At 38.5% G+C, this 144,179-nt stretch overlaps 1 protein-coding gene and 2 pseudogenes across 1 annotated transcript; 1 reads left to right on the top strand and 2 right to left on the bottom strand.

The window, feature by feature from the left end:
* Positions 1–21,541: 21,541 nt before the first annotated feature.
* Positions 21,542–21,660, top strand: LOC120583425 (uncharacterized; annotated as a pseudogene).
* Positions 21,661–61,744: 40,084 nt separating this feature from the next.
* On the bottom strand, positions 61,745–129,607 carry LRRC8C (leucine rich repeat containing 8 VRAC subunit C). Its single transcript, XM_039838784.1, has 3 exons — positions 129,360–129,607; positions 94,077–94,218; positions 61,745–68,257 (listed from the first exon to the last, which is right to left on the bottom strand). The coding sequence occupies exons 2-3, from the start codon at positions 94,212–94,214 to the stop codon at positions 65,984–65,986; spliced, it is 2,412 nt and encodes an 803-aa protein (XP_039694718.1). The 5' UTR covers positions 94,215–94,218; positions 129,360–129,607; the 3' UTR covers positions 61,745–65,983.
* A 4,493-nt stretch (positions 129,608–134,100) lies between these two features.
* On the bottom strand, positions 134,101–134,221 carry LOC120583451 (uncharacterized; annotated as a pseudogene).
* Positions 134,222–144,179: the final 9,958 nt, after the last annotated feature.

The raw sequence follows: 144,179 nt of genomic DNA, 5'->3' as shown, positions 1-144,179 counted from the left end.
AAACTACAGACCAATATCTCTCATGAACACAGATGCAAAAATCCTAAATAAGATACTAGTGAACCGAATACAGCAACATATTAAAAAAGATTATACACCACAATCAAGTGGGCTTCATCCCAGAGGCACAGGGATGGTTCAACATACGCAAATTGATTAATGTGATACACCATATAAACAAATTAAAAAATAAGAATCATAATCATATCAATAGATGCAGAAAAAACCTTTGATAAGATATAGCATCCATTTATGATCAAAACACTTCACAAAATCGGTATAGAAAGTACCTTAACATAATAAAGCCTACATATGACAAACCCTCAGCCAACATTATACTTAATGGTGAAAAACTAAAAACCTTCCCTCTAAGATCAGAAACAAGGCAAAGCTGTCCACTATCGCCACTGTTATTCAATATAACATTGGAGGTCCTAATGAGTAATCAGACAAGAGAAAGATATAAAAGGCATCCAATTAGGAAACGAAGAAGTCAAACTGTCACTGTTTGCAGATGACATGATTCTCTATATGGAAAACCCTAAAGACTCCACAAGAACACTACTAGAAACAATAAACAAATACAGTAATGTCTCTGGATACAAAATCAACATTCAAAAATCCATAGCATTCCTATACACTAAAAATGAAGTGTCAGAGAAAGAAGTGGAAAAAATAATTCCTTTTGCAATTGCAACAAAAAGAATAAAATATCTAAGAATAAATTTAATGAAACAAGTGAAAAATATACATAATGAAAACCATAAAACTCTATTAAAAGAAATTGAAGAAGATACAAAGAAAAGGAAAGATATTCCGTATTCTTGGATTGGAAGAATCAACATAGTTAAAATGACCATACTACTAAAGATTTAATGCAATCCCCATCAAAATCCCATTGGCATTTTTTTAAAGAAATAGAACAAAAAAATCATCAGATTTGTATGGAAGCACAAAAGACCCCGAATTGCCAAAACCATCCTGAGAAAAAAGAATGAGGCTGGAACCATCACTCTGCCCAACTTCAAATTATACTACAAAGTGACAGTAATCAAAACGGCATGATATTGGCAGCAAAACAGACACACAAACCAGTGGAAGAGAATCGAGAGTCTAGAAGTAAACCCATATTTATATGGGCAAATAATTTTTGACAAAGAAGCCAAAAACATACAATGGAGAAATAAAAGCCTCTTCAGTAAATGGTGTTTGGAAAACCACGTGCAAAAGAATGAAACTACACTGTTGTCTATCACCACACACCCAAATTAACTCAAAATGGATTAAGGACCTGAATATAAGACCCGAAACAATAAAATGCATAGAAGAAAACATAGGAGCTAAACTCAAGGACCTCAGACTTAAAGAGGATTTTATGAATTTGACCTCAAAGGCAAGGGAAGTAAAAGCAAGAATAAATGAATGGGACTACATTGAACTATAAAGCTTCTGCTCAACAAAAGAAATCATCAACAAGGTAGGGAGACAACCATCCAAACAGGAAAATGTATTTGCAAGCAACATCTCCAATAAGGGCCTAATATCCAAAGTATACAAAGAACTCATACAACTCAATACAGCAACAGAAAAATGATCCAATCAAAAAATGGGCAGAGGACCTGAACAGACACTTCTCCCTAGAGGACATACAAATGGCCAACAAATATATGAAAAGATGCTCGACATCGCTAGCTATTAGGAAAATGTAAATCAAAACCACAATGAGATACCAACCCACAGCTGTTAGAATAGCTATAATCAACAGGACATGTAATAACAAATGCTGGAGAGGATGAGTAGAAAAAGGAACCCTCAGACACTGCTAGTGTGACTGCAAATTGGTACAGCCACTATGGAAAACAGTATGGAGTTTCCTCAAAAAACTAAGAATTGGTCTACCATATGATCCAGCAATCCCTCTACTGGATATTTACCTCAAAGACTTGAAAACCCATATCTGAAAAGATATTTGCACACCAAAATTCATAGCAGCATTATTCACAGTGGCCAGGACATGGAAGCAACCGAAGTGTCCTATGATTAGATGATTGGCTAAAGAAGCTGTGGTACATATATAAAATGGAATATTACTGAGCCATAAGAAGAGATGAAATACTGCCATTTGTGACAACATGAATGAACCTGGAGATAATCATGCTAAGCGAAATAAGCCAGACAGAAAAAGTTGAAAATCACATGATATCACTTATATGTGGGATGTAAACCTAAAAGCAATAAATGAGCAGGACAGAGACTCATGAGCATGGACAATGGACTAGTGGTTACCAGAGGACTATAGACTAGTGGTTAGTAGTGTAGTGGAGGGGAAAGGGGAAAATTGACAGGGTAAAGGGGGTCAAATATAGGGATAGGAGGAAGATCGAAGTGGGTAAAGGGGATCAAGTATATGGTAGCTGAAAGAAACTGGACTTTGGGTGATAAACACACAATAGAATATACAGATGTCAAATGATAATGTACACCTGGAAATGATATAATTGTATTAACCAATGTTAACGCAATAAACTTAATTAAAAATTTTTAAAAAATAATAAATTAAAAAAAAAGGTTTTAGATCAACTCACAGCACACCCTCCCAATATCCGCGTGATAAACGTGACCTTTGACCCGATGTCAGTGGAATGAACTTACTTCCCTAATTGCACCCTCTACACTGTTGCCACAGGCAGCATCTGTTAGACTCCTGTGCTTTATTTTCCAGGTGTGAGGTGGATACCAGTCCAAGCCCTACCCTCAGGAACATATTGTAATTGTTCCAAAAGGTGTCTCTGAAAGCCTGCCACCAATTTATGCACAGTGAGGATATGGGTAAACTACACACCATCCACTGACCAAACCCTCTTCCTGCAGCTCCCAGCCCTGATCTCAGACTCTTAGCTGGGTAGTCTGCTGAGGTCTTAGAAGCAGTTGTTAGCCTCCTGCTTTGCAAGTCTTGCATGACTGAGCTAGCAACGCACTCTGGAATATGTGAGCGCTTGCTAACTATTGTCTTGTGTCCTCTACCCAAGCAGAGTCAAAATCCCGTGTTACTATCCTGGGGCATAATTCTCCCAGTAGCAGTGCTACATTTGCTTTGTAATTAATGTTTGCCTTTCTAAAAGATAATCTCCCAAGATGTGAGGCCACAGCTATGGCATATCAATACTCACCACAGCATCTAGTAGTTCAGTATGTTGAGCATACAAAAGGGCTTTTCTGCAATCCTGCCTTTTTGACCCCCAGCCCTATCCTTCTTCTTTTCACAACCAAAGGTCTACAACTGTTTACTCGGGAGGTCACAATTTCCTAAATCTTTGCTAGGAAGGAGGTTCTAAGGCCAGGCTTTGATGAGAATTCAGGGAGGCAATACCTGACAGCTAGCAGAGTTGCCTTCGTAGAGGCTATGGCTCAGTCGACACTGGCTGCTCCAGGCTCAAGACCACTGTCCCTTCCTCTTTGTACCTGTTCCTAGGCCTTCAATCAGTTTCACACGATCAGCGCAGGCTTTCTACAGGAAGAGGCTCACCTGCAGCTCCCAGCCCTGATCTCAGACTCTTAGCTGGGTAGTCTGCTATATCCACTGATATATCCACTGACCCCTGAGCCTCAGTAAAGGGAAGGGGCAGAGTTGGGGCTTCCAGGTGTACCAGTTTCCTAGGGCTGTCTTAACAAGGGGCCACAAACTGGTTAGTGCAAATTTATTCTTTCACAGTTTTGGAATCTGGAAGTCAGTAATCAAGGTGTCGGCAGGCCCATGCTCCCTTTGAGAGTCTAGTGAAAAATCCTTCCTTGGCTCTTCCTAGATTTTGTTGGCTGCTGGTAACTCTTGGCATTCCTTGGCTTATAGCTGCATCATTCCGACCTCTGCCTTGACCATCATGTTAACTTCTTTTCTGAGTGTGCCTCTGTGTCTTCACACGGCCTTCTTTTAAGGATGCTAATAATTGGCGTTAGGGCCCATCTAATCCAGTATGGCATCATCATAACTAATTAAATCTATGAAGAGGTCACATTTCAAGGTCTTGGGTGGACATGAATTTTAACACTGTTCAACCAGTCCAGGGAGTATTGGAGAAGTAGGAACAAGCTGACGAGGTATAGGGAATACTATCCCCAGATGTTAACAGTGGTAAAGGGCTTTTCCCTCTAAACAGTCTCGCCTCTTCCACAAAATGGATCTAAGTAATATATATCTTCATTTTGATTTGCTTTATCTTAAGTGGACAAATATTCTATTTGTAACCAGCAGGAGACCCAGTGGCTTCAGCCACACCGAAGACTAAGTTGTCATCTGAGCAGACCTGACCAAGCGTCTGAATACCGCAGGGCACTCAAGTCTCCAAAGCCAGCCCAGGACTCTGCGACTGTGGCCTTAGGTACCGTTACATTCGGAAAAGGAGTATTTGAGAAGCAAAATATTTTTTTGACACAGAATGAAAATGTACCTCTTGCTCCCTAAGTTTCTTGGCTGTTTCAAAAAATGTCTGCTTAGTTCAAGTTCTTTTCCATCTTTTTGACACAGCAGAGGGTGACACTCCCTGTCATCTGGCTTCCTGGTGAGCCTACCATTCTGACCTCCCCCTGCCCTGACTGTACCTAAGAGCCCCACTCCAGGAGGAAAAGGAAAAGCACAGGCTGGGTTCCCACATGCAACTTCTAGCTTGGGGTTGCGGGGGCTGGAGAGGCTGAGGGAGCTCTGGGGGTGGGGGACGGGGAGGGAACAGCTCTGAAAGTTAGACCGTAAGAGCCCGAAGGGCAGGACTGAGCCTGTCCCCTTTATATGCCCTTCATAGTCACACAGCAGACACTCATGGGATATCTATGAGATGAATGATTGGTTACTGGAAATGCTGGTTTCCAGGTCAGCTCATTTTTCTGTGATGATGGGCCTTCCTGCATCCTGAAGTTTTCAGAACAATTTCTAATTAAAATATATTCTGATTTGGGGTTTGGATATTATTGTAACTATTTCAGGAAGAAGCATGTTCAGCTCAGGTGTTCTTTGAGCCCCCATATGAAAAGTATCACCCCCTGCTCCTGAAAAAACAATGTGGCAGCATCTCTTCTGAGACCCACACCAGGAAAGCCTGGGCCTCAGACAGCAAGAGGGACTCTGGGGACATTCAGGAATTAGTCTCTGCAGGACTCAGTGACTGACTGGATGTTGAATGAAGGAGAGGGAGAAGTCCATGACTATTATAAAATTATTTCCAAAAACTATACCAGGTATTAGTCCCAATGCATTGGATAGCTATTTAAATGATTAATAGGACTTACTCTACATTTACAGATTCATTTCACCTAAATATCAAGAAAAATCAAAATGCTAATTAATTGTGTAACTTGGTGGCAATTTGGCTCTTTTTTCTGGAATCTGGGGTAGTACTCGGTGAGAGCGCACGTTTCCACCTTTACTCTCCAAAATTGCATATCTAAAATTCATTAAGAAAAGATGTGTTTACAGGTAAGATTATCTCTTATCCTAAAGAAGACTAGGGAGCATTAACTAAATTTTCGATGGAATTAACCTATTCACCAGGAGGGGCAAGTCAATGTTTCTAGCATTCTATAGCACCTACCAAGCTCTATAAATGTGTACCAAACATATCCAATTAGTGTACTCATTATCTGTTACTGAATAAGAAATTATCTGTTATTGAATAAGAAATTTAGTGGCTCAGAGCAACAAATATTTATCATCTCACAGTTTCCCTACGTAAGGAATTGGGGGTTAGGTGGTTCTTAACCGCCTTAGTTAGGTGGTTCTGTCTTAGGCTCTCTTATGAGGCAAACAAGATGTCTTCTGGGGCTGCAGTTACCTGGAGATCTTACTGAGTCTGGAGAATCTGCTTCCATGCTCACTCAGTTGCTTGTTGGCTACTGGCCAGAGGCCTCAGTTCCTCACTACATGGGCTTTCTGCAGGGTTACCAAGTGTCCTCACACCATGGCACCTGGCTTCTCCCAGAGTGGGTGATCCAAGAGAAAACAAGGCAGAATCAGTGATGCTTTTATGACGTAGCCTCAGAGTTATCGTCATTATTCACCCATCATCACCTATGTTGTATTCTGTTGGTTAAGACCAGCCCTGATACAGCGTAGGAGGGAACTAACGAGGGATATAAATACCAGGAACTTGCCTATGACAATCAGAGATTAATTTTCTTCTGTGATCACCTAAAATCAGTTGTAATGCAATTATTAAGAAATACACACGAAATACCATTCTTTCTTATTTTCAAGAAAACAATTTGCTATTTCCCTCTTTCGCCCAGCCCCTCTCCTAATCCCTCTTCCATCTAGCAACCATCAGTTTGTTCTCTGTATCTATGAGTCTATTTCTGTTTTGTTTGTTTATTTTGTTTTTTTTTTAGATTCCACATAGAAGTGAAATTATGTGGTATTTGTCTTTATCTGTCTGACTTATTTCACTTAGCATAATACTCTCTAGGTCCATTCATGTTGTCACAAATGGTATGATTCCATTCTTTTTTATTGCCAAGTAATATTCCATGTATATATATATGCCACTTCTTTATTCAGTTGTCTATTGATGGGGACTTAGGTTGCTTTCATACCTTGGCTGTTGTAAGTAATGCTACAATGAACATAAAGGTGCATGTATCTTTTTGAATTTGTGTTTTGGATTTCTTCGAATACCCAGAAGTAGAATTGCCGGGTCATAAGGTAGTTCAGTTTTTAATTTTTTGAGGCATTTCCATACTGTTTTCCTTAGTAGCTGCACCAATTTGCAATCCCACCAACAATGCATGAAGGTACCCTTTTCTCTACATCCTTGCCAACACTTGTTTGTTCATTTATTAATGATAGCCATTCTGACAGGTGTGAAGTCATTGTCTCATTGTGGTTTTAATTTGTATTTCTCTGATGATTAGTGACTTTGAACATCTTTTCATATGTCTATTGGCCATCTCATCTGTATGTCCTCTTTGGAGAAATGTCTATTCAAGTTCTCTACCCATTTAACTGTAGCCTATTTTAATATCAAAAAAAGAATTTTTATACTTGAGTTTTCAGCACATAATAGATGTTCAGTAAATATTTGTTGACTGGATTAAATAAAATGTAGAATGTTATTGAATAAAATGATCACTTTGGCCTCTGCCAACTCTAAAATCTTATGAATTTTTTTCTCTAGCTCTGAGGCAATTTTCCAGTTTGAGTTTTACTGTAACCAATCACTTGTACATAATTAAAACCAGCTCTGGTCCACTGCATCAGTTCCCAAATACTGGGAGACTTTTTCATTTCACATACATATAATAGCACTGCTCACTTAGTATTCACATCTTCAAAATCCCTTTCTGGAAATAATCTTCCCCTATTATAAAAATGAAGTAGGCGGAACTTACACGTTACCCTTTGCAGGCTTTGCGTTATAAATCATTCAGAAGCATGGACTGTGTTCAATTGTAATGATAAAATTAGGAGATGATGTGACACATCTTCAGTAGGTAATGAGAATATTCCATCATCCTTTATTACTTTATTCTGAATAATATTATTAAGTTCTAAAAATTTTACATCAAGAATTAAAAAAAAAGGAATATAAAATAAAACACATTGGCTTGTGGGCTAAGGAAGCTCTTAGTGCTCCCCTCATCCACTTCTGAAATCTATCCCAGGACGAGGATGTTTCTGTAGATTGGTCACGTTCTAACTAGTATCCAGGGATATTCTTGTGCCATGTTTCGAAGTGTGGGGCATTGGAGGTGGAGTTCAAATAAGACTTCTGTCTTTTAGGATGGTTTTCTTCTGGAGAACAAAGGAAGAAGAAGCAGCCCTGGCTACTTCATTTCATTCTCTTTTGTTTCTTCACTGTCACTCTTTCCCATCTGTCTGGGTAAGTCAGAAGGGTAGTAATGAATTCTTCTGAGGCCTGGGGCTGGCTGCCCAGAGACGTTCTGCTTTGGGCACTGGTACACTTGTAGTCTCATATGCTCTCCTCCTCTTGGTGCTCATTCCTGATCTTCCTTGGATTGGTCTTGCCATATCTCTGAGTGCTAAGATGAGAGAGGCTGAGATGCAGGTGGTGCCTAGAAAGGAAGGTAATAGGCTCTGCGACTAGCTTTATTTCTAGCCTCTAGGCCACTTGGCCTGGCGTAGCTGTGACTGCCAGTGGAATGCAGTCGAGTTTTCATCAAAGTTTCTCTTGGCTCTACACTGTCTCCTGTGCATATGTGGCTTCTGAACCTCCTCAAGAGGACAGGATAGAAGGGTTTCGATCTTCTGTCCAGGTCGTCTATTTTTCTGTTCGCAACAATATATCATAAGTTATTTAAGGAGAGGATTGTATGCAGAGAATATGGGAAATGCACATTAATTCAGACTGTTCTTCTTGTATTTGATTTTATGAAACAGAAAACTATTTTAACATATAACAAACCATAATTTAAAGTTAGAAGGCTGGGTTTCATATCCCACTACATGATCCTGGCTAAGATATTTAGTCTCTGATTTCGTAGAAGTATGTGTATGTGTGTGTGTGTGTGCGTGTGTGTGTGTTGCATTTGTGTGTGTGCTATAATACATATAGGAGAGTTAGGACTAACTGAGCTACCTTATACCTTATACAGATAGAAATAGATACTTGGTAAATACTTCTTGAATTTTTGTGATAATTCAAATATGTTTTAAAGAATTAAAAAATTTGAGATAATTTCTTCTGAACATTTTTAAAGACTTACTTGCTAAATTCATACTTTTCTTTTATTGTCAAAGCGAGGTATAATAAATTATATTTCTCAATAAACGAGGTATAATAAATTATATTTCTCTTTTGGGAACCAGGAATTACTTCTTCTACATCTTAGATTCTAAATATATATGGTTATGACACACCACTATTATAAACTATAGCTCTTTTATTTAGTCTCACTTAGTTTATTAGAAACGTTACTGCTTATTATGTGTATTTTACCTACAAGGATTTAAAACATCTCACAAAAAATATTTTACACATTTTGTGCTTTCATTCTGCAAATATATATTAGTGATTCTGAGCTAGACTTTCTGTATTATTCTAATTGAGGAGGGTTTTGTTACATAGAATTGACTTAGTGAGATATATGTACATATATATCTTTCATTAATAATTTGGAATTTCATTTTGTTCTTGCAATAATGCAGTGACATCACAGGCAATTTTAGCTACTTCATCATGGCTTTTGGATGTTAAATGTAAGCTTTTTAAAAGTGTACTGTATGCACTGAGAAAGTTCTAGTAATCATAAACTGTGATATAGTAGCTTCCTGTTTGGCTTTTTTTTTTTTTGAAAGTAGTTAATTAATCAATTTAATCCCTGCCTCAAACAGAGAAGCACTAGCAAGATCGCTTCAGCTTGGAGAAAGCTGTTAAGGGTCATTGATGGTGCCCTATTGAGCCTCCTTGAAGAAGGTGGCACCAGATTCCAGACCCACCTGCTTTTCCTGCTGTAGGGATGATAAAGGCTAGCACAGGGCGGCCTCAGGAAGCCTCTATTCATGTTAGGTAGGGACTTCCAGAGATAAGCAAATGACTCCTCTATGCCAGCTCTACATATATATATATATGCAGATTTAATGTGTCTGAAAATGGATGGATTTCAAAGTCAGGATCAACGTTTATGGCAAAGCCTCATTTTGCACTTCTGTATCCCCTTTAGCTAGAGTCAAGTCCAGCTGGCTTCTTCATCAGAGGTCTTGCTTCTTAATAAAACTAACATTTATTTGGACATACCATAAACCATGCTAAGCACTCTACACAGATGATCTCACTTAACCTTCAAAACACACCCAAGGGGTAGGCGCTACTAATTTTTATCCCAATTTCGTGTATGAGAAAACTAATCTTAGATTCAGTGATGGGCCCTGACACACACATAGTTAGTAAGTGGGAAAAAGCTAGTGGCCAAATCTGGGCAGCCTGACCTTAGAGCCTTAACTCTGACGGGCATGCCTTCCACTCTTTAATTGATTTCTCGGCCACAGTGATCACCATGCATCCAAACTATCTTCAACAGTCCTGGCTTCAACTATTTTGTCCCTTTAGTCCATGAAGACACTCTAACTTTTCACACTGTATGAGTGTCCCACTTTCTGGTAATATTTTAAACATAGGTGGCAACCATGTATTTATTGAATAGACACATAGTACTTACTAGTCTAAATGCTCTATTAAAGAATACTAACTTAATTCTTATATATAAAGTACATATTACAATATCATCTCCATTTTACATATGGAGCAATTGAAGAACAGAGAGGTAAGTAACTTGACCAAGTTTATAGAACTAATAAATGGTAAATAACAGAGTTGGGATTCAAACCTAGACCACCTGGGTAGTAACAATGATGCCATGTTGCCTCTGTATTCATGATAGTAGTCAATTTACTATATTCTCAGCACTCAGTTAAAGGGGACATAGACATGGACTCTATCCTCAAGCTGCACACAAATAATAATACATAGTTTTATTAATAATACTTAATAATACATAGTGTTTTTTAGGGGAAGGTAAAGTTCATAGGCCGGAACGGGCTCTGAAAATGTGGCAGACACTGAGGTTGTCTATCTCATCTTCAGTCTCTTCCTCTTCCTTTCTAACTGAATGCCAGTTTTGTTTAGGGTAGCAATGTGCCCAGTAAGAGGTGGCCCATGCAATCGAGTTCTGGCTAGTGAAGTGGTAGAAGAAGTAGGGCTTCCTGGAAAGCTATTATTTTCCTGATAAAAAGGCACAGATTCAATTGACATGCACCTTTTATCCTTTTCCCTTGCCCCTTCCCCGCCTTTTTTTTCTGGGACCCGGACACAATACCTGGACTAAAGCTAGATGCTAGGATGGCATGACAAGGAAGGGAGGTAGAAGTAGCCTGGTCCTTGATATCTTTAAGAAGCTGCAGCAGTTCTAACTGCCTACTCCTGGATTTCTTGATGTGTGAGAAAAATAAACCCTTGATTAAAGCGATGTAGTTGAGTTTCTGTTACAAGCAATTGAACAAAATTCTAATTTGTACAAAAACCTTCATGGAAGAGAGGCTCCATCTAAACCTTGCAGGTCAGGAATATTCTGTTAGGTTTGGAAAAAAAGAGAAGCATTCCATGTGTGTAGTGCAACGTACCCAATGACGGGGAAGCAAAAGCAGCAAGGTGGGTTCAAGAGAACGTGGGAAAGCAGTGGGTCCAAGGGCGAGCGTGGTTAACACATCTCGGTAGCGCCTAAAGGAGAGCAAGAAAAGTAAAGAAGCCGACATATGACACAGCTCAAAAGGGGCTGAGACTCAACAAGAGATAAGCCTGAGGCCACATCATGAACTCTGAATTAGAGTTTGGACTTTATGAATATAGAGGTAGGAGGCACTGAAGAGTTTTGGCCAAGGACATAATATTAAACGGCCAAGTAGAAATACACACAAGCATTTTGTATCTGCAACTGGATCTTCATACATTCAATCCACACATATTTTCGAGCATTCTACTGTGTGCCAGTCACTGAAATAAGCCCAGGATGAGAGGTTAAGATTCTGTAAGATGATATAAATTCAATTTCTGGGCCCTAAAAAAAAAAAAATTTCAAGGAAAAGATCCCATTATCTCCTTTTTTTTTTAAAAAAAAATGACAAAACAGAATGTTTTGAGTGGGACTGATTGGGTTCAAATCCTGGCTTTGTCACTTGACATCTCTGTACCTCAGTCTCCTCAGCTGTATTATTCAGCTAATAAAAGTACTTTCCGCATGGTTTAATCATGAGGATTAAATGAAACAGTATTGATTCGGTGTTCCCTGTCTAATTAATAGCAGTTTTAGCTTTCTATCGTTCAGTCCCCAAATCACTGAGTATCCTCGACTCTTAATAGCAAATTCTGTTGTAGCTAACTTCAACACGTATCCCAAATCTAGCTGCTATGTGGTCATAGCCACCTTCACCTCTGCAGTGGTTACTGTGGTGCCCATTCCTGCCAGATGTTCTCTTTAGGACTGGCATGCCCATCCCCCACCTGTCGAGAATATTAGTTGTTGAAGGCACACAGGTGTGTCCCTCATGGGGATTGTTTTGCTGAAGAGAATTGTCTCACTCTAGACTTACATACTCTCCCAAGGGTCAGGCCCTGACAATAACTGGTTGACACAAGGATGCAAAGACCTGGGCACCTTGCTTGTGGTAGGCAGAAAAATGGTCTCATCCCTGGAACCTATGAATAAGTTAGGTTGCATGGCAAGGGGGAGTTGAGGTTGCTAATCAGATGAGATTATCTTGGATCATCCAGATGGACCCAATATCATCACAAGGTTCCATATAAATGAAAGAGGAGGTCAGAAGTCAGAGTCAGAGAAGGAGATATGATAATGGAAACAGGTAGGGGTGATGCAATTTCCAGAATGCAGGTGGCCTCCGGAAGCTGAAAAAGACAAGGAAATAGATTCTCCTCTAGAGCATTAAAGAGTGCAGCCCTGCCAACACCCCCTGTTCTCATCATTCCAGCCACACTGGTTTTCATGCTCTTCTTGAACTTGCCAGGCTCACTCCTGCCCCAGGACTTTTGCATTTACTCTTTCCTCTGCTCATATGCCACTTTTCTAGTGGGGCCCCTGAGCACTCTATTTAAAATTTCAACTATCTCTCATCCTACACTGGCACTTTCTATCCCTCTTATCTGCATTATTTCATCTGCCTATACCTTTCTCATATACTTTATAATTTATTTACTTATTTTTATTGTTTTTCTTCTCCCGCTAGACTATATTATCTATGAAAGCAAGTATTTTGTTTATTTTCTGCTGTATCTCCAGTGCTCAGAACTGTGCCTGGCAAACAGTGGTTACTCACTCAATAAAAATTTATTGGATGAATAAATGCAGGCATAGTAATTAGAATAGTGTCTGGCATGTTGCTTTCTTTTCCTTTTTCTTTTTCTTTTTTTCCAGCAGAGAAGGGGTCATGAGATTCTTGGTATTTTGGAAGCTACTTATATATATTGCTTGATCCAGTGATCCTGCAGGAAGAGGAAGATGAATGATGTACACACATTGATTAGTACCTTATTTTCCTTGTTTATATGTGTATGAACCAACCCCAAGATGAGCTGAATTCCCTTTAAAACAGACTTAGAAGCAAAAGCCTGAGTCTCTCATGCAGACCTAGGAAGTGATCAATGCCATGAAAGGATGGTATGGGTTGGAGCTCTGTTTGGAACCACAATTTAGGCCCAGGGCACCTAGGTCAGGAGAAGTCTCATCTGGCTCCAGGTCAGGCCTGATCCCTCCCAGAACCTCCGGGAAATGCTGAAGGTCCAGCACTTAACACTGTGACAGGAAGGCTGCTGGTGACTACTAGTGATTCTGCACTGTTCATTTATTGGAAGGATCTCCCTATTTGAGTGGAATTTTTATGAAGAAAGAGCCCAGAACCGTATCTCAGATCCTTGTTCACGAGGCTCATTCTGTCTTCAACTGAGTGTGCTGTTGGCCAAATGCGGGGTCCTTTCTCATGGTGGGTTTTGGAGAAAGAGGCTAAGTAATATACTTTGAAATGGGAAAGTATGAGAGTTATGTGCATGTAAATATGTAAGATATCCTGATTCCCAGGGAAATGCACACTAATATTGAAAAAAAAATCTGTCTGCTCGATATAGTGATTTGTATTTAACTATAGAAGAACAGTATATCAATTCTGCCATCTGTTGGTTGTGTGAGCTCTTTGAAGAAACAGCACTCAAATGTGAGGGACTTGAAATCATTGAGTCCTTGACTTGAAAAAAAATACAATGCCTAAACTGTCAGGCACAGGAGGGGATTTGTCCTATTTTAAAGCTCTGTTGAGCGAGACACCGTAACTTTCACTGTTTGTGCAATTCAAAATGAGACAACGCATTGGAATGTCTTAGTAGCATTTATGCTCTGTTCTGTTTTGATCCCTATTGATGATATTAGCACCTAATCATATTCCTTTATTATAACCCCAGCAATTACATACTTGAAGATATATGTGAATTAACTCCTGTGATTCTTTTCCAAAATAAGATTAACCTCTAAATATTTACTAGTTTTTTTTTTTAAGGAGATTTGATGAAGAAGCTTTTCTGAAATTTGCATAGTATTCAAATCATGTCACGATCCTCAGGGCTTCATCATAAGCATAGTATTTGCTTAATAAAAGTTGAATTCTGAATCTTTTTACAAATTAACTCATCTTAAAAAAAATTCTTCTAAAGACTCAGTGAGCAAAACATGATATAGACAAAATATGCACATAGAAGTTTTCTTTTAGCTCTTGAATACTATACATTTTTCTTTGTCATATTTCTAATGTATTCTAATATATTGAAAACTTTGAAATAACACAAGTTGCTGAAGCAAGTTTTTTTCAGTTAGACAGGCTTAGTTCTTATTTTCCACTACACTTTTATTTAGCGATTTATTTTCCATCTTGTCTCAGAACCCGAGATGAATTGAGCCAAATATGGAACTCATGCTCCCATTCTTACTGTGAGTATTTTTTCTTGTTTTTAATGGGCCATTGTATAAATCTAGTTTTGAATAATAGCCTAGTTTTCTTTTAAGGTGTGATAGCTCTGTCCAGTGCTACATACTCATCTCACCTGCCCTTCAAACCTCATGCTTATAGTTAGGGGCTCATCATGTCCCTACTCCATGGACGTGGACTGATGACTGATGTTTCTAGCCACTTAGGTCCCCATCTAAATGATTTTTAAAATTTGGATTTATTCAAAAGCCACGTATTAAGAGACGTTTTCACATCTTCAGATACTTTTCTGAGAAGAACAAAATGTGAACAAATTGCAGCCAAGTACTATCACTTCATGCCTTCTCAATTTCTCACCTGAGTCTGTGTTAACAGGACACATGCTTGAACTTACATTTGTGTTTTAAAAATTTCTGCTTTACTGCTCATCATCCTTTTCAATGTATTTCTTTGTATTTAATGTATCTTAGCAACATCTTCGAGCAACAATCAAAGCCATAGTTTCCAAATATTGCAGCATTTAAAGCATCCTCCTTGGTTGCATGCTGTTTTTCCAGGCAACTTATTTTTATTTTAAGAATATAACAGGAATTTAGAAGTTAATGATTTATTGCCCTCTATCTAGTCCTCAAGGAAACTCTTCCTTCCACAAAGCACATTTGCAAGATTCTGACAATCTTAAAGAGCTTTTATTTGCTGCTGATACTCTATCAGCTCTTGTTTTTAAGCTTCCCAAAGATGGAAGAACATTTTGGAGAGTTCAGGTCATGTTCTGTTGGGAAAGATCACCAAGATCGCATATAACATGAACCCTGTGAACCTTGCTATTAGCCAGAGATTTAATTTTTAAGAAAGTTTTTGCATATAAATTTTGCTTTTGTATAACATACAAACAGTAAAGTACACAGATCTTGTGTAAATTTGATGAATACACACACACACACACACACACACACCTATGTAGCCACTGCCAAGATCAAGATATAGATTACTTCCAACACCCCAGAATGTTTCTTGTCTCCTTCATGCCTCTTCCCAATTAATATCCCACTCCAGGTAAACATAAATCTGACTTCTACCACCACAGATTAGTTTTGCCTGTTCTTTAATTTTATAATTAATGAAACCATATGATATGTGAACTTCCGTGCCTGGCCTCCTTCCTCATCAGTGTATCAGTGAGATTCATTTATGTTCGTTTCTGCGGTAGGACTATACTTATTCCACTGTATCAATATACTACAGTTTATTATCCATTCTATTACCGATGAACATTTGGATTGTGTTTATAATTTTGGACTATTGTGAATAAAGCTGCTTAGTCAGAGATTTTCATATGTAAAAGAGAACTTTGCTACACATAATTTCCAGTATTTGGACAATCCTTTATATAGTGATAGATGCAGAAAACCAAATCAAAAAGCCTAGGATGCCTTTAAATTTCTTTAAATTGATTTTTTAATTATAGTTGACTACAGTATTATATTAGTTTCAGATGTACAACATAGTGATTACACATTCATATGCCTTATGAAATGATCACCCTGATGAGTCTAGTACCATCTGGCATCACACATAGTAAAAGTATAGGCAACAAAAGAAAAATAGATGAATTTTATCAACTTTATGAACATTTATCGATCAAAGGATACTATCAAGAAAGCAAAACTACAACCTATTAAATAGGCAAGAATACTTGCAAATCATTTATCTAATTAGGGATTAATATCCAGAATACATAAGGACCACCTAAAATTCAACAACAAAATAAACTCAATTTAAAAAATGAGCAAAGGACTTGAAGAGAGATTTTTCCAAAGATATACAAATGGCCAATTAGCCCATAAAAAGATGCTCATAATTATTGGTTATTAGATAGGTGAAAATCAAAACCACAATGAGCTACCACTTCACAACTACCAAGATGACTATACTTTTATAAAAAGAAAAGAAAAAAATAGAAAATCAGTGTTGGCGAGTATCTGGAGAAATTGGAAACATCATGCATCACTGGCAGGAATATAAAATGGTAAAATCACTGTTGCAAACACTTAGGCAGGTTCTCAAAAGGTTGAATGTGGAACTACCATATGACCCAGCAATTTCACTGCTAGATATATACCCCAAAGATTTAAAAGCAGGGACTTGAACAGATATTGGTATGTCAATGTTCACTGCAGCATTTTGACAATAGCCAAAAGCTGGAAACAACCCACAAGTCCATCAACAGATGAATGGCTAAACAAAATGTGATATATACATACAATAGAATATTATTCAGCCATAAAAAGGAGTCAAATTTTGATATATACTGCCATATGGAAAAATCTTGAAAATATTATGCTTAGTGAAATAAACCAGGCACAGAAGGACATTTATTGTGTGATTCCATTTATAAGGTACCTAGAATAGGCAGATTCATAGAGACAGAAAATATAATAGAGGCTACCTGGGGCTGGAGGTAAGCTCAAAGGGGAAGTTATTATTTAATGAGTAGAGATTTTGGGGGAGAGGATATTAAAAACTTCTAGGCATAGATAATGCTAATGGTTATACAATGTTGTAGGTAAATTTAATACCACTGAATTGTACACTTACAAATGGTTAAAATAATAAATATTATATATATTTTGCCACAATAAAAAAATCAACCTCAGATGTAAAACAGTTCTTTGATAGTCACTCATTCAACACATGCTTATTGAATACCTGCAGAAATCAAGGCCCTGTTGAAACTATACAAAAAAAAAAAAAAAAAAAAAAAAGATGAATAAAACATATTGTATTAGTTTCCTATTGCTGTGAGCAAATTACCACAAATTTAGTGGCTGACTACAACATAAATTTATTATCTTATACTTCTGTAGGTTAGAAGTTCAAACTGAGTCTCAGTGGATAAAACCAAGGCATGGCAGTGCTGCTGCGTTCCTTCAGGGTGAGAAAGATTATTGCAGCTCAGAGAATCAAGAAATGCTCCTCAGAAACTACATAGAAACCAGTCCAGAAATATACACAAAGTCGCCCTGTATGGCAAGGACTTTGGGATTCTTGGGGCTTCGTGGTATATATAAGCTACATTCCACAACCGATGGCCAGGTGGATCATAAGAAAATAGCTGATCAGTTAATGCCGACAGTGACTCCCAGTGGCTGTGCAGTGGCATGATTCCCATGGGTCAGCAGGGGACAGGACAGCTATGGTGCTGCTTCTTCACAAGCAAGGCTGCCAGGATCATTAAGTCCCAGTATGATGCCCAGGTGAAGCTTGCACATGGTACCTGCTGGCAAAGCAGGAACCCAGAGAAATATGATTTTGACATTTGCATCAAATATAGTATACTAGAAATGGCAGCCTGGCTCTGAGAGTCTCTTGCACACCGTGTGGCTACAATTTGGGTTGCTTACCAGTGTTTGTGTTTGGACTGCATTATTTAAGAAGTGACCTCAGCAGCATTTTCATATAAATGGTGGCTAATAAAAAAAGCAAGACTCACTGTCTCTTCTGATGTAAGAGTTTTAAAATGACACTATACTGTCAATTGCACCCCAAATCACTTTAACTCCACAGGGTGTGCTGGCAAATACCACTCTCCAGGTACAGAAGCGATGCACTTTGTGCCTCCAACACATGGCGTCATGGAACAACTCAGCTAAGCATCTAGGACATCTAGCAGTGGCTGCTACTGTATCCCTCCTCAACCAGTGCGATTCGGTTTTGTCCTCCATGTTTATTCTTGAATAAATTAAGCCACTGGAGGCATGATATGTGCTCAATAAATGTTTAATAAATGCACGAAATAGAAATAAACAAATGACTTCAGGTACCTCAAATTCTTAACCCAGGCCCAGGATGTGGTTCTGAGGACGGCACCTATCTGATCACGTGTATTTCCTCACAGTGACCTCATATCTACACAGATCCTTGCTGAGTCAAGGTAACGGGGTTTGCTCTCAGTTTATGTAAACTCTAACTAGAAAAACACATTTAAGGATATTAGAAAAATATATTGAAAAGTTGTCTTATAAAATCAAGAAATATTTTCATTTGAATTTTTGCCTTGGTTAAAGGAAAACATTGTTGTAGCCATGCAAACCTTGCCTGTGTCTGATCTCCAACGATGTATGTAAACCACTAATACAGTTGGTTGCTTAGAGCCCAGGAGTTTGTGCTCCTTTCTCTCCTCTAGTCAGTGATATTTCTTGATGTCACTTTCAGCTGTGTGGCTCAATGTCCACAAGGCCCAAAGTATTTCTCTGTTTACCCTCAGAGAATGTCTGAGAAAGTTGCTTGTGGATCTCTAGACACTGGTCAAAGATGCCACCCCAGACCCCATGATTCCCTTATAAATGAATTGTATTTAAGGATATGTGAAGTCCTTCAGAAATTAGGTGTGCCTATCTTCATTTAGGCTTTGTATAACCTTCTGACATCCTCCTTCCTTCCCTCCTCCTTTCTTTCTTTCTTCCTCTTGCTTCCTTTCTTGATTTCTTTCTTTCTTTTCTTGTTTCTTTCTTTTTGCCCTCTCTCCTTTCCTTCTTCTTCCTTTCTTTTCTTTCTTTATTGTTCTTTCTTTCTTTCTTTCTTTCTTTCTTTCTTTCTTTCTTTCTTTCTTTCTTTCTTTCTTTCTTTATATGATGCACAGGCCAGGCCACCACCCCACCTCCCACCAGAGAACCCCCAACCTCAGCCTCTTATTGATTTCTTTAACGTTTAGCATATAGTAATTGTTGCCTTGAGTGTAAGCGCAAAGAATAAAGAAGTAACTACAACAACAAAAAGGACAAAGAATACAAGTGTTAATCTTATCTCCCAATACCTGTATTTCGAACATGTTTCCTATTGGTAGTTATTTTAGCATATCCAATGTGATGTATGACAAGCAGCAACAGAATAATCACAGTTAATTCAAAAAATTCATTTTAATGTCATCCCAAATAGGGTATACTGGAGACTACAGAGAGAGATTGGAGAGGCATAACATCTTAGAATAGTTTATTTAAATGTGTTAACCACAAAGATATCCTACAAGCTGGGTGCAGGTCAGACCTTTGTAACTGCTGCTCCTATCCTCCCTCTCCAACCAAACTGATTTGACCCCAATAACCTCCAAACCTTCTATCAGGTCAGGTGTAAGAAACAGGGATGAAAGAGCCCCTAGAGATAAAAATTCTGTCATGAAAGCCTCATAAGCTTTCCTTCCCCAGGACATGGCATTAGAGAAGCAATCTGAGCTAAAACGATTATCGCTGGGCCACCGCCAACAGAGAATATCATATTCCCAGCTTAATAAAAAAAAGAAAATGTAAGCTGAATCCAAATGAAATAGAATTCTATTTCCTTTTTATCCAAGTGATTTCAGTGGACAAAAGATAGAAGCTCTGCTGAGAGCCAATTAAATGAATCTTCATATTCATCATAGTGGCTTTTAGGGCAGCGAGGAGGGTGGCTGGAGAGCGAGGCAAGGACACGCCACCTTCCCCAAAAGAGGGAGGTGAGGGTGAATTAAAGCTCTACCCTACTGATATGGTCATCCCCTGGAAAATCACTGATGTAAGCCACGGGGAGTCACAGAAGGTGATTGAGCAGGAGAGTGGCAGGATCAAAGCAGTGTTCAGGAAGCTGAACTTGTCAGTCCTCAGTAAATATTTGTTGAATTAATGAATGATTCCAATTAAGACCAACACAGAGACAGGAATTTGGCCACTTCTGAATATGGATTTCAGTAAAGCTCTATGAAAAAAGGATTGGAAATTGATGTCCAATCGATACCATAATTATAGCTTCAGGTTATTTGTAGCTTTTTATTTGCATATTCTGAAGTTAATGTAACAAAAGTGTTGGACAGATTTGACATGTGATGAAGTCACAATATGTGATACAACTCAATGTGTGATCATCTTTTCCTGTCCTGGATAAATATGATTCACCCATAGGCAATATATGGCCAGGGCTGTGGTTGTTTTAAGTCACAAACAGAGCCCAAGACACGCATTAGAACACCCAGACCTGGAAATAAAGAAAGCCTGAATTTTATTTAATATCAATTTTCCCTCTCTCAGGCCACACCACCGTGGGCTGGCAGCCCACACATCTCTCCTTTATTTCTCTTTTTTTGTTAAACTTACCTGTAGAATAGGAACACAGAAAAAGGGAAATGTTCTTACTTCTACTGTATCTGCCATGATTTGGCTTTGTGCTGAGTTAGGCTGGTGTTTAAAGCTGACATTCTCTTGGGGGCACTTTTGGGGTTGTCCGTGCTGGGACTCTGGAAATGAACCAATGCCCCTCCTCAGCTGGCCGCTACCCACTTCTCCGAGGACGCCATTGGAGTTGCATTGCCCTTCTAGTGGTCCTACCAGGTGGATCCTAAAACAGCCTCAGGCTGGCGGATCCTCGATCCTGTGTGCTCTGCATTGGGAAAACGCCTTTTGTCCTGTCACCAGTCCGAGGTGAAGTAATTTCTCAGATGAAACAGCTGCTTACCTTTGGCTCCACTGCCCCTAATACAGCCTACCAGTTTCTCTCCTACCCTGCAGATTTTCTGGGGCAGAAGTTAGCTCACGGCTCGCTGTGTCTTTTATGCTCTAGGCAAAGCATGTCAGACTCTCAAAGTGGCCCTGTTGAAGACCTCCATGTCTTCAGGGGGAATTCAGACACTTCCTCACCCCTTATTTCCTCATGGGAAGATAGGACTGGAGGTTCTTAGCACAAATTTCACCAAAGAAATCCTTCTCACCAGAATTTTTCCTCTTCCCATTCTCCAAAAACCCTTTATACTCTTGAAGCATGAAAGAAGCCCTTGGATATATGTTCTGAATTTTTGAAACCACACCTCAGATTTTAAAAAAGATTCTTCTTATGGTTTTCTGTCTCATGTAAACTTTGGTACCTGAAAGCTATAGCAGTTCCTCTGGAGAACTGAGGTGAGAAGTGTTCTGTTTAACATCAGATTACATTCACTTAGCAAACTCCATGTAAGGCAAGGCATTCTACAAAGCAGTTTCAATTCTCTTACTTAATATTTTTCTCCTCTCAAAGCTTGAAGTTAAAAAGAAATTCCACTACAGCCATGCCACCCTGAACATGCCCAATCCTGTTTGATCTTGGAAGCTAAGCAGGGTGAGGCCTGGTTAGTATTTGGATGGGAGACCACCTAGAAAGACTGGGTGCTGTAGGCATGAAAGAAAAAGAAAAGAAAGAAAGGAAGAAAGGAGGAAAGGAAGGAAGGAAGGAAGGAAGGAAGGAAGAAAGAAAGAAAGAAAGAAAGAAATTCCAAGGTACCTAGACAAACTAGTAAATGATATGACAATCTTTATGCATTATAATTGTTGCCCGACCAATAGAGGCACTCTGGGTTATATAGAAAATGTCACAATTTGGGGGGCACTCTTTAAGAAAAAGAAATGCAGAATTATGAATACAAAATTGGGTATGAAAACAAGTATTTACTTGTATTGAAAAAAACTTACAATGAATTGGAAATTTTAAAATGCTGACTAATACCAGAAACATCAAAAATCTAGAAAATTACATAATGCTTTTATGAATCAATTGTCTTATACAGATATCTCTATAATTTCTTTTGAATTCTGAGGTAATTAATAATGCCAAATAAATATTAAGAATTATCTGAAACTAAGGCATACACAGGAGTAATTAAAACACTGCATACATTGCATTAAGCTACTTGATTAGGTAATTACAGTATTCTTATACTACATACATTGATTTGTTTATAAATATGTAGAAAGGTTTTGTCATTGGATTGTTTTCTTAGGTTCTTGTGCTCCACTGATGGGTAATTTTTCATCCCATTTTGTCTGAAACTGCTGATTTTTAGGATATGATATTATCCACTATGTTAATGTGTAAAATATATGACTAAACAAATAAACATAGTCACCGTGGAACTGGCACTGGTTTGTGGCCTACAAACAGAAATTCTGATAAATTCTATTTTGTGTGATTCACATAAAAAAGAAAAAAATATGGGTTCATAATTGCATATATTTCTTATTGAGTATAATCTGGCAGGACAGAACATCTGTTTTCACTAGGCATCTGTGAGAATCAAATCTTGTGCTTGTTATTTTGTATATCTGAAGATTAGCAGAATTTTCCACAGACTACCTTCTGGCTTAATACTTTTGAAAACTTTTTTCCTCCTTCAATATCTACATACTTCCAATGCACGGTGCAATAGGTCATGTTCATATTGTAATATGACCTCTTCATTGCGAAAGCAGGCAGTGAGAATATTGCCAGAAGCTGTTCCTGAACCAGAATAGCTAGTAATAACTTAACTAGATGTGAAAGTCACCACATAAATACAACCTTCTTAACCCAAACTCTATGTATCTCCAACTTAACTTCTCCTTAGCCAAATCCCCGACAGTCATGGTCTACACGGCAAGTGTAACAGAGCGTAAGATGGAGAGGAAAAGGACACAAGTCTTAACTGATTGTGGCTGACATAGTTTACAAGCTGTAAAAAGCATATAACCACATGAACACATTGCTTGGGTCCCAAGCAAGGCCTTGAAAGGGCCTGTGCCTGTGAGGGGCTCAGAACATCATTTAGTTCAAGGCAAATCTGCCATGTCAACCAGGGATGAGCCTTGTCTGGATGAGCCTTCTATTCACAGCACATTTACACCTACAGAGTTGGCACGCAGGGGTGCTCGTAGACAATTGTAGGTTAGCATAAGTTACCACCAGAGTTTAGCAGGTGGCTAACCTCTAACAGGAGTAGGAAACTGAGTAGAATTTTCCTGTTAACTTATTCCTTAGCCTCTAGATCTGAAGAAGGCTGCTGACCTCATTAGTGTTTCATATACCTTAGAAAATGAAGGCATTTTAGTCAACTAGCAAAGAAGAGACTCATGGAAGGTCCATAAAAAGGGCGGGTTGTGCTCAGACACTGGGAAAAGTAACGAGACCATGATAAGATGCCTTAATTATCGGTTTAAGGATTCTCTTTTATACGCTTGTATTCTTTAAGGGAAGAGTCAGTCACAGGAGTAATTTCAGCTGGAAGTAACAAGATACTCAACTAACAGTGGCTTAAATAATAAAGACACTTAACTCTTAGAATAAGAAGCCTGAAGGTAGGTGGTTTGATAATTCTGCTATTTTGGGACTCTGGATCCTTGTCTCAATGATTCTCATGGTCAAGAGAGGGTTGCCACAGCTCCACCCATCATTTGTCAAAAGGCAAAAAACAGAGGGGCCTGTGAGAGTGTGTGTGCCTTTCTCTTTTTAGCAAGGAGGAGAAATCTTCCAAACAATCTCCTATCAGAATTCCTCTTTAGATCTTGTTGACCAAAATTGGGCACATGGGCACTGTTAGGTACAAGGCGAACCTGGGAAAGTGGGTATTTGGCAAGGGGGCATCAGAGTTCCATGATTGGCTTAGACATGCTTCATCTTTCTGGGTGGAGCATATGGCTTCCCTAAACGAAAATGTGGATTCTAGTAAGAAGGAAGAAAGGAAGAATGATTATCGGGAAGCAACTAATGGCAAAAAGCAACTGGAACTTTTGGGTTGAATACCAATAAAACTATCCTTGACTTATCAATTGTTAAACATGAATTGAGAACGTATGTGAATACAAACTATCATTTATTAAGCCATTACTCTGTGCCAGGAACTTGTGATATATGCTAGCTACTATACATTATCTGCAATTAGCCCAGCCCTGTAAGGTAGATATTATCTATGCAAAATAGACTAATTTCAGAGAGATTAGGTTACCTCCCCATTGAGGAAACAAGTAGCTCTATTTTGACTTCTATCTTCAAAGTCTTTGCCTTTCTTGCCTATCAATTAAATCACAGAAAATGTTCTCTTTTTGTTTCTGATTTCTCTTGCTCAAGGTTAGGTCTGTGGTTCATTCATGTTGTTAAGGGTATCGGTAATTCTTTTTTATTGCCATGTGTTATTCTGTTGTTTGAATATATCATAATTTATTTATCTATTGTTCTGTAGATTGATATTTGGGTTGTTTCCTTTTTGGAGATATTATGAATAAAACCACTATTAACAGTCTTAAATGTGTCTTTTGGTGGATCGAAGCATTCCTTTTTGTTGGGTTTACATGCAGGAGTGGAAGAGGGTATTTGTAGCTTTAGTAGATACACTCTAAAAGATTTCCAAAGTGGTTGTACCAAGTTACATTCCCACCAGCAATCTATGAGGGAACCATCTGTTATTTTTTTGTTATATAGAAGGCAGTAAGAGGTATGGAAAAGAAAGAGTTGAGCAGGACAAAGGGGATTGTTAACACTGGGGGAAAGTGGAGCAGGCTGAAATTTTAAATACAGTGGTCAGGACAGACTTTTTTTTTTTTTTTGAGAATGTGACATTCAAGCAAAGTCATGAAGAGGGTACAAGAGTGAATAGTGGAGGCACATGAGGAAAATGCTTGAGGTAGAGGGAATAGCCAGTGCAAAGTAGAGTGAATGAAGCAGAAAGCAATAGAAGGTAATATGAGAGAGGCGAGTAGAGTCAGAACAAGCAGGATCTCTTAGGATGTGGGAAGACTTTGGCTATTACTCCGTGTGAAATGAGAAGCCACAACAAGGCTTTGAAAAGACAAATGACATAATCTGACTTATATTTTAAAGAGATCATTCTAGTTGTTGGGTTGAAAATAGACGGTAGGGTGGGAGCAAGAAGACCAGTTAGTAAGCTATTATAGGAGGTGGTGGTGGCTTGGACCAGAGTGGTGGCAGTGGACATGCCAAGTCTGGTTAGATTCTGGGTAGATTTTGAAGGTCGAGTCATCGTTATTATTGATGGAACCAGGTGTATTACTAACAATGTGGTGATAATAGTAATAGTTACTATTTTTGACCTCCTACTACGTTCATTCTTTGTGTTTTACGATACTCACAAACTAAAGCTCAAAGACATTAAGCAAATTCCCTAAAGACACACATTTCATAAGGGATAGATCAGGAGTTCAATCTTAGCTCTAGCAGATTTCAAAACTAATACTCTTAAAACTGCTCCATCACTGGGTTCTGGTTTCCTCTTTGTTCATAACAGGTGATCAATATCTTTGAGTTAATGGTACCACTTACTTTTTCCTGAACTTGCTGAGATTAAACCGTTTGCCTCTGAGGTTTCTTTCTCTAAATATTGTTTTGTTTTTATATTAACTTTACTTTTTTAGTATATAGTTTTATGAGCTTTAACGCATACACAGATTTGTGTAACCACTACCACCATCAGAATATAAAACCTTTCTAACAAACCCTCCAAAAAAAGTTTTCTCCCATGTTGCACCTGTGTAGTTGAACTCTTCCCCAAACCCTGATTCCTGGCACCCACAGGTCTGTTCTTCGTCAATGGGGGAGCACAACAGATTCTTAAGTAGAGAACATAGAAGATAACAGCGAGTGTCTGGAAGACGAATTTGGCAGCCAGGTGCATAATAGATTAGAAACAGAGGTTGGAGGCAGAGAATCCAGGAAACAAATTGCTGCGGCACAACTAAGAATTGGGTGATAAGGCCAGAGCTAGGCTGGGAGCAATGAAGAGAGCTATCGAGAAGAGAAATTGATAGGACTTGGTGTCAGAAGCATTTGGGGGTGATGGAGGTGGGCGTTAGGCTCTAAAGATTTTATTATTGCAGTTTTCTTCCTGAATCTTCAAGAGCCTACTGGCCACTGCAGAGTCCCTGAGCTTTCAAAGCCTACTGTCACATCAGCAATGGCCGCTAGAGGGCTTCCATTTCTTTCTTGGAGCCAGGGCTGCTTCACAGCCAGGGAGCGCAGCACTACTGTTTAAAATTCAAGCCAGGTTAGCACCTGCAAGGCTTCATAGGAGCTTGGGTTTGGAACAGTTGATCGTCATTGAGACGGAAACTTGGAAGGTCTCCCACTCGATTGACAATGGCTGGAAACAGGATCTAAGATTCAAGGACGCATTACAGAGTGCAGGCATGGGTGCCCAGGCAGCTTAGGGAACAGGCGCGGAAGGAGGAAACAGCTGCCTACAAAACACCAATGGCAGCCTGTGAGCTGATCCTGGCCCCAAGGGACCAAGGTTCCAGAGATTCCAAACATCAGTTCCCTGCTAGCAGTGGGCCGCTCAATTGCGCCAGCAGTTGTTTATGTTTCTCTCTCCGTCCCAGATTTGAAACAGAAAGAGAAGTTATCCTAGATGCCCCTCGTCAGCTGAACTTCATCTTGACCTCTGTCTGGAGCAGATGTGTATGCACATGTGCGTATGGATGTATATGTGTGTGCATATGTGAGTGGGTGCATGGATGTGTATGAATGTCCATATACGTGTGTATGGGTGAATGCATGTGTGGATGCCTCATGTGCACGTGGGATAGATAGTATGTGTGGGTGAGTACCTGTGTGTGTACTTGTGGTTTCATATGTGTGAGTATGTGTATTGCGTGGGTGCTTGTGAGACTGGCACACGCAAGTAGGCTTCCATGTGTCTGTGTGTGCCTGCTCTGTGGGGAGATGTTATCATTTGTCGTTTGGCTTCAACCAAAAAAGAAACAAATAATGAGGTGACTAGAAGTGAACCGGAGTCTCTGGTTCTACACTAATTAGCTCTCATCGATTTTGACAGACAGGAGATACAACAGACACAAATGAGCAAATCTTGAAAAACCTAGTGCCTCAGCTGTGCAGGGTGCTGGGGAGCAACTCAGTCCTCTTGGACAGGAGGCCATCGCAGAAGCCCAGGTGCCTGAGTCAGGCAAGTGGCTCATCCCTGCCCTTGGACAAAGACTTGGGCACCTTCGCATCCTGGCCAGCATCTCGTTTGGGCTGGTCCTGTCTTACTAAGGGCCACACCATTTTTTGATGGGCTGACAGTTACCTACTTCACCCTCCCTGGGGTAGTTTTCTTGGTCAGGCTGGCCCCCGTTCACATTTCTCAGAGGTGCGGTCACAGCCCTCTTACTTGCCAGCTGCTCAGAGGGCCCTGGCTCCAACCTGTGTATGCGCTTAGTCATGAGGCCTTGCCCTCAGGCTCTCCTTTTGGTACCTGCGAACTGTTGGAAGCAGAATGGTAAAGGCAGCAGCACAGACTATTTGGTGGCTAGGTAAGAGGGAGCTGCTCATATATTTATATATTTATGTGTAAGTGGGCGGGAAAGGTGATGGGAGAAAGCAATGTTAGAGACCCCTGAGGCAGGCTTTCACCCGTCAGCAATAGCTGGGGCTGAGATTCCTGTCTCTGGCTTCCTCACAGACCCAGATGACATGGGCTCCAAAGACACAGGTTCAATTGGGGAATGAGTGTCCCCTAAGTTGCCAAAGTCTTGCTCTCACAACTTGTGAACACTTCCTGGGGACAGCATGCCAGTAAGTCATTCTCACATTTGTATACCTACTTGAGTGTGTGTTTGCAGTGGTGGGGCGAGGAGTTCATCATTTAGCTCACATCCGGTAAGTCTAGAGAGCTGTTGCTTCTTCTTCGAAAATGTTGTTCAAATGCTTGTGATTTGTTGATGGTCTTTAAATATTCTCTATTTCTGTTTTCCCCATCAGGACACTAGCGGCCCAGTCTCGGTTTTCTTTCTAATGCAGGTATTCCTTTATAGTTTGCTAGATTAAACAGTGGCGGGAGTTCTTAAACTCTAGTAAGGAAAAAAAGTCTCCTGAGGATGTGTTTTAAATGCAGAGTTCTCAGGTCCCACTCAGATCAATGGAATCAGAATTTCTGTGGTGACTCACAAGAATTTGCATTCACCAAGCCCTCCCCTATTCCTCCTCTATCCTTCCCCACCCCAAGATCCCAAGTCGGGTGGTCCACAGAACATATAATATAAAACATGGTGCTGAGAAATGCCTTGGATCTATTTTTTTTAATGTTGAGTTTTGAGAGTATATATATATATATATATATATATATTAATTTTATAAGAAGGGAAAGTACACTTCCAGACATGGAAATGGGCCTGAGCAAGAGAAGTGTGGCTCAAAAGGCTGAGAGTTCTTATATATTCTAGACTCTTACCTTTGCTGGATACATGATTTGTAAATATTTTCTCCCAGTCCATAATTTGTCTTTTCATCATTGTTACAGGGTCTTTCACAGAGCAAAATTTTTTAATTTTGATGAGGTCCAATTCATAATTTTTCCTATTATGGATCATGTTTTTGGTCTCAAATCGAAGAACTCTGCCTAGTCCTAGGTCACAAAGATGTTATCCTTTGTTCATTTCTAGAACTTTTATAGTTTTATGTTTACACATAAACCTATGATCCATTTAGACTTAATTTTTCATTTTAGGTGTGAGGTTTAGGTCCAATTGTTTCAGCACCATTGAAAAGGCTATTTCTCTTCCATTTGGTTGCTTTTACTCCATTGTCGAAAATTAGTTGGGCACATTTGCGTGGCTCTATACCTTGGTTCTTACTCTGTTTCCCTGATCGAAGCGCCTGCGCCCCCCATCAGGACTACTATCGCTTGATACTGCAGTTGTATATTAAGATTTAACATTGGAAAGAGTGACTCCTCCCAATTCTTATTTTTCAAAATTGTTTGGCTATCCTAGGGCCTTTCCCTTTTTACATAAATTTTAGAATAAGTTCGTCTGGGGTCTACAAAGAAACTTGCTGAGATTTGAATAGGAATTGCGTTAATATGGATCAGTTTTAAGAAAAGACTTTTTTTTTTTATCCTGCAGCAGAATTTTTTGAGAAACAAGATTTAATCAAAGCATTTCTAAAGTCTTACCTTATTAAAGGTTTCTTGCCTGAGATGTATTTTTACTTTCAGCCAAAAAACCACTTTTCTGATGACAGAGAAGAAATTCTGCATAGAAAATCTGGGCAGCTGTAGATGGTACAAGATTCACTAAAAGACTTTGTTCTACTCCCGGCAACCTGCAATCTAAGCAGACCCAATGCTTTAAATTGGCTCTTTGGGACCCATTGTAGCTTTTGGGATTTGTATACTTTTTTTTTTTATTTTTTAAGGAAAATAAAATAGAAGCGTCTTAAGAGAAGTACATTGCATTTCCTGAGTACGTGAGCATCAAATGTTTTTTCAGTAAAATTGATTCTCATCTCAACTTCCCCAGAGAAGGAAGATTTAATGAACTTGGGGGATTATTGAAAATGTGCCTCTCACTAGCACCATAAGGAGTCATTGGTGCGGGGGGAGGCTGAGGCAGTGGAAATGATGGTGCTAAAGTGATGGTTTTGTGGAAGGCCTGTGACTTCCTCACTGTTCTTCAGTCTCCTTTTGCATTCATTTCATTTTTCTTATCCATTAGGAAACCAGCTCTCAACATCACAGCCTCCTGTTTTTCTACTCCTTTTCTTCAGTGTCACCACTTCCTCCTAGTCACACCCTTTAGTTCTCCAATTTGCTCTTATTTTTAGTCAGTGACCCAATATTTGGCATGTTAGCCTTCATTTCAGTTAGTGCCAGATGAAGTGAACCCAGTTCCACTTCTGTCCTTGTCCAAAGTTGGCCCCAAACCAGTTTTAAAAAGATCTCAGAATTCTCTTTGGCCAGTCTAAGTTATCTGTGCCCCTTTAGAGATTTGATTTTTCCTGGCTTTTGTGATGGGTGTCACATTCTGATAGCTGCAAGCATTGTTAAAGAAGCATTTAATAAGAGGGGCTACTTACTTGGAGTATGCCCTCAGAATATGGGGATCTTGACCACAGGTGACAGTTTTGTGTATCCCCAGATGGTGTAAAGTTTATTTAACTCTGAATTTCATAGAGGAAATCAAAAAAGATTTGTCGAGAATGGCTAACTCCACATGTGGAATGAGAACTGTATCCAGTTAATTGTATCAATTAATGTTTAAATGTTGTATCTGCACAGTAAGCTTCAAGTAGCATCCTGTGTGTTGTAGCTTAAAATACTTCCGTTTAGGGAATCAGTGACACCTTTAGTCGGATCTGGCTGAGAAATGACATCACCCAAGCTTAAAGAAGACCTCTTCCCCAACTCCTCCCCCTATTATCTTTATTCTATATTGTTTACTCATCCTCTCATATGTTCTCTGCCATGTTGCATTGCAATGATTCCTTCTAGATGCTAACTGTAGCTGATGTGGTCACCAGATCCATTGTCCAGTGACAGGCATATCCAGGGTCTGAGGCCTGAAATCTAAAGACAATAAGGGTGGAGTGTTGCTGGTTGCTGAGCTAACCTAGCAGCAATGTATTCTCTACGTTCTCTGCTTGGACCATGAGACTGCCCAGATGTTTTAGGGCTTAGGGATTAGGAGTTTACAGGGCAGGACTCAGGGTTATGGAAACAATCACACCCATGGGATTAAGGCATCTACTCCCTGTTCTTTGCTTAATTGACTCCCATCACCAAAGCAAAAATCATAGTCATCCTCCCTCTCCCCTACTGTTTCTACTCCAATCAATCACCTCCTCCAAGCCCCACCCCACCTACACTCTCCCCCTAGTTGTCAGAGGAAGAAGGGTTCTCTTTTGGCATGCACAGAAGAGTGTTAAGTTTTCCAGTTACACTATTCTGTCCTTCATTGTCCCATGCTCCTACTAACTGCAGAGAGTTCTCAGTTCCTGGGGGCTTGCTGCCTTAACTGCTTGTTCCCTGCAGAAGCTGGCCCAGCTGCTATTTAGAGGATGGCACCTCCCGCTGAGATCAGCATGGACTCTGTCCCAATAGGCTGCTGGGCAGAGAGGGGTTTCTAAGTCCCTGGCTTTCGGTAGGAAGCTAGAAGCTTCCAGATTTAGTATAACCTAAAACAGATTTCCCCCTTTGAACAGAAATCATTGACACTTCCTGTGTTGCAATAACAAACACTAACACCCTCCTACCTGCTGCCGGATATGGGTTTGGCTGTTTAACACCTTCAGCCTCACTAGGGAGGTGGGGCTGGCAGAGTGGGAGTAGGGGAGCTATCTTTTCATGCAGGCTCCAACTACAGAACACTTCCTACAAATCCCTTCCTGCTTTTATAATCTTGGCAATAGAGAGCTGCCATTATTCCTCTTTTCTGAGCCCTGTCTGTGCTCAACATCTCCTTTGCCCTCCAATTTCCCTCTTTCTTACAAAATCCAGCTGCCTGTTGAGGATTCTTTCACTGTATTTACAGCCATCTAATCAGCTGGTAATTTACTTCAATCAATGCCAGATTATGTTTTTCAGATTCATATCTCCTCTTTCATTTAGTGAAGAAATTATTACCTTTCCTCTTTACCATTCATTTCACATATTAGCTGCCATGTTGTGTTGATTAACAGTCCTTTAAATATGAAGGTATAACCCAACGGTTCAAGAGAGTATTTGTCCAAAGGTAAGACTTACATCACAGGTAAGTCCAAAAGCAACCTGAGACAGGGGTGGGGGTGGGGTGGGACAGTCTTTTGTACTCAGTCTTACGCCTAGTGTCTTAAATTCTTCAGTTGTCAGTGTGAAATCTAGATTTCTAGAAGCTCTTTGTTATTTAATTCCAACCAGAAATTAATTTCCCTTCAGGCTGTCTATAAAGACCATCCTGAATGGTTAGGGGTAGGGAGAGGGCAGTGCAGGGCTGTGTCAAGAGGTTCTGTTCTCAAGACCTGAGCTGCCAGTTTGAAGATTCTGATAGTCTGAAGAACTGCAGGCCGATAGCAAGATTATGTTTGTGGTTTTTGAGGCTGGTTGAGTCAAGCAGAAGAAAATTTGGGGAAATGAAAACAGAGCAGGTGAGGGTAGAAAGTCAGAGTCTGAATGAGAGACAGGTGGGCCGAGGGTCAGTTGTGGATCACCCACCCAGACCTTCTCCTCATGACCATCTGGGGATGGAGGTTAGTAATCCGTCAGCCTTTCCTCTCTTCTGTAAAGACTCTCCTAGTGGGACATGATTGGGGCTGGGGAACCCTTGATCCCTACCTACCCCTCCAGCTACTTGCTCTTACCAGGAACCATCATGCTCACCTTGGGTTTTGGGCCTAAATATCTCCCCCTCCTTCCCACCCCCAATACCACCCGCCTTTGTTTGGCTCATGTCCAAGGGCATTTGGGAATTTCTCTAAAAGAGGGGCTTAATGATGCCTGTTCGTTTGAAGCAGGTGAGTAGAGTGACACGCTAGAGGAGGTGTTTCAAAACTGCCTAGCATAGTGGGAAAACTCTTTCCTTGTGAGAAAAATGAGATAAAAGCATGGCTCCTGGCGGGCAGGCTGCCTAAGTTCAACTCCCAGTGGCACCACTTAGCTTTGTGATCCAGGATGAGGTACTTAATCGCTACGTACCTCAGTTTCCCCACATACGGACCTAGGATAATAATAGTACCTACCACATGGGGTTCTTGCGATGATTAAATGAGTTAAGTGCTTAGAACTGCATTTGGTATTTGGTGAATATTGGTTAATGTTAGTTTTTAATATTAGGTAGCTTATGGTGGAGTACGGGCCATGATGGAAATAAAGGGAAGGATACAGCTTCTCCAAAGCACCTCTACTAGTGCCTCTGCTAAATTCTCCTATTTTTTTTTTGGTTTCGATTTTAAATGGGAGCTTCTCCAAGCTGTTCTCCCTGCTTCGCAACCCCCAGACCCTGGGTTAGGTGTTCCATCTTTATGCCCCATACCCTTGTACCCATAGTCACATGTGTCTGTGTACCTTTTTTGTATCCCCCATTAGATCGTAAGCTTAACATGAAAACCAGGAGGGATGTGTCTTGGTCTTTGCCATGTAGTCAATATGTAGTACAAGGTCTAGCACACTGTGCCCCCAAACAGGTGCTGAGCCTGGTTACAGAGACGCAAACAGGTTGGTACATCCAGTGTCTAGAGGGCAGAGGAGGCCCTTTCATGAGTCGGGTCTAGTTTCTAAAGATATTCTATATGCAGGGCAGTAGAGTCTCTCCCAAATGACCAGCGTATCTTTGTGGGAAATCGAGGGTAGGCGGTGCTCAAGGAGCAGGCAAGAGCAGTCATTTGGGAAATCTGTCTTCAGAGGTTAGTGGCCCAGCCACCAGACTGGGGTCTAGGGTCAGGGCTTTTCTCAGGGGAAGTACTGGCAAGGGTTTGAGGGCATAGCAGGCCCCCAGCTAGACCTGGTCTTGGGGAGGACACCTGAGGAACACAAGAGCCCCACATCAGTTCTCAGATGTTGTGCTAAGGCCCTGGGGCCAGGAAGGAGACTAAATTACACAAAGTCAGTTGAACCTTTCCTGCTTCTCCTGCCTCAGAATTTTCTCTAGTGCTCAATAAAAATCAGATTCCTAGGGTCCATCTTGGAGTTACTGAGATGAATATATCAGGAGGTTAGGTCTTGAGTCAGAGACTCTTTAGCAGGATTACAATGGGCTCTGGTGGGAGGAGCTGGAGCAGGCAAAACTAGGGGAAATGAGGTGGAGTTTGTATTAGAATCAGCCTGCAAACTTTCACATCTTTGGAATAATTCTGACAATGTTAGTTTGTTAAGGTTGCTGTAACAAAGAACCACAAACTGGGTGAATTACACAAGAGAAATTTATTGTCTCACAGTTCCAGAAGTCCAAGAACAAGGTGTCAGCAGGGTTGGTTCTTTCTGAAGACTGGGACGAAGAGTCTGTTTAATGCTCCTCTCCTGGCTTCTGGTGGCTTGCTCCCGATCTTTGGTGTTCATTGGCTTGTAGATGCATCATCTCCATCTCTGCTTTCGTATTCTTTCTGTGGTGTGCCCGTCTCGGTGTCTAAATTTCTCCTCTTTATAAGGACACTAATATTTCCAAGTAATCTTATATTCTGAGGTACTGGGGGTTAGGACGTCAACGTATCTTTTTGCCAGACATAATTCACCTTTAATGCTGACAGGTGGGAGAGTTGCTTGGGGGATGATGCAGGTGGATTGGATTCTCGTCTGAGAGTTCAAATTTGCTGTGGAAGGACATCTCAGCTCCTGCTGACATGCTCTCAAAACTCTTAAGATGACATTTGGAAATTTCTGAAAAGGAAAAAGAAAAACTCACCGGTATAATCAAATGATCTAATCATGACCGATGAGTTACTTTCAAAAACAAAATTCTGATAACACAAGTGGAAGTGATCCTGAAGAAAGGAATTATTGTGACTACAAAGAGAGCCATTTGATGAGTTACTATCTTAGAGGGTCATAAAGAACTGTTATATTCAAGAAAGAATATAACTTGCAAAAGGAAGCTCAGAGTGGAATGCATCTTATAAACATTCTAAGGGCTATAAAATGGGCTTTGTTACACATGTATGGAGCAAGGAGAACACATGAGGAAGAGGTTGTCGACTAAACTTATTGTGGTGATCGTCTATGTATATCAAATCATTATGTTATATACCTGAAATGAATACAATATTGTATGTCAATTATATCCCAATAAAACTGGAAATAAATGTTAATTGAATAACTAAAAAAATAAAAATATTAATTTTGGTTTTTATAAATAATCTTTATTATAAAGAAAACAAATGTGGAAGAGATACTGCATGGGGTAGAATATATATGTCAGCAGATGACAGTAGGCAGCAGCTATTTTATTCTGAATTCTTTATTACAAAAAATAAATTTTAAATTGTAAAGGCAGACCAAAACTGGTAAAGAGGAAAAGAAGCCACATACAGATAAGATGATACAAAAAAAAAAAACCATCCATCTGTCTTAAATGAGTTAAAATATTTACTAGATTAGGAGTTGGCAAATAGTTTCTGTAAAGGTGATATTTTAGGCTTTGGAGACATATGGTTTCGGCTGCCACTATTCAACACTATTTTTCTAGTGTGAAAGCAGCCAGAGATAATTTGGAAATGAATAGGTATGAGAGTGTTCCAATAAAACTTTATTTATAAAAATGGGCAGCTAGCGAGATTTAGTCTGGGCTGTACTTTCTAGATGCCTATACAATATCAACCCCAGCAAACTGAAAAAACTTGCTGTTGCAACACAGAATCACTGTAGGTCGTCTCTGAGGAACCCTGAAAGAAAGAGGAAGTACCCAGAATCCGGATAGGGCCAGAAGGCAAAAAAGGGAGACTCTAAAATCTGCAATTCACTTAGCTGAACATTGATTTCTGACACATATCCGGAACAAATGTTAACTCTCTTTATAGACAATCTTATTCAACAAATATCATTTGAACACCTACTTCATACTGTTTTAAGTCTTCTGTGGTAAACAACAGACATGGTTTTTGTCCTCGAAGAATTTTTTAGTTTCAAAGGAAATAGAAAGTGATTTTATAAGAAGTGATTGCAAAGGTATTGAATGTTCTAAAAGGGCTGTAGAGTTTGGGGAAAATGGTATTTAAGCAAGTGGATGTAACTTAATTTAGGGGGTCAGGGGAGACCTCCCTAAGAAAACTGAGATTTAAAGTTTTAGGAATTAGTCTGCCAGGGGGTCAGGGTGGGAAAGCACCCTAAACAGAATGAAGAGCTTGTGCAAAAAAGCCTAGCCTCAGAGAGAATCCTCAAGACACTGAAGCAAACTGAAAAACCAGTGTCTAGAGGGGAGAAGAAGGAGAATAGGGTAGGACAAAGCTGAATGGCAGGCAGGAGCCAGGCTCAGGACTATGGACCTCATCATTTCTCTGAAATACCAGTCTAGCAACACTGGCAAAAGTGGAAATAAGATGCCTGTTACAGAAATTTATTTTTAGTAAGCTCATCTTGGCTCCAATAATCATAATTACTTTTCCAGCCTCCTAACAGTTCTCCCTGCCTCTAGTCTTAGATCCTTCCAATTTACCACCCCACCCCCCACACTCAAATGCATCTCTAAAATTCAATAGTCTGATTTTATCACACCCATGCTTAAAAACCTTCAGTAGATCACTACAGTCCTTGGTAATTAATATATATGGATTTTAACAAGGCATTTAATTCATTCTTTTATGATGTCTTTGGGTGATAATTTGAATTTGTAGCTGGATGTAGAGACTTTAATGGAATTCTGTTAACTCTCTTGAAAGTATTGCCACTAGCTCATGTAAGCACTTCCTGTAGTTATGACATCTAGAACACACAGCCTACAAGGTCTCAGTATCAGGGAGATGTAAGAATCAAAAAGTCACATTGGCTTTTAAATGCCTTGGCACAGAAATGATATCATCTTTATTCATAGTTCATCGGCCAGAGGAAGTTACAAGGCCCTAACTCAATTACAACAAATTCTGGAGAAAGTAAAGGATTACATGGCATTTTTAGTGAGAACTGTCTTTGCTACAGTGTACTTACTGAGTCTATGGATGTCATAAATCATAGCGTAGTTAATATGCCTGATTGAAGAATTAACATTAAAAAATATCTCAACCAGGTGGAAGGATATATCTAAACTAATAAAAGATATTTAGGAGGATTCAATATAAAATTCTTTATCTAGGCTAAATTAAAAATGAACCATTCTAATACAATGTGGAAAATATCTTTCTTGACACATTTCAGGTTTAAAAAACAACACAATGATTTTAGTTAACCACGTTCTCAATATAACTCATCAGGGCCTGTCAAAGAAATTTAAAGTAATCATAGCAGCATTAATAGATGTACAGAGTTTAGAATAAACTATCTAATAACTATCTCAAAATTTTCTTAGTTTGTTGGACCACATCTGCCAGTGGACTCAGCATCAGGGGCTATATTTAAAGATATTTGAGAAGGTGAAATGAGTCCAGAGGAAGATAAGTGGGAAGATAATGGTTGTTGAAAGATATGGAGAAAACATTGGACTTGGAATCGAGATATCCAGGTTAAAGTTTTGGATCTGCTTCTTCTAGGTGATGATGGGCAAAGTCTACTCCTTACCCAGCAGCATTTCATCTTTCTTAACTTCATCTTTCTCCTGGGTAAAGAGGGAGAACTGGACTTGAATTTTTGAAGTCTTTTCAATGTGAAATTATGAAATTATGCTGAGAATAGTTGAAGGAATCTGAAGATATGTACCCTAGAGCAAGAAATATTGAAAGGGGACATGGGAACTATTTTAAATTATTCGAGGGATTGTCACGAGGAAAAGGAATTAGATTTGCTCTGTAAGTCACGTGAGAACAACCTATGGCCAGAAGGAAGAAGATACAGAGAATATTCTGATCCCTGCCACTTCCTAATGATGAAAGGGGCTACCAGGTGAAGCAGTGACCATTAAGCAGAAGCAGAACATAGGTCCCCTTCCAGCCCCTGCCAGGTATCATTGTACTTTACACGACCATACACAATTGTGTGAAAAATGTATTAAAAATGCCATCATGACAACTGGTACATACCTTAGGAATTTCTCCAGACTTGCTCACCTCCACTTCACAATGTACTCCTCATTCATCAGCATCCTGGGTATCTTCTTGTTTGAAACTGTATCCTTCATCCTCCCTCTTGCTCATGCTATTGGCAAACTTATTTGATGCTCTCTTTCCAGGTTGTAACTTTGGCCCCTCTTTAAGATGTAGCTTTCTTTATCTGCACTTTGGCTCTTCACACCACAAATTTGGGCAATAGGTGACACAGTCGGTGACCTTCCTTAGCCAACAGAACAATGTGCAATTTAATTGCCACTCATATGGCCCCCGTCTGACACAGGATTCCCTGACAGGGCTGCATAGAAGAAGCCTACACTGGGAGATTGGACTTGATGAGCACTAATGTCCCCTTCCATTCTCAGATTCTATGGCTTTCTCATTTATATATCTCTGTTCTTTGGGTGGGCAAAAATTAGAAAATTTTTAATGATTCTTTTTAGTGGTAATGCACTTTCAAGAATTCCACCATTCGAGAAGTCACATAATAACATAAATGCTTCTGTTCCTTGGTTTTACCGCTGAACAAACTTCAGCAGTAGAGATGAGTGAATGCTTCTTTATTTACCTTCTCCTGTCTGGTAACCCATATTACCAAACGGAGCCTATGAAGTACAATCTATGAAGGACAGAGGAAGAAGGAGGCAGCATTCGTCGTGGAGTAGTACAGTGCTGATGGCGCGTGTTATCAAACCATGGCTTTGGACCTCCTTGGCCCTTTGCACTAACCAGGTTTCAATGCTGTTTGAAGGTTTGCAGGGAGAAAAATATGTCCACAGTTGTGCTGACCCCAGAATGATTCCATTCCAGTGGAAAATAGCAGAAGGCTACGACCCTGGCCTACAGATGTCCTGTATAACGGCTCCTTCCCTTCGTGATGATCTTATAAAACAAACAAACAAACACCCCAGATCTGATCACATTACTCCACCAATGCTCTCCAACTGTATTTATAATAATATCCAAATTCCATATTGTGGCTCATATGGTCTGATTCCTGCCCCTCTCTCCAACTTTGCCTATGTATTATTCTGATATTTAGTTCTTGAGGGCAGAAACCTTTTCTCGTGTCAGGCTGCATCTGCAATGTTGAGAACAGTACTTGGCATATTCTTTAATAACCATTTGTTGAATAAGTAAATCCAGACCTGACTTCCAAATAACACTAAATTCATATAATGCAACTTCTCATCACTAAATTCTTAAGAATAATGAATACCTTTTTAGAAATTCCATCTCCATATCCTCATCATGCTTTAGGGATAAAAATCATGAGTTTAATTAATAAGAAGATAGCTATAGAAGTGAAGAATAATGTCACGTCCAGTTCAAACTCCGTGAGGGAATTTGGTTGGGAGAATGGAATTACGCAAGTTGGACTCTGCCCAGCACACCAGGCTTAAGTTATTGGGTAAGAGTACATTAGAAAAATGAATTTTGGCAGCTGACAAAATATCCTCTTTATGTGGAAGTAAGTGATCTTGGATTTAGTTTCTTAAAAGGCTGGCTTCCTTTGGCAGGGGCAAGAGATGATACTTTGAAGGAGCCAGGATTTTAGAATGACAGCAGAGGTACCAGGAAACCTGTGAATGATTGTAGAGCATCCATTTCTCAGCATCTATTAGAGTAGGCATGTGGTGGACCAAATCTGCTTTTTGTTTTGCCAGTGTTTGGCCTCTTCACTGGGAGAATGACCCATGATTGTAGCTGACTGTATTCCAAGATTTATGAGCTTTGGCACCTGAATCGGATACTTATGGACAAAAAAAGAAACCATTTATTCATTCTTTTTGTCTTCCGCTTTTCTCCTCCCCTATTTAACTGTCCCAAATTGTTAGCAAATGCGTCAAATGTTTAATATTTTTTTCCACAGAGACTGACTTTGGAAAAGCCAATACAGTCTATCATGCTGTTTTTCAACTAGCTCATTGTGACATTCTGAGATTTTGAAAGATTTTTTTTTTTCTGTGTCAGGCTGTCCTAGGGTAGCTCATACCCCTCTGTTCATTTTTGACAAGATAGACAGAGTACAGGGTGATAATACAGTGGGGTGAAAGGGAGAGAGTGGCTGGATGAAGAATGTTTGCATGAATGTTGCGAGTGAGGATACAGATGGATCTGAGGATAAAATGACAGGAACTGGTAAAAGGCCTCCCTATCTGAATAGCCCCATATTTCAGCATGTCCCTAAAACTGGAAAATAATTTAAACGGCAGAGGCATTCTTTTAAGTCATTTATATTCTCTTCTAAAAAGGTCATAAATAATCACCTTTATCGTGAATCCAAATAGAGTATATGATGCCAATAATAGTGGAATTTGGAGGAAAACACCCCCAAATATTTCCCCTACTAGCTTGGTCTGGTGCCTACACTCTCTGTAAACATTCTTTCCTTCTTATCTCTCAAAGACCCTGAGAAAATGATGGTATTTCACCTGGATGTGGTGGGGGAGGTGGGTAGGCAGCAGCCATTTCTCTCAGAGTGGAGGGCTCTGGGAAGGCCAGACCAGCAATAAAAGGCAGATTAGTGGCAACACATATGAGCTACACGGTGGCTATTACTTCTTTCTCCCCTTTAAATCTCACACAAGAATAACTCTTATGGCAATTCTAATGGGAAATGAGCAGGGTAGGGAATTCTGGGAAATGCAGTTTGGTCTCTTCAAGCTGACATCTATCAAGCTGCCATTATAGGCCAGCTGATTCCATATCCTGTGGCCTTTCCATAGCACCGCATTGCCCCTCTCCAAATGGCACTTTAAGTTTACTTGTTCAACCTTTAAACCCATGAAAGGCATTCTTCCTAGTTCAATAGGTTAAGTGTTGATACCGCAGACCTCCAGCAGGGCTGGCTAGTGGCTAGCGGGCAACATGGAGAAAGATTAGGAGCTTAGCATCTTCTAGAAGAGATCCGACAACAGATTAAACTCCAGCTGCAAAGGAAAAGTGTCTCATTCTTGGGACGTATACAGTAGGGGTCAGGCATTTTGTTTTCCACGTACTCCTAGACCTCCTTCTCATATAGCTAGCCGCGAGGTACAGTTATGCAATTTCTGTTCTGCACAAAGATATTCAACCAAGGGGTGAGACTGTGATGACATATAGCCTTGTTTCTCTCACCAGGCTCAGAGATGCTTCACCCTTGAAGAACGAAAACTACACCATTGAGGATGTCTGTTTTTATGTTCCTAGATCCTCGCTAATTCTCTCTTTTCTGCATCCCTTTCTCTCATTTCTGGAACTTCATCATTTCTTCCTTTGAGAAGTTTGCAGCATGGAATAATACAAACAATAAAAGTTAATATATATTACATACTTGGCACGTATCAGCCATTGTGATGAGCACTTTACATGAATTATTTATCCAATAAATATTTACTTAAGACTGATTATATGTTACAAAATATTCCATGTGCTGAGGATATGGAATAAAGCAGACAAAAATCCCTGCCTTCATGGAATTTGCATTCTAAAGGGAGATAAAGAGAATTTAAAAAGTAAAATATATGATGTGGAGATGATGATAAGTGTATTGTAGAAAAATAAAATGAGGAAGAGTGCTAGGAAGTACTAATGAGGGTTGAGAAGGGGAGAGTGTGGCTATTTTTCAATAGGGTGGATGATGAAGATTTCAATGAAAACTGAACATATGACACCTCTGTAAGAAAGATAAAATTGTTATCCTCATTTCACAGGTGAAGATAGTGAGACTTAGAATATAAAAACTTTTTCTTTTTTTTCTTAACGCCTACAGCACCTGGTCTTCCTAGATAGTTTTCCATCTAAGTCCTAACCAGGCCTGACCCTGCGCTATTAGCTTCTGAGATCAGATGAGATCCAGCACGTTCAGGGTGGCATGGCCGTAGACTGAAAACTTTTTTGCAAAATAGGTCTTTTAGTTATGTATATGCTAGAGTCTGTCTCTCCCAGAAGTATTTGCTATAACTTTCTTCTTAGCTGTAGTATTCAAAGCAATTGTACACAGTTAAGGAATTGTAACACCAAGGAACATACCAAACGTGTGAAGAAAAGGAAAGGCGACCTTGCTTCTCACTTATACACTCACGATGGCTCAGTTGTCCTATTTATCTGGTCTCCCTCTTGAGCTGGAACAAACCTCCTTGTGATACTAAGCAGGGTTTTGTGACCATAGAATAGACTTTAAAAAAATCTCCGTCAATTTAAAAATATATACTTTATTTTTAGAACAGTTTTAGGTTCATAGCAAAATTGAGCAGAAAGTACAGAGTTCCCACATAACCCCTGCCCCTACACAGGCACAGCCTCCTTCAGTATTGACATCTGGTTAGATTTTTTTTTTTATTTGCAAGGTTAACTTCTTCCCCATCTTGCACTTTTCTCATAAATTGAATCTGGGCTGCAGATGCAAACAATATTGCTCATGGACGCGGAGTCCCCCATGCACACCTGGGCTGCCCCATCTGTCAAGGGCTTGCCATTCTCCCTTTTATAGATGGAGGACCCAGTGTTTGCAGAGGAGGTCGAAAGGACACATGGGAAACACACAGAGACAGATGGCTGGGCTCCTGAGTGCTTGCAGGGTCACGAGCTGCTAAAGGTCTGTCATCCCTGCCTAGCAGCCCTCTCAACTCGAGCAAATTTCTTCTTCTGGCCAAGGTTATAAATTCTTTTCTAGGAATTTCTCAACCCTGGATTTTCCCTTTTGCTTTTTAGTTTCTTATCCTGAGTTGGCTCATCATGCCTTCTAGGGTTGTCTAAAAACTCCTTATTTAATGTTGAACCTTTAATAAATTCTCATCTGCCATAGCATGCTGAGTCACAGTTTGTCACGCCTCACTGACTCAGAGCTGCCTTTCAGACTGGAGGGCTTGCCCTGTGGCTAAAAGGAAGAAGGTCCAGCCAGACACCACACCTATAGTAGAGCCACTTCTGAGAAGCTGTCTGGGTGGAAATGTGTCATTGGCCACATAGAAGAAAAACATTGGAGGAGGGGGCGGTGACATCAAGCACAATCTTGCTGAATTTGCGAGGAGATCATGCTTGAACTTAACTTTTGAGGGAAAAGGAAATGAAGTCATTGATGAGTTTTCTTTCCCTGAGATTCAGGGGATGAAGTCACACCTGGGTTTGTCTTATTTGGAAGAAGAAAGAGTGAGAGCATGCTGCTGTTTCCCTTATTTTGGGTCCAGGAGTGAGGAGAGAGGGTATACTGAACTAGAATTTCCCTTTTTTAAGAGGCTCAGGAGGTTAGAAAGCCCTTCCGCTGCCAAACAAAGGCTTGCCTTCCTCCCTACATAGCTTGCTTTTCTATGGGAAGGCACCCAAGGGATCGGCCCCTCCCAGGGCCACACAGAGTGCTTGGCTAATTTTGCTGTCCTGCTCAGGACCACAGCAGGACTTTCATGGGCTGTAGGTTTTTTTTTTTCCTTCATGGGCCCCTTCCTCCATAAAAAAATAAATAAAACTTACATTTTTACAACTGTGTAGATATGAAGATGAATATTATCCAAGCTGAAATCATTATTATACAAGCATTATTATATTTATTTTTCTTCTGATTTTAAAAGTAATTAAAAAGTTGTGGGCCTCTAAAGGTATTATGGGCCTTAGGCCCTCTGTGCCTAATGGATAAATCGCGCTTAGGTCAGTGCTCTCCTCACCTTCAGAATGGAATGGAGGGAGGGCACAGATTGCTCGCCAGCTCCTCTGCCCTCACTCTGCCTGGCTGAGATGCTCTGCCAGGGACTGGGCTAAGAGAACCACATGGAACTGCCACCTGCTTCTTGTGCAGACAAAGGGCACTGCAGAAGCAAGACAATCTATCAGGTAACAAACAGGCTTGCTTAACAGGACTTACTTGAGGTGAAAAGTCCTTAGGCTAAGTAATTCAACCAAGAGCAGATACTAGTCATTTCCCGGGGAAGAGAGAGTACTGTTTGAAAACTCAGTGTTATAGGTAATCAACCAGTGTTCAAGAAACAAAACAATAGAAAGTAGGTGTGATCATGTAAATTACTCACGTTCATTCAACAAATATTTATTGAACATCAACTTTGCGCTAAACACTAGGCCTTGGGGGATACAGACAAGTTCTTGCTTTCATGGAACTTACATAAATATTATACACTGTACATTTGAATTCACTAAGTTATCTATTTATAGCCACTAATAAGTTAGGAAAAGGGGAGGGGAAAACAGAATTAAATTGTTGGAAGCCTTGTCACCTATTACCAGCCAGCAGCCTGACATGCATTATGTTGCTTGATCCTTCTGACCACCCTATGAAGCACGAATTACTATTCCTGCTTCATAGATGAAAACGCGGGGCGCGCAGAGGTTAAGAAACATGTCCATGATCACGTAGTTCTCAAATGTGGGTTGAAAAGCAGTTTTCATTCATTTCAAAGCCTGTGACCATTCCACCTGCCTATTCTGTCTCACTAGTTATGATTTACGTTAAACAGATATTCAACTTACTAATAGTTTTCCTAGACTGTATTTAGTGTGCAAAGTTAAGTGTATCCACTTTTTGCAAAGGTGAGGGTAAGTTACTTCAGAAAACACGAGCATCAGAAAGGATCAGAAAGCAGCTTATATTAGGAATGCACAGAGGGCATATCTTCTTAGTCCATCTGGGCGGTGGTGTGTGAAAGTGAGGAGACGAGGTTCCTGATATTTGAGGAAGACCACCATAGTCAGGTGGAGAGATGAGGGGTCACCTAAGTTTGGGGAGACGTGCATTTTCATGTAATTAATGAAACTTGGTATGCCCAGACCTTCCGGTTAAGAAACTCTCAGTTGTGACTATGAGCGCCGAATCTCAAGTACAATCACCTCACCAAGACAGAGATAGCAACTTGGCACAGTAGCCCCTAGAGCATTAGGAGTCTGCTGGGCAGGAAAGTACTACAAACAGAAGTCAAGTTTCAGGGATCGAAACTAACTGGGGTCACAATCCTGGGATGTATGAGACAGAGATTTCACATCAGCTGAGTCTCCTTCAGGCAGACACCAAGGATCTGGGCACATGCAGTTCAGAAGCAGGGAGTCAGAAATATAGCACCAGAGACCTGGATGCAGCAGGTGAATGTTATTCCTATAGCGGTAACACTTTGCTCTTGACTCGTTTGTTGCCACATGCTGGGTGCGTGTGGGTGTGTGTGCGTGCATGAGCACATGTATAGATCAGCTGGGGGACAGGGAACAGGGTTCCAGGTAGTTATAGGAGCCAGGAATCCAGAGCTTCTGGATTAACCCTGCTGCCCCCTGAGGCAGGGTCAGACTTACTGAGTTCACTTTCAAAAATGTGAAATTGCTCATTCATTTGACGCTGCTTCTGATAACAACATCCACTGATCGCAGATATTTAAAATGTACTTAAAAATAATACAAGTAGATATGTTTCTTCACAGGTCTCCTATACCGTCCTTGTTTTTCCTTATATACTGAGACTCATGTCATGCCCTGCATAGGCTTGGTCACTTGATAATAACTCTAACAGAATAATCTGCTGAGACCCATAGTTGCCATCATCTGTCCAAAAACAAACCTCTACTTCCACTTCTAAGCCTCAACCCCGTTACCCATCCAAGTCACTTTAGAAATAAAAAATTATGTTTTCTTCTTTCTCCTCTAAGTATCTGTGTAAATCAGGAGGAGGAGAAAGTGGCATCATTATTAATAAAGTTTCCAAATGCCAAAACAGAAATCATTAACTGTCACTAAACACAACTGGAAGTGAAATGTATGAGCAGAATTGCCTAGACAGTTCATCAGAGAATCCCAGAAGAGCAACAAGGGAGACTTCAGAGCCGAGAAAATCTCCTGCTGTGATGCTAAGGTAGGGGAGGTGACTGACAGGGGAGAATGTCATGAATGTCTATGAGCCTCCAAGCCACCTAGAGGAGGAGGAAGGATAGCAGGACTCTCAGTCCCCAAGGTAAATATCAGTTTAACAGAGATCTCTCTTTGCATGGTTTCAGTTACCTGTGGTCAACCTCAGTCTGAAAATATTAAATGGAAATTTCTGAAATAAACCATTCACAAGTTTTAAATTGCATATGCTGTTCTGATTAGAGTGATAAACTCTGATGCTGTCACCCTCATCCAGACGGGACGTGAATCATCCACTTTTCTAGTGTATTCATGCCGTATATGCTACACACCTTTAGTCACTTATTAGCCATCTTGGTTATTACATCAATTATCAGAGAGAGCGAGAGAGAGAGAGAGAGAGAGAGAGAGAGAGAGAGAGATCACGTTCACATAACTTTTATTATAGTATATTGTTATGATTGTTCTATTTTATTATTAGTTATTATTGTTAATCTGTTACTGTGTCTAATTTATAAATTAAACTTTACCACAGGTCTGTTTGTATAGGAAAGAACATAGTACATATAGGGTTTGGTACTATCTGTGATTTAAGTCATCCACTGGGAGTCTTGAAACATATTCCCCACAGATAAGGGGGGACTTCTGTACTGGACATTTGACCAGACATTTGGGAGCCAGATCTCTGATGCTGACATGTGAGTCTTTGGGTGGGGGCCAGTCTTCCCAGTCTGCATAGTCCTTCTCTCTCCTTCCTTACCTCTCTTCATTCCTTTTATTTTTTTCCCCTTCCTCCTTTCCTTCTTCATTATAGGTAGACTATATAGAACATAATTTAATCTGTTTTAGTTAATAATAAAGATCCTTCTGGAATTTCAGATTCACTGTTAGAAATTATTTTCATTGGAAGAAAATGACAGTATTGACATAGAAGTCTGCAGAGTAGTCTGAACTGGTAAAGCCTTGAGAGATATCTTGTAAGTTGTCAATTTAGAGTCACTTTCTTGAGATTTCCTATTTTCTTCTAAAAATGAAAGGCAGAAGAATTTCTGGTTGGCTGAAGGTTCTGGTTGTTTGGTTTCTGGTTAAAGCTCTCCTTACTTCTCTCCTCTCTTCTTTTCCAGGTACATTTAGGTTAATATATTAGGAAGAACCTAACAAGAGGAAAATTCCTTCTATTTATATAAACTACCCACATATCTCGCTGCAAGTTCCTCTTCACACACATAATTATGTCTGGTTGGAAACATTTTATTTTGATTAATTAAAGCACTTCTGCTGCTGCCAACAGCAGGGAAGAGTTTCTGGAAAAGATGCCTAAGTCACTTAGCTTCTTTAAAAGCTCTACCGTCCACGAATCTAGACTAACAAATGCCTGCCACCACTTCACTTATTTTAACAAACACTGGGTCCTCCATCTATAAAAGGGAGAATGGCAGGCCCTTGACAGATGGGAACACTATCAATGTAATTAACAACCTCAACTTAAAAAAATGCTTTTCTATTTTAAATGTCATAGATTTTCATGGTAAAAAATTACAAAATACAGAGAAACATAAAGAAGAACATAAAGATCACCCATGATCACACAACTAACACAACTAAGAGATAAATGCCATTAACGTTTTGGTGAATATCCAAGTATTTTTTTCTATTTCTATAATTTTTTTAATATTCAACTGAAATCTTACATTCTAATAGGGATTTAATATTTTGTCACTAAAATATACATCACACATATTTCCCCCATGCAGTTGAATTTTCATATACGACATGACATTTAATGTCTGTGTAGTATTCAGTTTTAGAGAAGGTGACAAAACTGAACACCTTCTTCATAATTTATAAATTATGAGGAACCACAGTTAGTTGTCATTTGAAGAGGTTCAGAACAAGTCTTCCCAAGCTGTGCTACTTTAAAGGCAATTGAGACCCTGTGGGCTCAAAAGAAACTTCTGCCTTCCCCCGCCCCCTCAACTGCCTAGAAGAATTTAAATTAGGGGCCTTGCCCGTAATAAGAGTACTTATCTGAGATAACTTTTTATGACTTATGTATATGGCAGGGCAAACTTCTAATTTCTGAATATCTGCTCTAGCCTCCTTCCCTCTGCAATCCCAACATGCCTTGCCTCATTCCTTAGCTCAGGATATATACCTCATTTTACCTGTTTGTCTCGGAATCTCTCAGGTATGTGGGATTTCTGTACCCATATGTTTAATCAAATTCGGTTAGTTTTCTCTCGTTAATCTGTCTCATGTTGATTTAATTATTTGACTGGCTGAAAGAACCTAGAAGGATAGAGGAAAATTTCTCCTTTTTTTTCCTCCACTGTATGTTCTATGAAATACAGACACGATCAGCCTTGCGCATGCATCTCTGCAAGAATCCTTATCACTCTCTAATGGCAAATTCCCAGAAATGGAATAGCTGTCTGACAGAACTTAAATATTTTTAAGGCTTTTGCTAAAATACTGCCAAACTGGCCTCCATAAAGAATGTACCAAATTATTCTCCTAAAGACACTTAAGTGAGTGACTATTTATCTGTATCCTCGACAATAAACAGTCTTGAAAATAAAACCTTACTGATTTGATTGTTGAAAAGTGGGAATCCCATTTACGTGTTTAATTGGCCATTTTTATGTTCACCCTAGGGAATGGTCCATTAATGTCATTTACTGAATGTCCTGTTGTGATGGCTATCTTTTACTTACTGGTTTGTAGTAGGCTAAATCCAAAGATGAATTTTATGGCCGTGTTTGTTTTATATACTTCCTTTTTGTCACCTTCTCTAAGAAGGTCATGGGAAGTGAACTCATGTTGCATGTTAAAAACTGGTTGAATTACTTTGCTTCCAAATTTTCAAGTAATATTTCTTCTAAGTTTACTCAAGTAATTACTCTGTTTTGAAACTTTGCAGTGACTCCTTTCACCTTTAAAATAAAAAATGAAACTTACTGGGAAAAAAACAATGTATGTGATCTAGCAGCAGATCTCATCTAGAGCTGTGCTGTTCAATACAGTAGCCACGGTAGATCTTATGTTAAGTATTCTTATCACACACACACACACACACACACACACACACGGTAATAATAGGAAGGCAGGAGCTAACTTTTAGAGGTCATAGAGATGTTTATGGCATAGATTGTGGTGATTATTTCACAGGTAACATACTTACCTCTAAACTCATCAAGTTGTATACATCAATGATGTACGGCTTTGTATATGTTAATCATACCTCAATAAAATCGTTTAAAAAATACAGTAGCCACCGGCTACATGTCACTGTTTAAATTTAAATTAAAAAAATGAAATAAAATTAAAATTTCAATTCATCCTTTGTTCAATAGCCACATGTAGCAGTGGCTAATGTTTTGGCCAGCACAGATATAGTAGTTTTCCATCAGCACAGATAGTTCTGACAGCACTGATCAACAGATTTAACTTTCCAATCTCTGGATCTGCTTCCTTCTACATCTCCTAACCTCTGCTTAGACGATTTTCTTTTTCTCTTTGGCTAATTCCCACACATCCTTCAGTCTACAGCTCAAACCTCACTTATTCTGGGGAAGTATCTCCTGACACCTCATGCTTCCCAAATTGGATTGAGAGCCATGAGCATAGAGTGCCCACTACGGTCAACTGCAGAAGTCAGTTCTTTGGTTCTTGTCCCCTCCTAACTCACTGAGGAAAGAGTCGGTGTCTTCAACTTCTGATGCCCCATGACCCAGTTTAGCTTTATGAAAAATGGACAAAGCTTAGTGTGAGTAAATAGACTGTCCACCATTTGCCATACCCTGTACAAATGCAATGATTTATTCTTAAAAATTCTCAAGAACTAAAAAGCATAGCAAAAGAAGTATTCAAGGAACAATATATCTATTTTAGGAATAGTATAATTATTAACTATAATAAAGTAATGAAATACATGGGCATGCTTGATGAGCTGCCTCACAAAAGATAGTTACAAAGGCAATACCATAACCTTTCTCTTGTTAGAGATATAGATACATTACCCTTATCTTTCAGCAAATATGTATCATTTGGAACAATGATAAACCATATCCTGTTAATAATTCTCACCAAAGATAAAAGCCTATAAAAGCTTATCTGTTATCCTTAGTCTTCCAGAGTCCCTCTGGGGTCTTTATCTTATGTTCCTACTAAAGTTATAGCATGTTGCTGGCAAAATGTGTGTTTGTGAGCACCAGGCTGAGGATACTTTTATTTTTAAATAAAAAATCATAATTAATATATATTTTATAGAGAAAAAACTTTAAATTGATACATATAAAGAATAAAAGAGAATTCACTCATACTCTTGTCATCAATATATATGTTTCTTGCAAAAGTGAGATTATGCTGTACTTAGTTTAAAATTGTTTTCAACTTATTCACATCATGAATAAGTTCATATATTGATAAATATGCCTGTAACATTATTTTTAATGCATACCTAGTATTTTATTGTAAAAACTTATCACTTACAAAAAAAAATCATTTTGTTTTTTGGAAGCTGAGATCGTTTCCATCTTTTATTTCTTCCTCTTGTTAACAGTGCCGTGTTGGCTCTCCTTTTGACTAAATGTTTTCAAGGATTTGTAGATCTCAATCTGTTCTCCTCCAAGGCAGAAACAAGGAATGACATTTGGGGGCTTTAAAAGGTGTTGGGAGAGATGGTTGTAAACCACATTCATGGGTCCAGAGAGTTACTCTGAGGTTAGTGGGCCACCATTACTGAGTTCCCTAGAAAACGATCTGAGGCAAAGGTTACTGCTAATGCTTCTTTGGGAGGTGCAATGGCAGGGTTTGAAAAATGAGAGAAAAGGAAAATCAAGGCAGGAAAGGAGAAAAGTGAATACTCATTAACGAATTGGTCACAGCTTCACGATAAAACACAGGTGGTTTCTTTGTAACGTGGAACATCTCCAGTAGGGCGTACCAAGCCACTGAGCCTAGGAAGGACCTATTAGAGGAAGAGAGGGAGTAGAATTTATTGGTCAGCACCTTTGGGTTCAAGTTCACCCTATAGGGCATGAACTTCTATCATTTCCAGGTTGTATCACCTTCCTCTGGGCAGCCAATGTGGGAGCTGACTCCCACTCAGAGAGGCGATGTTTGCTTTGTGTCTGAAAGTGGTTGGAAGAGTGAAGGGGTCCCTGGGTATAGCTGGGGTGAACTCAGATGACAGAATAGCTCCCACCATGACAAGTTCACCGGGGTCCTGCTGGAACCTGAGCCTCACCTCGAGGAAAGCAGGGAGTGCAAAATACACTAAGAAATGGTACCATGGCAATGGGAGTGGGGATGACTTCTAGCTTTTCAACTTGCATTTTTCTCAGAAGGCCCATCGAAGTCCTTAGTTTTGAGAAAAGGGGATTCTGTAGAGCACTGTCCATAGGAAACGTCAAGTCCCATTCTGCCGAGGAGGTAGGATAGGAACGCAGCGTTCTAAGAAAGGAAAAAGGAAATTAAGTTCTGTGGCAGGAAAGCTCCACCTTTCCTCTGGGGACAGAAAAAGAGCAAGAGGTCAGACAGGGACGCTTGGCTGAGCCAAGCCACGTCCTCCTCCGCACCTTCTGGTCTGGACCATCCAGCCCACATGACTCAAGCGGGCGGCCTGGGCTCACCAGGGAGTGGGCTTCAGAGAATGGGGCAGATACAAACTGCATGCATCCTCATGTGCTCTGAGACCAATGGCACCAGCAAATGAGCATCCCAGCACCACAAGGGACTGGGGCAGAGGGAGAAGGAAAGTTTTGCCCTGAGAATGACACTCGGAGTTCAGTTTAATTGAGTGGTTTCCTTTATGACTTTCCAGATTCTAAACAGGGTAAATTTCCCACAATCGACTGAACTATTTTAAAAAATGGCAGCAAAGTAAAGGAAGAAACTAGGGTGTGAAAGAAGAGGAAGAGGCAGGGACAAAGGAGAATGAGTCTGCTGAGTGGTTTCCTTGGGGTTCCCTAACGCCAAGAACAAGTCAAAACAACACATTCATGTTTATGAGTCTCATTATGCACAGCCAAGTTTGCTCTGGGCATTGTCAATCTACCTACACTTCTCTCTTCAGCCTTTGATTTTCTGTAAGACCAGATAGTAGTTTTTTTCTCTTTATAAGGATTTGAAAACAGAGAGGAAGGTCTCAGACAGACTGTAAGATTTATCCAGGCTTTGAATGTAACTGCAGATGGGCTTAAATTCCTTCCCATTCCTACTGCCTGAAGGATAAACTAAAGAGTTCTCTGATGCGAGTGGCTGTATGGGGCACCCTCAAACTGATCTAACGTGTCCTCCATCTTCGCCTCCCATTACAATGGCTCCTGGTCCTTCCCTTCCCCCAAACCCTCCAATGACACTGTATGGTCTTTCAGGCTCTGTGCCCACCCAAAAAGCTCTTTCCCTACAGTCCTCTCATTCTGCCTGGGGGTCACCCACATCAAGACTCAGCTCGGGTTCACCTCCTGAAACCTTCCTATCGCCAGGTGAATCCGATCACACCCTCCTTTGTGCTCACGCGTAATGAGATCAGACTTCTAGGTGAACTCCTGAGACATATTGTAGGTATTGAACACATGGCTGTCTTTTCTTATTAGATTATGAACTGTTTAAAAACAAAGATCGTATTAATTTTTGATCCTTCAGCACCTAGAACAGTGTCTGGTACCTGGAATGTGCTCAACAAATCCTGGTTGGTAGAGAAGGCACCTGTGTTTCCAGAGTACTGCATTTATGTGCCTGCTATACCACTCATTATCCTGCCCAAGGTAACTTCTTACCTGTGACTTCTTGGGATGCTCCAGCTCCTTGACAGCAAAGGTACAGACTGACTGCCTTTAAGACAATGTCTAGCATATTCTAGGTGTTAAATTTAAGTGTTGACTTTAGGAAAATGTGCAGTATGTTATGCATTTTTCATTATCCAGAGCTCAGTCATCATGATACTAGCAAATTTTTTAAGTACAAGCATAGAACTAGGCATGTCACATACGTCACGCCACTACTCATCACAGCAGTTCTTTAGTTGGGAACCCCTGACCCTTTTATAGATAAGGAGGCTATGACTCAAGGAGCTAAGTGATTTCTTCCAATATACACATTGAAAAAGTGGCAGAGAAGGGATGGATATAAACTGTGAACGAGTCTTGTGTATCATATTATATGGTCTCCTGAATTAAGATGCTATGAGACAATGAGAGTGGCTCTAGTCCAATGTCTCCAGTCACCTGTCAGCATTTGAATCAGAGAAAAAAGAATAAGCCATCCTTCCCTAACTCCATTCACTTCTCATCACAGCCCTCACTAAATGCTCCACGATATAGCTAACCATCACTTGGCTTACTGCATATATTATTTCATTGTCTTTTCATTTTACTTTCTTGCCATAAAACCTTAGATTACATCATAGATTACATCAAACCTTGGAAATAGCTATGACTTGTGACTGAGGATGTGAGTAGAAGTACAGATGGTCTTTACCTTAATTAGAACCAGGACTGGTGATAAACTATGAGAAGAAAATTTTAATTTAGTAAGGACAGAATTGGGGTGGTGCCGGCATTAGAATAATTAACATTTTAGTACTTCTTGGGAAGTTGCTGAAAAATATGTTTCCTTATTATAAACAGAGGCTGGAGAGTTTATAGTAACTTTCCCAAGGTCATATATCAGGTAAATAGATAGAGAGGATTCAAATGCTCTTTGGATTCCAGGGCCTGTGCTGGAAACATAGGTCAGATCTAGATTGTGGTGGATCTTGAAAGGCAGGCTAAGGTTTATAGACTGTATAAAGAAGACAGTGGTTGACATAAAGACAGACTCATAGATCAATGGAACAGAATAGAGAGCCCAGAAATAAACTCATGCCTACACGGTCAATTAACCTATGACAAAGGAGGCAAGAATATACAATGGAGTAAAGACAGTCTCTTCAATAAATAGTGTTGGGAAAACTGGACAGCTAGCTATATGCAAAAAATGAAACTAGGCCACTTGCTTACATTATATACAGGAATAAATGTGACATGGATTAAAGACTTAAATGTAAGACCTGAAACCATAAAACTCCTAGAAGAAAACATAGGCAGTAAACTCTCTGACATTGCTCTTATATTTATAATATTTTTTTTTGGATATGTCTCCTCAGGCAAGAGAAACAAACAAACAAAATAAACAAATGAGACTATATCAAACTAAAAAGTTTCTGCACAGCAAAGGAAATCATCAACAAAATGAAAAGATAACTTACTGAGTGAGAGAAAATATTTGCCAATGATGCATCTGATATGAGGTTAATATCTAATGTATATAAAGAATTCATACAACACCAAAAAGAGGAATGATTCAATTAAAAAATAGGCAGAAGACTTGAATAGACATTTCTCCAAAGAGGACATACAGATGGCCAATAGACATATGAAAAGATGCTCAATGTCACTAATTACCAGAAAAATGCAAATTAAAGCCACAATGAGATATCACTTCATAACTGTCAGAATATTTATCATCAAAAAACCAACAAAGAACAAGTCTTGGCAAGGATGTGGAGAAAAGAGAACCATAGTGCACTGTTGGTGGGATTGTGAATTGGTGCAGCCACTATGGAAAACAGTTTGGCAGGTCCTCAAAAATAAAAAAATAGAACTATCATATGACCCAATGATCTCATTTCTTGTATTTATTCGAAAAAATTCAAAACACTAATTCAAAAAGATACATGCATCCCTATGCTCATTGCAGCATTGTTAACAATAGCCAAGATGTAGACGCAACCTAAGTGTCCACCAATAGATAACAGATAAAGAAGAGGTGGTACATACAATGAAATATTACTTGGTCGTAAAAAAGAATGACGACATGGATGGATCTAGAGCGTATTATGCTAAGTGAAGTGAGTCAGTCAGAGAAAGACAAATACCATATGATTTCATTTACATGTGGAATCTAAAAAAAAATAAATAAATGAACAATCAAAATGGAAATAAAGAGAACAAACTGAGGGTTGCCAGTTGGGAGGCGGGTTGCGAGGGCTGGGTGAAAAGGTGAAGGGATTAAGAAGTATAAATTGGCAGTTATAAAATAGTCAGGGGGATGTAAAGTACAGAATAGGGAATATAGTCAATAATATTGTAATAACTATGTATGGTCAAGGGGAATACTAGACTTATTGGGGTGATCACTTTGTAAATTATATAAAGAAATGTCTAATCACAATGCTGTACACCTGAAACTAATATAACATTGAATGTCAATTATAATTGAAAAAAACTTTTTAAAGAAGACGACAGTGGTAAGGTTTTTGATCAGAGGGGCAATAAAATCAGTTATACATTGGAGAATTAGTCTAGCAATGGAGAAGAGGAGAGAGAGGATGGAAGGATGAAAGATGAGAGGTTTGTGGGGATATCATTTAAGATAGGAGGCTGTTGCCTTTACAATAGTTATGCTTAGATGAGTTTTCCTCTCAGACACATCTCATAACTTTGAGATGACAGGAAAGTGGAACTGTGCGGAAGACAACTGGCGGTAAGAGGTAGAGGTAGAAGTCTGGGAGTTGTTACAGGAAGCCTGCAGAGTTAGCCCTGAAAATAAATGAGATCACTAAGGTCTCCGGGAGGGATAAAGGGGGACAGAGGGCAGAGAATCAAACTTAGGAATTTGGCATATTCAGAGGGAAGGAGAAAGGCAGAGAATTTTGAGGAACGCAGGAGGCATAGTCAGGGAGGTCCAGGTGAGAGAAACAACTTGTAACAGGCTGATCAAACAAGTTATCAGTAGATACCAGAATTCCTCTTAGGGGATGAAAGTGTGTCGAGAAAAACTTTGATAAACTGCCAGGACGAAAGCAGTGAGAGCCAGGAGGTAGACAGGAGACCAAGAAACAAGAGAGAAAGTTAAACTGCCCTGCCTTGAGTGTGAGGAATTTGAGATCAGGATTGTGGAGCAGAAAAAAGATGGGGCTAGGAGAGGCAAGACGCGGGGGGCTGAATAACTCTGGAGACAGCCTGAAGGGCTTGCACCACACGCGGCTTTAAAGTAATTTGCCTGGCTCTCGTGAAGGCTCTGCTGTCTCTCCAAACCTTCGTTAAAGTTTCTAAAATACGCAAAAGCCTTGTGAGTGTTGGGGGAAACCAACGAGCAGGGCGGATTCATCTTTCAGGTACAGAATGGGGTCCGAACACGTGGAATGGTAAGGTGATGAGGGGAAGGCATTCCATAGAAACAGAAGTTCAGAGCAGTGGCCTGAAAACAGGAACACATCAAAAATTGTGAAAGCTTGGGGAGGAGATGGGACTTCTCAAGATCACTGAAGGGGGAGTATAGCCAATGTCATCTAAATTTTAAAAGATGTTCAGATTCCAGCTGACATCTGTGGTACAGCCTTATTGTGGAAGATGTGCTACTAAGTTGTTATTCTTGCTGGATGAGCTAAATATCTTGGTGGACTTTATAAGAGTGAACATGAGGGAGAAGAGCCCTCAGTGAGTTGGTTTGAAGATTTACTAGGCTGGTGGGAGAACACTGATCTTAATGCAGCGTTACATAGACTCAGTTCACATGAGCTGTAATAGGGCAGGCTGCCCAGCTGCGAGTCATTCATTTAAGTTGTCTTCTGGAGAACATCTCTGAGACTTTTTTGGTCCCTTTGCTTGTGAGTAATTGTTTCCTAGAAAACTTTTTCAACCCCTAAATGTTCCCCCTGAGCTAGAAGGATGGGAACTATCAGAGATGGCAAAGCAAGGGATCGAAGGTGTCATTAGGCTGTGGGGAGGGGGCAGGGAGCTAGAGCACTGGGCAGACTCCTGGATAAGAACAAAAGCTGAGGGACTTGGCTAAGGCGCCGCCCCAGGTCTCTTCATTTTTCAACAGAGATGCTGATGAGATTTTCCTCTTAATCATTTGTATAAATTACAGACTAGGGGTGTGTGCATTTGTTCAGACACATGTGTCTCTGAGCAACTTAGGACATTTTGGCTGATATTGGGAGGAGCATATGATAGTCAGATAAAATTTGTGAAAGAACCTACTTTAAACCCTGTCAAAAGTTAATGATCTAAAAATGCGATTCAGTAAAATGAAATGATGGCTTTCAGTTTCAGTTATTTCATTAACAGCAGTTCTACCAGGCTCTCCTAGCTTGCCAAATATATTAGGAACAAAGAGGTGAAAAAAAAAACACTAGTTTTCTCAATTTTCTGGTTTTCTACAATAACCGCTAGATATGCTGAAAGATTGTTTGAAATTTGTGTTACTTGGGCTCTATGGATCCTGCATTTCTTATCTACAATTGCTAGTAAATATTAAAGAGTCAAAGAGAGATGCTGTCCAATGTTTGAAGAAGCTGGTGTGAATAGTGTGACAGATTGTATTTTTCACAGATGGCCACAATGTTTCCTGTCTCACATATCCTTCTCATAATGTAACATTGATACTCCTCTCATTGAAAGATGAGGTCTGTGTCCCCTTTCCTCTGCCCCTAAACTGGGCAAGATTTATGACTGCTTCAAGAAATAGAGTGAGGCAGAAGTGATATATGAGACTTTCGAGGCTGGGTCATGAAAGGTGAGGCAACAGTCAGTCTAGTCTCTCTGTAGGAATAGTCACTTTGGAGCTCTATGTTATTGCGTAAGGTCTCTGACCACCCCGAGGCTGCCTGCTGTGAGGAAGCCCGGGCTATGTGGAGAGGCCCAGCTGAGGTTCCAGCGGACAGCCAGAATCAAGTGCTGGACGTGGGAGGGAAGATGCCTCCAGATGATTCTAGCTCCCTGCTCTTGAGTCTTTTCAACTGAGGTCCCAGACATTGTGGAGCAGAGATGATAAGCTGTCTTTGTTGTGTCCTGTCCAAATTCATGACCCAAAGAATCTGAGAGTGTAATAAAATAGTCGTTTCATCCTATTGAGTTTTGGGTGGTTCGTTACATGGCAAATGTAATTGGAACAGATATGAAACCAAGAGCCCTATTCAGGTCTTGAGTCCTCCTGAGCTATTTTGTTGGAGAGTTAGAGCTCCCTAAAGCACTCTGAAAACCTCTGACTAGCCGATCTTCAGGGATCTAAATTTAATGTTTCTAATAAACATGGTGTGTAATAGCTTCATCAAGAAAGAGAAACATATTGCCCAGTGTTACGGATTGAATTGTATCCCAACTAAAGATGTTAAGTCCTGACCCCAGCACCTGTGGGTGTGACTTTATTTGGAAAAGGGGTCTTTGCAGATGATCTGAGTTAAGATGAGGTCATTAGGGTGGGTCCTAATCCAATGTGATAGTGTCTTTATAAAAAGGGGAAGTTTGGACATAGGGATAGACACTCATAGGGAGAATGCCATAAAAAGGTGAAGGCAGAGATCCAGGTGATGCATTTACAAGCCAAAGATCACCAAAGATTGCCAGCAGACCACCAAAAGATAGAGAGTTCTGGAACAGACTGTCTCTCGCAGCCCTCAGAACATCTTCATCTAGAACTGTGAGACAATAAATTTCTGTTTGTCCTGCTTGTAAGCCACCCAGTGTGTGGCACTTTGTAACAGCAGTCCTAGGAAAATAGCACATCCAGGAAGCAGTTTGAACAGGGATGATGGCCCTTCACAGTTTCAAGGCTCTCAGTGAATAGTTAGGTCTCTTGTTTGACTCAGCAATATTTTTTCAGAGTCCATGTCATATAAGTCACAATGGGAAGCACTTTAGGGAAATCTAAATATAAATAAGGCTTGGTTTCTGCACTCACTGGGCCTCCAACTCTGGAAGGAGAGATATGATAGTTCCTAAAATAACCTTGGTACAAGTGATAAGTGCCCTAAATAGAGAGGCAGGTAGAAACTGTTAGAGAAATTATAAAGTTTTATAACTTTTTAAAAATCTCAGTGATCTTAACAAGTAGAGCCAAAGTTAGATTTAGATGGACAGAACTGAAGATAGAGGAGGCATTTATATGAATATCGAATACTCTATGGTTCCCGTCTTATCAATTCAAGCAGCACAGAGCAAGTGTCACTCCTTTGTTGCCAGGCCTATCTAAAGCACTATAATGGTTTACTATGTTGTAGTCAGAGCTATTAAGAATGCCATTATCAGCATCTACCAAAGATTTTGGAGTCAACTCTCAGACATTTCTGATGCAAGTGCTTGATCAGATTTATGATTAAAACACTCAGTAGTCATTGGCAGTTTCTTTTAAAAAAAACAAACTTTTATTTTTATATTTTAGCAGTTTTATACTTAGCGAGTTAGGGAAAGCTATCTAAAAATAATTGTCTAGCTGATTTGCTGCATTTGAGATTTAATTATTTTGACATTGTCATTGATAGAATTTGAAGGGCAACAAATCAGCCTAAATTTTAGAAAGTGCATTGAGCATCTTTTATCAGGAGGCTCCCTGTTAAGTGTAGGGGTCCAGAATGAATTTCTCAGAATGTGCCACCCTGGCATGTAGATTATTTCAAGGTGAAAACAATTAAAGCCCAACAAACTCAAGAAGAGATTTTTACCTGCCTGAGAAATCCAGATAGAAAAACCTGCTGTGGGAAAGGGGCCTTAGCAGATTCACCTTAGCATATATGAATTAAATGTGGCAGACAGGGAGAAACCAGCAAGGTCTGCCCGTTAGATTCCCCTTTGTGTCCCATTGTTTCTAGGTGGCCAAGAACTTACTACATGTTTGCTCTTTCTCATCTGCCTGTTAATTTCCTGCTTTCCCCTGGAAATCTTAGACCCCTGCCTCTGTCTCCTTAGCCCAGAGTGGCATATTTGTGTCTTTGGGGCTTTTATACCTATAGAATCCACTTATGTACAACATAATACATTTGGTCACTTTTTCCTGTTATTCTGTTTTATGTTAATTTATTATTCTAGCTAGAAGAACTTAGAAGGGTAGAAGGCAAATTATTTTTCTATCCCCACATAAGCAAGTCACGCTTCCATTTCCCACCTCCCCTCAACAAACAAATGGAAAAGTCTTATGTAATTTAAATCAGGTATTTAACCCCTATGGCATTCTTTATATTTCCCATTTGACAGCAATTCAGTTTGAGAAGTTATCTGGATTTAAAATATTTATGTAGTTGTATGTTTAGACTGAGCTACTCCCATTGAAGCGGAATCTCTGGTTTTCAATTTCATGAGCATGAACTCATTTTAAACACTTCCTCATAAAGGCTGTCAACATCCTATCTTTGCTCCTAGATGTAGAGAACAACTGAATCCGTTAGCATGCTGATATTGTTAAGGCTCGGAATGTGACTACCCAGAAAGTCTGAGTCATACTACCAGGGGCTAGTACCTGGGGAGAGTTAAAAAATATCCTGAATAAGTAATAAGTCCTGAATAAAGTCTTCCTTATCACTTTAACAAATGTCAGAATAAATTTTTCTTTAACACTGTAAGAGATTATTGATGTAGATGGTCTTTCAGGTTTTTGTTGAGCTTGGCTACATCATACTTTTCATAGAGCAATTTAAGTCACTAAGAAATATAATTTATTTTAATGCAATGGGCACAAACAGAACTCAACAACTATTTCACAAATTCATAGGCATTTGTTCTTCAAAACTACAATGACTATACTTTCATGTTTTTGCATTTGTTTTAGTTACTCTTGGATTAAATCAGCCTGAGATATTCAAAGCTGTCCAAATGTTATTTGGAGCATTATTTTAACAAATTATTCCACGCAGTCTTTGTGAAAGTAAGGGAATCCCAAGAATCTTAGCAAATCAAATCGAAGAAATGTTATAATTTTATTTCTACATCATTATCGCTGCTGGGAACTTGATTTTTTTTTTTTCTTAGAAGAGCTGTGGAGGACATATAAAATGCAAAACTTGTATGTTGCCTCTTTTGTGTCACTTTTTCCAAGATCTATATTACCTCAGACTACTCACAGGAATTGAACCATTTTTTTAATGATGTTGTTTAGAGTTACTTGATTTGAAATAAAATTCCTTAAAGGATTTTTAAAAAATAAAGTCCATCTTCTACTTGTTCCCAAATTTTATAACAGAATAATCTATGAATCAAAATCATCAGAATAGCCAGTTCATTTAGACGTTTGACAATAATACCATTGCCTAACGCTGTGTCTTTTATGCAAAATATTCAAACTCTGTGATAAGTACTTTATCATTTATAGTATGCCTGATCATGTTTATTTGCACTACAATTTGTTCACATATGTTTAAATGTGAAATCTAAAGTATAACCTGTATTCAAAGATTTACACAAAAATGCAGCTTATGAACAGTTTTCCACTTTTTTCCTATATGGATATTTAGGAAGATGTACAAACTTACTTTCAGAAAAACACAGGCTGTAGTATGACTAGGTAAGTACCTCCCTAACTCTAAACTTGGCTTTAGTGACTTCCTTCTTCACATACTTTTCCACCCAAACCAAAATGCTTATATCTTGCTAGCCGACAATAAGTAACTGAATCAACATATTTAATTTCATTGTTTATCTTAATATTCTGCAAACATGAAAGGACCGAAAGATGGAAGGGCGAAAGGTGGCAGCGGACAGAGCACTGACTGCAGTGCACTGACATCACCAGATGCTTCTAATCTATTGCATTTCTCAGCTCTCGTCTCCAATATTTCTCCAGAGCTCTCAGTCACTCCCTTCTAAGTTTCTGATACACACATTTGCATGGCCTCTCTCACCACACTCATAATCCTTCTTCATCTTAACAGTCCCTCAAAGGACTATCAGTTCATTATCAGTAAAATAACTGAGCCATAAATGACTGTAGAAAAATATGTAAAATCACAATTTAGCTTTGAAAGTTACCTATTACAATTTTCTTATGTATAAGTGGCATTCAAAATTTTCTTATAAAGGGCTTCCCTAAGCCTGGAGTGTATTGTGGTTAAGTAGGAGAGGTCTCCTAGCTATGCAGAACCATTCTGATTCCTGTATGTAACTACAATCCCTATCACCAAGTATTTACTGAGAGCTGGGCTGGGCAGCAATCGTGCAATCTGATCTGGCAAATGCACAGAAATTGCACTGTCGATTATATATTTGGGCACTAATTACCCAAATGAAACTCCAGGGGCACCTTGGGTAGATGCAGTACAGTGAATGAAGGAAGGAAATAATTAGTCACCATCGCAGAAACTGCTAAACACAAAGTGAAAGAATGCATGCAGCCCATTTCCTGCCAAGTACAGGGAGCCTTAGTAACGGAACATGCAAAACTACAACAGAAATGCAAAAGATAAACAGGACTTCTCCAAATTAATAAGGACAAATCTCAATTTTAAATAACAAAAAGACTTTATTTTTTATTCCTATGTACTATGTAGCCAAATAACATTAAGACATTTTATCATGAATTTGCACGATGACAAATCAACTTTTAAGCATTTTCTTGACAGTCTTAGAGATTTGCCAGCATTTGACACAATCTGCACACATACAGGCGGTGAGAGAAAACAAGTGGCAGAAGGAAAACTGAGAGCACATAAGGCATTGAGTTTCAAACCCAGTAAAAATATTCATGAAAAGAGGCAAGATGAGGCAGGAGAGGGAAAGATATTCGGCAGAAAGCAAATTATACTACATTAAAAACCATGTGTAGGAATTGTTAATATGGCTAAGAAATTAGGGTTTTCCAAGTTACACACCCCTTGTCGAGGTCTTCTGATTAAAAAAAAAAAAAAAATCCTTGGGGCAAGAGACCCTCTTCCCTCTTCCTAAAATGAGCTTAAGGATGTTGCCTTTGTCAGTGGATGGCTTTGGAAGGCGGAGCGAGAGTGGATCCTTGGTGTAGAAGGCTGGTACAAAACTGTATTAGAAGCATGTCGCTGCGGCCTAACTCTAAAAACTCAGTGGCAGGTCTGGTTGAGACTATCCAAGCTTTCTTGTAAAGTGTCTGAATAGACAAGGAAAGATGACAAAATCCCCCTCACCACTGACTGTGCTGTTTTGCTAACTTCAGGTTAGTATGGATCCCTACCCTGAGTTACTGAGATCCTGCCCAAATGTGAACTGTTTGAATAGCATTATCACATTCAGTATTAATAGGAAAATCTGAATTGAATCTTAGTCTCTAAATACAAATTGAAATTATATTGGAATTTGTCTCCTCTATCTGCTAAGTACTGCTGACAGTTTTCATAAAGATGGATTATGAATGTTCACTGTTTAAGTAAACATATCATTACTATAGATCAGGCATTTGGTATGAAATTAGAGAGTAAAAGAAACTATTTAAAAATGGACTTTTCTTACAGTAGAATTAGGGAAATAAATAACAGCAAAACTCCTCTTGGGGGAAATGACAAGAAAAGATATAAAGATTTTTGTCTTCTCAGTATCAGAAATCATGAGAGCATATTGCAAGAATTTGCACTTTCCTCATCTCAAGTAACCCAAGGAAGATTCTAGGTTGTTCAAGCCCCTCTCTACAAAGATGGCTTGAGAAACAGATAAGGAAGGAGTCACTTCTAAATAAACAAAATACTCCTTGCAGGCATATTTTCCATGCTTTTCTGAAAAAAGCAGGATGCCATGTAAATTGTTAGAACTCCTTAAAATAGCTCTACGGGAAATGCAATGGCAGGGAACAAAGTGGGTGAACAATAAGAAGACTTTACAATTGTAAATAACAGGTTTCACTGTATCCAAAAACTTTATATTAAACGTGTGTGTTAAATATAAAACAAAATGAAAACTCAACACATAACTAGTTTTCCGAAGCATGGTCTTTTTAGGAGAGTCCCACTGGTATACACTTATATGTTCTGTTTCAACCAGACCATCAGCCAGACTGTTCTACACTTAACCATTAAAACTGACCAAAAAGCATACCCGTTATGGTCTTCAAGCAGCCATAGGAGTTATGAGTACATATGGTGCTTTTATATACATATAGCAGTTTTTCATGAATCTGATATAGGTTGGAGAAATAGAGCTAGTCGTTCATTTTTAGCAAAAGCACTTGTCAAATACAGAAAGGGTAAACATTCTTTTTATATGGAGTTGATCCGTTAAAGAACCTTAGAAAAGTCAGCAGTTTATTTACCTGAGTTTCCCATTTAAAGGCTAAATAGTAATTGAATACTTTATACTTAAGAATGTGAACAAAATCTACAATATTAAAAAGGGCCACTCAGAAAATTTAGATTTAAGATAATGTTTGAGTATTTTGAATTTTTATAAAGTCTAATAGAAACATCTATGAATTTTCCTTTTTAGGTAAAAAATAAAGTCATAGAATAATACTGATTTATTGGATGCTATTTAGAACATAGGTTAAGGGTAAGCCTGAGAAATCATTAAGAAAGTAAATCAAATTCTTCTGAAGGTTCGAGCAAATTGTTTATAAGTGATAAAAACTAATTATTAGTGACTTACTTCACTTATGAACCCATATGAGATTATGAGCCAACACCAGATAAAGACTTAAGCATAAATATAATTTTTAACCTGATAGATCCCTTTTGAAGGGTGATATAGAAAATAACTATATATTTTATACAGAAAAAATAGTACACTCAGTGTTTTACCAGTAGTTATCTCAGTTTACCTTTCAACAGGGTATTTTGTTATGCTCAGCTATGAACAGTCTTCCAGATTTTTGTTTGTTTTGTTTAAAACAGATAGAGCTATGTTTCTAAACACAGCACATTATTCAAAGTCAGGATCCTAACAGTATTCTAGAACTGAATATTTTATCCTATAAGAAATATAACCACGTTACTATTTTAAACGTATCGTATCAATTCCAGGTCAAAATAAATCAGCTTTACAAAATCACCAATCTAACACTTTAACACAGGGCAGAAATAGTGAAGCACTTTGGTTTACATGATTTGATTATTAAATAAATGAAAAGCCTCTCTTTACCAAATCCTTCAACCTATGATGTATCGTAACATTTAAAACACAATCGAGGTACATATATCTGCTGAGTAGTTCTTGTAGTTATATTCCATATATGAATCAAAGCAGCACTAAGCAAAGTCACCGGGATCAAGGAGTAAATTTTAAAATCATCTTCCTACTTTCTCATTGTTAAGTCACAGAACTTTCTTAGATGAGACTATGGCTTGGAAAATGGTCAATGTGATTTGGTAAATAAAGCAAAATTCCATAATCAACAGTACTGGTCCTGGATTGAGGACACAAATAGTGTTTTTATTTTCCTGTTCCACGTCTTAATAATTAGTGAAAATTTTTGCCCAAGATTCATACTATGATGAATCTTTAAGTACAAAGACAAATGAAAGCTCTGCTGACCATCAGGCAAAGATTATTGCCAAGTGAAATCCATTTATCAATTTATTCACATTTTTTAAAAAAGTAACAGAACCATTTTATATGAGATACTTATTTTAAGCTAATAAGAGCAGAGTTCCTGTGCTCGCATCACTAGCAATCGCAGACTTGAGGAAAATTGATTAATATATATATATATGTATGTATAAATGGATTATTTTGTGCAACAGGCAGAATTTGAATAGATTCCACTGCCACACTGCCTGACTGGCGTGCACCAGCTCTCTAAATGCTTTAGTAGTGAAATTTTTTCCATCTGATGTATCTACATGTAAAGATATCAAAGATGATTAAATTACTCAAACCAGGCTTGTAATTTTATGATTTTAAAATTTAATTACTTATCTTAATTAAAATAAATCTAGCTTCTGTAAGGTTGTTCACCAGTACTACATGGCTACATTGAAATTAAAGGTATGGGGGTCCTCTGTATTTAGTTTTTAAATATTTTTAAATGTTGGTAAAAATGGAAATCAATTGAACTATAAGTGGCCAATTCAAGCATGCCAACTATAGAAGGTTATTGTCTTTACTCACTTACAAAATCTTTGCCTACAGATAACTTTAACTGTCAGGTGTATGAAATCACATAATTTAGAGTTCTGCTGGAGTTGGGAGGAAAATTAAAAAATAATAGTCTGTGACAATGCACTTATGTGAATTTAAACTCCAAAGGAGAGTTTTCTATAGAATGAAGGGCTTGGCCAATGGAGAAGGCAGCTGATATTAAAAGAACTAGCACAGATTCCTTGGTATACACACAGTGACAACAAAAACAAGGAACCGTACAGGTGTAAACAAGCTAGAAATGACCTTGGCAAAATGTCTTCATCTATTTAAAAAATACCAAAATGCATGCAACCTAAAATTCCCTCCCTATCATAAGAATGAACTGGAAAAAAAAAACAAAACAAAACACAAACAAAACAAAACAAACAAAAAAAAACAGATGGAACCATCTGTTTCTGTCAGTAGAAAACAATAATAGATACATTAGGTTCCAGGACAAATAAAACTTTAAAATATTAATACTGAAAAAATACAATTAAATTTTTATTAAAAAATACATACTCCTTACTCAATCTTTGTGTACATTTGTTTCATGTGAAAAGAAAAAAAAAACTAAAATAGGAAAGGCATTAAGACTACCTAATTACTTATACTGTATTTGGTAGAAGCATGTTTCAGTCAAACTTTAAACAAAAATAAGTTATTCTGTTTTCATTTGCTCCCGGACATCAGAGGGCAGAGTTTCAAACAGAGCATCTTCCACAACTAAACCAGCTCTCTTCAGAGCTCGACAGTCACCCAGTTCAGGAGGGAGGATTTCAAAGTGATTGCCTTTAACATCTAAGTAGGAAAGGACTAGCAAATTTCCAATTTTCGGTGAAAGTACCGATAGGCTGTTTTTTCCAATCTTCAGAGTTTTAAGTTTCTTGCAGAAATAGAGTTCATCTGGAAGGCTCTCCACTTTGTTACAAGTGATGGAAAAATACTGTAAACTTTGTAGAACTCCAATTTCAGGTGGGATAAATCGAATGTCATTGTACGATAACTCCAAGTATCGGATTTTGTTGCATAGGAAGAGGTGGGAAGGCAGCACCTCTATTTTATTGTGACTAAAGGACAGACGTTCCAGACTGGTGAGTTTCTTTATATGCTCTGGGATATAGGTGATGCTGTTATGCCACAGTTTTAGCACTGTCAACTTTCTCAGGTGTTGGAAACTAACAATTTCTTCTATAGATTTCAGATTATTTTCCTTGAGGTCCAATTCCTGGAGGCTGAGCAGGCTGAACACAGCATGAGGAATGCGCTCTAGGTCACAATGGACCAGTTCCAGCTCTGTCAGATTGGTCATCTTCTTCAGATTGTTGAGCATCACCAGCTTGGTGCCATCATTATGTATGCACATCTTCTGGAGATGGCTGGAGACATCGACCACTGCCTGAGGAATTTTGGAAACGTTGCTTTTGATAGAGAGAATTTTAAGGCTTTTGAGATCACGCAGAGACTCAAGGGTGACATTTCTGGAAATATCGTGACTTAGAGAGCCAACCAGGTAGAGCTCTTCCAGATTCCGGAGTCCATACATCCAGAGAGGCAGCTCCCTCATATCATCAAACTTGACGCTCAAGACTTTGAGGTTTTCCTTCAGGAAAGAGAGTGCCGCGCTGTGGATTTTGACCGAGCACTGGTGTAGAGAGAGCTCTTGGAGATTGTCTAGCTGCGCGATGGTGGCTGGTATCATTACATTCTTAATGATCTCTAGTTTGAGAGACTGCAACTCGGTGATTTCAAAAACAGTGTCTGGAAGGCCAGAGAGCATGATAAGAGGCAACTCCAGCCGGTTATGGGCATTTGTCTGTAGCTTCTGCCTCAGTTTATCGGGAGTCCACTCATTATTTAAGTTCAGCTGCTTTAATTTGTTTTCACTCACTTCAGACAAGAACACTGCAAATCTCTTGGAATACAAAGGGTCGTACTGATCTATCATATGGAGCATAAAAGCAAAGTCATTTTTCACATCCGGAATATCATCAATTCCAGTCTCCTGTCGGACATACTCAAAAGAGTACTCCCTTAGAGAACGGTAGAACAGCCAGTATAAGGTGTAAAGGCACGTCAACCCGTAGATACTTACAAAGCACAGGTAGCAAAAGGAGAGTTTGGAGAACAAGTGTGCCATGGTATGATTGCATGAGAAGTTTTTATATCCGGTCATGTCCTGAATGTCAACGTTACAGTCCACTGTAAATTGAACTCTGGAAACCAGGGCACTATTATACGCAATGATGATTAGGAATTTTATAACCTTAAGTACAGTCTGGCGAACATACATAGCATATAATATATCACCTTCTTCGACATGCAGCCTGAACTTCTTCACCTTCTCAAATAAGGCCTTTGCTTGCTCCCCTTCCTTCTTATCCAGAGCCCCTGCAGTGGATTTGTCAACCACAAACTTCTCAGGAATCGATTTTAACGACTGAGAGTTGACCAGGCTGCCTTCTGGGCCAGACTGAATGGTGTTGGACCTGCTCATGTTGTTCTTCCTGTTGTCCTTCTCTTCTGAGTCCTCCCCGGACACTTCTGATAAAGCACGTGTGGTCCAAGGAGAGTCAAAACACTTCCCCAGGATAGAGATGAAATGTTCTATTTTGGAGCTGGAGCCAGGGAACTTGAACCAAAAGTTGCTGCAGAGCATGAAGACCAGGGTATGGATAAGGACAAGGTAAGGGAAATACTTGGCATACCAGTGGAGGGCTCGCTCATAACACATCTGGTTTATAAAACTGTACTGCTGAAGGTCCAGATCTGTCTTTAGTCCTTTCATTTCCACGGTGGCGGGGTTAGTCGGGGATGGTTTAGGTGGAGGCAGCGGGGTGGTTCCGGCAACTGCTTGAGAGGCATTCGAAACGGACGAGTGGTTCTGAGAAGGTTGAACTCTCTTCGGAAGGCAAATTATCTTGTCTTGCATGACCTGAAACAGAAATAATATTTCCAAATTATATTATTCAAAGAGCTTTCATAATAGCATTAGTGCAAAGAAAGCAGCAATAACATCCAATAAATGTCCATTTCCTTTGTCTGGAGAATAAAATGTTCAGTTCCAGCATCAAGATTTTATTCTTAGCCCACATGTTGGAAAAATGAAATATATGTCTAAGTGATGACATAAGACAGCAGTTTTGTTAAGTCATAGAACAATTCATGACAAAATAAATATTTAAAGAACAGTCATGAATTTTTTTAAATTTTGCATTTTTTTTTCCCCTCACTGGAGGCTGGGAGAATCAGTCAGTCACGGGTCTGGGAAGTATATCCCTTTATCAGGCTCAATCTTGAATTGGATGGCTCCCAAGAGTATATTAGCTTGTGTACGAGAAAAGTAAAAGGACTGGAAGGAAGAAACATGGAAGAAATTTCTGACTTTATCATTTCCCCTTTCTTTTTACCCATATCCTGGACTACATGCATAGATGAATGTGAGCAGCTTTAATATGAAAGAAATTTATTAAGCTTTTACAAAAAAAAAAATTCTTCAGAAAGAGGCGAAAGAATATAGTACTGTTCAATAGTAAAATAATTATATATTAAATTGGCTGGTTTTTCATACAAAATATTACATTGAAAACTTCTATCCCTCTACCAACCCTTCAGTTTGCTAAGAATATTAAGCTGTAAAAATGTCCAGAAGTCTCATAAGATTGCAATTTGGGTAAGAGAGAATGTATCCTTTTTGAAGATTAGGTAGTACGAGGCAGAATACACCTTGAATCAATTGGAGGAATCATCCCCAGAAAGAAGTACATGTAAGTGGAATTCTTTGAACAATAAGCAAACAGTTCAGAGGAGGAATAATAACCAAGGAATTGACAGCAATAACATATGGAATGAATAATGTAGAGAAAGTCTACTTGTACCTTAAAATATCAAATGGCTGGAAATTCACAGTGTTTAGTGATTCTGCAACAGCAAAACGTTTAGTTATTTTGTAACACCAAAGTCCTTTATTTTGATTAGAGAAGTAGAAACTGAGTTTATTGCAAAGTGGACTGCTAGGGCCCAGACAGAAATATAAAGTTTGACAATGGTGTGGACAACCAACGCTTAGTAGAGGGCCTGATACATATGAGATCACCAGTATATATTTGCTGAGAAAGTGAATAATTCCAGAACTGGTACTTCCAGTTCAGAGTTGCATAGATCTGGGGGTGGACTGTACCTCTCCTAGGGATGACGATAAGGATAGTGATTATGGTGATGACATCAGCAAACTTCTGTTGTGTTTAATATACAACTGACTTTTATTCTAAAAGTGTCATGGGTATTAATTCTTTTAATTGTCACCTTAACTCGATGAGGCAGGTACTCTTATTATTCCCATTTCACGGATGAGAAGACCAAAACACAGAAAGGTTAAGTAACTTGCTAACGTTATCTAGCCCAGGCCTCCTGGACCCAGAGCCACATTCTTATGTTATTTTATTGAATTTCTAGGATTAACCCAAAAAGGTCCCAATCTGACTCTCCTAAATTACAAATCACGTTATACAAAGTATTATTGTTTTAGGAGAAAAGTTCACTTCTTCCCATAGCAGAAAACAATGAAAAAATTAGGTTAAGAGAAGAGGGGGAAGTTTCGCCACAAGATTTAGAAAAGCTCTGTCCTGGAAGATAAAGCAGGGGGCAATTACTTATTATGTAAATCAAAAGAAGGCAGAGAAGAATAACAAATGTGATTTCATTCAGAGGGTTCAGTGGCTACAGAGGTGTGAAAATTGAGCAGTGGTCTTCAAATATTTTTATCACTTACCTGTATCAGAGAAAAAATGTTGAGTCATGCCCACTCAGTATATGTATGTTTATTCATAATTATATTCAGAAAGGACTGTCAATTCTTATGACAAATATTAGAAGAGCTTAATTCCTATCCCGTTAAGATAAATATAAATAAAAGTTTTAATTTTTTTCTCATGTTTCCATGGAGTATTCTTCATATATCTTGGGAGTCAAGCATTCTATCATGGAAACCCCAGGAACAGAAAAGAGGAGGAGAAAGCCTAGACAAATGCCAGACTATCTTGAAGGAATATAAAAGAGAAACAAGTAAGAAGTTCAGTGTTTGTGTCATGTTCTGGATGTTTTCCCATTTGGGGTCTCATTAAATGCTTCCACAATCTGAGAAATAGGCAGAAGGTCGGGGCTGGAGACCAGCAGGGAAAGAAGTGCTTCCCTGAGCACCTTCCCCAAGAGTGACACCTCTGAGCTAATATGCTAATACGACATTGTTAGTGGCATGTTGAAAATACAGAAGAATGGTGTGAAAGCAAGATCACTGAGAAGGTAAAAAGTCAGGCACCTTTTAAAGGTGCTAAATCTGCCAAGCAACCAGGCAGGATCATTACTGTCCCCGCTCCCAGCCTTTCCACAGGCTAGCTCCTAATGGCGGAAGTCGACAGACCTCTGGAGCTTGGCTGGACAGGTTCAGGTTATGCACTGTACCAGGGTGCCCAGCTAACAGGCAAGTATGGGTTGTAATCCTGCTTGGTTCTATTCTCTCAACTGTATGCCCTAGGGCTATGGCCACACAGTGGGGATGCCTTTTTATATTCTGCACCAAGGTGCCTGATCGGCTACAGCCTGCCATGCTAGGGAGGCAGGTCATATTCTCCCCATTCTATAGAAGAAGAAATCAACCAAAGTTCAGAGAATTTAGGTAAGTTACTTGCCCAAGTCCACATAGCCAGAAAATGATAGAGCAAGAATTTACACCTATCTTGTCTACAGCCTGGTATTCTTCCATCACTCCACACAGTCTCCTCGGTTCACCAAGTTTCTGCTGGGATGCCTTTACAGAGAATGGCCCAGCGTAGGAGGGTAAAACACAGCCGATCTCCAAGAGTTTCTTTTACTTTCAGCCTTCTGATGTCACAGTTTCTCTTTCAATCTTCATGAAGATATATTTTTTAAAATGTGCCCAGTTAAATCCCAGGAGGGTAAAGACAGTGATCTATTTTCCAGAAGCTGTAAACTACTCAGAACTGAGCACAGAGTAGGAAAAATACTAGAATTTAGTCATGAAGAACAATAGCTGCTCATGCTGCTGAGAGAACATAGTAAGGAGCTTCCAGAGAGATGCAACTCAGAGTAGAATTCCCAAGGAATGTGCTGGCAAGTTGTCTGATCTAGAATTATGAAAAGGAATCGGGTGGGTTATGGAGTTCAAGGATAAAGAGTGTGAAGATTTAAACAGTAAAATAGCCGCAGGAGAGGGAGGAAGTTAGTTATCCTCCACGTGTAATGGAAACAGTATTTCTGAACACAAGTTTCAGAACTGGGAGAAGGATCAGTATTTTCAAAGGTATAGTAATAAAGTGAAAGAAGACAAAAAAAAAAAAAAAAAATAAGGCAGACAGAATCCTAAAAAAAAAAAAAAAAAAAAAGGAAAGGTGTTTTTTGTGGAATCTTTATAAATAACAGCAGCTTGTTAAGATCTTAAAAGTTTTTGTTCTGCTCTTTTGAGGTTTGCCTAATTACACCTACAAAGCAGGTCCTCAGCAATGCCATTTCACTCAATTGTGTTTCACTCATTGTGTTTCATTCAATGACATCTCATTATAATGTTGACGAGATGCTGTAGGAACTTAACTCTTACTTATAGCAATTAGCCTATGGTAAAATTGGTTTCCTATACATTATTTCACTTGAAGTCACGGGACATATAGGTGATGACAAGTACCTCACTTACTATACCTCACTTTTTTTTTACCTTTACCCAGTAATTTAAACATGAGAGTATAAATCAAGCCTTAAAGAAAGGCTGCAAAACCACTTTCGAAGAAATAATTGTAGGGTTCCAAGCTGCTATTGCAGGACCAAGGGAGAGTGCTTGGGGAAGGAGCAGAGAGAAAACCCCCGCACCCACCCCATTCTATAGAACACTGAGGCTGAGACCATCACCAGCTCGTACACACACACGTCACAATGAGAAGGAATTCTACCATTTTCTTCTAGGGAAACCCTGAGACTGCCTTTGGAGGAAAAAAGGCTTGAGACAAGAGCTGCATGGTTTGTTCATGGAGGGGGAGGGAGAGGAGGGAAAAGAAACTGGGAAGAAGGAGAGAATAAATTTTGAAAGCAAAATGAACAAGAGAATCTGACCCAAAATATAGGAAGGTGGGAAAGTTACTATCCTAAAAGTGAATATGAGGATAATTCTTGAATGAAATCATCTATGTTAAGGAAAATATCTAAGTTCGTTTGGGAATGAGGAAAGGGATACAGAAGGTGAGTCACTGCGAGCAAAGGTCACACGAAGCCAAGGCAACAAGGATGGCTAGACTACGTCTATATTGGAAGGAATAGGCCTGGAAGGAGGAGCAGGTGAGTCAGCAGAGCAGAGAGGGGAAAGGATTGAAGGAAATAGGTCAAGCAATGTGGTGGGAGGCTGGAGTATATACTCATTATTTCTATTTTGAGATGTAAATGCCTTTCGATCTTCCCCAAACCTTTGGTAAAATCTGCTAAACATACACACACATCTTATGAATGAATTTTGTAAAAATCACAGCAAAAAGGGACTAAATTTCATCCTTAGATCAAACTGTACAGACAGGGAAAGTTTGCCCAGGATGGTAAAAATCTATAGCTAAACTGTTTCCATGGAGACAGGAACTGGGATCACGAGAATGCCTGAGTCTGCTAGAACTTCAAGAGGGTCATGGCCTGGAATTTGACCCAATATCTCCTAGATCTGAAGGAGCAGCTGACATTTAGGTGACAGAAGTATATAAAATGCTTCTCTAGTCTTTACAACCAAAGTTGCTGGAGAAATAAAAAAATACATGTAAATTCGTTCCATGATTGTGAGAATATCTAGGTGATATTTCTGCAAAAGAAACTCTAGGGTTGCCAGGATTGGAGAAATGGGCTCACTAAAATTTGAGTTCATGAATTCTCGTTTGCAAATTATTCTGAGATAGCACAAAGTGTTTCTGAGGAAAAAAAAAAAAAGGAACTCAGCTTCCTTAATTCAGGGGTCAATGAACTAAACTGAATTTCCTGCTTTTGCTTTCTAAGGAGATGTTTTTAAGAGAAACAGTGTGAAAATTCAAGCTTCCTTCAACCCATCGAAATCATACCTTGAAATACTGTTCAGAACTAGGAAAAGAAATTTTTAAAGATGTCATTGCCAAATTTATAACATCAAATCGATGCATTTTTAAGTGGAGTATGTGCATACTTTATCACATATTCAATTATCTTGCATGGTTAATGCAAATTAGGGACGTATAAAACTAATTTTCACTGCTTTAAATCATTAATGTTCATGATCTTTGTATGATCTATCTTTGATGATGATTATTTGATTCTCAGTCCTTTGTTAGAATCATAACATCCATTATTACATGTAAACATAAGATTTACTTAATTCAGGCAGTTTCCAGAAAAGTACTACAGTGAAAAGCAGAACCCAAGTTGAAAAAGTTTCATATTTGCATGAATGAGACACCAGAGGGCTGAGGTTAAAACAAAACAACAAAACAAAACCACTTAGGTTCAGAAACAGTGCTTGATATAACAAAGATAGAGTAACATAAATAAGGGCCAGCTTATCTATTACATGCCAAAGGTATAAATGACACAAACGCAGGTGGTGTAGGACATGTAGAACATAAGTGCTGAGTAGTTTTGAGGGTGTACTCAGGGAAAGTCAACCATTTTGGAGGATCTACTATAGGTTAGCTATTATGTTAGAGATCCCAAGAAAGATAAGCCCTTCAAAGTCAAGCATAGGACAAAGACAACTAAATCAGTAATTAGTGTGGTGCTCAAATTTGGGCTTGCTTTTCACAATGAACTTTATAATCAACTTCGCTAGAAAAAAATCTTGGTGGTATTTTTATTGGGATTACACTATATTTATAAATTAATTTTTTGAAGAACTGACATCTTTATGGTGTTGATTCTTCCTCTCCATGGTGTGTTTCCACTTGTTCACATCTAATTTTGTGTCTTTCAGGAGTGTTTTATAGCTTTCTTCACATAGATGTTGGACATTTATTGTTATGTCCCCAAATTTTATTTTTCCTATCATAAATGTTTTTTTTTAAAACACACTTATTTTTAACACAGAAGGTAGAGTCCTCCCTTAACCTTTCCCTATTTCCGTGTAGTTCCTTAATAAGCCCTGATGAGTCTGGTGTATGCTCTTCCAGATCTAAGTCTGTGCAGTTACATATTTATGACATATAAACACAGGAGACCTTCCTTACTATATGTATTATTCCTGCACCTTGAGCTGCTCACTTTCAGAATATGTCTTAGAGACCTTAACACATTAGCACACAGGCATCTACTTCATTCTAAGGACCACAGAATTACAGAGTGAGGCTGTGCTGTAATTTATTAATCATATTCCCATGATGATGTGCATTTAGGCAATTTTTCTATTAAAACCAGTGCCAGTCTCAAAAAATTACATGCTGCCCGATTTTACACAGCAATCTGTAAAACAGCACATAGAGTGACAACTAAGCACTCGACAGAGGTTCACTGCCAAGGGTCTGCACCAGGGAATTCCTTGGGGTGTTAAGATTTTTCTATATCCTGTGGTGGTTACAAGAATTTATGCATGTTTTAAAACTCAAATATAGATCTTGTTTTGATACAGAGTGCATTCTTGAAGATGGAAGGGCTAAATGCTCTACAATACTAACACTTTTCCACCAGGTTTCTGTTTTTTCGTATCATTAATTTTTTTAGCTGTTGTATGGATTTAAAAAAAGGAAAATGAATCACTTCTTTCTTTTCACAAGTGAATTTAATCTATTACGTTATTTTGCTCACTCATATTTAAATATCTACTAATATTTGAGTTTATGTGTTTATTTTTATAAATACCTTTCCTTCCTTTTTCATCACTTCTATTGCACTGATGACGTTTTCCATATTTTCTATTTCTCATCCCACCTCAGCTGGTTAGAAAGGTGTAAACTATTTCTATAATGCGAACTGTATTTCTTTAATAGAGATTATAGAGGGTATCTATAATTTCTTAAAATATACGCATTTAAAGATTTTCAGTAACCATTCCCCCTTCTGAGCATGTTTTGACTACCTACTGAACTACTCCATTTTGTTGTTCCCAGAGTTTGTTTCAGCTTCCTTTTGAAACATTTTTTTTTTTAACAATCTATAGTTGATTGTGATTATTTATAGACTTATTAAATCATCATGTGCTCACTGGTTTTCTTAGATCCTATATCTTCTCCCTGGGTTAATTTTCCTTTTGGTTGAAGTATATCTCAATTATTTTAATAAGGTTCTATGGATAGGAAGCTCATATACCTCTATGTCTGAACATGTCTATATTGCATTCATTCTTGAATAACAGTTTAGTAAATTATAAAATTCTCTGTTGATAGTAGTTTCCCTTCAGCACTTTAAAATATCATTCTATTTTCTTCTGGATTATATTTTTGCTGATGAGAAGCCTACTGTCAGCTTGACTTTCTTCTTTAGTAAGCAATCTATCTTCATGGTAGTGTTTAGTATTTACCTTTCATCCAAGATCATCTAAGTTTCACTTTAATTTTGAATGTATGTGGATTAATCCTGCTCAACATCTGTAATAAGTATACAATTCTACAAAATGTTAGAAAAATCTCTTTAAACATTATTTTAAAAGCTGCTCTATCATTCCTTCCAATTTTTCTGCAATTACTATTAAATGTATGTTAGAGCCTTTGATTTTTCACTGGTGTGTGTGTGCTGACCTCTGGGTAAACTCAGAGCTCTTACCTAATACATTACTTTCTGCCACTGAGTGCAGTCTAGTTACTCGACCATGTTGATATTTTTAAATTCAGTGACTTTTTTATTTCCATGGCTTCTAAATTTTTATACCCATTTTCTCTTGTCATATCTACCTCCTTTTTTGTCTTTATCTCTTTGACCATTCTAAATATACTTAAACTTCGTTGTTTGTCTCAAAACTTAGTTTTACCTTAAGTGAATCGATGTTTCAACTGTTAGTTTTGTTGAGAGCCTTTCCTAGCACAGTTTTCTTCATGTGTCTGGATGTTAGGCTTCTTCTGAGAAGGAGATTGTTTTCCACCATCACCTGCCTGCTCTTCTGTGGTTTCCTGCACCCAATCCCCAGCCCCCAGTCCACCGCTAGGTTTTATCACAGTATTTTGATGTTCCACTGTGATGTCAGGATCTCACCAATCAAATCAGGGAGACAGTGGGCAGGCTGACTCAGTTCCTGGTTGGGAGGCACTCCAGATGCACGGTTTCCTCTCAGGCACCAGATCCAGCATCCAGTCAATCGCCATTCTTTTCAGCTTCCTTTTGGGAATGGGGGCTTTTGGCTTCAAACACTGACCAAGCTCTAGTCTCTTATCTTGCGTGGTGCATTCTTAGTTCCTTTTACTGGCAGGAGCTGAGCTCCTGGCTGCTACTGCCTACTTTTGGATGAAAGCCCAGAAGTTGCTTAGCCTCACTCAGTATTCCATTCGTGCTTCACAGAAATTTCTATCTTGTTTTTGAGGCCATGCATACATTTTTATCTCTTTTTATATTTTATCTATCATGGCTACATCCATTGAACAGAGGGAGTATTTTGAAGTGTAACACTTGCTTTACTATCTTTTCCTATCTTTTCCAGCAGAGTGTGGGTTGCATGTATTTTATTATAAAAATTACTCTCAAGACTAACACTATGAAGAATCGTCATTCCTTGGGTAGTGCCAAACAAGGTAAACCTGTAATGCCAAATTGCCCTCACCACCAAAAAAAAAGGGGAGGAGGGAGGGTTGTATACATCTCCCACTAATAGCATTATTTTCCTACAACCTCAACAATTAAATCCATTACTCTTTTTCTATGAACTATAAGCCCAAAATGATTTCTCCAGTTTAGACTTTAAATCATAAGTTATGACTATATTATCATTGAAAGAAGTGAGAAAATTTGCTGTGTATGATAAAACAGCTGGTTTCATTCCAATAAATTAACTTGTAATCCGAGGGTATTCTTTAGATTGTGGCTTATTCTTTAGACAGTGCTTTCACTTGATTATGGTAAGTTTGATTAAAAAAGAAAAAGTGAAGTAGAACCACAGAAAGGCAGGTGGGCCAATGTAAAGGTGATTAATTTTATCCGTTACCCTCCCCCTACTCCACAGATTCAAATACAGGTGGTTCCAAAGGGTACCAACCTGAAGCTGATCATCCAGATATGCCTCCAGTCTGATAAAACTGAATAAGTTATTTCTGCTGAGCTAAAAATGGCCTAGCAAGAAACAGATTTTAAAGACCTACTCCCCAGGGTTTGCTCATCAATACTAAGGACAGATCAAACTTTATCAACTAAAACTTATTGACTATCTACTATATGCTAAGCATCACAGGAAAGTCAAGGAGGCATAACCAAAGTTCTCAGTTCTAAAAGCACTTATAATTTTGTTGGAGAGACATGAATAGCCATATTGAAAGTCAAACAGGAGTGAAAACAAGGCAGAATTTACAACAAGTGAACGGTCTGGTAAGTACAATAAGAGCTTGGGCCTGGAGTGAGCAGTGAAGGCTTCATGGAGTAGGAGCAACTTCATTTGGGCCTTGAAGCTCCTGGGCTTGGATAGGTCACTGGGGGAGTGTGAGGCCAGAACCTTGTGATTTCCAGAGACAGGAACAAAAGGTTGCATTTGGGAAGAGCAAGGGGAAAGAATAAAAAGGTGCTGTCGCTCTTCCTTTCTGAGGTAGATCCACTTCTCCTAGGAAAAGAGATGAAGATGCAAGGGAAGGGAATTAACGTTCACGTCACTAAGATATCAGTTAGTGTATAAACTTAATCAACCATGTTCTCCCAGAAGCAAGGCGCCGGAAGACAAAGAAAGCATCTACTCTCAAGAGACATGAGATTTACTCTTATCAGTGACAGGATTAACTCTGAAGATGCAGATTTTGTTTCAAGGCTATGTACTGAAAATATCTGAGAAAGAAATGGAACTGAAAAGGCAGAGGAGATGGTTCCAACGGGGTGAACATCTAAATGCTTTCATTTTCAGTAAATGTCTTTATTCATAAGTCTTGCTATTCTCCAAGTCGAATACTTGCGTGTTTAGGGGCAATCACCACTGAAGCATGAAAACAGACACCCACGAGCATCACGAACACTGCATCACTCTCTTCAGCACAAACCAGGTCCTTGTCTCCAGGGGAAATGGAAAAGCACAACTGCAAGGGTGTGGCATCATTTCCTGCCTGCTGTGCACCTATTATCTTCTTTCTTTCTATTGATGTTTAAAATTTATGTGATGGACAGGAATTAACACCTTCTGTGTGGGGGAAGTTTAGACCCAGATGGTAAAGAGAGAGAGAGAGAGAAAAAAAAACAGTCTAAAGCAAACTGCCAAATTTGAAAGTGTTTTATTAATAAGCCCAAGCTGAGTAAAAAGTCTTTTTTAATTGGTTGGTCATTTCCCTAATAGCAACAGGAAAAAGAGAAGAAAGAAATCATACCCTAGCATCTCAGAGGCATGGAGTTGATGTCCTTAGAATGAGAGATTGGAAAGATGAACTGATTAAAGCTTGAATTTTTGAAGTTATGAATTCTCTCAGTGGTAAGGTATAACAATAGTACATTTGCTATAGGGCAGTGGTCTCCAACCTTTTTGTCACCAGGGACCAGTGCTCCGATGAGAATCTAATGCCTGATGATCTGGGTGGAGCTAAGACGGTGATGCTAGTGCTGGGGAGTGGCTGCAGATACAGATGAAGCTTCGCTAGCTCACCTGCCACTCACCATCTGCTGTAAGGCCCTGTTCCTAATGGGCCATAGACTGGCACTGGTCCATGGTCTGGGGTTTGGGGACCCCTGCTATAGGGTTCATCTATATATGATTAAAAACCAGACATCAAGCAAATCTTCTCGAATTAAGTAACATCAGAAAATTTTTATGCTTGAGGAACATTAAGTGCCATTAGTCTGGTAGAAGAATTGAACATTGAAAAACTTAGAGCATAATTTTCTGAGTCATTACTATACAGAAAAAGAATATACAGTGAAACAGAACTGGAGCAGTTTTTTAAGTCCTGATTCTCCCTGAGAAAACATAGTGTAATTGTCTATTTACTTATCATTTTACCTCCTAGATCAGCAAGCTCCTTAAAGGTAGGCACCATCTTTGTTGACACTACCTGGCACGGAGTAGGTATGCAGTAAATATGAGATAAATACTGTGCCCGCCCTCCCCAAAGGAAAACAAACCACAAAATAGCAAGTACACACATTTATAAAATCGGATGCCAGTGAACATCTGGAAATATTTGGCTTCTAGATCCTTTCCTCTGAGATGAAATATTTCATTTCACACATCATCCAAATTGCTAAGTGATGTCAGTCTAGAGATTCCTAAAGCTGAAGCTAAGGGCTGAATCACTTAAGATACACAAAGAGTGCCAGATTTGGAAGGCACTATCTCTTTTTTCCTAAGTAAAAAAGAGACCATCACATCTATATTAAGATCATGTGTACATTTTGTATTTCACTTAATAAAGGTAATTCTACTACTGTAAATATAGACATATTGACCTTTTTTCATGAGTAACAATCACTATACACACTATGAATGTTAATTTTTTTAACCCTTAGTGAGCCTAAGACTTTCCAGCCATAGAGGATGCTTTTATTTCCTGTATCTTAGTTGTATCTACATTGTGTCTTCTTTCTCTTCTTCTTTTGAGAAAAGATGCTCCAGGACACAAAAGGAATTAGAAAAAAAATTAATGAAAAATGTGGGAGTGAATGAGATTCAAAATTGTTTTCATTTTGCTTCATGGCATTTTTTCCCCCATAAGCCAAGTGGACTAGCGAATTATCTGACCCATGACAACTTAAGACTTAAGTGGAAAGCATCCATTTCAAAGTCAAAACCATGTGAGAAAATTCAGTGGATATCTAACCACTATGGATAAACAGTAGGAACATACAGTTCTGATTCATAAGAGAAACAATCTGTTTCAGTTGTTTGAAAACTTTGAAGTATTTATAACTATGCTCTTGAAATAATGAAGGAAAAGCTCTTTTTGAAGCAATCCCCAGGAACTGAACTCTTAGTTCTGAACTCTTCTGTATTCAACTGGACACTCTGCAGTTCATGGATAGATCTGTGAGCGGGAGTAAGATGAAAGAAATTGGAAGAACCCATAGAGAAATATAAATTCTCTGGACTATCCACATATAATGTAGAAACAGCATAAAGATACAGAATGCTAAACACTGGAAGCATCCAAATAATCAAAAAACTGTACTAAAAGGATATTTTTAAGAAAGATCTTTTAGAAATTTACAGTAGTAATCAAAGGATAATTTGCTATAGTACTCAGCAATGAATCATGTCAACTGCCAGGCTGTGGCCCAATCTGTGTGAAGGAACAGATGGTATAAATTACGAGAGAGAATAGCTGTATGTTGTTGTGACATCATAGAAGGTTTGCAGGTAAGGCAAGAGTCATGGCAATTCTTAGTCATTTAGATGTGTTGGGTGGTAGGATAATTTATTTTTTCAGTCATATGCTTTCTGGATATTAAGCTTTCTGGAATCTAGAAATACCATTAATTTGGATATGAAAAGTTCCACACATTCCAGGCAGATCTTTTACCACATAAGGTGAATTTCAGTTATGGATTTTTCCTCTTATCTGACTCATCTAGATGGAAGATCTCTAGGTAGAACTCAACACTCTTCTCTTTGTTCTTCTTTACTTTCTAGGAGAAAGAAAGCTAATAGAGATGGCAATGTCAAAGGAAAAGTATTGAACGTTGGTTCCCATAAGGTGTTAAGGCTCCGAGTTCAAGTGGCAGGAGCTCTTCCTTGGGATTAATCCATTGGATTCTCTCTTTAGAGCTTCTCTTGGGAGTCATCACGTTAAAGTTTTATTCTTTGAAGCTGATGTGATATGAGTCTGCAGCTGCTTCTGTCTTGGAACATACACTAGGAGGGCCTGAGGAGGACAGCTCAGACAAGCTCTGCTCTTGGCTTTAGGGAAAATCAATAATCAATCTCCTTCCCTCTTCCCTCTTCCCTTTCCCCTCCTCCCTCTGACTCGTCCTCGCCCAGGTTCCCCTTTTCTTCTGGGCAGGCAGAGATTAAAGTGCAAGGAAAGAGGAGGAGACTTCTTCCGTTGTCTCTCTATTCTTTTCTGGTGCAAGCCACATAGGCCTTCAGTGCTTAGCAAAGAAGTCCTGTGACTTATGTGAGGCCTGGCCTAGCTCACCAGTAGATTGACAGTGAGGTCTGGGGCCAGAGCTTAGCTTTCATTAAATTTGCTTTTGCCTGATCTTGTCCTGTCTACACAGCTCCTGCAGAGTCCTCTGGGAGAGGGAAGCGGGTAGGTATGGGAGAGAAGAACTGAGGCACTTGGTCTTTGATCTTAGACCTCTTTCAATCTGTTTGCCAGAGAAGCAACTAATCATATTTATGACTATATTGGAAAGGCCCCAAATGAAGACAAGGCATTTGAAGTCCGTATCTCCAGTTAAAAAGACTAAAAATAATAATTTGCCATCATTTTCTTCCCATAGTAAATCTGTGAAATGGAAATGAGGCCTATTCTGCTCATTTAATAAAACTGAGGCTCAGGAAACATTCATGTGTTTTACTTAAAATCATGTGGGAGAGTCCATGTTTTCTGTTCGAAGTTTTGGGAAAAGATTTAATTTTTTTCTTTAAATTTATTTGATCTAGCTGAAATTATAAAAATCAATGCAGGTTTTGTATTTCCAGTGAGCATATGCAATCTCTTATAAGCACAATGATGATGTAGTTGATGGCCTGTTTTTCAAACAAAAGTTTTATGGCTGACAGTGCAGAATTTCTAAAAATATAAGATCAGGTAACTAATCAATATAATCTTACACAAAAATAATCTAGAAGGGAATATTTCTACATTTTCTTATCATGCATTAAGCATTTTCTGAGTCTAATATAAAACATCTACATTTTAAAAGTTAACATCAACTTTCCAAAACATAAACTAACACATTTGAGCTTAAGGTTACATAGCCTTAGCTATAGGTACTAATGCAAAGAATCTCACTGGTTCTGAAGGACCAGTATACCTACAATAGGGAGATGTCAACTCAATTCATAAAATAGCTGACCCCAAAAATGCCAGTTAGCATGGTTTACTTCTTGGGAAAGTTAATGTTGTGAGTTTGCTATTACATGATGAAAAGTCACTATGCACATTTAAAAGCTTTTATGACTTTATTCTTAGAATGCTGTTACATCAAAAAAGCTAAAAGTCTTTAATTGTTGGAAGCTACCAAGTGGACATTTGTTAAATTTTACTTTGCCTCAAAAGTCTTATTCTTTGTAACATACTATAACACTTTTTCTCCCCAGGTATATAATTTAAACCTTCTTATACAGAACATCGAGAAACTTGCTTTCTTCAGATAAACTTATTAACTGTTCGTCCTCCTTTGCAGGCATTGCAATACCCGATCATTGCAATAGGACCGTATGTACACACAGACACACGCGCGTGCACACACACTACAGCAATTGTCTTATATTTTAGAAGGATATATATGAATGTCTATCTTTGCAACAGGTTAAGCATCTTTAGGACTAAGATGTTGTCAGGATTCAGCCATAGTGCCTATAACATACAGAATAAACTGATACAATGAATGAATGTGTTATTTTGCCTTTCTAACTATTTCTTTTAGTATATGTGCTGCCAAAGTGAGCACTCTATTTCTTAAATTCCTTTGGAGCACGGATAAAACCTTAAATTATTTTGTATTCCCCATAATACCTAAAACAGTGCTGGGAATCTAGTTAACATTCAATAAATATGCACTGATTAATTTACAGTTAAACAGAGCACATCTCTCTATTCCAGATATACACTAACAGAAGCTAGATATTAATCTGTCAAAAATGTTGAGATTTTTACATTGAATGGGAATTTATGTTCAATCACCCCTAAATTCTGTTATTTTTATATTTTTAAAGAGTTTTAACTAGTGTAGGACTATACCTTCATGGATTTGAATAAACAAATATAGGAAAATATCAACATTACCCAAGAAGCACTGAATTTAAATAAATTTTTTTAAGTCCCTGGAAGATTAAAGAATGCAAAATAGTTAATGAACATAAGCAAGCCCTCATAAGTTCATTTGAAAATCAGTAGTTTAGATGAAAGAACCACTTTCTCACAAAACAACATGGACTCTCAGGGCAGCTCATAAAATCCAAACCATGGGTACAAGGTCAAGGACTAATAGTGTTATAGAACTTAATTACCACTTGTAATGTGGTTTACTTTGGGATCCTGACAACAGCCTTCTCCACACAATATCTGTATGAATGGGCAAACATCTGGATAGAGAAAACCTGGTTTTCACCATAGCAGTCAACTAAAATTTTATTAAAAACAACCACTTATGGCCAAAACATTAACAAATACTCAGTTCTGTAAAATATACTCCACTGGTCTCACTGAAAAAAACTGTGACTTGCTCATCTGAGGTGCCTCAATTTCTACAGTTTCTTATGTTTCTTTGCCATAACAGCATGATTCCTTTTTCTACACAAATTTTAGCTGTAATTTTCCAACATATAAAGGGACATAACTGTGTATAAACCAGGATTTGTTGATCTCTTATTAGCATACTATTGCAGTACATTCTCAAAGGACTTTTTCCCAAGTTTATTGCTCAAACATAAGGCCCTGTCTCATTTCGTTGGCTCTAGATTTGTGCTAATTATTTTAAGGATGATGATCTGCAGAAGGCCCATGGTTAATCTCTGATACTATTAAAATCATATGCTACTGGCTGCTTTTTAAACTTTTGGGAGAAGATCTGATTTTTATTACCTTCTCTTTAATTACCCCACACAAAGCTTTCCTCCATCCATTTTATGATGCAGTTTTAAACTGCATGTTCATATTATTTTTCTTATTAAGACAATGAATTCTTAGGCATGTAGAAGCACATTAATGCATCTACTCAACACATTTCTTGAGTGTGTGTTAGGTCGAAGATAAGCAGGTGGGACAAAGATGAATCAGACACAAATCCCGCCTTTAGCAGCTTGAAGTCCTGTAGCAGCAATGAGATACGCTCTTAACATTTTCTCCCAAACTGTGGCTTAACTAAGCGTCAAAAAAGAGGTAATACTAATTGCTTTGGTTCCTAAGGTTCCTGGTTCCAAACACCATAAGATTAAATTCTTTGTCCTAACAAGACAAGTCAGACTTAATTCTGGAAACTTAAATCTAAGACACTTGACATTTTGTGGGCGTGCAAATGCTCCGAAGCACTAGTGGTGATGCTCAGATTAGGTCGGTACTGATGTCAGGCCTTACGAAGTGGATCCAAGCAAGAAAAAACTGAAAGGGGACACTCGCCCCTGTGCTCTTTCTCTATCAGCCACACTGGCATTCTCCTCATTCCTGATTTTCCTCCAGGTACCCAAGACCTCCTTCCCTCAGTTCCTTCAGTTTTGCTCAAATGGTACCTTTTCAGAGAGAACTTCCTTGACTACCCTATTTAAAGTAGGACATCTGTCACATTCTCTCTTTATATCACTTTTTTTTCTAAAAGCACTTACATCTGACATTGTATTTTAAATGTATTTGTTCATTTTGTTTTGGCAGGGTTTTGTCATTTTTATCACTAACTCCACTGCCTAGAGCTATTTATTATATGTAAAGAAAAAAAGAACATGGTTCTCATGACACATGGATTCTCCTTGTAGCCTTCCCTCCACCAGACCATCCAGTTTCTGAAAGGGCATCTCTAGTAATAGCTCTTCAAGTTTCTGCTATCTGTTCTCATGTGCCCTTCAATCTTCTTAATTCTAGGCTAAGCGTACCTTCACCTAGGCCTCATACAAGGGTCCTGGTCTCTCTCTTCTACTGCTCACAATTTCTTAAGTCATGGTGTAAAATACCCCAAAATGAACAGAGAATCTCTGTGATTCAAAGGTCTCGTCCCCTTTCCAAGGCCATTAGATGGTCACAGTACATTAGCACATGGCAAAATGTCTCACTCACTCTTCTTCACTCACTCATCCCTTCATTCTGTGGAAGGAATTCTGGTGAGCACTCACCTGTGTCCGCTACTGTTCTTGGTTCTGGGGATACAGGAACGAACTCGACAGACAAGGCCTCGCTTATGGAGTTTATATCAATTAGAGATCATTCCTCCAACTAGATTTTTGTTTTTGAAATAAAAGAATGATAAATCTTGGAGCTAAAAATTTTCCTACTTGTGAAATTTAGAGTTAAGAAATTTCCTGCTTTTGAAATACAACGAAAATATTTGCACAGGGATTTAGAAATTTACAACTGAGGAAAAGGATGAGATTTAGATGGAGCATCTGACTGATACTCTACAAAGAAAATTTGAAGAAATTAGTTTATATAGTCGGGATGATTTGTGTGTGTGTGTGGTGGGGAGAGGGGGACCCCTAGGGTGAAGCGTTGCATTATCTATGTTACTCAGTGCATAATATAGTATCGGCTCCTGCAAAGTCCCTTCCTTCCTTCATCCCTCCCTCCTGCCCTCCCTCCTCCTCCTCCTTTCCTTTTATCCCTTCCACTATTCTATTTCCCTCCACCACTGTAAGTGAGCAACTCTCATATAAATTTTGGTAATTAAGTTTATCAAGTTTCTCAAAAAATCAAATTGGAATTTTATAAATAACGCTTTTAATTCATAAAGTAATTTGAGAAGACTAGACATCTTTGTATTATCAAGTCTGTGCCATCCGAGGACACACAGGATCTTTCTGTTTATTTAAATTGTCTAACGTGTCATTTACTAGTCATTTTAAAAGTTCTTGTGTACTCTTGGTTGACTTAATTCCTAGGTACTTGATAGTTCTTGTTGTTATTTTGAATGGTATCTTATTTTTTGATACATCTTTTAATTGGTATGTATCTTTCTAGTTGGGAGTATTTTAATATTTTAAAAAGCGGATACAAAACAATAATACTGCATTTTTTTTTTTTTTTTACTAAAGCTAGGTGTTCCAAAACAATACATATATAAAATAAACATAACAAAAATTCAGGAGTTTCTAAAGGAAAATGGTAGCATGGGGAAGAAGGAACAGCATTCTTTATATTAAAGAGAAGACTCTAGATATAACCTAGAAACTTCCAACCTTGCAATCAAAATGTCATCCCAATGTTAGCCTAATCCTTACCACAGGGCCCCTGTGTGGCTGAGAGGATCCAGATGTTGTCAGTGTTCTCAGTGAAAGAGAGGACTTTGAGAGGAACCAAGTGAGGGCAAGAGTGGATGGTTTGCCTGACAGGACGAGAGGACTGGGGAGGACCTCCAAGTCCAGGTCCCTGATCGAAAATGCAAAATTGTCTCCTCCACATCATAGCAAACCTGCTTAATGGACCTTTAAAAAACAGGTTTTGGTGATTTACAAGCCAGAATCAACAACAGAGACTAAATATATGGTAAATCTCATTTTGCTTCTTACAGAAAAAAAAAAGAAAAAGAAAACCCAGTATGCTGTCAGTCTTTGTTATCTGAGAGAGAAGATTCATTATCAAACAATAATCGACATGACCATAACAGTCCATAATAGTGAGATAAAAGAAAACGCTCCTCATTCACTGACTGGCATTGGGCGGCATCTGATGATCTAAGAAAAGCATTTAGATTCATGCCCTGTGTTAAACCCAAGAGGGTGAGGTGAAAGGCACTCATATATTATTCTTGTGGCCAGGAATTCACTGCACATTAAATTGTCAAGGTGATAGATGACAAGAAGTAAAGTTCTAGGGAAGATAAAAAGTATCATATTGAATAAACCACCATAACAAGGAAGTCCTAATTAAGGCATATTTTTATTACTAGATGTAAAAGAGATTTTGAAATTGGCCTCTTCTCTGATAGCATACGGCAGTACCCCTATGGAGATGAGAAAGCCTGTTCTTTAAACTTATTTTCACCAATCAAATGATTTTTGTTTCATGTTCTCCAAAGACCCAAGTAGAATGGTGGCATGTGGGTACACATAAGCCTTATAAAACATAGATGAGGTCTTTATTTTAAGCCTTACCCATTAGTGCTATCTGCTGTCTCATCGGTATTCTGAGCTTTGTCCTAAACAATAGGCTAACTAACCTAAGTAAGAATTTCTGAGCCTCCATGTATAAATCCAGGTTTGGCGAAAGAAAAAGACCTACTAGAGATCCATATAGTATGACACAGAGGATGGAAGGGGGAGATAGAAGGGAGAATTTAGGATGCATTAACAAAATGGACACCTCTGGAGTCTATGGTATTTACCACTGTACCTTCCAGGGAACTGCTTGTGAGTACTTTCACCTGAAGGCCATTTGCCATAGACTTGATGCTAATGGCTCTGAATCAGAGAAGCAGAAGTTAACTTCAGTTTGTATCAAAAATCAAAGTGGGGATCAACTTTGACCAACAAACTCAGTTGGCGTGACTCTTCTCTAGAGTGACCCTGCTGGCCAGTTTGCTCCCGGGGATTGGGTTATGTCTGCAAGGAGTTTTTATAGGTGGTTTTAAGCCACTAAAATCATTCTCTTGGCTCCCCCTCCCCTCGGACTTCAGAAAGCAGGAAATGTCTTTCCTCTGTAACAGTCACAAAGCAGTCCCTTAGGGCTTCCAGGGGCTTTGTATCTTCCAGTTCCTGTTTCTGGTTTCTAACTGCTAATTCTATATTTGGTAACAGACTGCCTGTGGACTGTTTTGGATTTGGTCATAATAAGATAACCTGGAGTCACTGAGCAGAGATCTCAAAAGCAATCTTATTTTTCCAGGAAGCAACATGTTAACTTTTCAAGATTTGGTCTATTTTATAGAGTGTGTTGAGTTTTTGAATAGTGTTGTTTATAGCACATTGTTGGGTGTTTACACTATTTGTCCTTGAGGGTGTATGACTGTATAGGAATAGGACACTACATACACTCTCCTGGTTTACAATGAATTTATATGTGTTTATTATGTGGGCTGATGTAATCTAAGGAGTGATTTTTATACATGCTCTTATTGTATGGCAGCCTTGAAAACAACTACTTGCTCAGAAATGAACCAATATTTGTCAGATGAGTGAGATAAGTGTTGATTCTAATTCTTGTACATCATGGCAAGAAAGAATCAACCCCCTATTGATAGATAATAACCTCCTCTTTCCCCCAGTATTTTCAAAGCTGTGTAGTGTTAAGCTTATATGAACACGATTTTTTAGTAGTGAACAGATAATCAACTATTATTTGCATTAGAAGAAGCTGTTTACAAAACAGTCAAAACTATTGGATTACCATTTTATCACCAATGAGTGCTCTTCTTCCCTTACCTTATAGATTTTGCGTTGTCTTGTTTTTGAACTCTTAAGAGTTAACTTATTTGGTGAATAAGATTAGAAAGAATGCATTTTCATTTTACAGAGGGAAAAATCAAGGCATGAAAACATATATTAATCACTGTAATATCGCCTTAGAAAAAGAAAAGGAATTTGAGCTTCACAGAGAACCTGTTTATAAAGTTATCAGTCATTAAGTCAGTTTTAGAGGATTATCATAGCAGAGCTAGAATAGGAATGTAAATCCTCCCCCTAAGAAACATTACTTTCATTTGTTATATGGATGCTGTGTGGTGGTTTAACTTTCTTTAGTAATTTCCATCATATTTCATTTCTTGTTCCTTTAATGTTTACTACAGGTTGAGAGTTATTCTTTTTTTACAGCAGATATGTCATAAATAATCTTTCAATAAATCTAAGCTATAAATAAAAATTCACTCTTTTTATAACTTCCTATTTTCCCTTTTAGTCATTTTGTATTTGTTTTTATACTTACTTATTTTTATACTTTTATACTTGCATTTGTTTTTATACAAGCCAACATTTGGCCACACAATCTGTGCAACTGTAATGGTTCCACAATATTCCATAGCAGTGTGCAGAAGGGTGAAAGACACATGCTGGAGAAATCATCCTGAGACTTGACCCTTGCTGCACCCATGTTGGCTATGGGACAAATTACTGAACCTCCTAGTCTTCAGAATTCTCATCTGAAAAATGGGGACAACCTACCTCCATAGGTTTGTTCTGGGAGCTAAAAAGTATATGTAGATTCTGTCACAAGTTCCCTTACCAGTGTCATTCAATGGAAACACTATTAGCTTTCTGGATAGGACAATTCTTGTCTTGTGCAGGAATGTCCCATCCACTGCAGGATGCCCCCTAACATGCCATCCGTGCCAATTAATGAGGGCTTTGTGACATGATACTACATCTTCTGTTTACCCTTTTTTCTTCCACTCCTCCTTTCAAAATATATATTTTGATCTTATATACTTATTCCTTAAAAGTAGGCTAAATTTTACATTCTCAGGTCTCTAACTTCCAGTAGCTGAGATAGTGTTCTTGAAGGCTACTACCATTAGGTACTTACACACTGAATGGCATGCTTATATGTTTCTATAGTTTTTAGACTGTTAGCAATCTGACAGTAACTCTCTTTCAGTGTCTAGTACCTCACACGATGCCTGATACACCACTAGTGTTCAGAGATGTTTGCTAAATTAAATGGGCCATTCCACATGAATTTTGAGCCTGGTAGGCTTCGCATTCTGATGTAATATTCCTTTGGGGCACCTCACTCTTTTCAGAACCTTGACATCTTAGACTACGCTTCCTGCATCCAGTCTAACTGGCACCCATTCTCATTTTGAAGGCTGTAAGGATGAAATAAGCCTCTGGGTGAAGGACCCAGGGTAAGTCATCCATCTGAGGAGTGGGCACTGAACGTGGGAGGTAGTGGTGGTGGTGCTGAGTGGGGTACTAAGAGAGAAGAGCCAAGAGCTTCTCTTTGGCAGACACACAATGGGGCTGAGCCCCGGGAAGATGATTCTGACCTGGTACAGGAAAAGATGCTTAAGTTGTGCTAGAATCCCCTCCTGCTCTCACTGCAGACACATCACTTAAATGTCGCTCATTACAGACATAGTCATGGGTACACACATGGTCATTTATTGTGTTCCAAGTTAACTACTAGTTCTTAAAGACTTTCTGTGAGCTTTCTTTTTTCTGTATTTCATTCTGCCATGGAATATGTAAGCAAGAGAAACGATTCCTGTGCTTGCTGAACAGATCCTGTGGCAATGCCAGTTGCCACAGCTCAGTCACAAAGTGGGACACGTAGACAGCCTTCCCACTGATCTATGTCACCTCCTCCTACTATTTCCCAAACTGGCCATTTCAAATCACTGTCTTTTTCTTCGAGGATCCTATTCCATTACCTTCCTTGCTGCTTCCTGCTACCTCTTTTACCATCATGTCTCAGCAGATGTGTCACTTTCTACTTCACAGAAGCCATAAGGCATGCTCTCTCACCATTCTGTGCCTCTCTCCTCCCTCTGCCCCCAACAAAATGTATCTGTAGCCACCATTCTCATGTTGGTAGAAGATGCTCTCTCCATCTGAATCAAGGGTAGTCCTTCCACCTGGATCCATTACCTCCTTCCTACTGAAGATAATAACTATTCTCCACTTGCCTGAGCTCCTGGGTCTCATATCCATCCGACTGCTTACTTAACATCTCTGGTTGGGTATCTAACACATATCTCACACTGAACATGCTCAAAAACATTTTCCAGTTGCTCAGATTGTTAAGAGTCATTCTTGATTTCTCTTTTTATTTCATACCTCACATTCAATCTTTCAACAAATCTTAGTGGCTTTCCTTCAAAATATAACCAGAAAACCACTGCTTCAATCCTAGTCCAAGCCATCAGATTCACGTGTTGCCTAGACGATTGCACGAGCCTTCTAAATAATCCCATTGCTTCTGTCCTTGCCCCGACACTGTATTCTCAACAACTAGAGTGGTTTTGTTAAAACCTAAGTCACATATTGACAACCCTCTTCTCAAAATCCTCCAAACATGTCCCAATTCACTGAGAGCAAAGCCAAAACCTTTACAGTGGCCTACAAGACTCTACCTCCACCAGCACCTCTCAGGCCTCATTCTTCTACTCGTCACCTCACTCTGCTCCAACACACTGGTCACCTGGCTTTTCCTTCAACACGTCAGGGAGACCCTGCTTCAGGCCTGTAACATCACCAGGGACCTTTCTAGGTTCGTCTCCACATTCAGACTTATAACACTATCATAAACCTCATTTGGCACCAGAATCACTTAGAAAGATACAGAATTGGAGTCCTACTTGCCAGCAAGGCAGCCTCAGGCTTTGCACCCTTGTGGGGATCTTCACGACTGTTGGTGTAGTGGTCTACCTGCTGCCCAGAAGCTAGTAGTCTCTCCCTGAGGCTCTCCTCCCTGGATCATCTCAGGTACAAGGATGAGAGATCCACTGTAGGGGACTTCTGGGTTTATCCTGACTTAAAAGCCCCATGCTCCAAAGGAACCAATATCTTTTATAAATCAATAGATACAGCTTCCATGTGTCAAAGGACATGCCCAGTTACAAGTGCACCACAATCACAGAAGTCCCATGGTATGGCTTCCTACCAGGCATTTATCATTCCCCAGTCCAGAAGCAGTTGACCAACAGCAGTCATTTATACCATAAGCAATGTTGCCTAGTAACGCTGTGACATTCTACCTTTATCAGGTCTCTAGGGAAACAGCTAGAAAGTTCAGGAAGTCAAATTTCAAAGTCTCCTACAGAAGGGGAATTGGTCCTGCGAACCTCTGTCTATTGTCCCTTACTCTTGCTGGTCCCTCTGCCTGAAAGGCTCCTCCCTGGACCTCTGCATGGCCTACTTCTGCACCTCCTTCAATCCCTTGTTCTGAGTTACCTTCCCAATGAGGCCTTCCCAGGCCACCTTATTTGAGAATCGCAACTCCTAATCTCCGCTGCTGGGACCTCCTATCATATATCCTCGTATGTTTTATCTGCTTTTCCACTACTCTTATAACCTTCTAACATACATAATTTACTAACTGATTTTCTTAATTTTGCTTGTTTTTCTCATAGAATTTAAGCTCCATAAGGGGGGAACATTTGTCTTTTATTTTTTTTCCTCCTGCATTGGTAATTCTTGGCACCTAGAGTAGTGTCTGGCACACAGTAGCTCCTTCGACAAATATTTGTTTTATGTATGAATGAATTTATGCCCTTTCTCTCTTTCAAACTCTATTCTTTCATTGGCATCCTTTTTGGGGGGAGGAAGAAGAGGAAAATTTGTTCTGCTCACAAATAAAAGGCAGCCTGGTATTAGAGATTAAAAACAGAGAATTTGGGGCCAAATTTTCTAGATTTGAATAAGGGCTTTGCCAACCACCTTGGGAGGTTTCTCTAACTTCTGTCATCTGTAAATAGGAATAATAATAGCACCTCCATCTTAGGTGTGGCATGAGGATAAAATGAGTTAAAATGTGTAACATGTTCAGAAGAGTGCCTGACACATAGGAAACACTATGGACTAACTATTATTAAAATCAACTTTCAAAAGGCCTTTATTTCTACTCTGCACCACTTCTAGCTATTTCTCTCTTCCAAGCTCCTCCTCCCCTCGGCTGATTGATGTAACAGTCACGTCTACCCCATAACCTTTACTTTAACATCCATTCACTTTTCCAACCACTGAAACTAAGATTTCCAATAACCTATTTGCCACTTTTCTCTCCTTAGTCCATGAGTGAGTTGTACTGACGGCTATCACTGACCACACCTGCCTCTGACTTTTGAGCCCCTCCTCTCTCCTGCTTCCACTTGTTCTTACCGCGGCCCCTTCCCAGTCTCCTTCAGAGGTGCCCCTTTAACCTTCATTAACTCTTTTATGTTATTCCCAACATCATCTCACGTGCCGCATTCTCCTTGGAATCATTCTCCTATGATTCTATTCATAGGCATGACTTCAACTCACACTGATGACACCCCATGAGAGCCAGTCACACTGACAGTTTCCTAAAGATGCCATGTTCTTTCTCACATACATGACTTTGAACTTTCTGTTCTTTTCTGGTACCTTCTCCCACCCTTATCTCCCTCTCTCTAACTTCAGCTGGTTCTCCAAATTTTAACACGACCATCCATTTTTCTCTTGTTCCAAGCCAAACACCCTCTTCTGCACTCTCTTAGTGCATTATGGATGCCTCTATCATAGTCTAACACAACCTTTTCTGAGTGCTGGTTTATTTAGTTTTCCCCTAGAAATTAACTGCTTATAGATATACATGTCCTCAAAGTATGATGCCTGGCACATAGTAGATGTGTAAAAAACAAATCTGGATTCAACATTTGAATACATAGAAAGAATCCATACAGAATAAATTTTGATTGGGCTATATTTTAATTCAGAACTAAACATTAGATAAAATAACGATATCTCATCAAAATATGCTTCCAGAAAATCTTATCAAGGGTTAGTATAACAGGTAAAGAAAAGAAAAAGTTTCATTTTGGCATTAAAAATGGCACTGTGTATATATACATGCTTATTTCACCATAAAACCAACTTTGAAAGATAAGGGACACTTTTGATGTTAGTGACATCAAATATTACTTGACTCCGTCAACTGCTGTTTGGGCTCAGTGAAACCTTACAAGTACCGTATTTTACCTTATTTGGAAGGTTCAGTAAATCAGTGTTTCAGGCTCCCTGCCATGATTACAAATATACCATACACAAGTACAAAAGAGCAACTAATATTTACTTGGTTAAAAATCACACAGCCTGCTCTTTTAAGAGGTTTCAATGGTTAAGTTGCTCTGGTTCCCATTCCAACAAGAGTCTAGGCACCTACCTGTAAAGTACATCCGAACACACCGATCATTAGCATGGCCACCGAAAGGTAGTCGGTAAACACATCCCACCATGGTTTCAGCACCCGGAAGGCAGGCTGCTGCTCAGAGAACTGCCGAAATTCTGTCACCGGAATCATGTTTCTGAGAAAGGAGAGATTACTGGTGAATTAATTGATCTTCATGCACAACATACTCCATTATTAACAGCATTTGAAATGCTGCTTCATCCCACCAGAAACAGTGGTCTGAGTTAGACCAGGAGGTGTCATGACACCTCAGTGTTTTCATAAGCCATTGACTAAAGCAGTTGAAGTAAGGAGCCCCACATGAAAAAGACAGAAACCTTTACTAACTATTGTCCAATCAGCAAGTTTCCTTTGGCTCTACGTGCACCGTAGAGACCATGGCCAGAGTAGTCTCTGGGTCCATTATTTCCTGGACTCTCCCCTAAACAAGAACAGGAGGATGCCAGAAAGGGTAGAGCCCAGTCTTTGAGATGTTTTTGCCATTAATCTCACCATCATGGGTTGTTGCTTTAAACTACTTTTTTAAAAGTGTAATCTCACCATTGGTTTGTGTTATGTATCGACTGAGCCTTATTTGTAAAGCATTTTGCTTGCTCCCTGGGGAAGGCAAACAACTTTGTCACACTGTCACTGTCTTGGAAGATGGAAGATCTCACTGATTGTGGTGGTGGGGGGTAAGGGAAGGCTTCATTTGCTCCCCTCCCTTTTTTTTGGTCACTGTGCTTTTGACTTGATTCTTTCCCTCTATTTTCTTTACTCCTCATATTTTGCTGTGAACCTCAAACTTATCCTGATTTTCTTCTCTGAGAAATCAGTTGGCCTTGAAACACCTATCTCTATCTAAACAACATAAGATAAATGAATGGGGTGCACCTGAGGCTCTGGGAAAAGGGAAAAAGAGATGCATCCTTTACTTATTCTGCATTCTCCTTTCTTACTGCTCAGTCCCACTGCCTGTAGTATAATCCAGAACTTAAAGTTAATCATCTTGCAACTGTGAGAAGAAATAGTCTTTCCTTATCTCATGGCAATGAGTAAGAGTGGCCAACGAGGGCTAAAAAGAAAATTTCTCTCCCTTTTGCCATCTTTGGATCCAATAATCTCTCTATATTTGTCCTTGTTATTAAAGACTCTAATTAAAGAGAAGGGAAAAGGGTAAATCTGGCACTTATTCTCCTAAGCCTTGTTTGTTTCCTGGATCTTCCTTCCCTAATATTGAATCAAAGGCTGTACAATATACAGCTCAAAGAAAAGCAAAGACACTTTTTTGAATTCACCGCTGGTTATCTTTGGAAACTATTATAATGTTCTCCGTTCGGTCTTGCAGCTCTAGTCTACATTCTTTGACAGCTTTGGTGGTTGGGTCCTTTGTGATAAATTTCTGGACACCTTGGGGGACGTAGGCTTGTTTTCTAAAGTGGGGAAGAATTCCAGGAATAAAATACACCGATGTAGAGCAGTGGTTCTCAAACTTTTTGAACTCAGGACTCCTTCACACTCTAAAACATAGTGAGGAGGACCTTAGAGAACAATTTATGTGGGCCATACCTACTAATATTTACCATCTTAGAAATTAAAGACAAGAAATTTTATTGAATTTATTGGGGTGACATTCATTAATAAGATATTTTAAAATATATATATTAACTCATTTTAAAATAAATCCATTACATGTTAACATAAATTATATCATGAAAAATAACAATATTCTCCAAAACAACAACAAAAATTAATGAAAATAATGGCATTGATTTACATTTTTGCAAATCTCTTTAATATACATCTTAAGATAGCTGGAAACTTATTACCTGCTTTTGCATTCAATGTTACAATGCTGCTTTGACTGAAATTTATGAATCAAATAGGTATGCAATTACAAAAGGGAGGAGTATCTTCACAGCCTTTTCACATAATTCTGGGTATTATTTTTGATAATATATCAAACTAACTTGGCTAGCTGCAATATAAAATCTGAAAACTATTTCAACCTTCATGACATTAAAATTCATTTGTCTATCCTGCACTTTGAATGGATCTTTTACTCATGCATGATTTTGTAACGTCATCTGGAAAATATCAGATCACTGAGTTATGCAGCGTGTCCAAATGTTGACAAATTATATTAAAAAATCGCATTCTTTAATATCACCACTGCTTTTATCAGAAAAGTTTTTAAGTAATGGGAAGTTGTCAAACTTGTGGTGATGAATACAAGTTTTTCGAAACTTTAATCATCACTTGAAAGTTTGAATTTCATTTCTGGCAGCTAATATTACCAGTCGTTTTCCTTAAAGTGTCAGGCTCACATAATTCATTTTGAAAAAATATCTTCCACATAATCAACTCTGAATAATCAGTTGTTTTATTCAAGTAAAAACGATAAAGGAGTGAATTCAACTTTTAACTCAAATAAGGACTTTCATTTGAGACATCCACTGTACTTTGAAAGGCAGCAAAAGTATTTTATGTGTTCTTCCCAGGCATCACACATATTAATACAATATGCAGCCAAGGGTTGAGAGTTATTAAAATAATAATTGTACTACTTCAATGAGGACATTAAATGAAACTGGCATTTTTTTTAAGTTGTGTGTGCCAATGAAGAATACAATCTTTACAGTATAGTCCGATGCCTCTATTTTGATTCATGCCAAGGTGCCTTACCCACCATTGCCTTTGTTCCATCAGTGAAAAAGGCAAAAAATATCTTAGCATTAAAAAGTAGTTTTGACCTTGTCGACCCTCTAAAAAGGTTTAGGCTGTCAGGGTTCCATGAGCCACACTTTGAGAACACTAAGGTAGAGGCTCAATGTTCCTTCATCCATGGCTCTCCCTGGGAAAGCAAAGGCCTGGGCACTTGTTACAGGTGAGGTGCCCCGCTAAGTTGCCTTTACCAGCATTATTATCTTAACATGGAAAATAAAGACAAACTAAGAATCTAAGAAACTTAAGCATTATCTACTGCTTCCTGATAGTGGCACAGCCTAATTAAGATGGATTACAAGACTTGTTAGAGAAACAGCCGATAACGATGATACAGCCTTTTAGTGTTATAACTCGATTCTTAATATATTTAACCTCTTTGGAGTGTGTATATCTGCACATGTGTATGTACATGTTTGCATATGTATTTATCTATACACTACATATAAATGTATATGGATATATAATATACACACAAATGTATAATACACACACAGAGACTTTATTATTTTAACGTATCACAAGGCTCAAAGCCAATATCTAGCACAGCGTTAAGTTTTGGAATTATTTTTAATACCAAAAAAAAATATCTGGGGGAGGGAAGGTAAAGGAGGAGTTGACCAAAACCTCCAAAACTGAAAAGAGGGTGAATAGACCTTTTACTTTCACAATTGAAAAAATTTTTAGTATTCTTCTGTCACAATTTTCAGCATCTCTGAAAGTTATGCATTACAGTGGTGGCTACACTTAATTTCTCTTTTATTATCATTATAGTTTCTATGTGATTTGCGACCATTCCAAGAGTCATTATCATTTTAAGCTGAAAGAGCCACTTCTGAATAAACTGCTAGATTTAAACAGATTGCCCCTCCCAAGATCAATCAGCATAATTTTATTTCTTTTGAATTTTTTTTGTTTTAGAAATGGAAATAATTATCTTTATACTTCTTTCAACTCCAATTGTTATGTAAGATTTTAATTTGCCTAATTAAATAATGTCATCAGGAATACAGCATTTCAAATTTAATCAAGAGATTCGGGTATCCTAATTAAAAATACATAAAGATTTACATGATCTCTGCCTCTGTATCCTTTTGCAGAAGTCCATGTGCACTTCCTTTATTAAAAATACTTATATCGAAAAGTCATTGTAATGGCTCCATTAGCTACAAATCTTTATCTCCCAAAAACATCATATCATATAATCTTTTGCTAAAGAATATTGGCAAAATTAGTTGCAAACCCAGAGTTTCTTATTTCTTTCATTTATTAGGCTCTTCCTGAAACAATATGTCTTCATCTGCTCTCAGGAGAATTTTAATATCTTCTTTTCCAGAATTAATAACACAGAACAAATTCTACTCTATTAACCCCATGACCTTTAATAATATCAAACTTATTCTACTTTGATTCAAATCTGATTGCTAACACTGTTCTTTGGCTATCAGGTGAGTACAACTAACATTTGCTCTGTACCATATTTTTTTCCGGCAGTTGGAAAATGCATCACTTTTAGACAGTACAATTATACACCGTTCAAGGAAACAAGGGTCAGTTCCAAATGAAAATAAATATTATCAGTAAACATGGTGAGTAGCCCCTTATAAAGATGAATTAAACAATTAAATAATTCTAAACACGTGAAATATGCTTTTTATAGAAAAGAAACCCACATGTATTATTAATGTTGCTAAATCTAATAGTCGATTCTCAGGCCTCACATTTGCTCTGTCAGCAGCACTGGCATAATATGACCATTCCTTACTTGACTTCCAGGACGCCACAGCCTTTAGGATTTCCTCCTCCATTCCTGGCTGTTCTCTCTTTAACTCCTTTGCTGTTTTCTCCTGTCCTCCCTGATCTCTGTCTTTGGAGTGCTCAGTGCTTCATCTTTGGTCCTTTCTTTTCTCTAACTCATTCACTCCCCTGCTGATTGCATTTAGTCTCAATACTTTAAATAGCATCTATATTAAACGCAAATTCATATCAGTATCCAGACTCATGGCCCCAGCTGCCTACCTGACATCTCCATCTGGATATTCAATAGACACACGAAACTCAGTATGTCCTAAATCCAGTTCCATTCCCTTATCCCCACTTTCCCCATCACCGGCAAAGACCTTCTCCTCTTATGTCTTTCCTATCTCAGTTGATGGCAATTCCATCTTTCCAATTGCTTAAGCCAAAAATCTGTCATTCCCAACTCTGTTTTGTCTCTTACATCCCCAATCCAATCTGTCAAAACATATTTATTAGGTTCCTTAATGGATTGTCTTTCTCCTCCTACAAGAATATAAGTTTCCTAAAGGCAGAGATTTGTTTTTCAGTTCTATTTTGTAAAGTGATGTATCTCAACTACCTAGAAAATAAATGCTTGGCATTTGGTAGGCTCTTATTATATACAGAATAAATTAGTGAAGATGTAGCAATTATAATGAAGAAGGGGGTGCAATTGTCTTTAGTGTTTGAAACCATAATTATAAAGGCAAAGTGTGTGTCTGAGTAACTGGCAGAGGACAGTCCAGGGCAGTCCCGCAGGGCAGGGCCAGGGCATTAGCACATTTGAAGCCAGTGCAGAGAAAGAGTGCAAAAAAGGAGGTGCCCAGAAATGCCATGATTTATTTATGGGTTCTTTTCTCAGTTGTACCCAGAGGCTTCATAAATCAAAATAAATAAAGCCATCAGGACATACTCAAAACATCAATTATAAAACAAACTGCTTTTCTTCTAGCAGTGCAAAGATGGAAATAAAAAACAGGAGAAGCAGCCAAATTTTCCAATTACATAAAAATGCTCTTTCTCTCTTGGGAGAACATGACTCTAGATTGTTTTACTCTGTAGTTGTGGTACGCATGTCAAACTATTTCTAGAAAAATTCACTAAAGACTGTAATTATATAGTTCTATAGAAATGTATTCCATTAAAAGAAAATTATAAATGGGTTATAAAATTTTAGAACCTGAAAGGTATTTTGGAGGCCATCCAGTCCATAATTCTTGTTTAAGGAGTGAAAAACTTGAGCCAATCAAGATTAGGTGACTTGCCTGAGGAACATAGCTAATGGTGAGCCCTGACTTCTAACCAAATCTTACTCCTCGCTCTACCATTCTTAGTTAATACTACATCATGCTGATTTGAATGTAAAGAATCTACCATATACTAAGAAACAAATAATTTAAATAGAATCTCTCCTATACTCAATTTCTCTTTTCATGTTCTTTTTTGACAGTATAAAACAAAAAATAAACTATTATTAATACATTGATATGATTCTTAGGCTATAGTGCTGTTACAGCCCCCAAAATGGGAATGTCAGATTCAGAAGGAACAGTAAAAATCAAGTTGAACTTGTAACCCAATGGATACTTCTGTATCATCATCTCCTTAGATATTTCAATGATGTCATATGTTAAATTAATGACCTAATCAAATTATTCGGAAAACATTTAAATTGAGCTTAGCCTGTTTTTTCTAAGGGTGGTAGTAGGGATGGTGGGGAGCAAAAATTACTCCTACCTAGCAATTCTCATTCTCTCTTAATCAAGGAAGACAGTAAACCTTTCTTCATTACACTTTTCAGATATTTAAAGAAAAATCCCTTTAATCACTGTACTTCAGGCCGTACATCTCAAGAGCTTTACTTTACATGATAGTTTCCACAGTTATGTTTATCATAGTTATAAGCTTTTGAATCTGCTAAAAATTTTCTACATATTATGATCGGTAGCTGATTTTTCTGTCTCACAAGCATAGATTACTTTCATTTAGTCATGCACAATGAAAGTGTAAGATATGTCAGGTACTGTGCTAGATCTTGGGGGAACGGAAGTGAACAAAACATACAAGGTACCTGCCCTTACCCAATGTGTACTCTCCTGAAAGAATGTGTATTAAAGAAATTCCTTTAAAACTCTGAATTGTAACTGATCTTCTTTGTACATGTGATTATTGTTTCCTGTGCCAATGGTGCATTTAAAAAGGTCATTATTTTTCACTGAGAACAGGGCTTATATCTTATCTCTGAATCTTCTAGAAAATAGCATCATGCCTTAGAAGAGACCCTCAATAAATATTTGTTAAATTAAATTAGATCTAAATATACATACATACACACTCACACAGAAATACACAACCCAATCAAGTATTTTGTAGTAAAGACCAAACTCCTCTATTATGGTATTATCCTCTGTTATAAAGTTTGATGCTGCAATAAATAAAGAGTAACTACTACCACATAGCTTCGCACTGCAAATAATGATTATTCAAAGAACACCCACTACCAAAGAGAATGTTTGAGAAGAGAAAAAGAGTCAGGAATAATTTATAATTTCAAAGTTATGGATCATCAAAATTTTAATGCGCAACATTCTGTCACTAGTTATAAAGAAGATGTGTTGATCAATGACTTCTTAAATCTCAGCTTGTACCCTACAGTCAAATTTTGTGATTCCCTTGTATCAGAACATTACCTTATTTAGAAACAAGCAAAAGAAAACAGATCCAAACATAAAAGTCTTGTTTACACTATAATGGTTTAGAATACCGCATTTATAAATCTTGGTAAGATTTTGATTTTCTCAGGATTTCTGTCAAAGAGCTTCAACTACATCTGTAGAAAACTAATAATCATTTAATGCTTCTTTTGTACATTTTAAGTAAATTTAAATTCAGAAATCTTTTCTAAAATGGAGCTAAATTGTGATCAAATGGTCTTTTAAAAACTGACTAGAAAAGATTATCCCCAAATGTAACTCATTCCTCTCTCATCTCTATTTTTCTGAATCTACCTAAAGTTTGAGAAATATGGCTTCAGCTCTCTGCATCCCACTGGTCTTCTTGGTCACTTCTTCATTTCATGTTGTTTCTATCTCCTTTAAACCAGGCACAACCTTCTAGGAGGTAGAGTATATTCTTACCCTCCCCACCAAAGGATCCTCAATCCTTGAAAAGACTGTGTTTCTCCTCAAACTCTCGATATCATTCAAATGTGATTTAGACAAGGTTTCAATTCTTATCAGTCTCAACATAAAAAAACTGAGTCTAGTATTCAACTGAGGAAATCTGTAATGTTGTTTTTAAAGACTATCTCTTCCTCCAATGGACAAAAAGTGACTGAGGTTTACTTCCAATCCAGTTTTCCCCCTTTGAGCAAAGAAAGCCCAATAATTCTAAACAGCAGACATACCGTGACAGAGAGTGGCAGCCAGAAAAATCCAGACAAGTGTGGAAAGATTACGTGGAAGACTCCTTTCTTCCTGACAACAGGATCCAAGGAAAGGAAGGTAGAGAAGACAGGAAGAGTCCTGCCCTCCAGAACATTCAAACTAATGTTTCTTGTTATTTTTTCACTTTCTGGAGTATAGAGTAGTCTGAAAAGGCAGGGGTCACCTTTTATTCCATATTGTTAGCTCCAGGGCCTAAAATGCTCAATAGTTGTGAAATTCCTAATGATTCTATGAGGCAAAAGTTACCTTTTGTGTTCCAACAGGAAGTTTGGTGTGTTTTACAAATACCTTTTCACAAACATAAACAGACTGGTACTTACAAAAACAAAGAGTCAAACAAATGTGTGACAGGGAAGCTAAAGCAAAACTTTCCCACTAAGGTTTTTATTTTTGATGGGGTAAAATTTTAAATTTTCAGCTGTTAAATACAGCAACTAGGAAACAAAAGTAATACTACTGGCTAAGGAAACAAGAGATTGGTATTTAAAGTGAGAGATTTACAGTATGATCGTTTTTATTGTCCTTTTAATTAAACTCATCTTTATAGGAATCTACTATTTAAAATTTCCCATTTAAGATCAAAGATCATGGAAGGTTTCTTAGTAGAAGAAAAACTAACTGGTGAATAATGCTCGTTGGAGATTTTCCAGAAGCTTTTCAAGAAGTCAGCTCTTGGTTTGTCTTTCCTGTTGGATGGGCTCATTAAAATCCGCGATGGAAGAAGTTTGTGTCTTGGAGCCTCCAGGCCAGAAACAACTGCAGGAGGAAATCAACAACTACCAGACTTATATTGTCAGAATATTAAAACTGATGTGAATGCATCTGAAAATTAGAATATTTGGTTTTTGTTCATCAGGTCAATAAATATTTAATGCAAGGCTTTGTGCCTACAAGAAAAAAAATATTTGTTGGGTTCTGCTCTAAATATAACATTGATTCAATGGCCATGTTTTCCAAGTTAGACGTTAGAGGAGTTCCTTCCTCCAACTCTTATTTCTCACAGCAAAGCTGAATAAATTTTAACATAATGATATTTGATACTCTCACAGCCTCAGATTCTAGAAGCTGAGGGAGGGCTTAAAAGGTTTCTTTATACAAAGGCTCTAGGAGAATATGGTCAAAGGCTACTTGCCTCTCAGACCTATAGTGTGCCAAAATTCAAAATGAAAGAAATGCTTGGAAAATATGAATCAATCATTAAAATACATGTTTCTAAAGATATTATTTAGTTAAAAAAAAAAAAAAAAAAAAAAAAAAAAACTATCCCTCCCCAAAGGAACTAGTGAAACTAGCTGATATACGGTCCATGATTGCAAAGGTCAAGTGATCTTTGTGGCTCTCGAAGAGTCACTACAGAGGTGATATATGCAATTGTAGCAGGGCCTTGTGGTGCTAATTCTGTAACTGGACAGTTCTTTTCATCGCCCTTTGCCTTGCAGACTCGTATGCATCCTACAAAGCTCAGGCTCTAGCACCACTTGTTCAGGAAAGCCATCTCCATCTCCCTGACGAGGTCAAATCCAGCACTGCAGGCTCTCACAGCGCTGTGGACCTCCCTTGATGGGCCTTGTCACAGACACCATTTCTCCATTCATTTGTATGGTTCTTGGATTAATGTTGGTCTCCACTGTTTTCCCGGAACCTAACAGTCTTTGGCGCATAATAGGTGTTCAACATATGCTCATCAAATAAATGACTAATTAAAAACAAAGTTACTAGAAGAGTATAAGTGTGAGATTGCAGAACTATTCATTTGAATACTTTGTCAGCAATAAGAAAAAAAAGGGAAAAAATTTAAGTTCATTAGTTAATTTTGTAATAAGACCCAACGCAGTGCCATCTTTATAGACAAACTAGATAGTATTCTGAAATTGTTTACTTGAGTTGCTATTATTAGTAAGAAAGATGGCTTGGATCCAGAAGTCTTCCTGAGAAAACTATCTCAAATATACTAAGATCCCTGCCAAATGTATTTTTAAAGATGGTTGAAAGACCTCTTTACCGAAGCCCGGCAATAGATCAACTTGCATGGTGACACCTAGTTATCTAAAGATGGTTTCAGAAGTGGTTTTGTTCAGTAACTTCATTAGAGGAATAGAAAGACGAATTGGGGATGCTTAAAAGAAGCTAAATTAGTTCAAGAGTTGGTTTTAAGAGTTAATCACAAATACTAAAAAGTATTAAAAATTGTGTAGAAAAGTCATAGTTTATTTGAAACTTTAGCTTCAGCAGGAAAAAGTAAGAAAGAAATAAGACAAAACTTACTTTTAAAAGTCAAAACATTTCAAAACTAAGAGATCTCTGGAAGTTCTGAAGTAAAGTGGGATTTAGGAATGAGCAGATGATCTTTTGGGTGGCTTACAGCCAAGGGAACAGTTTATGGAACGAGTATGGGGCTCTGTTTGTTTTTATTTGTTCCGTAATGTTTAATCTTGTTTTCAGATGACCCATGTTAAAAACTTAACAAATGTTTTAGGGACCTAAAAATTGGTTACACAGACATAAATTAAAATTGTTTCTGCAAAAACAAAATAAATGTCCACTCAAAGAAATGGAAATTGGTGGAAAGATATGTTGGTTCACTCCTACTCAATGTCCTTAGATACAAACAGGGGCAGTGTTGAGATTCTTATGGGAAGGAAATGGGATTGGGGGAACTGAGGTGAAGAAAGCCATAGGATCTTGACTCATGCTTGGTCCCTTCTGGAGGCTGAGAGAGGGATAAATCATCATTGTCGATCACTGCTCTAGGAGCAAAAGTTTCTCCAGGATAAATACAGTGTCTTTGAAAAGCTTTATATCCTTAGCACCTACCACAGTGCATGGCAGCTTTATTCATTCTTTCTGCAAGTACTAGAATAGCTTTTATCTGCTATTCTAGTACTTGCAGAAAGAATGAATAAAGGCATTGAGCTCACTCATGTGGATATACCAACGAGTAAGAGAGACATAAACTCTGTCTTTATGAACCTTACACCACGGGTGGAAAGACAGTAAATAACTACACACAACCGTTTAATCACAACTGTGATAGGTATAATGAAGTGGAAGTTTAGAATACTCTGATAGTATACTGAGGTACCTGAGCTACCGGGGATTTAGCAAGTAATGTCTGCATGGAAATATGAAGTACAGGTAGGAATAGTTTATCTAGGTAAAGTTGGAGGCCAGGGCCAGCAGAACATTCCGGGCAGAATGCAAGGTCTGCACTATGACGGCTTTTTGTTCCCCCTTTAAGATGTATCATTTTGCCCTCCATCACTATTATTTCTTGTTTTGTCTACTTTGAATAAGGTTGGACCTCATATTTTCTGTCTCTGGAAACACAGGGTAGGGGTAGTCTCAGCTGGTCCAGATTCCACAAGCCAGAGCAACAAGCTATATGTTCTTCTACTGAAATGACAAAAAGTCACCAAGATGCACCAAGAGCCTTTTTCTAAGGTGAGGGTTCGTATGAGCCAGACCAGCACTGGGTAAGATGCATGCCAACTAGCCATTTAACCCTACAGCTAGTTTGCCAAAAGACTTGCCAGAGAAGGACATAAAACCAATCACGAGATTGGTCCTGAATAAAGTAAATATAAAAATGGAAATAAACAGGTACCTTAATTTTCACAATCTGAACTCAGAAACAGATGAATTGGGTAGGAGTTTTTGATAAAGCCCCTGTGATACAACTCTTGCAACTTGCTCTTCAAAAAGCAAGAACCAAATATAGATAATAAGAGAGAGTATTAGAGATACTATTTAGTCAACATTTCCATCCATTATTTCTTTTCTTAAGTTAGCATATAACGTTGAATTGGTTTATAACATATTGATGTGAAATGATCACCAGAATAAGTTAATATCCATCACCACACACAGTTAAAAATTTTTTTTCGTGATGAGAACTTTTGATATACTGTCTTAGCAACTTTGAAATATATGCTACAGTATTATTAACTATAGTCACCATGCTGTACATTAGATCTCTGGTACTTATTTATCTTATAAATGCAAGTTTGTACCTTTTGACCACCATACACACACACACACACACACACACACACACACACACACACACACTGCCTCTAGGAACCACCAATCTGTTGTCTGTATCTATGAGTTTTTTTCCCCTTTTAGATTCCACATATAAGTGAGATCACATAGTAATTGTCTTTCTCAGTCTCATATATTTCATTTAGCATAATGCGTTCATGTTGTACTAGATCTATCCATGTTGTTGCAAATGGCAGGATTTCCTGAATATGTATGTATGTATAAAACACTAACTTTATTCATCTGTGGGTGAACATTTAGGTAGTTTCCATGTGTTTGGCTATTGTAAATAATGCTGCAATGAATGGGGGTGCAAGTATATTTTTGAGTTATTGTTTTCATTTACTTTAGATAAATACTCAGAAGTGAAATTTCTGGATTATACGGGAGTTCTATTTTTAATTTTTTGAGGAACCTCATACTGTTTGCCATAGTGGCTAAACCAACATTCATTCCCACCAATGGTGCACAAGGGTTCCCTTTTCTCCACATCCTCCTCAACATTTGCTATTTCTTGTCTTTTTGATAATAACCACACTAACAAGTTTAAAGTGATATCTAATTATGGTTTTGATTTGCATTTCCCTAATGATTAGTGATGCTGAGTACCTTCTCATGCCATTTATGTCTCCTTCAGAAAAATATCTACCCAGATCCTCTGTCCATTTCTTAATCAGACTGGTTTTTTTTCTATTGAGTTCTTTAAGTTCTTTAGATATTTTGGATATTAACCTTTTATCAGCTATATAATTTACAAATATTTTCTCCCACTTTGTAGGCTGTCTTTTCATCTTGTTGATAGCTTCCTTTGCTGTACAGGGGCTTTTTTGTTTGATGTAGTCCCACTTGTTTATTTTTGCCCTTGCTTTGGTGTCAAATCCAAAAAATCACTGCCAAGATTGATGTCAAGAATCTGATCCCCTATGTTTTCTTCTGGGAGTTTTATGGTCCCAGGTCTTAAGTTCGAGTCTTTAATATATTTTGAACTGATTACTGTGTGCGGTGTAAGACGGTGGTCCAGTTTCATTCTTTTGCATGTGGCTGTCCAGTTTTCTCAATACCATTTACAGAAAACACAACCCCTTCCCCCATTGTATATTCATCCATTATTTCTTAAACTGGCATTTTTTTTCCTGGAGAGAAGGTCCATAGTACTTTTCTAATACTCGGTGGGATTTGTAATCCCACAAAATACTTAACCGCTACACCAGCAATATATCAGCTATTATGACTACACAAAAGCAGAAATCATCTGTAAAGAGAGTTACAGGAATTAAAGTAGAATAAAGTCATAAGAACATAAATGAGTCAGCATGAGGGTACAACAGCTTTAAAAGTATCAGCTTCAAAGAGAAAATGAAATTATTTGGTTTGCCCTAGTAACACCTAGATAAAAAATGTAGAAGTGAAAATATGGGATTTAACATTAAGAAAACCTTCTCTGGCACTAAAACCTCTCACATCATGGAATAAGCTTTACTATGGCAACGGGCAAAAAAAAACATGTAAACGGATTAAAGAAAGAAAATATCCAAGGGAGTGAAAGCATAGTAATAAGGACTAAGCTGATCTAACAAATATTCTGTACCTTTCTTTTCTTTAACTCACAGAATTAAATAGGGGGAAGCGAAAGGTCTGTGACCAAATGAGACTTTCTTCAGTGACACGTGATCTAAAATAATTTTAAAAGTTCAGCTTTTGTATTATTTCTACCCACTCACTTTCTCCCAAATGATAAAGAATTTCCACCCATTCTATAGCCCTGGTTTTATTACGAGAAAAAGCAAAAGAAAAAAACAAACATAAGGAACAGGTTACATCTTCCATGCCCAATTTCTATTTTTTTGGAGATGTTATATCCCTGGTAATTAAGACAAGAACAGATGTTCATATTAATAGAGTAGGTAGAATGTTAGAGTATTACTCTAGCATTACAATGGTTGGGGGCCCAGCATTGAAGTCCAAGTGCCTCAGTCTGAATCCTGGCTCTGCCGCTACTTGTGAGCTGGGTGACCATGAGCAAGTTCTTAAATCCTTCTGTTTCCTCATCTTTAAAATGGGAAAAAAGATAGTATCTTCCATCACAGGGTTGTGAAGTGTGTAAGAGATAATCATGGTGAACACTAATCGCAGTACTAGATAGGAAATTAGCACTCAATATATGACAGCTACTATCAATAAAGCTAACAATCAAACTTGATAAATGTGAAATGGAGTTTACTGTGAAGAATAAGAATTCCTTGGTGTTTGCAGCCTTCAGTTATAACTTAAGGTATCACACTAAAAAATAATTCTTTATAAAACTTTGAATCATTTTTGTTAAATGGGAAAGGAAAGGTATAACAATGAATATTTAATATTGCTATGCCAATTAACTGCCAGAAATGAAACATGTTATCTGTTTTTTTTTTTTCAACTTCCACATTAAACCCATGAGGTAGGAATTATCTTGGCTTTACAGTAGAGGAAATGTGCAAAGAGAGATTAAATAATTTCTCCAAGATTACAAAGCCTATGAATGACATAGCAAAACTTTCCACTCAGGTCTGTCAGAGTCCAATGCCCAAGCTCATTCCACTTCATGAAAGAAATGATTTTAGTCTCTATCCACCTCCTTTTTGGGAAATTCAGCCTTGTCATTCATGGCCAAAACACCTATTTGTGGAGTTAGCTATCTGAGGACTGAATTCAGGGCATATTTGTGATTCGCTCATTCTTTGCTAAAATCTGGCACAGAAAGAAGTCCAGTCTGAGAAAAGATCTTTTTAAAGCTTAGAAAGGACTCAGCTTCTCTTCATGAAGGAATAACTGGCATGGGACTTACTTTTCTATTGTAAATAGCTAAATAAGAGAATTTTACCAGAGCCATATCTATTTTTTTGTTTGATGCTAAATCCTTGGGTGGAGAATGCAATCTCCAAATTTCACACTGTTCCAATCTCCTTTGGTGGGATATGCATGTGATTTCTAGGAAGTGAGTGCAGCAAAACAGCAAGAACCTTCTGTACTAAGAATCTGAATACTGGGAAACCTACAACAAATTAAAATACAAGGACAGTGACTACTTACTTCCTTTTCATTTTTCTTGTTCAAATTAATTTGGTCAAGACAATTAATTGTTAATCATCTCTTGCCCCTAGAAAAGTATTAGACTCTCACTTCCCTGATGTTTCAGCTAAGTGTTTTGCTCCGTTGCAGATAACCCCACAAAGAGGATTTTAAAGTTTTTCTTAAAAAATGGTTCAAATGTTCACTGCTTTTTTAAAATTAGGACTCTGCATTTCTGTCTTCCACATCCAGGGCCCACAGTGTTTCCAAAGGCAGGGGATAGAAAATGCTTTAAGGTGAACTTTATGCAAAAATTCCCAAGGGTACCTAGAGTCTCTGTCCAATCTATAAGGCTACAGCCTTAGTTCTGCCAACTAATACCCCAAACGTACTGGACCACTCTGAGGCTGTAGCTCTTTTAGTGGAATCTGCCTTATGTTGTGATCTCATATCAGAGTACCAGGGCTCACGTTCACTTAGGTTCAATTTTCTTTATATCATCAAATAACACTTTGCAGATACTTCTGTTACCCTCTGCTATTTTACCTCAATTTCTTCATTTCAACTCTCCAAGTTTCTTTTTTAGTTTTACCCAATATAAGGAGCTCATGATCTATCTAAATGAATCAATGTGGGGTTTGAGAGAGAAAATGACACCAAGATTTTTTGACTTGAAAAACAAAGAATGGAAGTGCCATTTAGTAAAGGGAGAGAAACTGCGAAAGAACAGGTTTAGGGGGAGGTGTAGAAGGAGTTTGGTTAGAAACATGTTAAATCTGAGATGTGTGTTAGACGTCCAAGTCGAGGGGCTCCATAAACAGTTGGCTATGTTAGGCTAGAGTTAGGGAGAAGATCTGGCTTGGAGACACAAATTTGCGAGTCATTAGGGTACAGGAAGCAGTTAAAGCAATGGGACAGGATGAAGTCACTTAGGAAGTACACATAGAGAAGAAAACTACCTAAGGACTTCCTGCGGCAAGGAGCATTTTCCCACCAGATATGGGACTGAATCGCTCTCTCACTTCCTTTAGGCTTCTGTGCAAATGTCATATTATCGGAGACACCTTCTCTGGTCACCTTATTTAAAATAGTAACTTGTCATCACCAGTAGCATACCATCCCAGCATTCCCTTTTTTCATTCTCCTAAGTTACTCTGTTCCAAGCATTATCTTTATTAGACGTACTACATACGTGCGCTTACTTGTGTTTTTGTGTCTCCTGCGTTAGAAGGTACGTTCCGTCAGGGATTTTGTTCTCACCTATCTCCCAGTGTGCAAAACAGTGTCTGGCATATAAAAAAGTATTCAATAGTTGCTGAATAAATGAATGAATGAAAAATGAGTGCGTTCGTATCCTTAAGTTTTCTCAGTTGTGAAATGTGTATGACAGAAATATTTCTGTGAATACCAGAATTTAGGGTTAGTGCCTCTAGTTTTGAAAAAGAGAACCATCAGATTTTTTTTGCAACACTATGCATTTTCTCGTGCTACCAACATTCTGCTTAGGGGCATGAGGGAAGGCATTAAAGGCCCCCTGAGAGATTTATGTGGAGGTTGAAAAGGAAAATCTTCTTTGCCTTGTTCAGGGAGTTGAGAGAAGGAAGATAGGAGAGGAGTTGGAAAAGAAGTGTTTTCAGCCTGATTTATTTTGAACCTTGGGTTCTTTTATAATAATATTAGCAGTAGCATGTTATTTCCTTACTTCCATTGCCTGCCTCAGTCATCTTCAATAGAACTGTTACAGAATAAGGTAAGGACCACAAGAAGAGAAGCACAGGTGTTTACTAAGCAACAGCAGTGCAATAGTGATCGATCATGGTTTGAGTCAAGATACTCAGTGGTAAATGACCAGCAATGCACAAGCACAGAAAAATGAAAGAGTAAGGACTATGGGAAGTTATGATGAATCAGAAGCGAAACAAATCAGGAATACTAATTTTTTAAAAGAAACAATATGATACTGGTTTTGTGGTATTTGAGAACCAGAAAGTTAACTGTCTGCTATAACATTATTAGGGTCTCTTACTGGAGTTTGAGTCTCTATTTTTTAAGAGGAATGTGGAAATGCACTAGACACTTATTTAAGAGCAACAAATTCTACCTTCAAAAGAATATGCAGATTTCAACCATTTTTGACTCATCTCTATTGCTATTACCCTGATCCATGCCATCATCACCTCTTAACAAAATTATTGTAACAGCCTCATAACTGGTCTCCCCATTTTCACCATTGACTCATATAGATTAGTCTCAACTGAGCAGCCAGAATGATCCTATCAAATTATTGGGTTTCTCCTCTGCTCAAAACCATCTAATAAATCTCCACCTCATTCGAAGAAAAACCCAAAATCTTTATAAAAATCCCACAAGGTCCTATGTCATCTCCACTCTTCTGACCCTCAACACCCGTGTCCTAGCCCTCTCCTGCACTCCCGCGTTGCTGCAGCCACACTAGTCCTTCCAGCCACACATCCGGTTTCGCCCCTGCCTCAGGGCCTTTGCATTTGTCATACACTCTGCCTAAAATTCTCCTCTTCCAGATATCTGAGTGGCCCAATCCCTGGCCTTCTTCAGGACTTGCTGAAGCTTATCCAGATTCCAACCGCTTTTCACCATCTATCTCACTGTCGCTCTGGTCCAAGCCTTCACCAGCCCTTGCTTGGATAACACTGCAAAGCCGATGCAGTATTACCACTCGCCCCCCAGACACAGCACTCCCTTTCCTCCTGCCCTGCCTTATTTTTCTCCATAGCATTTATCACCTTTGAACATACTACATATTTTAGTGACTTATGCATTTCCCTTCTGTCTCCTCCCACTTGAGCACAAGTCCTGGGACGGCAGGAATTTTTGCCTGATTTGGACACTCTTTTGTCTCTAGTGTCCAGGAGAGTGCCCGGCCCATATTTGCCATTCAACAGATATTTGTTGAAATCAAAAAGTAATAGTAACAGAATCTATACAGAAATGATACATAAACTGAGATAAGCAAAGGAATACATGTAAGTCTAACAGATGATTGAAGAGTCTGGAAGTACAGGGACAGACTAACATATCGAACGAAATGCTTAACTTCACATATTGAAAAAACAGGCTTCAGTCAGGATATACAGAAAGAACCTGTTAAATGACTAAATAGAAGGTTCCAGAACAAAACCTGGGGTTGGTCATGTCTTAGAGGTATGAAAAATCGGACAGTAAATTCTGTTTTGAGAGTGAGACGCACTCTCTAGAGGCACAGTGCTGGATGAGAAATCCTGCTCCGCTGCTCAGAGTCTAAGATGAGTTATTTCTCCAGGAGTCACCATCACTTACAGAAACAGCAGAAAGTGTCATGTGTTTCCAAAGGGAGAACACATGGACTGGTATTAAAATAGGAACTGCTGACTGGAAAACTGTTGACAGAATCTGGGCTGAGCCAGTCTCCTAAAACTTGTTTGAACATCTTAGAGGAAACAAAACCCAGGGCAGGTAGAATGGTGGCTCTCACCATTGGCTGCACATTAGAATCAACTGGAAAGCTTTAAAAATACTAACACTTGGGTCCAGTTAAAAGAATGTTTGGTGCGGCACCATGCATAGGTTTCTCTTGAAAGATTCTCAGGTAATTCCATCATGCAGATGAGGTTGGGACTTATTTCCCTAGATACATCTTATTTCCTCTTCTTGTGATAAAAAGTCAACCTAAGCACCAGATGAGGTCTTAAGGAAAAACCAGAGCTTTATCATGGACTACCAAAGTAGAACTCACTTAAAATGATTTCAGCACCCTATGAATGTAAAGTGTGATAAATACAAGGAACAGGTTAATCATATCTTTAGTCAATATGTATCTCAGACCTCATTTCTCCCCAGATCACTACATCAAGGCAGACAGGCTTTCTCATGCAGCCCACCCTCCTGTGGGAAGAGCATGTTGCTAGAATAGCATTTGAAAAGGGCCTTAGACCACAGCTGCAGTGTTCTATTGCGGAAGCCTGTCGCTGGCTATTTTCATATGCAGTCCAAGACCAACACTTTCGTCCCTACCTGCTCTGTTCACTCCTTTACTCCCCTGGGTTATTTATATATTCATCTGTCTCCCCTCCCCTACTCTAAATTCTGTAAAGGCAGAAGCTGCATTGCTCATTTTGGCACTCTCAGCCTCTGACCTAGTTGTCTAGGCAGTTTTACATGACAAGGAGTTCCATATGGATAACGATGATTTACCCCTCCAGAGCACTTTCTGAATGTAGGAGATGCTTTGAACATTAGAACTGTAGTTCTGGTGGGGTCCATTTTTATTTTATAGGTGTTTTATTTTAGAATAATAGTATTAGTCTTACCTGGCAAAGGTTTTTTGATGGACAAAGGAAAACTCCACCTCTATCACGACATGAGCTACGGTTTACTATGTACCCAGACGGTGTCAGCACTTCACATGTATCCTATTATTTAATTTCCAAACATCCCTAGGCTCTAGGTACTCTTACATAAGAAATTGAGACTTCAGAAGGTTAATCTCCTGCCTGGGGTTACACAGCAGCAGGTAGAGGGGCCTGAACACAACCCAGGTAATCTGTTTTTAGAGCCAATTATTCTAAGTCACTAAACCTAACATTCCATGGATAACAGAAACAAGAGAATTGAAAACTGAATTCTTTCTTGATTTAATTGAAGAATTAGTAAGAAATAATGTTTTCCTTTACAGAAGGATTACTTAAAAACCAAGAGCGATGCCACTTAAAATTTCCTATTAACTTACATTAGAATATCAGAGAGGCGTTTAAATTTATATTATATTCAGTGTGATATATACTCAGAGCTGTTTTCTTTTAAGTTTCTGTTTGCTTTTCCATTGGCAGTGCCTCCTATCTCTTTGGCTTTAAATCTCTCAGCTCTTCAGTCTCTTGGTCAAGCAGTTAATTGCTTTAAAGAAATTAAAGGGTAAAATCTACCTCATTCAACAATTAAGCGCGGTACAGAGAGTCTATTTTCCTGTTGGAAAAGCGCCCATTTTCAGCCTACTGTACATTCATATTTTTAATAAACATTTTATAGTTTATCACTTGATGAAAGATACACAGGTTCAATTTTTATACCCACTGCTTAGTTTTAGAAAGATGAGTTTCTTTAATCTTGTTCACAGGTGATTCCAATATAAAAATAATGATGGTGCTTAGGTATAATCTTTCTAAAAATGAGGACATTGCTGTCTATTTTTAAAATATTGTTTTTCTGCTACCTTCCCCAATTCCATTAAATAAATGCCTTAAAGTATGAGAGGGTGAGAGATGGGAAATGACTGTTTTAAAATGTTATGCAGTTTAATATTTTTCTAACTCACTTTCAGATTATATTCCAAAAACATATATATTTTTAACCAGGTTTCATTCCAGGTTTCCAAGCAAACACACCCAAATAGATCAATTAATATATCAGAGCCTTAGACTGTTTTCAAATGCTATACTTACACTGCTTATGATGTCACGCAAATAATTTTGATTCAGTTTGAATATGTCAACAGGAAGAGGTCTGGCAGAAACACTGAAATTCTAAGCAAACTAATTCTGAGACTCAAGCAATTCCATTACCAGAAATGTTAGTTAAACCAAACAGAGTGTGGCCAAAAAACATCAAGGAACACCACTGTTTTCAAGATCTGTGGTTTCCTCATATAAGGGACCTATTCTGCTCTTATTTTAGGTGGCACAAGAGGGCTTTTTGAAAGCATGGTATATTTCGAATAAAAGAAAAATCTCAATTAAGATGAGTAAATGTAAAGATGCTTTTAGCCATATACTAACATTCCTGAGATTCTCTATAAATATATCTGCTTCACACTAATAACGTACCTTATTGCCTCACCTAAAACATTCTTGTTTCTGTGTATTAAATATTCTAACGTGATACGGTCCTATGTGTACAGCTCCGGTTTGGGTATAAAATGTTTTTTCACTTCTACTGAAGAATAGGTTCCTAGAAAATTCTGCAGAAACATACTGTCATCTTTCTTCTAACCCACGTGGCCACTGCTTACTGAACCCACTATCACATGGACCACTCATAACGATGAGATATGCTCCTACTTAAGGCACGGACATGATATTAATTGCATTTCAATAAAAAATTCAAAGGTAGTTTGTGTAAATTTTTCTTCTCTATGAAGTGATTACAGTTGTTTTGTACATTCAGGGCAATATGAAGTCCTTAGTCCAAAATAGTATATGCCAACAGTAAAGCTGATAAAAATACTCCTGGTATTACCTTATATGTATATATTACCCCATTTAACATCTGGATTCCCAGAACTCTAAGTTTAGTCATAGGCAGCCCCATTAATCTAAAAAATAAAAATAAAATTAAGTCACCTCTACTCACCATTTTGTTCAACATAATATGGTGGTTACAATCCAAATTTTACAGCCAGAAAGACCTAGGTTTGAAATCTAGCTCTGTACCAACCTCTTTAAATTACACAGTTGAAAAAGGACCTGGCAGTAAATGATCATCTTATTATTTAATTAAGAAAATATTAGCGAAGCTTCTCTCCAGGGAAGCTCCTAGATTCTGAAAAATCCCATTTCCTGTATGCTCCTTTCTATATACTATTTGTGGAAAATGCCTAAAAGTACCTCACACAAAACACTTTGGGGATCTTCAATAATTTTTTAAGAATGAAAAGGTCCTGAGGCCAAAAAGTTGGCTAATGGCTTCTCTACACTGCAGCTTCTGTGATCCTTTGAAAATTCAAAACTCTCTAATAGCTCCTGTTCTCACTCAGAATAGAGATGGACAAGGCACTTTGAGCCTACAACACCCTCTCTTAATAACTACTCCTCTCCTCCTCTCAGTGCCCTCTATTCTTTTTGCTGTTCCCTCTGCTTGGATCTCACTTTCCTGAGATATGGATGGTTCCCTCCACTCTTTGCTTTATAAGATGTATTTTTAATTATTTCTCTTTCTAGATATTTTCCTTGTTCTCCTCCATATCGTTGCCTCATGTGTATTTGTTTACCCTGTGCACTCTCTCAGGGAGAAAGTCCTCAGGGACAGTGGCTGGTCTGTAATCTCTCAAAGGACAGCAGATCTAGTGTGCTCTGCACCACGTATGGTCTTGCACTAAAAACACATGGCTGATCACAAGGGGTTATCCTACTAAACATTCAGGCAAGACCATACTCATCTACTGCAGAGAGGCCCAACTCTAATCTAGTCGTGAAATCTCCCAAAGACTCAGCCTCTATGAAAATTTGTGGAAAGGCTGATAACTTGATGTCAGAAAATTTTTCTTTTTCAACCCTTATAAAGGTAGGTTAAACTTCGATCTCTCTTCAGAAGAGATATACACTCACTCTTCATTTTTACTTGGAGAGCCCCTCATACCTCTAGAATTATTAAATTTCTCCACGTCTTCATCTTAGCTAAAACTACTCTTTTCATTTGTTTCACACAGATTCAGTTTTTCAATGCTCTGATCCTCTTTGTGATGGTCTTCTCTCTTCCAAGATTTTATCTTCCTATTAGCTTATGCAGTCTTAAATTAAACTGTATGAGTTAGTATAGCATCGAAAGATCCCTAGGGTCTGCTTTTCTTTTACTGCATCCCAGTGAATGCTTTAAAAATATACTAGCACACTGCCTTATAAAAAATTTTCCCAAATTCGTTTGTACGATATAACTTGCACCCTCCACGCGGAAAGAAATTAGTGTTCCTGATAAAACATTTAAGTAATTGATTCTCGTGAACTTTAATAACATTAAGAAACTCTGGGAAATTAGTTACTACCCATGCAGTTGACCAGCTGTCAATCAAGAGTTTAGTGGTCTTTAACCAAATATATATATATATTTTTTGATATGGAATCTAGTGCTTTTGTAACCATTCTCTTTTCCTCGAAAATGACCCTACCAGGAGCAAATCTTTGTACTAGCCTACTAGAGAACTTTTCCTTTACAGGAAACTCATTATAAAACTTTGATACATGCTAACAACAAAGTTGTCTTTTTTTTTTTTTTTTAATGTAGGGATCAGTAAACTTGTTCTACAGAGGGAGAGATAGTAAATATTGAAGATATTTACAGGTCGCATCCAGTCCATGTTGCATATTCTTTTTAACAAATTTAAACAATGCTTCAAAAATGTAAAAAACCATCTCAGCAAGTAGGCCATACAAATTGAGGTTGCAGACCTAAACCACCAGGGCCACAGTTTGCCAATTCTCATAATGGTTCTTAGAGGTCAGATGCAGAGTTGCTCAATTCAAAAGGAACAGAGCAGTTGGCAGCCTCTGGATCAAGGAACTTGATGGCATTTATGCTATAGAGATCCTTTGTGTTTCTTTCGAGCCTTAAATTTTAAAAAAATTAAACAGCATGACTTAATTTACTTGCTGCACGATCCTGAATCCTCTGAGCCTTGGAGTTTTTGCTGATCTATGACTATTTGAGTATTTGAATGTCAAAGTCTAATGATCATCTAAAAGGACTCTCACTCTGCTGGGCTTAAGATGACCTACCATCTAAGTTCAGGGTATGGAGAACAGTTTGGGTCCTAAGAATTGATTGAATTTGGAGTTGAAGTTAAAACAGAACTCCACCCCAGGATAAGATTACAGAAGTATTTTGATAACTGAGTGACAAGTCATGGGAAGTCAAGTGCAGAACCCAAAGTTTCTGGCCTACGTCTTAAGTTTGAGAACTTCCTGGGCCAGTGTTTTGCACCTGACACATTCCATGGCTAAATGTCTGTTAAATTATTAAGAAACCAATCAAAGCCCTTAAAAGAAAAGTTTAAGATGGGCAAGTATGCATTGTTAAGAAAAAAAATCCTAAACTTGGAAATGAGGCAAAAGGAGGCCAAAACATCCTATCAGTATAATACTGAAGAACTGGTTAACTGGCCCCATGCAAGGCTAATTCAGAGCAATATACTTTCTTTGATGCTAATTCTACTGATTAAATTCCAGACTTGTATCTTTTTGTCCAGTAGATAAGAAAACTCAAAACATGTTTTTTATTGCCCTGAAAGACATTATCTAGTTTTGTATCTTATCTAGCAATGTTATTCTAACATTACTTTTTCAAATAATTCCTGAATGCTCTTTGAACCTACTTTGCCATTCTGCCAGCTTCTTCATTAAGGAGTTGAATAAATCTTTCACTTGTTCACTCTGTTTCTTGAAGAGTCATTTTAACTTTCTGAAATTTATCCTTTTACAAAATTCACAGAAGTCTTGTTTTTGTGTCTTGACTGCAGTGTTTGTGTGTATATATGTGTGTGTGTGTGTGTGTGTGCATGTATACATATATACACACACATATATATGCATTTGTATTTGTCTAATAACTAAAATTATATGTAGGAATTGGTTCAGATTGGTTCAAATAGGTTCTATTTGCCTGTGTCTGGAAGTGGTTTTTCATAGTGTTGTTTTTGTTGTGAGTTCTTTGGGTACCTGCTAAACCTATAGCTTCCCATTTGCTTAGAACACCTCTAAGAATAAAGGTTAAGTGGTCACAGGAGTTGATCCTTTGTGTGCTAGGAGAACATCTTAAACAAAGAGATTCACTTTGAAATGAAAAAAATAAGGGGAAATCTGCCCGGGTGATTTCATAAGGATGTGAAGAGAAAAATGAAGGGAAATTTCTTCCAGGTCTTCGTCTGACAGTCAATTAAAAGAATAGTTCTAAGAAGACCAAAACAGATAGAATCCACAATTTATCAAGATAGTACCCTCCATCACCATCTCAGGCAAGACAGTAGTGAAGGAATGTTAGCCAATACAAGATGTTTTACATTTAAAAGTGCTTTTACCTCTTTCCAAAGGTAAATTAAGAAAGCTCTGAAGCCTCAAATGAATGAAGTTCACATATTCCAAGCAGAAGCTAATAAATACTTATATATATCTCAAATAACGGAATATAAAAAATATCTCCCACCCCATTGCCCCACAACAAAAAGAGAAAAAAAAATGCACAAAAGTTTGGAGTTAATGGGTGGTATCCAGGTCGCTAAGGATAAGGAACCAAAAAATAGGCAAATCGCTATTTGTTAAGCCTTTAGCAGCCCTTTCTATACTTCTCAACCAGAACTTTTAACCCAAAGAGATTCAATATTGCTTTAATAGTACTTTGCAAATTATAATTAAGTTATATAAAATTCAATGTTCAATTAACATTCCTGATAATGATGCTACTTGGAAAAATTAAACTATTTTGCTAAATTTTATTACAAAGACATTAAATGTCTTAGCCTTGACTTTATACTAGTATAGGAGATGATGCAAAAATTATACCTCATTTACAAAAATGGTTAACACAGGGATACTATATGACCCAGCAATTCCACTTTTACACCTCAGAGACATGAAAACATGTCCACACAAAAACTTATATATGAATGTTCATAGGAGCATTATTCCTCATAGTCCCGAAGTGGAAATAACCTAAGTGTCTACCAGCTGATGACTAGATAATGAAAATATGGTGTATCCATCCATACAAAGGAGTATTATCTGGCAGTGAAAAGGAATGGCATATTGATACATGCTGTAACATGGATGAACCTTGAATATGTGCTAATAAAAAAAGCCAGTTACGAAAGACCACATATCATATGATACCATTTACATGAAATGTCCAGAATAGGCAAATCTATAGATAGACTCATGGCTGCCTACAGCTTGGGAGAAGTGGGGGACACAGTGGGTACTGATAGCTAAAGGGGCACAGGCTTCTTTTCAGGGCAATGAAAATGTTTCAAAATTGGATTATGGTAATGGCTGCACAATTCTGTAAACGTACTAAAGTATACTTTGTATACTTTATTGTATACTTTAAATAAATCAGTGTTATAGAGTATGTAAATTATATCTCAATAAAGCTGTTAAAATGTATATTAGTTCATGCATGACTAATCTATTCTCTGATAGGATGCCTATATAATTGGAAATTACTAAATTCCTTTTATTTCTCATAAGTCAGATCTTTATTTACGCTAAAAATTTAAGTCTTTGTAGATATGTTCAACAACACTGAATTATAGTTATAACTAGCCTGTTTCTTTAATGGTTGTTATAAATTTCAGGCACTGCTGCAGTAATGTGAAACCATGGAATGTCATATTTCTCTGATTAGTTTTTAATATGAACAGTGATATTTTTAAGTAGCAATGTAAATTGTGACTCAAGAAAATTAATTTTAAGACCTGGGACGAATATTAAAATTAAGTAATTAATGAATAATCTTTGGTAAAATAGTATCACATAGTAGTTTTAACCTATATATTACATCTATACATAAGCATAATTTATTCTTCATAACATTCAAATAAGACTATAATCACTGTCTTACAACATGCCTTATAAAATTAATTTTATCTTAAAAACTAAAGTTTAACACTAAATACTGTCATCTGCCATTGTTTAGCTTATATGATTTATGTAAGTAACATATCGAAATAAAATTACATTTTAAAGTAGTTTAATATAATACATAATTGATAACTCAGAAAGATTATTTTTGAGATGGCCTTTCCTCAATATGAGGCTATAAAATTATTTACTTATCATATGTTCTACTTAAATGACAAGTTAATTTTTCCTCACCCAACCCTCATATATCCTTTCAGAAGAGGCAAATAGCTTTCAAATAGCTTTTGTGCTGCTTTTTGATATTTCAAAATTATAAATAACTGAAAGCAAAAAACAGAATAAGATTCCTGGCTTCTAAAAATTAAAATTCTGAGATTTCTAGTGCACCTTCTGATTTAGTTGTTACTGGTTAATAAGACAGCCACAAATATGACTTTCTCTTATCACTGGGCATCTCTATTCTTATCTGACAACATTTTAAAATGTGGCTTTAAGATTATGTTCCAAATCTGAAGCAATAAAAAAAGCATTTTTTATATTCAAAACATGTTTGACACATACCAGACAGCCTCAAAGTAGCACAAAGGTCTGCTACCTCTCCTACAATGCAGGATGTGGCACTCACAGTAAAAGGGATGCTAGAAATAATTAGTTTTAATTGATTTGCTCCTAATTCCTTAATTAGGCCAACAGTAGGCTATTCTGTTTACTGAAATCATATTTATAGGGAAAGCTATCAAGTTAAAAAAAAAGTTAAGAGGTAAAATGTTAATAATGTGATTATATTATTAGATACCCTTTCAGGATAAGTAAAATCATCTTTACTTTCATGTACAAGGGCTGACTTAAGCAGATTTACTTACTTGTCTGTTAATTTTAAATAGCTGCATGTCAGTTATAGATTAGCGTGGCACTCATTTTTTAGTCATTGCTTTGTAGATTCCTTAGGATGTGCTGTGTTATGTGCCGTTGAGTCGGCCCCAACTCCTGGCGACACTTTCAATGAGTGATGTCCACAATGTCCTGTCCTCAAAAGCCCTGCTCAGCTCCTGTAGACTGATGCCTATACTTTCTGTTATGGAGTCAATCCATCTCAGGTTTAGTCCTCCTGTTTTTCTGCTGCCTTCTATTTTTCCCAGCACTACTGTCTTCCAAAGAACCCTTCCTTCTCATGATGTGCCCAAAGTAGGACATCTTCGGTTTTGTCATTTTTGCCTCTAGCAATGTTTCAGGCTTAATTTGTTCTGGGACCCACTTGTTCCTCTTTCTGGTAGTCCAGGGTATCTGCTGTGTTCTCCTCCAAAACTATATTTCAAATGAATCAATTTTTGTCCTGTCAGCCTTCTTCACTGTCTTTAGGACGTGGAACCCTAATTTCTAAACACAAAGTTTGTAAGAGATATTTTTACTTCTTCCTTTCCAATATTTATGTCTTTACTTTTTTTTTTTCATCCTTATTGTACTGGCTGGCCTCTTGTATAATATTGAATGGGATAAGACTTGTCCATGGAAGCCAGCTAAACAGTCAGCTGTCAACTGTTAGTGACCTTGAATCCACATTTTTAAATCTCATTTAACAATATCTAACCACACACTATTCTTATAAAATGTCCCTGGAAAGAATGAATTTTTGAACTGACTTACCAGAAACTTTTCTTTTAATATGTAAGACTGAAATAAAAATTTAACATATGTTTAGAAATGATTTGTCCAAAAAAGTTTTTTCTAGCAGTCTATTCAGTCTACTAATTATCCATCACCATCACCTTAGGAATAATTTTACTTTTGTCCTATTGGCATATAGTTTGCCTTTCTGTCTTGCCCTTCATTCATTCATTCAACAGATATTTACTGATCCCTTGCTACATATTAGATAGTGTTCTAAATACTAGTGATATAATAATGAACATAACAAAACAAAAATTTAGTGTACTCGTATGGTTAGTCGATTTGTTTTTCTTCAAGGTATGACCCTATACTTCCCTTAATTGAATTTCATTGCTTATTTCTATTTCATTTCTTTATTTTTCATTTCATTTCATTTCGCCAAGTTCATTTCCAATCCTTGCTTCAACACTGTGCTGCTTTATCTACCACAGATACATGTGAATGTATAGCCACTTAACAGATACATGTCTTCTATTATGCCACCCAGATCCTTTGATAAAGTGTTTCAACACTCAACTCAGATTCAAGCTCTAGACACACCTTCAACTGCTAGCTCCTCAATTTTAACTACTTTCTGGTTATAGGGAACCAGAAACTGCAATAACTAGAAAGTTGTCTGCAGGGCAGTATTTCTTGTTTGCTGATGAGAACATTATTCTCAACCTTGCTAATGTTAAGGGAGGTGATACAAATGAGCCTTGTCGGTGTTTTCCTAATGAAGCTATTCCCATAGTTATTTTTAAAAATCAAGGTGTTATCAGCTAAACAATTTTCTATAGTATTTTTCCAGAAGTGAGATTTATGACCTACATCTTTCCCATTAAAAAAGGATATTTGAACCTGTTTCTAATTCTCATAAATCGCTAAGATATTTGAGAAAGACTAGTTAGTACTTTTCATTGATTTGACAAGTTCTTCAGATACACAGGGAGAACTCACAGGACCCATAAGTTTTCATATATTTAGCTTATTTGGGGACCAAATAAGGATTTAATTAGTAAATCTTTGTCTTTAAGATTTATTTTGATGTCTTGACTTCATATTTTATATAATACTTGCTCCTAATTTCCAATTACATATACAAATATTTTTGTGTGTGTATTTAATGACTCCATTAAGGATAATTTCTAAGAACACGATAAAGTTTTAATACCAAAATTTAAAATAATTAAAAGAGAACTGGATACAATCCAAGATAGTAGGTTAGGAATGTTACTGTAAAATATATCATTAACATTTGTTCCACCACTATTTCTTGAATAGCTATGTCCCAGGCACTGTGCAGGTGCTGTGGATACAGAAGTGAACAGGACAGACATGGCCTATATGGCCTCTGCCCTAATGGAAGGTTCAGTGCCACTCCAAAAATCAAACAGAGAGAAAGGATGCTGAAAAACAAAGATATTTCTAAAGGTTTGAGGATAAAGGAAAGGGGAAAAAAGCAATATGGTTAAAGTAAAAGCTGGAGGAGAAGATGAGGTGTTTGAGGGGAAGGGAGCAAGCAAGGACAAACAGGCTCTAAATGCTGAAAGAAGCCAATGTATAAAGAAGCCAAACTCCTCTAACCCTTACAGCTCCCAAGATTAGACATCAGAAGCCTAGGCTTATGCTCCCTAGGGAACCGAAACACGGAACCACACATAAAAAAGCTAAGTATGACTTCAGAAGCCCCACCCTCCCCAAATATCCACTTGTTATGAGCTGAAATCTCTTCGATAGGGAACATAGTGTTTCATAATTATAAATAAATGGCTTAAAATATGAATGCTCTAATAAGGACAAACTAATTTATACTTGTATATAATTACCAGCAGCAAAAACAAATAGCTATTATCAGAGCCTTTCCAGCATAACAGAAGTAAATAAGGGATATTGATTTAAAGTTTGGGGAGAGCTTCCCATCCTGGAAATATATGAATGCAGGTAGATAACTTTATGAATTCAATAATTTTGCCAAGGTGTAATTGAGACAACTAGAAGCCTTATATTTTTTTTATATATGTATTTCAGTTTAAGAGTCAATAAAGTATAAAGGCAAATAAAAAGCAACAATCTAATTCTAGAGAATTTAATTAAGATACATATACATTCATACAAACATATGTACATATTGACTATTCTTTACGTCTTTTGTGGCTCTTTTTTGAGTTTCGGACATAATATAGAATCATGCTACATACATCATGTGTTCTCAACAGGATGGCAATCTTGTCCCCGACAAAAACTGGTTCTTGGGGATAGGGTAAAAAAATCTTAAATAGTGGTGTGTAGCCCACTAAAAAGCCACAGTATATAAAAGATATCCAGTGTATCTGTGATATTATGATTTATCTAAAAAAGTCTTGGAGAGGGAGGGTATTAATGAAAGAAAGGTTGAGAAACACTTCTCTATGAGCTCCATTACATTCTCTCCAGTGTTTCAAGCCCTTGGGCAGTTTTTTGGTTTAGCCAAAGGAACTCTGCTCTGCCTTCCTACCCTTCTCTAGTAGGGGAATATCTTTGGTTCTTCTGAGTCCTTAAAGTGTTCTTTTGAAGAACATATAGTTCTCCTGGATTCTTTGACTCAAAACACTCAGTCATCTGGAACACTTTGTTACTTCTCTGAGCTTTAAAACAATTTTACGTAAAATTGATTTTTCACTTTTGCCAGTTCTCCCTTTTCTGAACTCTCTTCATTTTCTGAAGCCAAATTACTGTTTCTCTATCAACTGCCATTCATAGTTAGATACACCATAACCACAGAACCATATTTTAAAAGGACTCCTATGCAACACCAGAAAATGATCCTAAATTCACTCCTTGAAGTTGTGATAGTGTGTTATACTTCTATGTAGATAGCCTGGGTTATTTTTTTGTTTTATGTCTGATATTGGAAAAGAGTTGTCATTCTCTACCTTTAATAATTAGAAAATTTTCAATATATTCCTGCCACACTATCTACTTTAAGCAAAGCTCTGCGAAAACCCTCTTGCCTTTCTGTGCCAGCCCTGGGAGCAAATGCGAGTAGAGTGGTGTGCTAGATGTCCAATACTACACTGGTTTCTCTTGCCCATCTTGACCCCACAGTCTCTTTCCTGTTTCTACAGTCCAGGAATGAGCAATATCTAGCAGGCCTCAGTCATAAAGTATTATAGTCATGCTTCATTTCTTTTACCTCTTCCTTTTTGTATTTTCCACCTCATATTTGTGGTGAGACTGTCTGGGTCTTTTCTCTGTGCTAATTCTCTCTTTAAGATCACTTCTGGTAGGAGCCTCCATACTATGCCACAATTAGTCCTGTTTTCAACCAAAGGGGTTTGAAATCCTCCTTGCTTATTATCTCAGTCTTCTAAGGTAGGTATTCCTCTCCCTTAGGTAAATCCTATTCCTAATTAAAGAAATCCATCTGGACTGTTACTCAATCGAAATGCCAAACTACTCAAACACTGTTAACGTGTTCAATATACCTGAAACTAATGAGGTTATTATACCACCATAGGAGCAATTTATTAATGAAACATCGCTATCTTCCAGGACAACTAATGGCCATGGCTTTAAGACTGTGGCTTTTCAGTAAATGTAATTTCAGTTAAATCTGTGTAGGAGGCTTGGACGAACAAGTCTCAAAATATAGAGGAAGGTGCCACTAACAATCATGTAACAAAGACAAATAATTTAGGTGTCTCTCCTAATTACTGTAAGGCTTTCTCACAGAATACCTGACTCATCTTTCATTCAGGAAATAGAAACCGTCTATGTTTTATACAAAGCAAAATTATAAAGAAATAGAAAAATGTACCTTTCCTCGAAGAGTTTATAGTCTTTCATAGGGTATTACTTGGGAAAATAACTAAAAAAATTTTTTAAATAATTTTTAAGCACTAGGGGTACATGTAATCTGAATTGTAAGTGAGTAGACAAAAGATTTAAAATGGAAGGTACGTAAGCTCAGAAAGGATGTAACATTTAGGCTGAGCCTTAAAGGAGATGCAGAATTTCAGCTGGTAGAGGTTAAGGGTGAGGTATGTGGTGGGGAGGTACTGGGTTGTTCATGGTGCCTTCCCTGAGTGATAAGCAAGACTGAGAAATCAAGAAAACAGGAAAATGTTTTTGCCAAAAAATACAAATCCAACCAATTAAAACATGGCTAGTAAAGTTCTAAAAAATGTGCAGAGTGGAACAAAAGAAAAACTGTGTAAGGTGAGTAAATGTTTCTAAGTCAGGACTACAAAAAAAGGATGAGATTCAAAAGTTAAAGATGCTAAAAACCAGATTAGACCTTTGTACAACCATATAAAGAGTGACTCACTGATAACACTAATTACTACATGCACATAAAATATACAGAAAGTGAAATAGAGTAGAAATTTCAATCAGTGCTAGAATACAAGGGTGTTAATCCTTCCTATCTACTAAGAACCTACTAGGTGATAGGACCTGCCCTTTGTATGTATTGTTACACTTAATCCTAATGATGATCCAGCCAGGGAGGCTTTATGAACCCCATTACATATGAGGAAAATGGGGCTCAGAGAAATCGGTAATGTGAATTAGCTAGCACTTCTACTGTTCAGTAGAGCCAGAATTTGATACCAGCCTTTCCTATCTTGAGGTCATGTCCTTTACCCTATGCCAATCTAGAATGATTTATATTTTAAAATAAATTAAGTAGATTCAAGGATACCTCCATAGTAATGTCACCCTCTTTGCAATATGCTTCCAGCCAACACTCCAGGGTAGAAAGTCTTTGGGGGTGTAATGTAGCCCACGAGACCATCATCATCATGAGAACAGCTGACGAGCATAAGTGACATGTCCATTAGGTTAAGCTTTAATCAGTCATTTAATAGAAATCAGTGGCAAGAATAAGGGTTTGGGGGAACAGATGGCCCTGATTCCAAATCTGAATTCTGCTATATACTAATTACATGAAAAACCCTGAACAGGTGACTTTACTTCCTTGACCTCAGTTTTGCAAACAGAAATAATGGTAGTTAACAAATTTATGTAGGAAAAACAAAGAGGAAGCTTTGAATAATGAAAAAGTACATTATTAAAGCTAAAAAGGCTTGGCCTCATTCAGGCATTAATTTAGCCGAATGGTCTTGGGCAAGTCACAAACTCTGAGCCTCTCTTCTGTGAAATGTGGATGGCATCAACTACCTTCCGGGTTTGTTGTAAGATTCTGAGATAATGTGTGTCAGGTTCCTAGAGTAGGTAGACTATATTACAGTAATGTACCATATTAAATCATTAGCATGATGCTTGGCAAAACATATACATTTCCACTCCATTCTTTTAAAACTTATTATAACGTTATTGGTGACTCTAAATATTACAGACTATTAAAAAGTCATAACAACAATTGGGTAAAAACTGGGTATCTTATAAGTTAAAAATATTGCTAACTTTTTTTTAAAAAGATAAACCTCACGTAAGTGGAAAATTAGTCATTCTTTTCTCCTACAGTCCTTAAACATTTTTTCACTGAAAGCATTCCCATCTAAAAACATTTCATCAAGTAAAGTGCTTAGTCAATCTGAGAAATGACATTTAGTACCATTAAGCCTTCGATAATTCTACAAATAAGAAAATTATTAAACATGCTATCACTGATAAGACTGTTGGGTTAGTGGACCCTATCTATGCTCAATATCTATGATGTGAAACATGAAAGATATCCATCCTTGCAAAGCTGCTCCCCATCTCCCCCTCAAAAACAAACAACTTAAGCTAGAGAAAGTGTTTAATCACTCCAAAGTAAAGCAAATCGGGGTTACATCCTTGATTTTTTCTACTTAAACGAGTCACAAGAAATGCAAACATCATATAGTTGTATACATCTAACCTGTTATTTTCGTCCACACATCCAACGCAGGGTTTATGAATCTGAGCAAATTTGTGAAGTTCCGCTTTCATTTTGGGCTTACACAAATCATTAAAAAATAAGGGAAGAGAATGTATATACCTATAAAACTGATTGGCCCTGGCGATTTTGCAGTGCTGAGCCTACCAAGGAGGTTACCACTTTTCCTCCTCTCTCGTCTCAATGGCATTTTTAATGACTTGTACATGAAGAAGCCTCAAGTATGCCTTAGGAAACTACTACATACCTGTCCGGAAATGTGACCGTTGCTTAAGGCTGCATTTCGTACATTACCGAGGGCTTGTAAGAAGTGTGTGACTAAAAGAGGACTGCCATGTCTTTTACCTATTCCTCCCGCGTAACGGTGCGTTAAATAGGGTCATTCAAGCCTCCCTCTGCCTAATGCCAGCACTCCTACAAAGACTGATTGATTCTTATTTTTTACTTTAACGAGGATGGGGACTTGAAAGTGTTTCCTAACTGGTTTGCTGCGCGTTTAAAATGCTTTAAACGCATTTGAAACCAAGTGAAGTTTGGCCCTAACACTCTAAAATATCCGACCTGGGACGGGGGTCTAGGTGTCAGTGTTCTGAAGGAACTGGAATCTGATGTACACCGGCCGGCGTAGGGTGGGGGAGGGAAGAACTGGCTGAGGGAGAAAAGAAAGGAATTAAGAGTCTACAGAGCACAACCTAAAGCTACTGAGTTGCTTACTCCATCCTTAACCACCACCTTGCTGGGGACCCGCTGGAATGGGAAAGACCGGCGAGCCTGGATTTGGGTCCAAGGCAACGGTCCTGGCCTCAATCGCCGGCCTATTCACCTGGCTTGTGGGGCCCGCGCGATCCGGCTCAACCCTTTCTCCCCTCGGGTCCTGCAAGGAAGCGGCATCGTGCTCTCGGTCCCTTCCGAGACCTTCAATTCCTCTCTCCCCAAAGTGCTAACTTCAGGAGCTCGGCGGTAGTAAGGGGAGAGCAGACCAGAAGGGACAGGCCCTGGGGTCTCAGAGATGTGTAAGGTAATAAAGAACGACGACCGCCCCCGGCGCTGGCCCCATTTTATCCTCGCCCCCTCCCCCAAGTCCGCAGAACCTGCTGCGGCCGCGCTGAGCTTGGCGCCAGGCTGGGGACCCGCGCCCGGACGCTTGGGTGGGTGGGGTAGGGACTGGCGGGTCCCTGAGCCCTAGCAGCATATGGCTCCAGGGACCGATCACACGGTGGGCAGGCGACCACACTCCGCCCGCCCGAAAGCCGGGAGGAGGCAGGGACGCAGGCGAGGCGGGGCGAGTCCAGGCTCCAGCGCACCTAGAGGACCGAGCCCGCGGTCCTCTGCGGGCCGCTCCTCTCCATCCCTCCGCGGTCCCCGCCCTTACCTCTAGACGCGAGGGTGCTGGCTGCGGAAGGTGCTGGGGAACCAAGATCTGTCTCCCGATCCGGCTCAGAAGCTGCCAGCGACAGCAGGGTCGCCCCCAGGGCCGCTGCTCATGGCTTGTTGCGTCCGGGGCACTGCAACCGCGGCCACGGCGGCGCCTTCCTCCTCGTCCTCTTCGCGGGCTCCGAGCCGGGACGCAGCTAACGCCCGGGCCCCGCAGCCCTCCTCCCCTCCGCCTCCCCGGCGCGGTCGGAGCCGCCTCCAGCGCCGCCCCGCGCGCAGCCGGGCCAGCGGCAGCCAGCGCCGCCCAGCGCCCGGCCCCGGGGTCGCCACCGGCGCCCGCCAGCCCACCCCGCGGTCCCAGCCCCGCTGTGACGCAGGCCGCTGTGCCCGGGAACTTCCTCCTCTGTAGAGACCACCCCGGGCCGGGCACCCGCCGGCGAGGGTTGCCGCCCCCCCGCTGGGGACTTCCTTCAGGACGTGGAAAAAAAGCCTTCCACTGCTCCCCCGCGGGGCCCCTCCGGCCTCTGATCCGCCCACCTGGCGGCTCTGCCGAGGGGAATCGGCTGGGTCTAGTACCTTCCCCCCGCCCCCCATCCCGAACAATGCGCGGAAAACCCGAGGCTTCTCTGCGCGCAGCGTCTCCTCGGCTACCGCAGCCCTCCCTCCCCGGGGTAAGATAGAGGGGACAGCTACCACTAAAAATAGCCCTTCTGGGAACTCCTGGGAAGGACCGGGGTCACGGTAGAGATAATCCCGCCTCCTTATCTCCCTCCCCGCCTGAAAACAGAAGAGTGGGAGGGGTCGTGGGACGCATCGGCGTAGATGATGAAGAAGGAAGGCAAAAGCCAATTTCCCTGGACCGTGAAGCCCATCAGCCCCTTGACACTCGAGTCCCCTCTCCGGCAGGAACTCCCATGTTACGAGACAGCCAGGCTGCTAGATCTCTCAGCAGCGGGTTCCAGGGACGCTGAAATCGAATGCACCGCCTACCGCCTACAGTTTCATTCTGTGCGGAAAGGAGTTGATGGTGCACCTCAAAAACCACCTGTTGTTTAAGAGTATGGGGGAGGGGTTCGCCTCATTTATTGATCTGAACCATGCTTTTCTTTTCAACGTTCTCCTACCCATTTTCAGGTTGAAAAGCAAACTGCCTTCTTGATAGCTGACAGCTATCTATATGGGAAAATATGCCCAGTGAAAAAATGGACAGACAAGATTGCTGAGTAATATGAAATCTTCTTCTGGGATGTCTTATCAATATCAGCTATTCTACGAGCACCAAAAATTAAATTATTACTCTGTCTTGGCAGTCAGGAAAAGACGGATGGATGTACGTGAATGGAGCAATTAATGGCAACTAATCGTTTTTTCACTAGTTGGTTTGTTCTTCTACTGAAAGCAGGCATCTCTTTTTACCCCATTTCTATTTCCAAGCCAAAATGAAAATTGTCCAAAAGCTGTTCTCTTGAGCTTTTAAATTGCTTTCTGCCTGCTCCTCTGGCAACTTCTACACCTTTACAATTCCAGTACCTTTGTTACCTTTCCATCCCGGGAGACAACCTTGAATCCTATTAGGCCTTAAAAGATAAGTCTAACACTAGCCTTAATTAACCTAAATCAAGACGAAAATCTAGGGTGGAGCCTTCCTCCTAGACAGCAGATGGAAAAAATTCCTGGAGTGTTCCTAAGGAAAAGGCAGAGGCTGACATTAGGAATTTACTAAAAGAATTCGAGTACCTTGCAAGCCACCAGGTATTATCTGAGGCATCTCCAGCTATTAGATAGTTAAACCCACAATGAGGTAAGTGCTAAGAGCACAAACCTGTGGAGGGCCTTATTCTGCCAGTCTGAGTGCGCTCTGTCCTTCTTGTACCAATGGCACTTTGACCTCAAGCTTAAACATAGCTGGACTGCTCCCTGGCTGCCCAGTGTCAAGGAACCATTCAACCCTAGACTTTTGACTCAGATGAACTAGGAGTAAATCCCTACTCTTTATAAATTTAAGGAAGTAACTGCTACTTTTTTCCCCCATCATCAATGATATAACTATAGTATTATAGGGTACTATGAGATTTAGATAACATGCTTATAGCAGCGAGAATAGTGCCAAGCACTTTATAAGTACTCAGTTAAGGTAGCTGTTATGTACTCTTACTACTCTTCATCGCCCTGACAGCAGAACTGGAAACAGCAACAAGATTTGGAAACGGGGTATGAACCCCACAAGTTGAGTCTCCCCACTTTCCCCTTCCACTTGCTTTATTGCAATACAGTTGTCTACTCTGTGCCTGTTTTCTAATAGGGTGAATTGGACAATTCTACATGTAGTCAGTTGATCTACATACACACTAAAGGATGAGTGACACTGATCTGAAAACCACTGTGTTATACTGCCTAGGTCGCTTTTTGAAAAATTATTTTATAGCATGTGAACCTTAAGTCTAGTTACCTCACTTTAGTCAAGCTAACTCAAATCAACATACACACTTAACAAGCCCTCTGTAAAGCACCAAAGAGAATCAGCAATCAGCTAACTTGCGTAAATGTTGGACCCTGAGGGTCTCAAAGAAGTATAAGGCTTATTCCCTGACTTCAAGGTCTTCATAGAGCATGGAAGAGGGAACCTGGCAAGCATACGAATCACAATAAACCATTTCAAACTAAATGTGGTTGAAGTTCAGAGAAAAGAGAGGGTACTGCGGGCCAGGTGAACTGTGTATACAGAGTCACTGTGATCTTGACCTTTTAGTTAACATCCAATTGTTTAGGCCGAAGTTCGACATTCTAGATAGGCTTCCAAAGCGAGTTCCCAGTCATAGACTCCACAAACTAGCTGGCAATAGGGAACAGAAGTAAATCTTTCTGGGCAGTGCAGGGCCACAATAAGTGATTTGGAATGATACAAATCTGGGCTCAAATCCTGGGTCCAGTACTCATTAGCTATGCGATTGAGCTTCTTAATCTTTGAACTCCAATTTCCCAACCTGTCTCCTGAAACATCAATACTTACTTTTTAAGTTTCTAGTGAGACTGAGAAAAAATATCTGAAACCCCTCGAGTGAGTTGTATGGGATTGGTATTTATATTACATTGTTTTGTTGTTAGCGACAAGAAAATGCAAGGTGGGATATATCATTCCTCGAAATCATATTTCAAAAGGTGCGTTCTCTGTGAAGCTCTGCAGGCTCCAGGCAATTCTCCCTTCCTTGTGCTCTCACAGCACTTAGTTTTGAACCTCTATCTCAACACTTACCTTGGTGTGCTGTCACTTATCTCCTTACATTTTTGCTTCACTACTGTATCTTTATGCATCTCTATGTTGACACCTAGCATAAAGCCTGGTATTAAATGTTGAAAGAAAAAGTTTTAAAGTGTTTCTATTTCTTGTACTGGTTCTGACTTTTCAGTAAAACTTATAGTAAATAGAAGGCTCTAGAAACTGAACCCTTTAGCTCACAAAAGTTTATACTAAAATTAAATATGTACATGTATCTGCTTAAGCCTTAATTTTTCAATGCTGGGCTTGCTTTTAAAGAACAACCTGCTATTCCTGTTTTGTATTGTTTTGTATTTGGTGTCAGTTGATTTTGCCTAGTAATAGTGAAAGTAAAATCTAAATTCTAAACCAAAACCACCAACATTCTGACTACTCTGTGCACATCTGCTCCCCAGACCATTTCTGAGCTTTGTGGGAAGGATCTTGAGCTAACAGAAAACAGTGTCGTTTTAAGTTTCAGCTGTTAACACTGTCGAAACCATTAGTACTTTCTGAGTTAAGAACTGCAAGATAAAACCCACCTCTGGAAACAGTTTTGAAATCCTTGACTCTATGCCATTAAAAATGCTTGGACAGGGAGAATTAAACTTCCCTTAGAACATGTCCTGTGAGACAGTTGCCCAAGACGTAATGTGATCAAATGTGGTCTTGACCCTAAAATGAGAGTTAAATTTGTGCCAGAGGAGAGGGTGGTGGTGCTAAGAACTTAAGAATAGGATACTATAAAACTTTGGGTCAAAAATCATCTCTCTATATATTTTATATCCTCTAACACGCGTGTGCGTGCGCACACACACACACAAACACACATACACATGCATGCACTCATGATAGAAGTGGTTGGTCCCACTAACTTTTAAGATATTCTTTGGAAATAATAATAAGAACTTACTAGATACATACTATGTACTGAGTATTAGCTTTATATGTATTATCTCATTTAATCGCCATAGCTATCCAGTAGGTAGGCAGTTTTATTTTCTCCTATTGACAGACGAGAAATCAGTAATTATAATTAGTTATAATCAAGTAACTAGCCAAAGGTCATGTGACCAGTGAGTGGGAGAATTAGGATTAGGACCCAGGCAAGTCTAATTTCACAGTTCTCATGCTTAACCACTACTCAATCACATGGAAAAAGTATACGTTTTTTAAAAATTTGAATCCATCAAATATATTTACTTAGGACAATGATGTTCTTTTCAGTAGTTTTTTAAATTACATTTATTTGTCCTTTTCCCAATAGTGTATTCATACCCTAAATGTACGTTCATGAATTGATTTACAGCATACTCTTACAGCTTACTTTTACAGCTTACTCATGAATTGATTTAAAGCATTTTATGACTGATAGCAAACTTTATTTTTCTTTTTTCCTTTTTTTAGGTGAGGCAACCCTTGGTTCACCTTGCAGATTGCAAGAAACTTGTCAGCTTACAATCACTTATTTTTTATTTTTTTATGCCAATAGCACACCTAGTCTTCTTAGGTGGTCTCCCATCCAAGTACTAACCAGGCCCGACCTGGCTTAGCTTCCGAGATCAGATGGAATCGGGCTTGTTTAGGGTGGCATGGCCATAGACTGAAAGCAAACTTCTTGATGAAAGATCATAAATGTCTGTGGCTCTGAGTTTAGGCAATATGAAACATACCAAGCAGAGAGCCTTCTTAGAATTATTGTTTATATGGGCCAATGATAAATAAACAACTTTCACATGATAGATATGCAGTATAAGTTTAAAGTAAAAAATGAGTTTGACATGCTCAACGGTGACTTTTCTTATACCCAAATATCACTGCTATAACTGCATTACAAAATAAAATTTGCTTGCTACTATAAGTACATACAAGCACTAATCTAAGAACTTTAATGTATTAACTCATTAATGAAATCTACAAATGAATAGCTCTAGCCCTGAACTAAATTATTCTAAAGAGAATGAAACACAGTTAAGGGGTTTAGAACTTGCTTATATTTTAAAAAAATAAAACATATCTCCTAATAAAGATAATTCATTTTTCACAGGACTCAAATTTTCAACCTTTCTTAATTTCGTATCATATTACACATATAGAATGCACCACAGAACATCTCTGATTCAGTTAAACATTGACTTGCTTCAAATTTCAGTGACATCGGCCCTGACAAAGCACATAATTTCAAGCCTGAGTAATTGTTTTTTCCCTTTGACTAAGAAACTGCTCTTTCTCTGAGGCATAAAGATCAATGGCTCAAGAAACCTTATCAGAGGAGTGAAATTGAAGAGGCTCTTGTTACTGACATAAACATGACTCTCTCTTTGGAAAAGCATCACGGATGGTGCTTTGTATACTTAGAAAATACTATAAGCATGCCCAGATACTCTCTTCTTAAAAATACCACCCATACTGACATAAGATACATTTTCTTGAAACTTTTTAGTGTTCGTTTGTTAATTTCCTAAATTTACTCATGTTGTTTACTTCTCCGAGAAAAACAAAAACAAAAACAAGAAAGTCTCGATTGTCTCTCAATATAAATGATAGTGATCATTAATGGTCACTTTTTCACTATTCGTGAAAAGAACAAACTGGGATTAATGAGACATAGATTCCAGGCATGGCTCTACCATTGACTAACTTTGTGACTTGGTACAAGTCTCTTAATACCTTTGGATCCTCAGTCTCCTTATCTGAAATGAAGACATTAAAATAGGTGATTTCTTAGGACTTGTTCAGTGCTAAAACCTTTCACATCAATCTTAAAATGATACACATTTATCTTTCCTAGATTTCAGTCAGTAATGAATATAATCACCAACATGTAATCAAAGGAAGCAGGAAGCTGTTATTTACGGGAAATCTGTCCAGAGCAGGACAGACTAGTCAGGCAACATCTTCCCAAAGCACCTTTATTTTCTACCATCCATTGCCAGTGAGATAGAGCCATTCCTCTACTGAGGCATTTCCAAGCAGCTTCCCATAGAACTCTACCCTTTGAGTACCCTTAGGTCAAATTCATTTTGAGAATAAAATATCCCTCCTGGAGATTCACAATGCATATTAACATTCTTTGGGTTCTGTGAAGTCCCGCATTAAATATACTTGTTAACTTTTCTGAACCTAACATTTGTCTAACTTTATTTCATCATGGAACTATTTCCTTTGTCCCATCTATTAACATTCCAAGAAGAGTAAAATCTCTCAGAACACAATACCTGAATTGTTATCCTAGAGTTAAAGACTACAGTCTTCATAAGACCTTTTTTCTTTGGAAAGAGAAGGAAATGATAGGCCTTATTAACTCATTTAATGAATGCCTACCAAGATAAGCCCTCTTGGAAGATCTTTTCTGTAGCTATTTCCTTACACACATCAGGCATAATAGAGTGCCTGCCATCTTCAATAGCACGAAGAGCACCAATTCTCACTGGTAATAGTGTAGCCCTATTTTTTTATGCTGGGGAATATTCCCTTGCCTTTACATATTCTTATTAGCCTCTGGGTTCTTTGACATCCTTTTAGAAATAGTTAAAACTAATATAAGACAAAACATAATTCTGACCACTCAAAGAGTTGGCACAGGATAGTTTATTTATTAATGACTGCTGAGAAACGAGTTCTCCATGGTTCTCTAGTATTTCTGCGGTGAATAGCCTTCAAAGATAGAGATAGTTCCCTCTGGAGCAAAGGGCAAACGTACTTACTGTCCAGTATAATAAAGCTAATATTTATCTCCAGGGCAAATCACAATCCTATTTACACTCATAAAAGGTTCACGTTCCCTAGGCTCATAGTTACTCTCCTATAACACAACCTACTGTTACTGTGTTGAGGCTCCAGGAAATAACACAAAAATACTGATACGCTGGCTAATGCTATTGCTGTGAATAAAAAACTTTCGTTCATCTCTGATTCAGAAGTTTCGTGTCTTCTACTAGCATCCAAGAAACTGTGGCTGGCTAATTTTTCAGCTTACAAGGAATAAAGTCATACTCTTCACAGAGTTTTTTTTTTTTTTTCTTTTAAAATAATAACTGGCTTTTTCCTCCTTGTGCATTGAACATTGGTAACATATACCTTTAGATGTTCTCCCTCCCTGAATCATCTCTGGTCTTGTGACTATTCTCTCCTATGAATGCTTCTCTAGGCCTATTGTAGCATTTATAGGCATCCATCCCTGCTTCTGAGGAATAGTCATTACAGGGCTAGTAGAAGTGATGCAGTCTGATTATGGAATATCAAAGAAAGGCAGCATGAATTTCTGTACAACATGACAACATTTTATCAAAATGATCACAAAATATTTTACATTCTGTCTTGTTTTATAAAAGAAATTTAAAAATTAAAACTCTGTGAAAATGAGGTACCATCTTAAAGAATGGAAATGTGGGAGGTGGGAAAAATATTTGTGAATTAATTGTACTGATCACTTCCAAAAGCAATGTAGGAAGAGGAAATGTCTAGAATTCAGATAAGATAAATTGCTTTACATGACCAAAGGGAGAATCGTTTTACCGCAAAATGAAAACAACTGTGGTTACATTTAGGAGACTGAAAATATCCAGATTTCTTGAATATCAACAATGTTCTTCAGCTTCTAAAATGCTCCTGACAACAGTCTATTTACATCTGATCTGATGTCATTTTATATTAACTGTTCATTTCATTGCCTAAACCAAAACTCAAGATTATGCTTTCTGTAATAATGCTAGTGATCAATTCCCTTGAAACAAACATTTCTGATTGAAATGTTTTCAGGGACATTAGAATATAACATTAATAGGTTTGGGAGCAACCTTGTCTGGAAAATTTAAGAGGTAGGCTGATAACTCGGGACAGTGATTTAAACGCTACAATAAAGTGGTAGTAAATTAACATTTGTTGAGTACTCTATGCAAGGCATGGTATAAATCATTTTACTTGTATTATTTCATTTAACCCATGAAACAACACTATGAAATAGGTACTATGTCTCCTTTTCACAGATGGGAATCCTAAGACACAGATTAGTAATGTGACTTGTCCAAGGTCATGCTGCTAGTAAGTGGCAGAGCCAGGATTGGAATCCATGCAACCTGACTTTATGCCCACCTTTCTGCCTTATCAGAATTTTTTGAACTGCTAAAAGATGTGATTTTCCCCTGGAATCCTTAAGAGAAATAAACATCAATTTCCTTGCTTCTTTGGAGTTTTATCTCTAGATTATTATCTTCCAGATGTCATGTTTTGTCCTTCATTTCTCTTTAAGAAATATATTTCAGAATCATTAAGGGTGAATTATGTCTCTTATCAGGTCATGTTGACCAAGAGGGGAAATATTGTGTAGCCCATTTAAAGTAGGGAGACAGTCCAGGTAAGGACTCTAATCAAATTTCTACCTTGAAATGTTCCACATAGGTTTTGATGTATCTCAAATTCCTAACATAAGATGGATGTAAATTTTTTTTTTTAATAATCTGAAATAAATATACCAAGATGTTGAGTGTTCATCTTTAAGTCTATATCCAGAGAAGGAGGAAAGAGCAACAATATTTTTAATGTTATCAGTTCTTTACTTGGGCAAGCTTGAATTTTTCATAACCAGGAGTGGTGTTACACCCCAGCTCCCAAATCACTCACAGTTGCCAGTCCTCAGATGGTACATTGTGACCCTATTTAGACTAATAATCACATCATAATGCTTTTCCTCAAATCAGACTGGCGGCTTACCCCATCCAATCTCCCAATGAGTGTGGAGGTGGGGAATAGTGTGGGACTTCTAAGAACTTTAAGGAGAAAGGGATTTAAAAATTTTCTCTGACTGTTACTTAGAATGATGAGGAAACTATTTGATCTACATCATTTGTAGATTGCTGCCCAGGCTCTGAAACGCCAAACTGATTTTCTAAAACTAATGATAAGAAGGTTTCATATAAAACTCTCTGCAATATTTTGTTCAGTGTTCTGGTCACTGAAGACAAATGATATGGTACGAATTTCAGATGCAAGAGCAAGATGCACTTCCACATCCCCTACCACCATTTTCACAAGAAAATGTAAGAATCATCATGGTCTTTCCTGAACAACTTTTGTGGCGATTGGTGGGTATTTTTCTCCCTTCCTATCAAGGGTTGAGTGAAATTTTCTGCCTTTCTGCTTCTCAAATCTAGAATTAATCTAAAGATTTAAGAGAAGCAAGTATAAATCAATCTCCTGATCTTTGTAAAACCTCAAGTAGCTTCACAGAGGTAGTGTTACTCCTTAACAAAAGGTTTTGTATTTATCTGGATTTTAACCTGCATTGCATGTTTTCATAACTTATGTGATAACTGAATGTCTATGGAACCAATGTTTTTTTTGGAAAAATCACTTCTCTTAGTATTGCAGTTGTTTCCTGAGGGGACTTACACATACCTTTGATGGCTTTATAGCTCTTTCCTACTTCCTTGATTTTGCACATGTCTTCTCACCACTTTTCTAATTTCTCTCACTTCTTTTATCTCATTTCTCTATTTTTCTCCAACTTCCATCAGTCTTTAAATGTCCTATTCAAATCCTGTCTCCATAAAGCTTTTCTAACACTTTCGTTTCTGTAAATTCTTATAGTAATTAATCACTTTTTATCTTCCGTAACTGTGAGAACTTGGATAAGTTGGTTAATCTCTCTGAGCCTCAGTCTCTCCGTAGATAAATGAGGATAATTGTAGTGCCTACTTTATAGTGTGGTTGTGAGGATTAGATAATTTAATACATGTGCCTTTGCACAGTGCCGGATACATTGTAAACATGTAATAAATGTTAATTTTTATTAATATTAGACAACTAATTACATGTTCTCTTTTTTAACATTTTACATTTTTTCATTTCCCACATAGTTGAAGTACAAAAATTATTTGTTGGTCTAATTATTTTAATATAATGTCAAAGGAGGAGACTTTCCTTCAAAATTTTTTAAAGATATTGATAAATATGAAGGGTTGCCAGTTGTGAGTTTTCTTAAAAGTCAACATTTTGTAGTTTTATATATAATAATTTTTAAAAAGTAAACAAAATGAGTCCTTACTGCATGAATAAACTGTATATAATTTTTACTTTCATTTCTATTTCAATTTAGCATATCACCCATAATACATTGAAATAAGTATCATTTCTCTTCCTCCCCCCCAAAATTTAAACCTATGAAATTTTTTTTGAAAAATTCTTATCTAAAATATCTTTCATATTTCATAACTTCTGCAGATATAGACACATTATAGTTTTAGTTACTATTATAGGGAAAAATAGTGCACACTGAGAATTTTGAAATATTACTTTTATTGTTTACTAAAATCTACATGTGGGAAGAAATAGCTAGTTTTAACACATTAATATTACAGGTTCTCTTTTACACATGATTAATACAGAGTATATCCTATATCTTCACAGTCCCTTCATGAATTTGTGACCTACAAGAGAAAGCAAGGCTTTGCACTCAAAAGTGAACAAATTTCAAAAGGCTGTTTGAAAGGTAAAAACTGACAGTATTCATTTTTATTCAAAAGAACCAATGGGAACATGGCATTACAACCAGGACAGAGGTCCGAAAGGTTGTTCAAGAGGTAAAATATTAAGATCTTTAATGCTAGCTGAGTTTTTATTGTTTAGAATACAAAGTTCTGTCAATCACAGAGGAGCTACTTTATCAAAATTACTTGGATATCTTTAGAAAGTAGTTTAACTCTTCAAGTAGTTTTAACCTCTTGACCCATTGTGTAGTATTTAATGTAATAAAGACAAAACTTTAAGTGATAAGTTGAAATCTTCCTTCAAAATCTCTCTTAAGTCCTACCTTTCCACGTTCATTTCTGCCTCCCCAGTTCAGCGCTTATAGCTTTGTGGCTACACAGTACTACTCCCTTTTCCCCAGTCTTCCCTGCCTTAGTTTCACCCAGATAACCTCTTATTTAGCTTCAGGATGGGGGCTGAACATTAGAAAGACCACTACATGATAAGAGTGTCAGAACTTTGGGCCAGCCTGCCCTCCCAGGGAAAGAGGGTTAGGGGGGGCTAGAGATTGAGTTCAATCATGTGGTCAATGATTTAATCAACCATGGCTACATAATTAAACCCCAATAAAAACTCTGGCTACTGAAGCTCAGTGGAGCTTCCTCATTGGTGAACTCACAGATGTGCCCACAGGGTAATACACCCCTGAGGGGTCAGAGAACCCTCAAATTTGTAGCCAGTTGGGCAGAAGTGTGTGGGTGGCTTGAGGATCTCCTAAGCCTTTGGTATCAGCTGACGTTAGGGCAGTCCTGTGGAGCACTTTGCCCTTAACCTGTGGCATGTGCACCAACTCTGGGTAGTCAGTGTCAGAGTTGGGTTGGAGTGGAAATAGAACAGACACAATATTAAGTAGCTTTTATGAGAATCTACAGAAATAGATCAAGGGATCAGAGCATGATTTTGTACGTTATAGCTGTAATGCAGTGGTCCCCAACCTTTTCGGTGCGTCTATGAGAATCTAATGCCCAATGGTCTGAGGTAGAGCCGAGGCGGTGATGCTAGTGCTGGGGAGTGGCTGCAAATACAGATGAAGCTTCCCTCACTGTCTTGCCCCTCACCTCCTGCCATGAGGCCCCATTCCCAACAGGCCATGTACAGGTACTGGTCTGTGGCACAGGGGTTGAGGACCCCTACTGTAATGGATAGACTGATTTACTATAAGTCTCCCCAGAACCACAAAATGACAATACTGCTTCCTCTAATTTTGCTTGCACACAACCTGTTAGGATAGCCTCATGCTAAAGAATCATGCCTGTGAGTCATTTAAAGATAAGAAGAGTCAAAATATCTTGACTAGCCTAGGGCAAAGCATTTGGAATGCATTATGATCTAGGTCTTAATTCCGGGAGGTTCTACTAATGGTTTATTTTGGCAGACAAAAACATAAGTGTCCTTCTCCACTTAGTTTCTCTGAGAACTATTCTACCTAGAAAAGGCAACTTATCCTGGCTAAAGAGTTGGAAGTAAATGGGTATGTTATGTGCAAAGATTTGGAATCCTTTGCACTGTCTACATCCTTGATAGCAATTCTTAGAAGAATCAAGGGGCTGGTTAGTGCTGATAATACTGGTTTTGGTTATGGTTTATTGCTCCCCGAGCTCTCTGTTTTCTAATTTTGGCAGTAAAAGAGCAACAGAGGTAAAGAAAAGAGAAGCCAGAAGGCACTGAATACCTATTGCCTACCAGGTTCGATATGAGTGCTCATTTTATCCTCATGACCTTCCTGAGGAGGAGGTATTGTCATCCTACTTTACAGACACTCTAACTGTGGCTCTGAATTCTCTGAGGTCTCAATGCTAGTGAGTTAGAGAGCAAGCATCAGCATTCAGGGCTGTCTGATTCTAAATTTAAACTCTACATTCAACTTTATTGCTAAGAGTCCAACCTTCAGCTTCACCCTGGCAGATCCAAGTCACACTCTGGGTTAGGAAAACAGAGAAAGGTTATCTTCCCCTCCTCAACTAGGTGGGGGGAGGATGTTAATCAACTCTCAACTTAGGGTAGAGTGGGTTCCTGAGCCAATTTCCCTCAGTCAAGTCAGAGACTACCACTGGCAAGACAACACTGAAATCTTTTTGCTGCCTTTTCTCTCAGCATTCTCTTTTTCTATACAAATTGGTGCTCATTCTGGGGCAGACAAACAAGTAATCATCACAGCCTCCTAGAGACATCCTTGGTGCAATGCATCTGCCCAGGGCACACTTGGCTATTTACAGACCTTCCTCCCACGCCCCTGAATTAACTCTGTTTAGTCTTTAGAAGCCAGCAGTGACTCTCTCAAGAAAGAATCCTTTACAGTGCATCTCACTGTCCCCCAGAAATCTCCTGGAAGGTTGAAAACATGCAGAAACCACACTGAAAGGATGAAGCTAGGGGGCCTGCGTTACTAAGTATCTATTTGTCATTAGTAAGGGGCTCTTCCTAGCATGGTTGGCGGAGGGCCTAACACTCCAGGGCCTGGAGTGTAGTGAATTCTTAGAGATGCATGCCTTGCTCCAGGTGGTGGAGACTCCTAGAAGCAGGACAAGACCTGCTGATCTTAGCAATGTCGTTTGGCCTCCAGCAGTGTGGGCCGCCTAGGACAGCATCTCACCTTTCCAACATTTTGAACAGCTGTCAACTGGAGCCTGGGCTGCTGACAGAGTTCAGCTACTCTCCAGAGAACACATCGAGCTAAACACATTCTCTCTCCCGTTTCTTAAGGTTTCATGGCAGTTGATTTCCCATGGAAACAAGCAAAAATCTGTTTAATCGTCGAGACATTTTTACTTTCCTAATTTGTATGGGAACCTGGAGATACAGGCATATGGTACATTCATTATCCCAGAAAATAGTGAAAGCCAGTCTTAAAACTGGAAAGCTTCAGCATAAGCCTTCAAAATTACTTTCCTTAATCTCAGAGACTGTCAACAATGCTGCCAAAGTAGTCGTTTCTGTTTCAGCTCAGTACTTCTAGCAGAATTTACATTTGAACCTTGGTGTGTGCTTCCCCCACAGAACAAGGCAGCCTGGCCAGAGGGGTGGTTGGGCAGGGAGCCCCTCTTATTTTCCAGACCAGACCAAGGGAGTGAAACGAGCACTGTCTTAGTTCTAATTCTGACCTCTACATTTACCAGTCCTGTGACTTGGCCTAAAACTGAACTTCTCTGTTTCTCATGATCTTTACCTGAAAATTTCAATCGCTAACAAATATACACTGAACATCTATTTTGTGGCAGACACTGTTCTAAGAACTGGGATGATGGCATTGAATAAAATAGGATCCCTGCCGTTGTAGAGTTCACATCTTATTTGAGAGAGGTAATAAAATGAGTGAGTAGAAGGCAAAATATGTTCGCTGGCAATGAGGGGTAGGGAAGAGGGGAAGAGAATATTTGAGCAGGGCAATTACAAATGTAAAATACACTGGTCGAGGGTCTCCTCACTGGCGAGGAGGCAGCTGAGGAAAGACGTGAAAGAAGGGTGAGAGCGAGCCGCACAGGCATCACAGGAAGAGCATTTCAGGTGGAGGCCCTGAAGTTGGAGACTTCTTGTTTTAAGGAGCAGCGACAAGTCCAACATGGCTGAAGTCTGTGACTGCGGAGCTTTGGGGGCCGCCAACGAGAAAGTGACTGTCGTCACTCATATTGGAGGGTTTTGAGCGGATGAGATATGATTTCGGATGTGTCAGGGTTACTCTGGCTGCTGTGCCGAGAGTAGACTGAGGAGGGACAAAGTTAGAACGCTAACACGGTCACCCAAGGGAAGCCCCGCGACGGGTCAGACCAGGGGAATTGGCAGTTGGTGGTGAGACGAGCTTAAATACTAATTAATACATTATTTTGAAAGTAGAGCTGCCAGGGCTGACAAATTGGATGAAGGAATAAGAGGAGTGAATGATTACTCCAAGGTTTTTTAGCCTGGTTACCAAGAAGAATCAAGTGTGTGTTTTCTGAGATGGGGAATAGTGTGAGAGGAGCAGGTCGGGGGAGGCAAATCTGGAATTCAGTTTTGGACATGTTAAGTTTCAGATGCCAATTAGAGATCCAAATGGAT

This window comes from Pteropus medius, unplaced genomic scaffold, assembly GCF_902729225.1.
Source record: "Pteropus medius unplaced genomic scaffold, Ma_sr-lr_union100, whole genome shotgun sequence".
Classification (NCBI taxonomy): Eukaryota; Metazoa; Chordata; class Mammalia; order Chiroptera; family Pteropodidae; genus Pteropus; species Pteropus medius.
This window is presented reverse-complemented; position numbering and strand designations above follow the sequence as displayed.

Coding starts and splice junctions, on each gene's coding strand:
- LRRC8C (XM_039838784.1), bottom strand. CDS start 94,214: ATGATTCCGGTGACAGAATTTCGGCAGTTCTCTGAGCAGCAGCCTGCC. Junction 68,258..94,076: donor TGTTCGGATGTACTTTACAG/GTAGGTGCCTAG, acceptor TTTCTGTTTCAG/GTCATGCAAGACAAGATAAT.